The sequence below is a fragment of the Channa argus genome, chromosome 13, assembly GCF_033026475.1.
Source record: "Channa argus isolate prfri chromosome 13, Channa argus male v1.0, whole genome shotgun sequence".
NCBI classification, from domain to species: domain Eukaryota; kingdom Metazoa; phylum Chordata; class Actinopteri; order Anabantiformes; family Channidae; genus Channa; species Channa argus.
In genome coordinates, this window is record NC_090209.1 from 28987 (window position 1) to 165712 (window position 136726).

General features: G+C 39.3%; 4 protein-coding genes across 5 annotated transcripts; 2 read left to right on the forward strand and 2 right to left on the reverse strand.

Annotated features, from left to right (window-relative positions):
• Positions 1-8564: 8564 nt before the first annotated feature.
• On the forward strand, positions 8565-11273 carry LOC137140042 (phospholipase A and acyltransferase 4-like). The gene is made up of 4 exons (XM_067528089.1): positions 8565-8682; positions 9325-9445; positions 10107-10405; positions 10830-11273. Exons 1-4 carry the CDS (start codon positions 8665-8667, stop codon positions 10920-10922), a joined length of 531 nt encoding a protein of 176 aa, XP_067384190.1. The 5' UTR covers positions 8565-8664; the 3' UTR covers positions 10923-11273.
• Positions 11274-18517: 7244 nt separating this feature from the next.
• si:ch211-218o21.4 (actin-associated protein FAM107A) lies at positions 18518-39554 on the forward strand. The gene is made up of 4 exons (XM_067528589.1): positions 18518-18986; positions 25696-25783; positions 32760-32901; positions 38530-39554. Exons 1-4 carry the CDS (start codon positions 18932-18934, stop codon positions 38650-38652), a joined length of 408 nt encoding a protein of 135 aa, XP_067384690.1. The 5' UTR covers positions 18518-18931; the 3' UTR covers positions 38653-39554.
• A 16526-nt stretch (positions 39555-56080) lies between these two features.
• On the reverse strand, positions 56081-77595 carry dedd (death effector domain containing). 2 transcript variants are annotated; one of them, XR_010916348.1, is made up of 6 exons: positions 77302-77595; positions 74675-75315; positions 66643-66744; positions 66429-66566; positions 61598-61859; positions 56817-56953 (listed from the first exon to the last, which is right to left on the reverse strand). XR_010916348.1 is itself a non-coding variant. In XM_067526979.1 (5 exons), exons 2-5 carry the CDS (start codon positions 75237-75239, stop codon positions 56547-56549), a joined length of 1212 nt encoding a protein of 403 aa, XP_067383080.1. In that variant the 5' UTR covers positions 75240-75315; positions 77302-77592; the 3' UTR covers positions 56081-56546. The 2 variants fall into 2 exon arrangements, 1 of the variants encoding a protein (XP_067383080.1); XM_067526979.1 differs by lacking the exon at positions 61598-61859 and having other exon boundaries at positions 56081-56953; positions 77302-77592.
• Positions 77596-78879: 1284 nt separating this feature from the next.
• efhd2 (EF-hand domain family, member D2) lies at positions 78880-90299 on the reverse strand. Its single transcript, XM_067527136.1, has 4 exons — positions 89739-90299; positions 85569-85716; positions 85341-85475; positions 78880-81476 (listed from the first exon to the last, which is right to left on the reverse strand). The coding sequence occupies exons 1-4, from the start codon at positions 90023-90025 to the stop codon at positions 81345-81347; spliced, it is 702 nt and encodes a 233-aa protein (XP_067383237.1). The 5' UTR covers positions 90026-90299; the 3' UTR covers positions 78880-81344.
• Between the last annotated feature and the right edge of the window lie 46427 nt (positions 90300-136726).

Consider the following 136726-nt stretch of genomic DNA (forward strand, 5'->3'; position numbering starts at 1 on the left):
TTGAATAATTATTTTAGTGGTTTCCTGAATGTGTTTTCTGGGGTATAAGTTTGTTTCCACTGCAGTCTATTGTTACAGGCTGCAACATTGAGATTGTGTAAAGTCACAGAGTACATTAATACATTAACGGTTTGTGTATTCAAAGAACATAACTTATCTAATAAATTATAAAAAATACTCACCATAATTGATAGAAAGTTTGAACATTGTAAATTCTTCCTCAAATCGCATGGCGACGGCGGAAAACCCGTCCAATTTGGTCAAGCTGTTGTAGGCATTGCCTCACATGCCAGCATTGTATTCGGATGTTGCATGTCTTAGGCCTCCTAACACATACCTTTCAGCTACATTTGGGGTGGTTTTAATAATTTCTCTAATGTTGGTCAAGTTTGTATTAGACCTTCCAGTGTAGGTCAGTGATCCAATTTCAAGTTGCTGTCTGTGCCTGTACAGTGTCCTCCTCCTGATTCCCATGCACACAGCTATTCTTTGTCAACTCATTCCAAGAGACAAACAAGTTATTTGCTCATGTAATATGTTGTACTGTGAACGACCGGGATGTCTAGTTCTGAGCATTGGAGGTACTCTTGGAATATTCATAGCTGTCTGTGTCACTTCCAATGATCTCCAGTTTTCATATGAGTTTATAATAGAACACAAAAATGGATATAAGGCCTCCGACGTAACCAAATCTTGGTCAGTGCCTCCTAACTGCTGGCAAATTTAGAGAAAGGAAGAAATTGTGCTGTATCCATTAAGCTGACTGGATAATCTTACCAAAATTATGCTGTCATGTCCCATGGTGTCAGATTCTGAGATATTTTTCTAAACACATTGCAATGGACTGTTGAAAAAAACGTGAATGTCCTCCTCACTACCATTTACTTGCCATTTACTACCACAAACACCTGATCTTGAAAAACAAGGTAAATAAATATATATAACATTTTGGCTACCCTGCTCCTTACATTTTTGATACAAAAGCTTGATATAGATCCTTTGGCTCTAGTGTGACCAGCAGTGCTACAAGCTACAGACTTTATTTTCTAGGCTGTTAGCCAATCAAGGAATGACGATTTAAACTGTCTTCCTGTTTAATCAAACTAACTTCCTTTTCAGTCATACTCTCACATACACTTCACTCTTACATAAACATAAACATTGCAGTGTGCAGTTGCAGTGTGTGTGACTTAGTATGATTTATGTGTCATGTGAGATTATGATGCAGTGTGTGTGTTACTTAGTATGATTAGAACTTAGTTGCTCTCGGTGAGCATTGGCCAGCTCTATAGGAGCTCTCCCATTGGTGTGTGTGTGTGTGTGATTGTGAGTGCAAATGAGTGAATGAGAAGTACTTTTATAAAAGCAAGTTCAGATTGTAAGTTATACTTAGGTAACTCTTAAGTACAAGTCTTACCTAAGCAAATACTTTAGGTACCAAAAGTAAAAGTTTGTTAATGATATTACTAGATTATAATTATTGATGCATTAATATGCTATTCAGGTTGTAATGATTTTCTTCCCCCTAAACCCTTATTTCATTACCATTTTTGTCCATCTCCATGTGAAAAACTTTACTCTCTGCTGTATAGCTGCTGAATCTTATACTGGGGATCAACAGAGTGGGATGATTATACTGTATATTGTTTTATTAATCTTATTCTGAAAATGATAAATGGTAATTGGTCTGCACTTATAAAGCGCTTTACACTGCTTCTCATTCACCCATTCGCACTCGCAATCACACCCCTGTGATTCACCCCTCATCTTCTCCCGCTGGTTCTAGGTTCTTCTTCGTGTGTAAGAAGGACCCTCCGACCCTGCATAGATTATCGTGGCCTTAATTAGATAACTGTACGTAACTGTTACACTCTTCCACTCATTTCCTCTGTTTTTGAACTGCTGCGGGGAGCTACAGTGTTCGCTAAACTAGACCTAGGAGATCGCCTTTAACACACAGGCCGGTCATTTTGAACATCTAGTCATGCCCGTCGGCCTGACTAATGCACCAGCCATATTCCAGAACCTGGTCAATGATGTGTTGGGAGACATGTTAAACTGACATGTTTTCGTCTACCTAGACGATATCCTCATTTTCTCCACCTCTGAAACTGAACACGTTACTCATGTTAAAAGAGAGCTCTCCGGCTATACCAGGATAATCTTTTTTTTCAAGGCTGAGAGGTGCGTCTTCCACTCGCCCTCCGTCTCCTTCCTGGGATTCACCATCTCATTGGGTAGGAGGAAGGAAGAGGTGTCCACAGGCCAATAATCAGGCTCCTTCCACTTGTCCCGATGTACTTCTGTTTTTCCCTAGTCAGCTCAGGTCTATGGTCCTTGATTAATTTCATTCCTCTAGCTTATTCTGCCATCCTGGTATTTCATGTACCAGACTGTCAGACTGAATCAGGGTATGGGGACTGGCCTCCGGATCCTCTGCCTCCAGGAACCAACCTCCTGGTCCCACAACGTGACCTGGGTTGAGTACTTGCACAACACTTTAAATGCTAATTGGTCTGCACTTATATAGCGCTTTTCTACCTATTGGCACTCAGAGCACTTTACCCTGCTTCTTATTCACCCATTCCAACTCACAATCCCACATACACTCGTACACTGATGGGGGAGTTGCTATGCAGCTGGCCAACACTCACCGGCAGCACCTAAAGATGGGGTTCAGTGTCTTGCTCAAGAACACTTCGAGAAGTAACCAGAGGAGCCGGGGATTGAACCAACAACTGCGGTGGACGACCGCCCCAACCATCGGCGTCAGTGTACAGATATCAACTTCCATTATTTGAATCAAAGTCAAAGTGATTGATTTGTTCCCTTGGCACAGGCTTTTGTGTGGCGCTGTTGACTGGCCTGGAGGAGGGCTCCAGCTGCTCTGATCAGGATCTCGGATTGGTACAAGACATCCACAGACGGATGCGGCACCTGTGCCCAGCAGTATCAGTAGGGCCAGCATGTATGGCTTTCTGGGGTGGACATTCCCATCCACGTCGAGAGCAGAAAGCTAGCCCCCTGGTTCATTTCCCATTGTTAAGGTTGTCAACTATGTGCCGGTGAGACTGCAACTCCCCAAGTTTTTCAGAATCCACCCCACATTTCATGTTTCTCGTATTAAACCTGTCTTTTCTGGTAAACTAATGAGCACTTTGTTCCATTGCAAGCATCCTGGGCAGCTGTGAAGCCAATTCTTGTTGCCCTGATGATCAGCACTCCCCACTCCTGTCACAGCACCCGCTCTCCCATCCTCCACTCCCCTCCTTCTCTTTCTCTCCCTGTCTGTTTTGTGTGTTCATGTGTTTGCTTCCCCCCAGTGCACCTGGGCTGAGGCGGTGGCCACACCTGCATGCAATCATCTGCCCTAATGACAGCAGCTAATATACCGGTCTCCTTCACACCACAAGTCACCAGATTGTCTGAGTAACCTCCATGGTACTCGAGTGCACTAGGCTCTTTAAAACCAACAAGTATAGTTTTACTAACCTGCTCTCTTTGTCTCCCTGCCCCCAGAACCTCCGGCCGCCCTGCTGCGTCCAGCAATCCCCTTCGATTCCTCGTCTCCATTTAATCCCACGTTCACCATTTGTCTTTCTTCCGCGATTCGCTGCTCCATCGCCTCCCCCCCCGCACCGGGTCTCAAGCTCCTTTGATCAGGCTCTCCTTCCCCGGACATCACTCTCCATCAGCGCCCCCCTTTCCCCCGTTTAAAACTACTTTAACAATCTGGTTCTGTCTGTCTTTCTGGGTCCACTAATAATGATGTGACAACTCCTCTGTGCCTCTAATTAGCTTCACTCAGTTCACCTGTTGCCTCCCCAATACATGCCCCATTCACCTGCTTCACTCTGCCAGATTGTCTTCTTGTTTCTCCCTAGTAACAAGCCGCTTCTTTTCCTAAGTACTCTGATTTGTATCGTCTCTCAAGTTATTTGTTTTTGCTTAGTTTTCTGATTTTGTGTTGCCTTTTGAGTTTCCTGTGTTCACCTTAGACAGTACTTTTTTTGTATTTTTTATAAATTCCAGTTTGGTTGCACTTTGTCATATTTAGTTGTTACTTTGTCGGTTTCTGTTGTGTTTTCTCCTTGGCGTTACCTGGCATTTTCAATTCTCCTCATTTCCCAGCCAGCTCCATCGCGCACTCCAACTCTGAGTGCGATCCCATTTGCCTCATTTGTTACACATCATTAGTAAAGTGTTACTGCCTTCCTACATAATGTTTGTCCTGCTCCCTACTGGGTCCTATAAATCACCTTCCTGATAATCCATGTCCTATATCAGCTGCAATGTTTCAGTTAAAACATCAGTTTCTGTCAACTTGGCCAATATGTATAAACTCCAGTTTTGGCATTTTGGTACTATGGATGTTTAGGTGGATGACACCAACTTCACATTGTTCTTTGAATTTCAAGGGTGAGTCAGTCTTTCTGAACTGTGATCCAAGATTACACTGAGTGTTGTCATGACCTGAGTCATTACGTGTGTTATTATTGTTATGTTGTCTCTTTCTCCTCCTCTTTGTGTGTTTTGTGTGGGTGTGTGTGAGGGGGGTTGAGCCACAGGTGGTAGTCACGGATTAGGCCATTCAAACTGATTGTCGCCACCTAATTGGATGTCAGCAGCCCCACCCCATCCGCCTCGGTCACTCCCAACCAACCCATCATTATGTTTGGACTCGACTAGAGAGCTCTGTGAATTTAGTTTTTTTTTACATTTCTTTGAATAATTATAAATATAACTCTTTTAGAGAAGCCCTTTTATTTTACTAATATTTCTCTTGTTTTGGGTAAGGAGCTCAGATTAGACATCCTGTAATTTTTTCGAAGATTATGAGTAGCAAAACAGTATGGTATTGTTGTTTTGTCAATCAATATATGAAATGTCCAAAATATCAGGATAATAAACAGCTTTTATGCAGTGATGTGCAGCACGGTGGTGGAGTGGTTAGCACTGCTGACTAACAGTTAGAAGGTATATGGGTTTGCGTCCCACTGCTGCCTTTCGTTGTGTATGTTACAGGCCCCAAACAACAGTGACCTGTAGACAGGTTATATACCCTGTTTCAGACAGGAAAAAGTATAGACGGGAGACATTAGTTGTGTCCGTTCAATCAGGCTGTTTCTGTCTTTATTAAACAAGCATATTTTATTCTCATTTGACTCTTCTGTTTTGCTTTTATAAACATTTTTCTCTATTTCACAACAACTCAATTTAACATGTTTCCATTAACATACATTGTCATTTCCATCTCACAGGTTAATATACTGTAACTTACAAGCAGAGTCTAGAAATACAGTGCAGTACTGTTTAAAATTAATAGTATTAATTCACCACTATAGATTGCATTAACAATACTTACTTTGTGTCTGCTATACTAGCTCTCACTATACACTACCTCAGTAATCCTGTTACTAGTTAAATTCAGCCTATTGATCAATTTTTATGTTTTACACATTTGCAAACATTTCAACAACATAGTACACAAAATAACCCACTGGAACTCTGTGCTGAAAACAATACAGAACAGGAAAAATTCGTTATACAACCCATATTCCTCACTCTCGGTCTCACATACAACTTAATTACACATGAATTATATTTCTACAAATGTCCAGGAGTCTTTAGTCCACACAGAAACACTCACAATAAAACCGCCATTGGTATCGTGTTCACACACGGAAGCTAGCAAAACTTTACTTCGACAAACAACTAATTTTAGGCTTTAAATGCTGCTCAAATGTGTGTTTATCTCCTCAAACGTAACCGGAGTTACCTCAAAAAGACCTTAGACATCCTATGGAGTATGTTGTGATTAAAATACACATGGTACTAACCTGTTTCAGACAGGAAAAAGTAGAGACGGGAGACGTTAGTTGTGTCCGTTCAATCAGGCTGTTTCTGTCTGAGAAGCAGAGGCCTGAAGGCTACGTTCAACTAGCGCTCATTTTGGTGAATACTCCACCTAGTGGGCGTAACTTGACAATTACAATGAAAAGCTTGAAACTTAAAACCATGGTGTCACATGTAGTTTGCATGTTCTCCCTGTGGTTGCTATTACAAACCACAAACAGGTGAACCCAAATGCAAGATTTTGTACACATGTCCAGAGCGCAATCAACCAAGACAAATTTATTAACAGAAGTGCTCAGTACTTAAACATAACACAAACAATAACTATGAACATAAAATCACTCACCACAGGAGGACACCAATGCTAGAACCTAACCTTAATCTAGCCTAAAATCGCTCACAATGAGAAAGTAACACATGAATAAACAAAACTATTCTCGTATTAAAAGAAAAACTATTCTAAGCAAAAAAGCACACTTTAAAGGAGTAAAATACAAGAGGAACTAAAATCGATACAGCAAAAGGAGGAAAAACTAACAAGACAAGTACTACAGGACTGATAACTATCATGGTAATCAGGCTAACCAATATACAAGACTGAATTTGCAGCAGCTATTCCTTAACTGGTTTTCATGCAAGAAACATGGAATATAGGGTGGACCTGCGTACGGCCTAGCAACCTCACTTTTACTGTAGCCAGGTGGATCACTTTGCTGAACTGGTAACAGCAGGCTACTGCTGTGCAACATGATTGAATATCTAGGAGTTACCTTGCCCTCCCTTAGAACATTTGACATTTGAAACTGCTTCAAGAACACCAGTTTTGTAACTTCACATCTGCTCATCTCTTGCAGTCAAATAAAATGCTGAGAATCATTCAGCAGTTCTGGTCACGTTAACTTGCACTGTTAAATATTGTGGCAAAGGGGCTTAGCAGAACCTCTGTTCAAGCAACGACAAAAAAACTAATGGCATAAAAAAGGAATTTGCACTAATAATGACAGCCATTTTCATAATGACAGTTATTTAAAAATAACTTTTTAAGATTCAACAATTTATCCCATAGGGATACAAATACAAACTACTATTAATAAGTAAATGAAAATACAGCTAGAGGATTAAAAATAAATGAAATAAAAATAATAATGAAATTTAAAAAATGTCTTCTCCCCCCTGGTGTGACAATCCACATACTGTGTGAAGGTAAGGAAGGTCTTGAAGAGGGTTGTATGATTAAACCTGACATTATACAAAGGGTGTCAGGAAGTTGGGTCTGGAGTATGATGTCACATGCGCCGTCTGAGGAGGCAGAGAGAGTAATATAGATGGTGATCAATATGGCGTGTGAGAACTCTCTGGCCGTACAGTAAGGACGGAGGCCCAACGCCAACAGTTCAGTGTCTGGGCAACAGACTCTTTTTTCCACAGTAACATGACCAGTATGACACCTCCGTTGTTGATGTACATGATCAGGCGCCTCCGTCAATACTGATGGATACTGTAGATCAAAATTTTCTCACAGAGGCCATGTACTAGCAGGAACCGAAAGCAAGATCATTTGATACAGAAACTCAGTGGGTTTAACAGTGGGTTGAACAGAATGCTACGGGAAAGCCACAGATGGTGACAGGGAGAAGTGGAGAGAAAGAGGAAAATAGAATCCAGAAAAAGGCTAAGGGTCATTAGAGTAGCATGAGGAAGCAACAAAAGATGCTAACATATTGACATAATTACTGAACCAAGTCATAGTTTAGCTTTAAAATCTAAAACAGTATATATTTAAGAAAAAGTTTTCAGTTTATGACTGTTGAAGTAGTTGCTAAACATATTAGGCAATCAGCTGCCTTTCTTCCCCATAATAACTTTCAAGCAACCAACAGTCCAAACCAGATTCTTTCACAACACACCCTGTAAAAGCATGCTAGGGCAACAACAAGCTTATCCTGCAAGGGTAAAGAATTAATAACAATGAGAAAAAGGGAAACTTAATTTTTCAGTCCAATTCAACTATATTTATATAGCGCCAATTCACAACAAAGTCATCTCAAGCCACTTTACAGAACAAAGTCAAGACTATAAAGATGTATAGAGAGAACCCAACATTTCCCCCTTCAGCAAGCCCTACGCAACAGTGGAGAGGAAAAACTCCCTTTAACGGAAAAAACCTCCAGCAGAATCAGAGTGGGCAGCCATCAGCCTTGACCGGTTGGGGTGAGTGGAAAGTGAAGAGAGAAAAGAAAAAGAGCAACAAAAGCAACAACGAAACATTGGGCAGGTTGGTAGGACGGGTAGCTGCACACTGGAAAACATACAGCTTCAAAGCCTGGGGACTTACTATACTTTTTTAGTATGAGGAGAAAGTTTATATTTTATTTAGCATTAGAGCTGGTCTGCCTGTGTTCCAAGTCAGCCTTAGTTATTTTTTAAGTAATGTGATGGAAAATGACGTAAGTAATGTTAAAAGAAAATGACTACAGTATTTACATCAAGGTCCACAATGGAAATATGTCCCAGACTTTGTTGTGTTAATCTTGGCATTACAGTATATGACTGTTAAAGTTGTACTGAATTACTGAACCAAGTCATAGTTTAGTTTTTAAATCTTATACAGTATATATTTAAGAAAAAGTTTTCAGTATATGCCTGTTGAAGTAGTTGCTAAACATAATAGCCAATCAGCTACTTTTCTTCCCCACATTAACTTTCAAGCAACAAAACAGTCCAAACCAGATTCTAACACAACACACCCTGTGAGGGCATGCTAGGGCAGGTACTACAGTCCTCACACTAACTTATCGGGAGTCAACTATGAATTATCAGCAGCAGGTAAGACTCAGCAACAACAAGCTAGAGAGAGATATAATGACAATAATATTAATATATAAATATACATTTTTTGAATATATAAATAATTTATAATTTTATACCATCAGAGCTGCAGTGCCTGTGTTCTTAGACTTTGTTATGCTTTGAGTTATGTGATGGAAAATGATGTGGGTAAAAAAAAAAGATCACAGATAAGACAGCAAATGGAACTAAATGCCAACTTTAGCATTTACATCAAGGTCCACAATGGAAATAAGTCCTGGACTTTGTTGTGTTAATCTTGACAATCTGTTAATATGTGGGGCATTTAAGTCCTGTCCCATATTGTAAGCTAAACCTAAAAAATAAAAAACAGCTAAAATCTTCAATTTTATGCTATATAAATGTATATAAAGAACACATACTATGGTATAACACACAAGCTGCTGGGTTGTATAATTAAATATAATTAATTAACTTGTTAGATCACAGTACCAAAAAACAATAATGGTATGTTCTATTTATAGTGAAAGTAGTTTTGCCTGCTCTAAATGTAATGTAGCCAAACCTGCTTTTCAGACTGGACGGGGAGTGAAACAGAAAATCTGTTCAGAAAATGGTTCTTTGTGCTAATATTTACAATTTGTTTTGTAATGAACACAGGTTTATCAAATTGTTTCCACTGCCAAATTTGGAGACTTGATAGAATTTTGCTACCCCATCGGCTATTCTCACTGGGGAGTGTATGCCGAAGATGGATATGTAATACATTTTGCTGTTGCAGGTAGGGACAACATTCATTCAGTGACATATAATTGAATATTAGAACAATGTTTTTGGAAAGAGTTTCATTCCAAGGTCAGTGTGGTGATGTACAAAGTTAGGACTTTCAGGACTATCAAGTTTAGAACTTGAGTTTGATAAACTTTTTTCACGATAGTGTTTTAGTGGTATTTTCCACCCATCATGGTTGGAAAAATAACTCTTTGTCCCAAAAATCTACCAGCCACTCAGTTTTTGTGTTTTTTGTAATTTATTTTTTTATTACCAGCTGTTGTTTGTAACAGTAGCTATTAACTGCATGTGTGCGTGTGTGTGTGTGTGTATGTGTTTTGTTTAGATACCACTATTGTAAGGAAATTTTGGTGTTGTGAGGACATTTTGGCAACATAAAGTGGCTGTTAGAATTAAATTTAATGTAGGGTTAGGATAAAGGTTAGGGTTCACTATAAATATATATACATATATAGTTGTGATGGTTAAGGTTAGCATGGGGCTAGGAATACACGATGAGAATAAGTGTCCTCACAATGACAGTGAGACATCACTGTGTGTATAATTCCTATGCTCACCTCACCCATGATATAACAATAGCTGATGATGAAAATTGAGACTGTATAGTAATTTTTTGGCTTGTACTAAAAATAAATGGTCTTTTTTCTTAGATGAAGGGCAACTGATGAGTCACATTCGCAATTCCCTGCAAGTAATGTTTCCAGTATGTGGAGACCTGCTTCTTGGTGAAACCATGATCCGCAGAGTGCCTCTTGGTGAGGTTACTGTGCCGAAAGGAGCCCGTGTCTCCATCAATAACACTTGCCATACTTTTACACCATCCACACCTGAGGAAATTATGCTACGCTGCAATGCACTTCTTGGTCAGGTCTTCCAATATCATCTTTTCAATTTCAACTGTGAGCACTTTGCTACTTTTGTACGCTATGGAAAAGCTGTGTGCAACCAGGTATAAATTTAATACTCTTTTTTTGTAAACTTTCTTTTAAATGAAAGAGACATTTATTCTACCTATTTGGCTTATGATATATTGTGATACATTTCCTGTCTATTAGTGAAACTGGTAATTGTAAGGAACAGTTATCTTTTCAATATATCAAATTAGTGTGAGTTGAAACTGAGGAAAAGATGAAAATTAATGGACAAATAGATTAAATCCTTTTATGAAGGGCATAGCTAACCCTTCTTTATGTTTTCAGTAAATTAACAAACTGTGTATTTTCATCTAAAAATAACAAGTTTGAGGTTTACAACAACACTAACAACAACAAAGACAATAATATTTGTAACAATGGTAGCACTAGTAGTAGTAATTTAAAATAGTAGTTCATCATAAATGAGTGCTAAGTTTTGTTTTCGTATTTTTTTTAAAGATTCCTGCAAGACGCAAGAATACAGAGTGTGTGGAGGCAACGGCTATCTTCAAAGACTTTGTCATCTGCAAAGAACCTACTCATTATGAGTGAACCTTCTACAGTAACTTTCCTACTATATATGCATTCTTTTGTCAACAGTGGATTGGAATGCAGGATTCTAACTGCTCAACAGTGCTGGGCTTTATTTCCAAATTTTTCATTTTATGATGATGATCTTCTCCTTGCTGTTTAGCATTGTCTTGCTAAAATGCATGGCCTTCCACGAAAGAAACTTTTTCAGTTGGGAGTATATGTTGACTTAAAACCTCTATGTACTTTTCAGCGTTGACGGTGCTTTCTAGATGTGTAAGCTGCCCACGCCATAGGCACTAATATACCCCCCTACCATCAGAACTGTAGGCTTTTGAAATGTCTCCTCTCTATTCCACAGAATAGGGCGTCCATGGTTTCCAAAAACAATTTCGAATTCTAAAGGTTTGGCCCCGATAACATAGCAGCATTTCTGGATCTTGTTCACATATCACTTCTTATTTGCATGATACAACATTAACTTACATTTGTGGATTACTCCAATTCCACCAATTTCCATCTTTAAAATGTTTTTATCTGATATGTTGTTTATGTAAAATATGGGTTGATATGCAAATCATTGCATTCTGTTTTCATTTACATTTTATCCTCAACTTTTTTTGAATTGGGGTTTTAAATATATAATATATATATATATATATATATATATATATATATATATATATATATATATATATATATATATATATATATATATATATATATATGTGTGTGTGTGTGTGTGTCTGTGTGTGTGTTTTGTGAATAAATCAGCCACTGCAAATGACAACAACAACAACAGCATATGTTTGGAAACGATCAAGCAGACTGTCAGTGGCACCTTGTTTGTCTATTAGTATTTGTAATGAGTTGTGTGTTTAAAAAAGTGTATTGCCAGACATCTGTCAACTGTTACAAAGCCACAAACCATCTCTTCCATCTCTCTGCTTTACACCAGTGCTGGTCCAAAATGAACACATCAGTTTGTATACTAGTGTATATGTATGTTGTGAAGTATAAACTCACACACATCTGACTCCAGAATATATCCATAGGTTGTTGTGAAATATCCAAGACAGACAAAAGCCTTCACCTTTAACTGTCTCACCTTTTACAGATATCTAATTACCAACTGTATCAATTAAATGTGGATTCAATCAATTTAACTTTTAGTAGTGCAATTTGAGACAGATTGCTTTCTTTTCCTTCTAGGGCCCACCATATCTGTATCTACTGCTATTGCTGTTGACACCATTCCATAGATCAGTAGCAGCAGTCCATTTCGTTCAAACTCAAATTACTGACATTGGTACCAATTATTGTACACACTCATTTTCCTTAGTTCTTACATACTGACCTGCAGCCCACCAAAGACTGACACACAGACTACTGGCATGCCTGACTTCATTCATGTCCTAAAAACAGTGGGCTCAGAACTGTTATCACAATCGCCAGTTAGCTTGATTACAGCTGCTGTTTTCCTTATTTAAATAGTAAGAGCACTTACACAACTTTTCAATCTAAGAACCTTATTGTAACAATGAGTTATCAATATTACTATTAAATAGGCCTTGCACTGGGTCAACAAAATAACTTGTGCACATTAATCAATAATTTATTTATCCTCGTTAAGGCACCATCAGTTATAAGAGATGATCACTCTGCTGAAACCAGTTAATCATTAATTAACCAGAACAAATTAATTCACACAACAAAGGCAGGCTCTTTTCTAGATAAGTGTCTTTCTTTCTTCTATCATCAAATGAATTAACAACACATCATCTAATAACAATCTAACAATAAATGCAATACAAGATAAATGTCATACATATCATCGATTAGAAGTAGTTATAAACTGTCTGTGGTGAGCAAGAGTGGTGTGAAAATGATAAGATAATGGTGCTTTGTCTTTGTTGAACCTTTTCAGTGAATAGGTTTATGGGTGTTTACTATTATTTCTTGTTTGAGTAGAGTTTACCTATATTTTACCTATTTATCAGATCCCGGCTGTGACAAAACCATCTACAAGTATAAGAGAGGACATCAGTTTGCATTCTTGTCAGCCATCCTTTCCAATACAAAGATTAAACAAACAATAAGTACAATGTCCATAGTATCCATTTTAACAAGCATTAGAGTGCAGGATTTAATTAAAACGTAACTCCTATCATGCCTGAAATAGACCTACCAGTCAGATAAGATTTAAGCCATTTAAACAGAATGTCGTGGAAACCCACTGCGTGACTGAAACTGTATGGGAAGTTAAGAGGCAAAAGACAGCATGAGACAAGTGATGCTTATGGTGAGTTTAATCAGCAAAAGGGAGACACAGCAATGCAGTTCAGTCAGAGTGGTTCAATCAGATTTACCAAGCTCATCAGGTTGTTCAGCCTTGTAACCAATCATCTCACAGCTGAGGTCACACAAAAATACAAGGAATGAGTCAATGCAAATGAACCTTTTACATAGAGTTGAATAATTCTAATAAGCAAGTTCTTGTAATTTTATCCTTTTGCTTCTCACCTCTTTTAAGTCCTAAGATTGATCAACTGTACTTGTTCCCATGGGTTTCCTACTAGGAAGCAAATACTCAGATGTAGGCAGTCGGTGTCTAGTTAACACATTAGTCAGACGTGTTAATTTACAAGCATTTTCAAAACATTTTAGTTAAAATAATTATTTTAAATTCCATTTAATTCAATAGTATAAAGATGCTTAGATGAAAAAGGCACCCAACAAATCACCTTTGAGCAAGCCCTAGGCAACAGTAGAGAGAAAAAAATACCTTTTAATGGAAAGAAACCTCCAGCAGAACCAGACTGTGAGTGTTTGGCCATTTGCCTTGACCGGTTGGGGTGAGTGAAAAGTGAAAGGAGAAAAGAAAAGACTAACAAGCAACAACCAAGGACTAGATACTGATGCCACCATTCTCATGATATGGAGGTTCCTAGTTAGGGATGTAAAACGATTCAGGGGAAGTGCTGTCTCTGAGTAAAAGCATGCTTTGGCTAGTCATTTGGTGTGAGATGGAGTGATCAATTGCACACATTATTACTCCACGTGCATAGAATAAGGTAACACCCAAACAGTAAAACTTTATTGATCCCCATGGAGAAATTGTGTTGCCTTGTTACAGCTGTTCTGCGCTAAAAGTAGAAAGAAAGGAAAAATAAAACTTCCCCCAAACAAGACAATAGACAAGTACAAGTGCAAATTACTGATCAATAAGTAACACAAAACCTAGCTAGAGGAGTAAGTGTAATTGAAATAAAAACAATACTATTTGTCCATTTAGACTATTTAGTCCATTTAGTCCATTTAGCCCTACTCCTTTTTACAGAAGGGGATTAGTTAAACAGTTTTATGGCCACTGAGAGAAATGATCTCCTGGGGTGTTCTGTGGAGCACTTGACTGTGATAAGTCTTTGACTGAAATTGCTCCTCTGTGCAGCCAGCCAATTGTGGGAGGGATTGTCCAGGATTGGACCTTGCTGCATGGTGCTGCAGATGTTGAAGGCCATTGGTCTCCTTAGAAAATACAGCCTGCTCTGTGCTTGACAAACAATTCAACATCTTTATGGTAAACCATTATACTACTATACCATTATCACTATCAGTCTTCACACAGTCTTCTCGAATACTTCACTTAATGGTCATGTGTCTTGTTAGGGCCTATTACCACAGTACCACAGTTTGGGGAAAAAAGGAAAAAACCTCAACCAATTTATTAAACATGTAAACCATAGTCAAGCAATATTTCTATTCCTTACATAGCTCAATTAAGTCAAACATCCAATGTTCAAAAAGCGCATCAGGTGGGGGTGTTATACTTCTCCTGCAGTACTCTGCCCCATATGCTGGAAAGAATACTGGTGTAAAACCCTTGCTGTAACCAATAGTTGTTAAAATATGCAAACATCCCCCCTTTGCAAATGTGATCTTTACCATGAGCTAGCTTTGCATACAAATGAAATATGAATTAGGTAAACAAAGTTTATCTCTCAACCAAGCCATGTCCCTTTTTGCAGTGTTGCACCTAATTTCTTCACAAAGTTTTCTAGATATGAATGCTAGTGACTACATGGTTTGCAGGTCACTCTGTAGATTCAGTTCCTGTGAAGAAAAAGTTGAGTGAGGTGAAACATTTGTCCCACCATGGCTGCTGCTTCTGCAGTGGCATCTGCTGCTGAATTTTCTGCAGAAATCAAATTGTTTTGTTAATGTTAGTGTGTCACATTTCATAACTTTCATAACATAAATATTTTGTGGGCAACAGGATAGCATCTAAAGAGCCGCAACAACAACAATGTGCAATTAGTTTCCTGGCTGATGTAAAAGTCCTCCAGAGATAACAATGAATAACATGAATAACAACAAATGTCTAAATAGTCAGCATAAACATTCAGTCATTCATAAACATTCATGTCACTGGACAGTTTATAGGATTCAGTAAGAGCTACCAGCTCACCAGCTTGTGCAAACAAGTTAGAAGGTAGTTTTATCCAGCACATCCAGCGGGCAAAAAGTTGATTTCAGTTTCCGCAAAACATCATGTAAAGATGACAAAGAGACCAGGGTAAACTCACTAAATGCAACAGAGCCCAGAGGCTCCATGGGCAGTCCAATGGGAGAACCAGATAAGATTGGTCTAATGTCAAAAGTTTGTCATCATAATCATGTAGAAATGGCTCACAGGTTTCAGTGGTGGCCTCAACTTATGGAGAAGGACCAGGATTACCAATAGAGTAAAAAGATGATTCTTGGTTTGTTCTAGTTATTATGTAAGTATGTTTGCTAGGTACAGTGATTTTGCATTTTTAATAGCAGCTTGGTATTTTGAAAGACTAGATGAAGCAACAACACCTGGAGCCCATCCTTCCTTTACTTCCTCTCCACCTGGTAGATTCTTCTCAAGGCACATTTATTGTCATTTAGCCAAGGCTCACACTTGCTTTTAAAAGGGTGACTGTGGTGCAAGAAGGTAGAGTGGTTATCCACCAATCCTGCAGTTGTAGGTTTGATCCCTGGCTCCTCTGGTCACATGTAGAAGTGTCCTTGAGCAAGACAATGAACCCCAACTTAGTTTTTCCCTGTGTTGGTTGGTGTGTGATTGTGAGTGCAAATGGGTAAATAAGAAGCCAAAAGGTAGAAAAGTGCTATAAAAGTCCAGACCATTGAAAACATTTCACCCTGCAAGGTCAGGACACTGGAGCTAGTGGTGTTGAACAATGAATAGCAGTGTATCAGGATCTGCTTCAGCTGAGATCTCCTGAACATTATTTTTGGAATTTATAAACTGTGCTGAAAATTCTCCCACAGTGCAAAAGGTGATGATACGATAGCGGCAGATTGAGGTGGGGGGCGCATGAGGCAAAGCAGGTACAGTGAAAACAGGGAAATGTTACCAACATCACATATTTCACTGACAGAGATAGGAATACCACTTTGATCACCAAGTCCAAGTGTGTCCATGTCCTTCTTACATATAAAGCTCATAATTGTCAAGCTCCAAAGATCCAAGATCCACTTACATCTCAGAATCCAGGCCTTCCCGTTGAAGTGTCCTTGACCAAGACACTGAACCCCCATCAGTGTGCGAACGATACTGAGTGAATAAGTGAATGAGAAGCAGTGTAAAGCATTTTGGCATTAAATTTGTCTTCTTTTTCCCACTAACAACTTGCCCAAAGTTTTGTTGCTCTTTTCTTTTCTCTCTCCAGCTTCCATTCATCCCAACCGGTCAAGGCAGATGGCCGCCCAGTTTCTTCCTTTAAAGGGAGTTTTTCTTCTCCACTGTTACCTTGCTCAAGGTGAATTTGTTGGGTTTTCTCTATATATCTTTATAGTTTTGACTTTATTATGTGCCTTGACATGACTTGTAAATTGGGGCTATATGAATAAAGTTGAATTGAATTGAATTGAATTATTACACTCTAGTGTTCTTTAGCAGTTGTGAACCAAGTTGCATAGTGGTTGTTGTCACAGCAGGAAGGTAAAGCGGTCGTCCGCCAATCCCGCAGTTGTTGATAGATCGGGCTCCCGGCCTCCTTCGGTCACATGTTGGAGTGTCCTTGAGCAAAACACTGAACCCCAACTTAGTTGCTCCCAATGAGTGTTGACCAGCTCCACCATCGGTGCGTGAGTGTGTGTGATTGTGAGTGCAAATAGGTGAACAAGAAGCAGTGTAATGTGCTTTGATTGCCAATATATAGAAAAGCGCTATATAAATGTAGACCATTTACCATTTAAAAATATGCTGTAGCATTTTGACATGGGAATTATTGGGTCTTGGTTACTCAATTTATCAGCAACACAAATAGTAACATATAAAAAATGTCATACTATCAGATTAAAACTTAACATCCCAACCATGTAATTAATTTTCCATGTGTGGTCTAGGTTTAGCACCACTAATGTATATCAGTTGTATTGCTAAAGCAAAATTGAGTGATCTGCATTATTAATAATGCAGATCACTCAATTATATGGAGGAAATTTCAGGTGGGTGTCTGACTGTGGACTACACACTAACATGCATATAAACAAACTCCTTTCCACAGACTTGTGCAAAGGTGTGGGTATTTTTATTTGTTCTTTAGAATGTAACAGCTGTAAAAAAAATCAATCAAAAATCAATTGATTTTTTTACAGCTTTTTTTACAGCTGTTACATTCTAAAGAACAAATAAAAATACCCACACCTTTGCACAAGTTGTATTAAAAAACTTTCCTTAAGTAAAAGTACAAATGCACAAACAAAATATAATAGAAGTAGAAGTCTCACACTGCGTGGCTTCCAATTTGAACATCATAAAAACATTGCAGCAGCCTGCATCACAATTTCCTAACATTCACAAAAAGGTCTGCTAGATCCTGGTGGACAGATATATACTATCCCTGTGGACTGTGAGGCATAGTGCCATACAGTAAGCGAGTGCCACATTCAGGGTTCTCAAGTAACAGTTGTCTTAGTAGTATCACTGCGCATCAGGTCAATACAATGGCTAATCTTCTAAGACAAAAATCTTTCATGAACGACCAGTACACCACAGGTAGGGCTAAAGCTTGTATGTGTTTTCGGTTAGATTCTAATTCAATATGTGTAGCATATAGGTCTATCTTCAACTATAACATCTTTTGTCATAATTATTCTTATTCACTGTGGAGTCACCTACTGAAATAGACCGAATTAGACACATGATCTCAGAAAGATCGGAATTTAATTAATTTGTGCATTTTTCTAATTAAATTTATCGAGTGCTTGTCACATTATCTGTATATTCTTTAGGATTAGGTAACACTACTGACCTAAAATCACAGTGAAAAATTTGATCAAAAAAATAAAAATACAGAATGGGCATAAGTTATATCCATTTCATATCCAGTTTACAACATTAGTGCAAAAACCTCCAGTAGTTCAGTTATAGTTGTTACAGTTATATGTTATTAAGAGGGAACAGTGGTGAATAACTTAAAGCTTCATGGTAAATTGTATAGTGACATGGAAAAGTCATTGCCAATGAAGGTGCACAGCTGAAAGGTTTATGTTAAAACGTGTATTCTGTATTAAGTATTAATCTCATAGAAAAGTAATTCTTAGTGCAAGCTTGAGGGGCTGTACGGGAAATATAGACATCTTGTTGGACACCCTATATTTCTCCACTTTAACTGTTGATATAGTATTGCAAAGTAATTTAATGCCATTGCATTAAATTATACTAATAATTATAAGTGTGTAAACAGAGTTCATTTTATATGTAATTATATGTAATTTTTATTTGTGAAATAGATGGTTGTTTTGGCTTTGAATGTTTGGCATGGTATTATTGCTTAAAAGCTCCTTGATGAGTCATCTACATATGCACCTGCTCACTGACACCATAAATTATTCACCTCCTCTGGAGCTATCTGTTTCCATACTACTCGTATCTCTGTTTTGTGTGCTCTCTGATTTCAGTCTCCTCATGATGCCTGCTCTGTCATCACCCTCTTCTGCTTTTCTACCCAGCATCTAAACAACATGCAGAAGGCATGATGATAAACAACACTAACCCACACAGAAATGATCACAAGAGAGCTCAGTTCAGCTTGTTTGTGGTGTAATAACAAAACAGACCAGTGTCGACATCACTTATAAGATCCTGTCTCAAAGTGATGCCGAAAAACTGGTCCATGCATTTGTTACCTCTAGGTTGGACTACTGTAATTCCCTACTTTCAGGATGCCCCAGTAACTCCCTAAAGAGCCTGCAATTAATCCAAAATGCTGCAGCAAGAGTACTGACTGGAACTAGCAAGAGAGATCATCTTTCACCTTCACTAGCTTCTCTCCATTGGCTTCCCATTAAATCTAGAATAGAATTTAAAACCCTGCTTCTTACATATAAAGCTCTGAATGGTCAGGCTCCATCATATTTAGAAGACCTCATAGCACCATATCATCCCAGTAGACCACTTCGCTCTCAGAATGCAGGCCTACTTGTGGTTCCCAGAATTTCCAAAAGTAGAATGGGAGGTAGAGCCTTTAGCTATCAAGCTCCTCTCTTGTGGAACCAGCTCCCAGTTGAGATTCGGGAAGCAGACACCCTCTCTACTTTTAAGTCTAAGCTTAAAACCTTCCTCTTTAATAAAGCATATAGTTAGTTATAGTTATGCTGCCATAGGCTTAGACTGCCGGGGGACCCACCCCCCAATGCACTGAGCTCCTTTCCTCCACTTGACCATCTCTCCTCTCCTCTCATCCCACAATTGTCACCACTGTATGTCATTAACTCTGTGTGTTCTCTCCCGTAGTTGTCTTTGTCCTCCTCTGTCCCCTTCTCTCTGTCCCTTTCTGCAGGTGTCCCCCGGCTTTGAAGCTGTGTGTCTTCCAGCGTGAAGCTACTGGTCCTACCAATCTGCCCGATGTTCTGTTGTTGCTTTTTGTTGCTCTGTTCTTTTCTCTCTCCACTTTTCACACACCCCAACCGGTCGAGGCAGATGGCCGTCCACCCTGAGCCTGGTTCTGCTGGAGGTTTCTTCCGTTAAAGGGAGTTTTTCCTCTCCACTGTTGCCTATGGCTTGCTCCAGGGGGAATTGTTGGGTTCTCTTTATATATCTTATAATCTTGACTTTATTCTGTAAAGTGCCCTGAGATGACTTTGTTGTGAATTGGCGCTATATAAATAAAGTTGAATTGAAAATTTAACTTTGAGACAGGATGCTCCTAATTTTGGCAATGAAGAAGGCTGTTCTAGAGATTTGTTTTATATGTGAGTTAAAGTACAAATCCTGAAATCCTGAAAAATAACTCCAAGGTTCCTTGCAGTAGTACTGGAGGCCAGACTTATGCCATTTAGTGTAACAATATGGTTGGACATCATATTTCTGAGATTTTTGGGCCCAAATACTATGACTTCAGTTTTGTCTGAGTTTAAAAGTAAAAAATTGTGGGACATCCAGGCCTTTATGTCTTGTAGGCTTGAAGCTTTATCAACTGATTATTTTCATCTGGTTCCATAGATAAATATAGCTGGGTATCATCAGCATAATAGTGGAAATTTATGGAGTGTTTCCTAATTATGTTGCCTAAAGGAGACATATATAGGTATTGGTCCTAACACAGAGCCTTGTGGAACTCCATAGCTAACCTTTGTGTGCATGGAGGATTCATCAATAACATGAACAAATTGAAATCTATCAGACAGATAAGATTTAAACCAACCTAGTCCAGTTCCTTTAATCCCAATTTCATGTTCCAGTCTCTGTAATAAAATGTTATGATCAATGGTATCAAATGCAGCACTAAGATCTAACAGAACAAGTATAGAGATGAGTCCATTATCTGAGGCCATGAGAAGATCGTTGGTGACTTTTACCAGTGCTGTTTCTGTACTATGATGAACTCTAAATCCTGACTGAAAGTCTTCATACAAATTATTCCTATGAAGGTGATCACATAATTGTTTTGCGACTACTTTTTCAATGATTTTAGAAATAAAGGGGAGATTAGATATTGGTCTGTAATTGGCTAAAACACCTGGGTCAAGACAGGGTTTTTAGTAGTGGTTTAATTACAGCTACCTTATAGGCCTGTGGTACATAGCCTGTTTCTAAAGATAGATTGATGATATCTAATATGAACGTATCTATTAAGGGTAAAGCTTCCCTGAGCAGCTTAGTTGGAATAGGGTCTAGCAGACAGGTTGTTGGTTTAGATGAGGTAATAATTGAAGTTAGCTCAGAGAGATCTATGGGTAAAAAGCAGTCTAACAGGGAGTGGGGCCTTATCGATGACTCTAGCACTGTTGAACATGAAGATATATCTGTAATTTTTGGGGGGAGGATCTGGTGAATTCTTTTTCTAATAGCTACAATTTTATTTCTGGAACACCACTTCCTTTCTAACTTAAAGTTGCGTGTTTGTGAACTATACCATGGAGATCGCCTCTTCTCATTTACTGCCTTCTTTTTCAGAGGGGCAACACTATCGAGTATTGTATGTAATGAGGCTGCAGAATTGTCAACAAGATAATCTACTTGTGCAGGAGTAACATTAAGGAAACTACTTTCCATTGTATTAACATATGGTGAAGCAAATGATGAAGAAATAATTTCTTTAAATTTGTTGACAGCTTTTTCACTTAAGCATCTGCTATAGTGGAATTTTTCCCTAACTGCTATATAGTCCGTTATTGTTAATTCAAATGTTTTTAAAAAATGCTGCCAAGGTACTGGGCAGAGCAGTGGACGGTGGCTCCCTACGCCCTCATCACAATGGTGGTATTCTGAGCTAATGGCCCAGCCATCGTAGCAACTCCTGAATGCTGTCGTTTTCCCACTCTTTTCATGCAGGAACAAACAAGAAGCCTTTCCACACCACAACCAAAACACTTTATATTTTCTGTGGGTACATGCATATTTTAGTTAAAGTCAACCACTTTAAATTTAGAGATGAGATTTAAATACTTATTTCGTTTAGGTTCAAAATCATGAGCACATTAGGTTCTAAGCTCGGGGGTACAGAAGTCTCACAACATCATGTCATATGACCAATCAGCTAGTACTCCTTGCCGAGCATCCAGCTCACAGTGGATGGTTAGCTAAAATGTTAAAATTTTTGGTAAAGACCATATCAGACTCAAATGATTGCAGATCATTGAGTGATCAGCATTCAGAATAATCAGCTGAAGTCCGATCTTTGTTTGATAATGAATTAATGGAATATTTCCCAACAAAGTGAGGAGTAAAAATATATATAAAAGCACAATGTGGAAGTACCTAATACACAAACCTAAATAACCATCAATGGCGACACATGGCACAATAGTTAGCACTCTGGGACCTGGTTTCAATCCCCAGTCTGGACAGGGCTTTCTGTGTGGAGTATGTTTTCCCTGTGTTTGCAAAGGTTGCCTCTGGGTTGTCCTTACCGCTACAAACGTGTGTTACGGACTAGGTCAGGTTGGCCCATAGTGGTGGTGTGCTCATTAGCAGCGGCTCAGGACTAACCCTCTATCTGACTATTTGAAGCAATTTAGTTGTACACCCTGTATGTATAATGACAAATAAACCACCTTTACTTAATAATAATTTTACAACATTTTAAACTAACCACCAGCTTAATGAGAATCTACATAAATCTTGACATTGCACTGTAGGAACATGTCACTGTGAACACTCACATTTATAAAGTGAGTAATTTTTTATTCTATTGATCAGTTTGTGGAACATTGTGTATTTAGTATTACATTTGAATCTGAGGCAGCAACTTGCTGCTGCTATCCTTCTTTCAGAGCCTTGAAGGTTTAATTGTTGTTCCAACACACAAAATATTATAAAATATAACATTTATTTAAAATATAATTTCCTTATGCCAGATTCCAACAGTGTAAAATATAGAAATGAAATAACATAAATAAAAGTTCAAAATTCCTGTTCAGGTTTTGTGCAAATATTTAAAAGGTCTTGACAGCTCCCACATTATGAATATTATTATTGGTACTATGTTCAGAAAATACAAAACATTTCAATATGATATGAAAACATAATACAAAAGTTGCAGTACTTAAGTCAGTGCCAGTGAGACAAATATTTTTTTTCAACAACATACAACCCCAATTTTAAAGAAGTTGCAACGATGTGTAAAATGTAAAAAAAAAAAAAAAAAAAAAACAGAATTATTTGCAAATCTCATATTTTATTCACAATGTCAAATAAACTGAATAATTTGATGGAAGCAACACAAAGTAACAACAAAGTAATTGCCACAAATAAAAAACAAAAGAAGGACCAATCATTGCATTCTGTTTTATTTATGTTTTACACATCACCGCAACTTCTTTGGAATTGGGGTTGTAAATAGAAACAGTGCTATGGAATAGAATAGAATACAATAGAACTTTATTAAGCCATTAGGCAAATGTCTTCCAGGAAATTAAACTTCAAGAGGCAGTGGAGCACCATTTATACAACCCCAATTTCAATAAAGTTTGGACAAAGTTTGTGTAAAACCTAAATAAAAACAGAATACAGTGATTTGCAAATCTCATCAACCCATATTTTATTCACAATGGAACATAGTATAGTAGTATAGTATAATAGTATAAGCGGTCGTAAGGAGTTCTCTGCAAAGGGTGGCTGGGCTGCAGTGATTGTGAGGGGGTTAATGCAGTTGAATGATTCATTCAATAAGTTCTCCACTGTCCTCTCTACTTTTTTTCATGATATTGTGGCCTGTGATAGTTTAACACCATCCCAGACCTCGCTCATGCTGTCCTCGTTCAGTTTCCGTTCCACCTTCTTCCTGTATTTATCCTAAGACATCGTTTCAGCTCCTCCTGTGCTGACTTTATTGGCTACCTATCTTTATCATTATCTTTATTGGCCATCTTCTTCCTTTTGAGAACAACTTTGACTTTTTCTGTTACAACTGGTTTATTATTAAAGTAGCAATGCACAGTCTTAACAGAGGTGGTCACATCAACATATGAATTTGAGTAATCAGTCAGGCAATGTGACAGTCTGTCTGTGAATTCAGCAGCACATCCAGATACATGACATCAAAACAGTCTCTCAACAGTCTTTCAGGGCAGATTTCCCAAAAGGGGTTACTCTGTATGCATCCTTTACATTAACATGCAGTAGGTCAATTTTCTTTCTTGTGTGCCAATCCACAAACTGGTAGAATGAAGCCAGAGCACATGCAGGTGCTGCATCTGCAGCCTCGCCTTGACAGTGTGAGTTTTCTTGCAGGCAATGGCTGAATTGGCATTTGGAGGAATGTACACACAGATGGCGATCACATGACTGAACCCTTTAGGCAGATAGTATGACTTTAGGCCAACAGCTAGCAGCTCTAAGTCCCAACTGCACAAAGCCTCTTTCAGAGATACATGTCCTTGGTTACACCAGCGGTTATTAATGTGCATGATGATCCCCCCACCTTGGATTTTTCCACAGGCCTTCGCATCTCTGTCGGCTCTCACTACAGTGAAACCCAGCAGGTCCACCTTAGCATCCAGTATATGATGGGACAGCCACATCTCCGTGAAGATAAGCAAGCTGCACTCCCAGTAGATCCTCTTATTGTTCAGTATGGACAGTTTATCGATTTTATTCAGCAATTTGATTAATTTGATGCCAGCCTTGCAGCCCCGGTATCTCCTCCTCAGGTCTACCGATATGTTGTATCGTGTTACGTGCTTCTGTCTCAAGAGCCCACAGCTCTTTGTTTGAATAAGCAAGACGACTGTTCCCTTGCAGTGTGTTAAAGTAAAAATAGTAGACATATCAATTATATTAAAAAAGAGAAACGATAGAAAACAAATGAACAAATAAAAGAAAAACAAATAAAAAGGTTAAAAAAATGTTGAGGCAGCCATCTCTTACAGCGCCAAAGGAGAAATTCCTCTGTAAATACTTCGTACTTGTATTTGGTAACAATGGAGTGTGTGCATATTTACGCTCCTCAGTTATTCATTACACATTATCAATAACATGAAACATCATTGTTTTTATGTTGTTCCAGCCATCAAACACATCCTTTGCAATTCTGAAATGAACTAGGTGTTAGATTGGGTGAGAGCCTAACATTTCCCATCGTGTTTTGGCAATTGGTGGAGAGCAACGGTACATTCTATTTATTTTGAAATTGGAAGCTGGTACTGATGTCACATCTAAGTGGGCCAGGTTTCACTTGCCTGACCAGGTTACCATTTGTAGCCAAGTTAGACATGGTTAGCAATAGCAGTTTATAGCAACACATTATGTTGTATTTTACATAAATGTCTATAACTTTTTATGTGACAAGAATAAAAGAGAAATGCTATAAACAGTAGGTACTAAAGCTCTCTGTTGATGATGGAAGCAGCCATGTTGGATTTTGGGTTTAGGATTGCTTGGGTTTGTCCAACTTTTGAGGTTGAAAATATTAGGGGCAGTCCAGATTAAATTTCCAAATGGCAACTTTTGGAGAAGAGAATGGATGAATGGATAGATTCACAATGCACAACAACAGCATGGCCTAGCTCCAACACTGCTGTTTATCACCACAACAAATATCCCATCCAGTAAAGGGCCTCAGTGCAATTGATTTGTTCAGATCCACATAGGAGCCTTATTAACGGGAAAATAAACCAGTTAATTTCAGCCAGATTAAATGATGTAGTAAGTAAGTAAAGTAGGTTTGAAAATGCCCTAAATTCCTCCCTGTTATAACTTTGTAAACCTGATAAATCTGTCGAGAGATTCAGTTCTATTTTGATGTGGTTGACATGTTTTTTTATATAATTTCTTTGTCAGATATCGGGGTCAATGCTGAAACCTGTTCAAATGAGTCAAATCCTGTCATGAAATTCACGAGTCATAACAAGCTTCACAAGGAACTCCTACTGGCCCACAAGAGGTAAGTACCATACAGGGCCAACAACATGGTAAAATCCTTTTCGAAAGTATAAATAGTTGAACTTTGATAGTATTTAATTTTAAATAGCCTTACCTGTTTGTAAAATTACAGAGTGATCAAGAATGAATAAAATACATTCTTTTTGATTTAGTAGCAGTTGTTTCTATCATCAAAATGTCAATAAAAAAGATAGCCAGTTTAAATTTGAGATAAGAGAGTAAATGCTCAGCTGCACATACATACTCAAAACGTGAAGCATTGTTAGTTAAAAGAAAACAAAATTAAAGTGATTCTGATCAACAGAAGGTTTTAAGGTAAACCACCTGAAATGAATTATGTTATGTTTTAACAGCCCAGCACTCATTCAGTTAGAATTTAATGTCACTTGGTCCAAAATTCCAAAATACACTTTTGTGGCATCACATAAGAAAACAAACACACAATAACCTATGCCAAAATGACAAAAAAGTGGTCAGGTGTAGTTGGAGTATGATGCAAGTTTAGGTTAGTCATGCATACTCACTTTTTACAATAAATTTTTACATTTAGTCATTTAGCAGATGCTTTAATCCAAAGCGACTTACAAGTGAAGTACAAGGCAAGCAAAAATCTAAGTCAAGGAGAAAACTTCAAAGCAAAGTCCTATCAGAAAACAGTTTACATTCCCTGAGATACATGTGCAAGAAAGAGCAGAAAGAAAGTTTTTTTGTTTGTTTTGTTTAGATTTTTTTAGATAGAATCGATATAAGTGCATAGGAAAGTGCGGAAGAGTTCTGTTTTCAGCAGAATTTGGAATATTGGGAGTGAGTTTGCTAAGCGTGCAGAGTTTGATAGCTCGTTCCACCATTGTTGGATCATTGTGCTGAAGAGTTTTGCTTGGTGTATTCTGTGCGGCGCTGGGACCACCAGACTTCGTTGGTTTGGCAGACCACAGCAGACAGGAAGGACTGTAGACCTGAATGAGGGAGTTGAGGTATGCTGGAGATGCTGAGGTGATCACCCTGTAGGCAAGAGACAGAGATTTGAAAGTGATGCCAGCTACAGGAAACCAGTGTAGAGATCTAAAGAGTGGTGTTAGATGAGTTCTTTTTGGCTGGTAAAAAACGCGGTGTTCTGCAGTCACTACCTTTCACATCTTTGCAGGCTTTAATTGAAAATGTGAAGTAAATAGACCTGGAGAAGAGAGTCTTGTAATCACTGTTTAGGATGAAAATAGGCTGGCAGGTATCTAGGTAAATAATTTGTTTTATCAAAAGCCAAAAAAGATCTAGCAGACAGGCAAGAGAACTGCTAGAAAGCTATAGCACTAAGGTCATTAGGGAAGTAATTGTCGTGGCTAAACTCAGACCCCAACAAGTCTATATATTAACAAAATACATTTATTGTACAATGGTACAGAGATGTTTCAATTTGTATCGGACAGGATGAAAAACTCACTCATTTAAAAGAAGCATAAGTCAGACACGCAAAAAGCAAAAGAGCAAAAGAGCAAAAGGACCATCTGTTGTTACTGACACACACACACACACACACACACACACACACACACACACATCTCCCCTGCACTGAAAAAACACCATATTTAGTAATACAATATAGTAGCAATGTGCAAAACATCATACTTCAATAATATTGTGCAATAATATGTAATACTGGAATAATACTGGAATCTATAACTAACCACTACAGTCCCTCCTCCCGTAGTTGATAAGACTACAGAACACTTCAAACAAAGCAAGCCAACACAACAGAAAAAGAAACAAGTACAGACTATAAACCTATGCCTCATATTAGAAACTCCCAATCAGACAATCATCATATCACATTAATAACATTCTGGAACTTGTAAGCCAAAGGTACTAGTAGTTAAAGTAAACAAGTGTCATGTTCATTGATAACAGACTGATAAGCAAATGACAGAAAACAGAAAACAAATCACCTTAAATTCTCAAAAGGCAACTCTCTCGCCATATAAAATCTCCTCAATTTTAATTATTCACAATTGTCAAAAAGCTTCAATGCGAATGTTTCATTTCTTTACATTACAGTTCAATCGTTTTATTTTATTCACTTTATTTCATTTGAGGTTTGACCTCACTTCACTGCAAGTTTAGTCGAAAAACAGTTTCAGGGGAAATTCCTGAACGATCCACACCCAGACAACACAGACACGATAAAAATAAAACCCAATAGCGTCAATTGTGGGGAAAACATCTTCATGCACGATCACCACTCATGGCTTGCAGTGAACGTGATTTCAAAAAAATACAGACATAAAAATCATAAAAACTACTGCACTGGTCTGTATTCACTTTTCTGTTTTCTCTAAGGGCAAGACTGGCATATTACTACATGGGAACAGTTTAACTACAGGGCATATTCTGACCTTACCTGGCTGTTTCTAGCTGTGCTTTAGACTCAGTCTTAAAATGTTAGAGATAAACACACGGGAATTGATGCATCTGGCGCATAAAAGTCCACATCTCAGTGGAGTTCAAAAAGATGTCATCCTAGTCCTCAGCCACAGTCACAGGCAGGGTGCAGTTTAACATTCCCTTTAACCCACAGCGTCTTCCCCAAGCAAATTCACAGGTGCTTAATCTAACTCCAGCAGTATGCATCCAAAATTGCAGGTGAATGGGTTTTGTGAAGTTGAAGCTGACCCACATAGTTTGTCCCAATCATGGGAGGCGATCAGTCTCAGTATGTCTTACTCAGACAGCTTCATTTGAAAATAGTGTTTCTGTTGTTCACTCTCGATATCAAACACAGTACGATCTAGGAGTTTGGCTCTACCTTCATCCTCCTGCTTGTCCCTCTTACTGCACTCTTTTTCATATTCATATGTCTCAGTATTTTGTGAAAGTTTCACAATCTGATTGTGTATGTCACTGATTTGTTTGGGATTTCTACCTGAAAGCTTCAGTGTCTTCCTCTCACCGTGGCAGGTCGGACACTAGATAAACTCTCTCTCCAGCCTATGAACTTTTACTTCAATTTTGTTGAAGAAGAATTCCGATTAAACTAAAATTTAAAAGCATATCAAAATGTTCTTGTAAGTATAAATGTAGAAAAATAAGTTTCTGCTATAAAGTTTCTTAACTCAGCATCGCTCATGGGAGGCGAGTAGGTGGAGCTCACATCCCTGAACTCACAAATTCACTTCCAGTATGGCTCTGACCAGTGCAAGTGCAACTTCTCCTCAGCTGTCACATCCTATATTTAGTCTGAACTACTTTATCTCAATTTCTTTTTCCTTTTTAAACAAAGGGTTTAGAAAAATACGCAAATTAAGCCACAGTAAATGAAAAACCACCACTTCCTGTCAATGTGTTGTAACCCCAATTTCAATAGCCACTATTCAATATAACACAGTTTCTTCTCCACCAGAATATGACAATCACAAAAACACAGCATTATGCTGATACACACTTTTCATTTTCACATACACATACCCATCTTAAACTCACAGAGAGAAAAGAAAAAACATTTGGACTAGTCCACACTAAAGACTCAGAAAGATCAGCACAGAGTACATTTAACCCGCATACGCTTAAACATTTCATAAACACACGAACCCTCAAAAATGTAACAGAAACAAACAAAGATTTTCCTCTCACACACATATAAGCACTCTTCAAACACACAATTACGTCCAGACCTTTCACACACACGTAGTCACATAGTCAGAATAGTCTGTAGTCAATATATTTTAGTCTTTGAGTCTTTGAACATCACGCAAACATCTTTGACTTAAACACACCACTCAAACACACAATTCAATAGTTCAGCACATGTGTACACATCTCTCTCTTCTGTCAACACCAAAACACTAACTTATCATAACACACACACACAGAAGAAACATCTACACACCACTCTGGACCACAGACACACACCCGAGGGAGAAAAGAAAAAGCTAGACAGAACCTCACAGTGTATTTTTCACATACTGAACATGAGAACATCAAGAATATTAGCCTATTAGAGAGATTATTAGCTCTAGTATGTAGTCACATGCCTCTATATTATTTACGCATATACAAAGCGCTTTTAGTGGGATTTTTCTATTTCTCTTTTCCTGGCCAGAATCTGTGTAAAGTCCGTAGCTTTTGGCCACAAATTGATCAGACCTGGGCACAAACGCTTTCACACCTTTAACATGCAGCTGTACAAGTATTCTAACCTCTACAGGTTTGTTTGACTCAAATTATATGAGCACTATCACTTTCGGAGCCTAACTCAACTGCAGTCTTACAAGCTGGCTGCCTACAGAAACAAATGTGGTTTAGTCAGACCGAAACACACTCTAGGACCCACACCAGCCAAGGCATTTGTGCTTACAGCCTTAATATAATTTTTTTTTTTTTGCGTAAAAATTAGCTGTGTTTGGTTGGTTCTACCCCATAATAAGTTTAGAATCCAATAGGCTGCATCAATATTACACAGTTTTATAAACACAAGACAGTCACATGCAGTTAGTAAATTTACAACCATATTAACATTAGTATTAGTATAGTAGTGGGCGACTGGCGATTGGTTGTCCACCAATCTCACAATTGTTGGTTCAATCCCCGGCTCCTCCGGTCACATGTCGAAGTGTCCTTGAGCAAGTCATTGAACCCCAACTTAGTTGCTCCTGGTGAGTGTTGGCCAGCTGCATAGCAGCTCCCCCATTGGTGTCTGAGTGTGTGTGATTGCGAGTGTGAATGAGTGAATAAGAAGCAGTGTAAAGTGCTTTGAGTGCGAATAGGTAGAAAAGCACTATATAAGTGCAGACCATTTACCATATATTAACAGCAATTGGCCTAAGTAATCTCACATCCTCATGTCTTGATAAAAACTTAAAACATTGGTAGGCTGGTAAAATAGACAAATAGGTTCTTGAATGACAGCTAATCAGGTTTTGATGGTATTAACTCTGTTCCCCTCCCAGCCCAGAGTGCATCCCAACTTTTGCAGAAGCCAAACTTTCACCTTGGGCCATCCATTGAAACCCATCTGAAGCAGGGAGGTGGCTGCAAGAATCCTCTAATTCTTCGTTTTGTCTAGTTCCCCCTTCCAATAATACAATGTACCCAACATTTACCATGACCTTACACAAGTCATCTGCAAAGATCACCTGATCGCCCTATGACTGTGCCATTGAGTCTTTACCTGGTACCATGCTTTATTTGCTCTCTGGTCCAGAGTGAGATGCCATGGAGAAATAAATGAGTCTCTGGCGGTCAGCCTATTTCACCACTCATCATTTCCCTGGGGCTCAGGTTTCTTTTCGTAGCTAAAAAAGGACAGGGGTTCTGACCGTGCATGACTACCGTAGGCTAAATCAGATCACTGTTCAAAGCTATCCTCTTCCACTCATCTCTTTCATATTTGAAATTCTGCAGGGTGCCATGATGTTTTCTAAGCTAAATCTGTCTTAGAAATGCCATCACCTTGTCCATATTTGGAAAACAGCATTTAACACATGCCCTTTTGGCTTGACCACTGCTCCAGCGAGTTTCCAGAACTTGGTCAATGATTTTGGAGACATGTTGAACAAGTTTGTTTTCATCTGCCTACAAACACTATAAACTTCTCCACCTCTGAGACCGGACATGTCATGTACGTGAGTAAGATTTTGGTACAGGAAACTGTACCAAAACCAGAGTTGACCCCTGCCTAGTGTCCTTGATAACCCACTACCTCACAGACATACCACAGTATGTCAGGCTAACAGACATCCATCTGAAACTGTGGTCAGCATCACTGGTGTAACTCACGGGACATTGCTGGCCCCTATTCGGTTCACCCTTTACACCTCAGGCTTTTGCTACATCTGCAGGAAGAGTACAGGGATACGCACATACATTTGCCACCTTGGCTGCATTCAGACCAGAAGCAAATTGAGGTGAATTCTGACAATCTGTTTTAATAAGATTAATACAGCTTATTGTAACAACTAAGGCATCATACTGGAACTCAGGGTGCAGGCCATGACCCACTGTCAAACAACTTACAGACAATTTTACACTCAAAGTTCAATTTTTATAGAACAGGTCATCATGTGGTTTCAGTCTGTTAATGTTTTGGAGAATGGGCCTGTGCCCCAGTTCTCTTTCCTCACATACACTTTGGTGTATAAACTCCAAATCATCATTTTCACTCATCACTGGGGGATTGCTCAAGCCCAGCACTTTCCCACACCATTTGCAGGCCCATTAGTTTCCCTGCTGCTGAGCTGCAGGGTTAAGGACCCACCCTCTCGTGGTCACAGTCCTAGGACAACTATTGTTTTGGCATGCCGAAGCCCGCAGGCTCAAATCACACCCCAACAGGTGTGGCCCCGCCCAACCACAAAGGGCCACCTTGGTTGCAGCAGGAAGGGCATACGGCATAAAATCTCATTTTTCCTATGCAAGAACACATCTGGCTTGGACAATCTTTAGGTAATATAAATGGACATATAGTGCTTTTGTACCTATTAGTAGCCAAAGCCCTTTACACTGCTTTTTATTCAATCAAGCTATGCAGCTGGCCAACACTTAACAGGAGCAAGTTGGGGTTCATTGTCTTGCTCAAGAACACTAGTTGTAGTGTTTACATGTTGATGTGAGAGAAAGAGTAGGGGACTGAACCAACAACCCTGGGATTGGCAAATGACTGTTTTACCGCCACACCACAGTCCGAACATGATTCATTGGACATAGTCCAGAGTTATGTTAAATGTTATATTTTAAAATGGCTTTACTTATAATTTATAATAGAAGGTTGAGGATGAGACCAGGGCAAAAATGAAAAGTACATCTATTTATCAATATGTCAGGTAAAGATTCATAGGAAAACGTGTATAATATTTTCTCTAATGTACTTGGTACTGCAACTAAATAACTGTGATAAAACTGGTGAATGTGGATAAAAAGAAAGCCCTTTTGTTCTTAATTTTATTCTTAAAATATATCTGACAGCTCTCTCTCTTCCTCAATGGGCTAAGGGGTCAGGCACTCAGCAGCAGATCGGAACTTCAAGAGGTGCTGGAAAGGAGGAAGAGGGTGCAGAGTGACCAGGAAGAGGAGGAACAGACAAGAACTCCACTGGAAGACGCGCTAGTTAGACATCAGCAGAAACAACTTGAGGTAATGGATCCCGTTTATATGTTTATGAGGAGTTCAGCAGTAGCAGAAGATGCTTCATTTAATCCAAGACCTGTAGATAAAATGATGTTACAGTTTGGCTCTCTACACAGCAGTATGAGCAGTGTTTAGAGAAAGGGTTTTTCAGAGGACAAAGACAAGGCAAAGTTTACAATTCTAGTATTAGTACTTTACTATTATCAGGATGCAGGTTGTTTACTGCATAGTAGCTCTCTAGCAGTTGGGCAAACCAGGTAGCCCTGCTGGACTGCCTCATCAGCATCATCACTACCCACCCACTACTAAAGTCTTGTTCATAAGGTTCAGTGGTGAAGTCCCAAATAAAGAAACAAAAAGCTGAAGCACACCTTGTGGTCAAATTGTCTGCATCTATGTCCTCTGGCCAGGGGGGCCACAACATCTGCCTCTTCCACCTCTGACTGCAGCATACAGTATATGGTTAGTTGGGGTGCATAGGTTCTTTCGCCATTGCTGCTTTTTCTTATCTTCATGGCTTTTCAAACTATCCTTTGCATGCTCTGCATGTTGGAGGATGGTCTACAGCCAAGCCATTCTCCAGTCAATACAGCTGTGATTGACTGCATCTGCAATTTCCTATTTCATTTTGGTTACAAAGGCGTCCTACTGTAAGGAGGATCTATTCAATCCAACTTCATTTATATAGCGCCAATTTACAACAAAATAATCTTAAGGCACTTGACATAATAAAGACTACAAAGATGTATAGAGAAAACCCATCATATCATCCTTTGCAACGGTGGAGAGGAAAAACACCCTTTGACAGAAGAAACCTTCACCAGAACCAGGCTCAGGGTGGGCGGCTATCTGCCTTGAGTGGCTGCGGTGAGTGGAAAGTGAAAGAGAGAAAAGAAAAAGAGCAACAAAAGTAATGAAGCAAAGTAACAAAACATCGGAAAACACACAGCTTCAAAGCCTGGGGACACCTAGAGAAAGGGACAGAGAGAGGGAGACCGAGCAGGAGAAAGACAGCTACGGGAGAAAACACACAGAGTTAATGCCATATAGTGGTGAAAATTGTGGGGTGAGAGGAAAGGAGAGAGGGACTAGAGATCTAAGTGGTCTACTGGGATGATATGGTGCTATGAGGTCTTCTGTATATGATGGAGCCTGACTCTTCAGAGCTTTATATGTAAGAAGCAGGGTTTTAAATTCTATTCTACATTTAATGGGAAGCCAATGGAGAGAAGCTAGTGAAGGTGAAATATGATCTCTCTTGCTAGTTCCAGTCAGCACTCTTGCTGGATGCTCCTAATTTTGGCAATGTTCCGTAGGTGGAAGAAGGCTGTTCTAGAGATTTGTTTTATATGTGAGGTAAAGGACAAATCCTGATCAAAAATAACTCCAAGGTTCCTTGCAGTACTACTGGAGGCCAGATTTATGCCATCTAGAGTAACAATATGGTTGGACATCATATTTCTGAAATTGTTTGGCCCAAATACTATGATTTCAGTTTTGTCTGAGTTTAGAAGTAAAAAATTGTGGGACATCCAGGCCTTTATGTTTTTTAGGCATACTTGAGACTTGGTTAACGTTTTTTTTTTTAATAGATCCATAAGGCTCTCAAATGAGTTATAACTATGTTTAGGTCTAGGGTTCATTGATAAGCTAGAATGGAAGATTGCTGCAACTCCTCCACCTCGGCCTGTGCTTCTAGGAACATGATTAACTTGGGGGGTTGACTCTTTTAGACTGACATTTTCTTCCTGCTGCAACCAAGTTTCAGTGAGACAATATAAGTCGAATGGATGATCAGTTATTAAGTCATTTACTAACAGAGATTTAGAAGAGAGAGATCTGATATTTAATAATCCACATTTAATAGTTTTGGGGTTTTGCTCTGTAAGAGGATCAGTCTTAACTTTTATTAAGTTATCATGATCAATTCCTCTTATGGTCGTTTTTGGTTTATGTAATTTAGTTGGTCGGGGAACAGACACAGTCTCTATAGGTATGTGGGAGTTGTGGGGGGGTGACGGTTGTAAGGACACTGCAGAAAGGCGTGTAGGTCTGGATCTCTGCATCCTAGGCTCAGCTCTGGATTGTCATACTTTTGGTTGTCTAATAAAACCAGCCATATTTCTGGATAAGAAAGCTGCACCATCTACAGGGGCGACTATGGCGCAGGAAGGTAGAGCGGTTGTCCACCAATCTCACAGTTGTTGGTTCAATCCCCAGCTCCTCCAGTCACATGTCCTTGAGCAAGACACTGAACCCCAACTTAGTTGCTCCCGGTGAGTGTTGGCCAGCTGCATAGCAGCTTCCCCATCGGTGTATGAATATGTGTGTGAATGTGAGTGTGAATGGGTAAATAAGAAGCAGTGTAAAGCGCTTTGAGTGCCAATAGGTAGAAAAGCGCTATATAAGTGCAGAACATTTACCATTTACCATTAAAGTAGGATGGAAGCCATCTAAACTGTCACCCAGCCAGCCTGGCTTCCCGGCTGCTCGGAAACTACCGGGGGCCAGCTAGCAAGGGCTACTCTAGGTTGGCCTGCACCAGCAACCAGAGCCTGACTACCTGGATTATTTTCCATGGTGCGAAGCCGCTCTTGCAATTTCGTGAGCCTCGGCTCCAAAGCTGCAAAAACCTTGCACTTGCTACATATACTATTATCACTAAAGGTGGCAGAGGAAAAACTGAACATGAGACACACCGAGCAAGTGAAGGAAGGAGAGACAGAGGGAGACAGAGAAGCCATTGGATATTGAGGAGGGTTGCATCAGGAAGGGCATCCCGCGTAAAAACTGTGCCAAATCAACATGTGGACAATGATCCGCAGTGGCGACCCTGAACTCACAGGATAAGCCAAAAGGACAAAAAAAAAAACAAAAAACAATAAGACTAAGATGACTAAAAATGTATGTAAAAATTATGTATTAAATTTGCAAGATTAGAAAGATCAACATTAGTGATAATAAAGTGGCCTTCTGGAACCCCGGTTCTCTCACTTAGTCCATCTTTCACCTGAACAGAGAAACAAGTAATTGACAGCATATGACAAACGAATACAGAAAATTAGAAAGATTCGGATCATGACTGTTCAAAAACACTAAAAGAAAAAAAAAAACACAGCACCTCTGGGTGTAATTGGAAACCTGTTCAGGGACTTGTACAAAGCTAATATTGTGTTATGTGGGTTGTCAATTCGAACATCAACAACTAGTGATTTTTGTAAAACTGACAGCCCTACTAAGAGTCTGAGGAAAAACCTGGTGATTCCTTACATGGCTGTAGTCACAAAGAAGCTAAAAAGAGTTTTTGGAAAAGAACACATACCTTTTAACTTTAAACCCACTAACACACTGAGATAGAGACTCATCCACCTGAAAAACCAAACACCTAAACACAAGATGAGGAACATAGTGTATGCTGTCCAAGAGTTGAAGAGTTGCTCCTCTTGTGCCGGGACTAAAGTGGTTAAAAAAACGCTTACAGAAAAAAAAAAATAGTACAATACACAAAATAGCAAACCATCTTTATGGCGTGTCCATAAACTACTGGGCTCAGACTCTTAAATATTGAGAATGTAACTTCTTTTACTTTCTGCAGGTAACTCACCATTTACTCAACATTGGACAAGCGCCCTTAGAATTATTGTAAAATAGGTAGGGGTTTTTTTCATGTTCTTTCATGTTTGTTCGGTTGTGTATGCATTTCCATTAATGTTTAACTCACAATGCACAGCAACACAACCAGCATGTTTTTATTTCACTTGTGATTATAGCTTTGAATGGTCATTAAAACAAAATAAGATCATTGTGCCACTTTGTGATGTTTTTGATTGTCTTCTGGATCTAGCACTAATTATAATTCATGGAGCAGTGAAAAAGGTAGAGTTAAAGGAACAGATGCTTGCGAACACTGAGTTGAAACAAAGTGTTCAAAGATAATCGGACAAAAACATGCCTTTATTCCTCTTACAACAAAAAGGAAGGACAGTAATGTGGTCTGATGTGGTTTAGTTGATAAAAACTCTGTACCTGAATGTGCTATAGGTGCATCAAAAAAAATCAATACAAACATGAAAGACTACTATCTGTTTAAAAATAAGATGTTAAATAGCTGGTGATAAGGGATTGCTTTAGTAGAATGAGCCAAGACATTTTGTTGGGGAACTTAAGACTTTTAAGGTAGGTTAAAAAAACTCTCTTCAGCACACTTTACAGCTTGTAAGTGTTCTCAGTTGCATGGGTGCACAATTAAGTGCAAGGTAGGTCCGTACATGAGCAGCAATTCTTTATTCAAATGTCTTTTCATGCTGTGTTAGTTGCACTAAGTCAGTCCTGGTGTGACCTGACGCTTTCTTCATTCTGCAGCTCTTCACTCAGACAATGAAATAAAAAAAAGGAAACCAGGAGGCATGACCAGTCAGCACCCTTTCACATTAAAATACCTGAAAGTATTTGAAGTACAGCATCAAATAACTGTGGTGTCTCCTGAGGTCTGATGGTGTGCTCTTACAGATACTGGCTGATCCCTAAGGATAACTTTAATAAATATCAAATTCAAAATGAGCCAATGTTTTCAAGTTTCAACATCTAATATATTGTTTATGTTCTATTGTGAATAAAATATGGTTTGATGAGATTTGCAAATCATTGCATTCTGTTTTTATTTACGTTTTACTCATCATCCCAACTTTTTTTGAATCAGGTTTGTAATTAAATAATGAGAAATAACAGCACTACTATACAATGACCTTATGAAAACTGAAGATAATTCTCACAAATCCACAATAACTGCAGAGATAAATACATAGATTATAAAGCTAATATATTTATATAAGTGAAACACACTGTAAAATAAACTAAATTCATCATTCATGCTCCCAGTTTATCACTCATGCATGTGCCTTCTCAACTCAGAGAATGAATGTGGAAAACACTTAAGGCAATAGATCATGCCTTTACTAAATGCAGTTGTATGCTTTATATGTAGAGGGTCATTAGGCTGGTCAAGCGTGACAGTAGCCATACTGAAGAAAACTTGCCTACTCTGAGAATAACAGCATTTAGCACTCTCTTTTCCATACATTAATAAACTTCAGAGGTGCTAAGATCCCAGAGGTCATCTAATAAGTCACTGCAGGGCTTTGGCTGGCATGCAGAAATGCAGCTCAGTTTGTTCAAGACCAAATGCCAGCCATTGGCCCCGCTATTGCTTCTCTGATAGTATCTCCTTCTGATACCCTTAGATCTGACCACACAGTCTACGTTTTCAGTGCAGAATAATTGGCAGCCTTCTTATTCAAGCTTATGTGGTACACCCTTTCCTCCAACGTGTTAGCCTTATATTGTTCAGGAACCAGCCCCAAAGTTCAGCAGGGTCAGTGACTGTCAAGGAATTTCTGAGGTTCTTCACTCTCAGACAAGAAATTCACACACACTATCAAGTCTCTAGAAAGTTAAATGCAGTTTAGCAGATTGTACTTAGTTCCAGAAAAGGGTGGAGTAACTGTCTATATAGAGACTATTCTGTATACATTATCCATCTCACATAATCACACATTTTTGCCTTTGTCCTGAAGTAAAACCTTTTGCCATTTTTACAAAAATATGCAGTGTTGATGTTTCTTTTTCTCTTTTCAGAGGAGGAAGGAACATGAGGAGAAGATACAAAAGGAAGACCAGTTGATGGAGTTTGTCAGAGTCCGCCAGAACCTAAGAAAAATCCACTCAGTGGTCCACAACAAGGCTGCAAGTGCTAATTAAGAATGCCCACAAAACGTATAAAAAAAACTATGCTCTAATTTGACTTCATTAGGCCAGTGGTTCATATAATTATTTAAAGTGTCCGCACCACCTGTAAACGTAAGATCTTGGAGAGCTGTGTGTGTTATCCTGTTAATAAGATGCCAGCTTGTGGAGGTTGTTTGCATGTAAATGATTAATCAATTTACTAAAGGTTCATGATTTCACTCGTGTGCTGAAACTGAAACCCCACCCAAAATAATCGTTGGTTAAGCAGTTAGGTAAAGATGTCTGTGGTTTGGAGGTATTTTAAGATAAGTGACAGTTACAGAAAGTATAGCCGACTGCAAGCTCTGCTCTGCTTAAGTCTTAAGACCTACTAATAGTCATTCTCAAAAAGATAATTTTAAACATGTTAAATATTTACAACTCACACCGGCAACAACAAAGTAGTCACTAGTGCTTTATTATCTGAAGTTCACTTAGTTTTTATATTAACTACACAGTGAAATTGTATAAATGTATTGTCATTGTAGTTGTAGTTGAAGGATCCTGATATTTACAGATTTAACCATTGAAAGTATTCTGATTTTTCTGTGCAGTATGTCCGTGGTACCCTACTGGTGGCGTCCCGTCAGGAATGCAGTGTGTTTAATTCTGAAACAGGCTCTTAAAATTTAACCCGCAGTTCTTTGTCTTGTCATCCCCGCAGTCCACCGTAATGAATCCTACTCTCCATGGATAGATTAACAACTTCTTGGATAAATAGTTTAAAATGTTATGTATCACACAGCTGCTGTCATAACTCTGTTTCTAGTGACTTTGTAAGATGATGTGTTGAACATAAGATTATCTAGAGATTGTGTCTGTGTCTTACTAACGTCAGTCATGATGAGATTACATTACTTTTTTTATACATGTTCACTCACTCTGTCTTCTAAAAGGTTCCTCATCAACTAAACTTAAAAAGTAAAACAATTTTTGTAGGGTTTTTTGTCTTGTCTACATGTCTTTTACACCATACATCCAACATTGCATACAACACTGATTTGCTCACAAACATAACTCGAATCTTTATGCACTCTAAATTATCCATCACATTAACTAAAATATGTTGAGGTATTTAAGAACCTTGTGTGGCCTCCCTTCTTTGTCACATACTGTTGGGCCAGGGGGTGACAAAATGGGGACTCACCACTACTATACCACAATTTTTTGCTGGTAAGTCTCTTCATACTTGAATTTGAAACGACTTTTGCAATTGTTTGTGTTACTACTCCATTTGTGTTTCTATTTCATAATATATCTTTAGTGTTTGCTCCTTGAATATATAGTGATTTTGTTTTACTTACAAGTACATCTTGATTTGTTGTAATTTGGTTTGGGTAGTACTAGTTGTGGGAGGCTGCATGGATCATAGTTTTGTTTGTTGCTTGTAACAAGGATTGCTTGGATGCATGTAGATTTGCTTGTTTGGAGATTTTTTTGGGTTTGAGCTTTGATGCGATCTTAAATTTAGGGCAGTTTTAATGTAGAATTTGAGCCATGGGGACAGAGTTGCTTGCACATATGAGAGTTGGAGTTTTCGCTTGTAGGATGTAGCATAATTAGCATGTTATATTTTGTTAAATATAGTATCACTGACAAAACTGTAACACCGCTGTTCTCACGTAGCTCAGTGTCATCAAATTGAATGGTGAAAGATCAAGAATATTACTGCATTAATGATAACATATACATATTAAATGAGTAATATGTGCCTCACCAATAATGCAACCATGAGGGGGCACAAGCCAGTGTCTTTTGGTGCCAGTTGCAAGTCTTGATAAATGCAGACGGTTGTGTCAGGAAGGTATCCGATGTACAACACATGCCAAACTGAATAAGGTAATCGTGACTTCCACGCCAACTCTGACTTCTATATCGGATTGGTCATGGCCGGGGTTAACAACGACCGCCACCGACCCTGTTGACCTAGAAGGTGCTGGTAGAAATTGGGCTACTGTTGTTCGATAAGAGGAGGAAGGCGTATTCATAGGCAGAGAGACAAGAGCAAAGCCAAGATTGTAGGACTGACCGCAGGGACTTTGAATGTTGGGACTATGACAAGGAAGGCTAGAGAGCTGTGTATCCAGAAGAATAGGTGGAAAGGTAGCAAGGGGAGTGAATTAGTTGTAGTGTAAGAGTGGTGCTGATTTATGCACATGTTAGTGAAGGGAACAGAGGTGACGAGACTGTCATGGGCAGGTTTAGTCTTTGGGACAGGAATGCAGAAGGACAGATGGTGGTAGACTTTGGAGAGGAGGAGGATGGAAATGGTTGTAGTTAATACTTTCCTCCAGAAAAGGCAGGGACATACGATGACATACAAGTGCAGAGGTAGGAACACTCGGGTGGACTACATTATGTTTCAACATTGTAATCTGAAAACGATTAGTGACATATAAATGTATTGATACGGGATGATGAAAAGAACTAAGGCAGAGCAGAGGAAAAAGTAGTGGAAGTTTAAAGAGTAAGAATGTTGTGTAGCTTTCAGGGAGGAGTTGAGATGGTCTGGAGGTGCTTTTAGTTGACTGGACCACTACAGCTAATGTGATCAGGTAGGAGTGTGCTCGGTGTGTCATCGGGAAAGAGTAAAGTGGAAATGGAGACTTACTGGTGAAAGAAGGGAGGTTCAGGAGTGTATCCAGAGAAAGAGGTTAGCTAAGAAGAAGTGGGACACTAAGAGGACTGAAGAGAGTAGACAGGAGTACGGGGAGATGCAGCGTAAGTTGAAGGTAGAGGTGGCAAAGGCCTAAAAACATGGCGACTTGTATGTTAGGTTGGAAAGAAAGGAAGAGGTGGATTTGTACTGGGTGGGGAGGCAGAGAGATAGAGGATGTGCAGCAGGTTAGGGTGATTAAAGATGGAAGGATGGAAATGTATTAACAGGTGCCAGGAGTGTGATGAGAAGATGAAAGGAGAACTTTGAATAGTTGAATGAGAAAATTGAAAAGGAATGAAAAGTAGAAGAGGTGATAGTTGTGGAGCAGGAACTAGCAAAGATTAGTAAGACTGAAGTAAGGAGGACGTTGAAGAGAACTAGAAGTGGAAAGGCAGTTGGTCCTGATGACATTCTTGTAGAGGTATGGAAGTGTCTAGTAGAGGCAGTAGTGTGTCTGACTATTTTATTATTCATTTTTTTAAAAGATTTTGGAGAGTGAGAGGATGCCTGTGGAATGGAGGAGAAGTGTACTGGTGCCTATTCTTAAGAAAAAGGAAGATGTACAGAGCTGTAGCAACTACAGAGGAATAAAGCTGATGAGCCAAACAATGAAGATTAGTGGAAGCATAGATAAGGGCAGAGGTGAGCAGTTATTAGCAGCAAAATGGTTTCATGCCTAGAGTACAACAGATGCAGTATTTGCTTTAAGGATGCTGATTAAGTATAGAGAAGGTCAGAGTCGTATTGTGTCTTCGTAGATTTAGAAAAAGTGTATGACTGGGTGCAGAGAGAGGAGCTGTTTTACTGTATAAGGAAGTCTAGAGTGGCAATTTAAGAGAGCTGTAAGACAGTGGTAAGATGTGCTGTATGTGTGAGAGAGGAGTTCAAGGTGTAGTTGGGTCTCCATCAAGGATTTGTCACGGTTTTGGTTAGAGGATGGACCCAAAAGAGGAGACAGTGCGAGTGATAGAAAATAACAAGGGGCTTTTATTGACAGAAACTTAAATGGTGAACAGAAGTCGCTCCTAACAGGATGATACTCGAAACCAGATTCAGAACAGAATACAGACTAAGACGACTTACCAGCACACGAGGGGAGTTAACTTAATAGAATCTAAGATGACAAGAGAGTGGACGTTGAAAACAAGAGAGGAACAGAATTTAGGCTAGAAAATGAAAGAATAAAAAACAAAACAAAGGCTACTAAATTAATAGGGCACGGATAAATGTAAAACTACTAAAGCAGGTAAACACAAGGGGAAGGCTAAGGACTAGCAGGAATATTAAAGAACACAAACTACCGAACACACAAAGTAATGACTAAAGTTAAACAGAGCACGACTAAAAACAAAAACAACAAAAACAAAACAGAGTTGGTGGAGCACATAAACACAGGAGCTAAGGGGAGGCAGACACAAACAAACTGAACATAAAGCACCGGCAAACTGAAAAAACCCAGAAGCTTACCTTAACATGAAAAAAACCAGGACCAAACCAGTGGAGAACAACAAGAGGCTAGATCAAATCACTGAATTAAACTAAAGGCAAACCTAAAACACAAACTCCGGGAGCAACAAGCAGAGAAGACGGGACTAAACCAAGAAACACTGATTTAAAGCAAACCTTGGACCAAAGGGGAAAGCTGCACAGGGTCCAGAATAAAAAAGTCCAAAAAGAAACAAGAGTCCATGAAACACACGTTCAGCTTTACCTAGAGTCCAGAGTCTACTGTGGGGTTGGTGAGGGTAATGGCAACAGTAACAACGACAAGGATCTGGCAGGGGAGTGAGGGGAAGACTGAACTTAAATAGAGGAGGGAACAGGTGCAAACCATCAGGGACAAACGAAGGCAAAGCTGGGGAAAAGAACCAAGGCACAGGAAGTAGGGAGAAGGGCCACAAAATAAAGGTCCAGGAATGGGAAGTGCACTGAGATCCTGACAGGATTGGCAAGATAGGGGTGAGACCAACAATAATGTACGGCTTAGAGACAATGACACTAAAGAAGCGACAGGAGGCAGAGCTTTAATATGTAGAGGTTCTTTTTGGGAGTGACGATGATGGATGAGATTAGAGGGGCAGCTCATGTTATGTTTTAAAGATAAAGTAAGAGGCCACATTGGACATGAAGTTAGTTGTTGTGAGCGAAGAGGATGCAGAGGGTGGGGTTAGATGGAGGCTCAGCATTCGCTGTTGCGACCCCTGAAGGGAACAGCTGAAAGGAAAAGATGTGCCTCACCAATGAAGGTCTTTAAAGCCAAACACCTCCACCAGCACAATTCCAGCAAATGAAATGAAACAATTGTGACTTTCATTTTTTGTCTTTAATGAGATTCTCCCAGATTTATTAATCTGCCTTTATTTCAGAACTATAAAGAAGAAAGAAAATGCACATTAGAGAGATCCTTACTTGGGAAACTAACAGACACAATTCGTGACAGAATAGGTACAATCACAAAACAGTGCAATAGAGAACATAATGAACCAAACGTCAGACCAAAAATAAACACTCCAAATAACAGTCAGACAGAACCAGATAGCTGGGCAAAACTGCAAGGATCAGGCAGTGAGAGAATCTAGCTGGGGGTTTAGATAGACTGGGGCACAGATGAAAACAGTATTAAGTGACTTTGTAGTATTCGTATTGTGGGAGCAGTCAGGCCTTTCTAAATATTTGCACTATTTGTTGTTTGTGTTATTTTAGTGTGATATGTGTTCAACAATTAAACCTTTGAGGTCTTATCTTCGGCTCTCCCTTAATGTTTGGGGTGTGCGTTTTTATTTTTTTATAACAAAAAACAGTACAATAACACAATACAAAATAAAAACATAACAGCTAGTGCAAGATAAGACAAAAGGACAAGACACATGTGACCTGTGTACAGTGTGTGTTTGCCTGTAAAAGTGCTTCAGGTTTGGAGGATTGAGAGGGGTAGTGAGGATATATATATATATATCATTAAATAACTGAACTGTCGTTCTTGTGTGATTAAGGCTATGCAATTGTTTTATCGTTAGGACGGAAGAAATACTTCTTTTTTTTTTAACATCACACAAATAGAAGCTACACTTAACGTAAAGATTGATTTTAAAATTACTGGGTAATATCTATAAATAAAAATGATGTCCTTTGTCTTAAAGGTTTTGGACTACAAGACAAACAACTCAGACAAGGATTTAAGGAAACCAAGTTCTGGCCATTGCATAGAGCAAAACATGTGGTGCCACTTATCTTCCCAAAGGCCAATGATATCCAGCATAGCATAGAGGTATTTTACAACAAATAAATAGATTAAACCCTTGTATGCATGGTACTATGGTGAACCTTATAGCATCACTCCATAGGCTTCCACCTTGTGGCTCATAATTGTAACTGCAACAAATTCTCATAGCACTTTACAGCTCAGTAATAGCAGGGTAGTTTAGTGGTGGGGTAATTAGGTGGGGCAGCAGTGGCTCAGTTGGTAGAGTAGCCGCCTACCGACCACATGTTGAGGTTTCCCTGAATGACCAACAGCCCCTCCTCTTCCTCCAGTGCCGGTCCCAAGTATGGTAGAAATTGGGGTTGGGTCAGGAGAGGCACCTGGCATAAAAACTGTGCACAGTCAATATGGGGACAAATGCTCTGCCGTGGCAGCCCTGAACTTACAGGATAAGCCGAATAGACAAAAAAGTCATGGTGTAATTAGGTAAAGCTGTTTTAAGAATGTCAAGAAATATCAAGTTACTGTACCATTCATATCAAACTATTTGTTATGGAATTATATATTGTCATAGTAGATCTTAAAGATGCATGTTGTACAAACATACCACCTAAGAGCCAAATTATCATTTCAAAAAGTGATTTAAAGCCATTGTCACTATGTCCATGATTATATTTAAACATTTGTTCATAACTGTATAGGGTTCGGGAAATCATGCGTCAAAGATGTGTCATAGATTTTAAGTCTCTTTAACAAGTCCCAGATCCCTTTTCAACACAATTGTTGGACCATTGATGACTCAGATGATTATAGAAATGTGAGCCCACAGGCTGCATGTCACCCTACCGCATTCCTCAGTGCATATATTGAAAAAGGAGGAAAGGAATTTCATGACTGACAGTAAAGTCAATTGTAATATTTACCACTGCAGCTTGGTTCTGCTTTCAGGGCGGGAACACCGCCAGCGGTTCGGAGATGTACGCCCAGGTCCACGCCGTGACCTAGGTTATGCTTCCAGTGCGAGTCGACGCTGCCACCAATCTGGAGGGGTTCGCCCTGGTTGACGCCGCGACCTCAGTTCAGCTTCCTTAGAGAAGGTCTTCCTGGTCTATCTAGTTCCTGCCAGTTCCGGTTCCGGCGCCAAGGTTGGCCACGACTGGCCTGGTTCCTATCTGTCCTGGTCTAGTTCTGGCCCAGAGTTCGATAGTGGCTCATCCAGTTCAATTCAACTTTATATAGTGCCAATTTACATCAAAGTCATCTCAAGGCACTTTACAGAATAAAGTCAAGACTATAAAGATGTATAGAGACAACCCAACAATTCCCCCTTGAGCAAGCCCGAGGCAACAGTGGAGAGTAAAAACTCCCTTTAACGGAAAAAACCTCCAGCAGAACCAGGCTCAGGATGGACGGCCATCTGCCTTGACCAGTTGGAGTGAGTGGAAAGTGAAAGAGAAAAGAAAAGAGCAACATTAGCAACAACAAAACATCGGGCAGGTTTGCAGGACCAGTAGCTGCACACTGGAAAACACACAGCTCCAAAGCACCTGCAGAAAGGGACAAAGAGAGGGAGACAGAAAAGGAGAGACAACTACAGGAGAAAACACAGAGATAATGTCATACATTGGTGACAATTGTGGGGTGAGAGGAGAGAGAGTCACAAGGAGGAAAGAAGCTTGTTGTATTGAGGGGTGTTTTCTAATAATGTTGCCTAAAGGAGACATGTATAATGTAAAAACTATTGGTCCTAACACAGAGCCTTGTGGAACTCTGTAGCGAAACTTTGTGTGCATGGAGGATTCATCATTAACACGAACAAATTGAAATCTATCAGATAAGATTTAAACCAAACTAGTGCAGTTTCTTTAATCCCAATTTCATGTTCCAGTCTCTAATAAAATGTTATGATCAATGGTATCAAATGCAACAATGCAATCTAACAGAACAAGTAAAGAGAATTATTTCAATTATTTTAGAAATAAAGGGGAGAACAACCTATTTCCATATAGATGTCACACTTTGTGTGCTTTAATTTTGCAGGACCCGAAAAGGAGGAGACGGCAAGGGAAGGGGTTATAATAAATTAAAGTTTATTTAAACAAAAGGCAACAACAGAAAATCACTCCGTAAGGAGGACGGAAAAACACATGCTAACACTCATATACTCATATTCAACCCGTTTTGAATCCGGTCCTCAAAGGGGGGTTATGTTAAAGTCCTGTTTTCATGTTTAGTAAGAAAGAAGGGGAGTGTGCAGAGCATCATAAGTCCTTGTCCAAACGAAATAAAACAAAACAAAAAGAAGGCATTTAGCATGTAGAAAGATGAATGTCATGTGAAGGAGAGTAGAATGTTTAGAAAACATAATACAAATGAACGTGAAAGGCCCAAATAGAACATATAGTATTTAGACCAAAAGATTGTTCTGACATTAAACATCTGTATCCTGTATTGTATTATCTGAGTTTCCTAAGGTGGCTCTAGATCTGGGCTCTGCTCCTCTACTGCCTCCCCACCATACCAGAGCCAAGCATCACAGCAGGAAGAAATCCAAGCCAGCCCTCCCCTATCAAAAAACGATGATGATATGCCCTAACTTTCACCATGATTGTGGTGGGAGGAGTTCACAGCCCCCAACTTGTTTTCCACCGCTGGACAGAATTGGTCATTAAAACAGCTATTGAGAAAGTCACCCATCCAAAAAGATATTCTAACAAGTGGGCAGATGACTTCCAGAACATGGTGCAGGACAACAAACCAGCCTTTCAGGAACTGGAGCACCTGTTGAAACAACAGCTGGGATGTGATTTTCACAAGGTCAGACACTGGTTTACCAGCTCCAATCTCAAGCTTGGTTTAAAGCAGCAGGACTGGGAACATGAGAACAATGCTATATAAACAAACAGCGAGAATGAAAGGAAAGGTGTTCAAGACGGTGGTGAGACCAGCAATGTTGTTCGGCTTAGAGACAGTGGCACTGAAGAAAAGACAGGAGGCAGAGCTGGAGGTAGCAGAGCTTAAGATGTTGAGGTTTTCTTTGGGAGTGACGAGGATGGACAGGATCAGGAATGAGGACATTAGAGGGACAGCTCATGTTAGATGTTTTGGAGATAAAGTCAGAGAGGACAGATTGAGGTGGTTTGGACATGTCCAGAGGAGAAACTGTGAATATATCTGTAGAAGGATGCTGAGGTTGGAGCTGCCAGGCAGGAGGTCTAGAGGAAGAACAAAGAGGAGATTTATGGATGTAGTGAGAGAGGACATGAAGTTAGTTGGTGTGAGTGAAGAGGATGCAGAGGACAGGGTTAGATGGAGGCACATGATTCGCTGTGGCGACCCCTGAAAGGGAGCAGCCGAAAGGAAAAGAAGAAGATAACACTACTAGTGGAAGGTGTGCAAGCAAAGTTTGCAATTAAGCAAGACATGAGTGTGATCAGTGCCATACCGCAGCCAAATAAGTCTGTGGGCGCATTTCTCGTCTGGTTAACTGAGGAATATGGTATGCTTGACCAGAGGACAGCCTGGGAAGGAACCCCATTAGTGCCTATGAGGCCCACCTGAAGGATTCGTTTTTAAACAGAATGAAATGATAAATTGTGTGAATTGAACAGTGAACAGAGTTGTTTAAGTGGACAGATTTTCCAAGTCAGAATTTCTGCAACATCCAGAACATGCAAGAGACACAGACGCGGAATTAAGAACAAAAGAAACAGAGGTGGCAACATAAGCTTGATTCTGCACAATACACCATGTTCAGTGCCATGGCCAACATGACAGCTCGTGCCCGAGGATAAAGATGGGGACGTGGCCGGGGAAGAAGACGACACCACCGTGACCCAGAAGATAGTGCACGGCATGGTGTGGTGTGGTGAGAAGGGCCACTGGGCAAGGGACTGCTCTGTGAATAAGCAACAGGCTGACAAAGTGGGAGAGCAGGTGGACCAGACATCAGATCAGGTGACCCGCACCTGCATTCACACACAAACAAAACCCATATATGTTCTGTATAATTTTACCATTTATAGTCTTTCTGATAAGTATAAGATATTCCCAGACATTTGCATTTTAGTTGAAAATCATGAAGTGACCTTTTTAGTAGATTCAGGACCTACAAGCTCTGTTCTGAAGACTGGTTCGTTACAAAGTCCTCCCAAAATGAGTGGTGAATCATGTATTATACCTTATAACCTTTTTTAGGAAACTGCTCTGTTCCTCTCAAATGCAAATTAGGAAAACAGACCACCAAACACTCATTATAATGTCACAAAACTGTCCAGTAAATCTGGTAGGTAGAGATTTGATGTGTCAATTTGGCATAGTGCTATGGTTAACCCTTGATGGGATCAAAGTCTGGAAACGGGGAGATAAAGAATATCCATCACAGCTCAATCAGATAGATTAACATCCATTCGCATAATGCATATACGTGGCAACTTGTTGGCCAAATGCCTATTACACAGCAGCTTGGATACTTTCCACACACACAAGACACAAGTAGAAACATTCCAACATCATAAGTCACCACATATACCTATATACATATAAAAGCAGGTGTAATAATTCCATGTAACAATTCCCCAGTGTGCACTCCCATATTATCTGTTAAAAAAAAATAAGAGACCAAGGTCAACTAACTGAGTCGCGCTTCTTGCAAGATTTGCAGGTGGTGAATGCAGCCATGCTCCCCTGGGTGCCATAGGTAAGTAATACACAAACCGTTCTGTCTCTGGTAGCACCACATTAAACTCATTTTCCAGTAATATATCTGGCCAATGCTTTCTTGTCTGTCCCTGTACACAAGGACACTGTTTTGCCTTTTCATTTAAAAGGTCCAGGTTACTTTTATCAGGCACTCAACAGAAACTTCCAAGATTTTCATTTGCTGGTTAGCTCAGCGCTGTTACAGTATGTAGATGATCTGCTGATTTGTAGTCAAACTGAAGACACATGGAAAATCGATGCACTTAAAACATCTTGCCAATAATGGCCATAAAGTAATTCTTACAAATATGCAATTTGCACAACAAAGTTACATATTGGCTGTCACCAAAACAAATTTTTGCAATTCAAAATATTAAGATAACACCAATCTTGAATGCTGACTTTATTTATAAGGGGTATTTGTTAATGGGTCTGCTTCCCGAGATGTCAAAACGGGTAGAAATCTAGCTGTTGTCACTAATCATAGTTTCATTTCCAGTGGTCTGCACAGGCAGCTGAGCTGATAGCCCTTACGGAAGCCTGTAAATTGGCCGAAGAAAAAACTGTCAATATTTATACCGACTCACTTTATGCATTTGATGTTTTTCGTGACTATAGTTATCTTTGGAGACAAAGGAGTTTTATGACATCAGCTGGAACACCAATTGCACACATACTCTGGTAGCAGCACTCTTAAATGCAATCCTGTTGCCTAAAAAAAAAAGTATCAGGAACAAAATGTGATAATCACACTAACAAAACAGATCCCATTTCTGCAGGAAATTCAGCAAAAGATGCCGCAGCAAAAACAGCAGCCAGGATCCTGCCTGGTTTCTTTTCAGCACTGCAGCCAGACTAGGAGCCATAGTTGTGCTGAGTCTAGTATTCCCTTAACTCTGAGCGGCAATGACTTCATGACTTTCTTTTGTTTGTGAGCAGAGAGAGAAGAGGACAATAAGTTAGTTGGTGTGAGAGAAAAGGATACAGAGGATAGGGGTAGATGGAGGCACATGATTTGCTGTGGCCACCCCTGGACTCTGACTTGTTAACTCCAATTTGTGTCTCCAAATCCATTCTGCAACACATTGACTCTAATGTTTAGGGTCATTGTCCTGTTGCATCACCAAGCTTCTTCTGAGCTTTAGTCTGCAGACAGCCAGCCTGACATTATCCTGTAGGATACCTTGTTTAACTTCCTTCCCAAATGGGAAGTGTTCCAGGCCCAGAGGCAGCAAAGCAGTGCCAACAGGAACATACATTTCTGTTGGCCTCATCAACAAATCCCAGGTCCCAAAATGACATATACTTTTGATCAACAGGCCAAGAGTCCACTGCCACATTAATTAACGCTACTAATGCTACTTTGCTGCAGCAGAGGCAGGAAAGCAGCACTACATCCACAGTATTTCTCAGCAGGTTGCTGTTTTTATGGTATGCAATTCTCTTTTTAGGCTATACACACTGTGTTACATGCTGCAATGGTGCTCTTGGAGAATAGTTGACATGCGTGATGTCGTGGTCATGACCGTTCAGTGTTTTGCTTGTGGTTGACTCATGAACTAAGATGTTAACCAACTCTAATTAAGCCATGCATTGGGGCTTGGAGTGATCTCGGCTGGGTGCCCACCGTGGAGAGTATCCAAATTGTCTCCTTTTCTCCTTCTGATCCTTTCCAGCAACATACAAATCAACAACTCTTGGTCATAGGTTTTCAGTGATGAAGGTAATTCACATTAGCTAATTTATGCAGGAAACCTGAAAATTCTAAACAGTGCCATAACTTTTTCTTTCTACTTTATAACCTGTGTGAGCTAGCATGGCTAGCAAACTAACAAAAGTCCCAAAGCAAACAGTATTTTATTAAATATTTCAGCATTATTCACATATTCTGTCACTTTCCTCACTCTCATTACTGCTACACTACTTCTATGCTTATTGTATTACATTGCCTACAGTTATAAAATAAGAATGTAAACATTTATTTAAAGTCTAAGAAATCTGCCTGGTTTAATTAGCATATTAACTCAATGCAATATCTATAAAAAGACATGAACATGTCATAAAGTACAGAGGAATAAAATAATATTTTCTTTATTTCTTTTCTCTATTTTTTTTAAATAAATTTGGATTATACTGAGGGGGCGGCTGTAGCTCAGTTGGTAAAGGCAGTCGTCCTGGCTATATGTTGAAGTGTCCCTGGGCAAGACACTGAACCCCTAACAGCCCATTCCCCTCCCCATCTGTGCAGTGCCGGTCCAAGCCCGGTAGAAATTGGGGAGGGTTGCGTCAGGAAGGGCATCCAGTGTAAAAACTGTGCCAAATCAACATGCAGACAATGATCCGCTGTGCCGACCCTGAACTCACGGGATAAGCTGAAAGGACAAAAAAAAAAAAACTGACAGCAGACCTACTGTTGCAAGAGTTTGTCAAAGTACATTTTCAAAATAATTTAACTGATGGCAGAGTATCCAGTGTATATAAACACAACAAAGTTTAATTTTATTGGTCAACAAGTCAACAGGACTAACCATCAAAACTTTTTATCATTTCATTTAGCATTTGTGTTGAAAGCAAAGGAGCCATTAAACACATTAAAGTCGCTGCAACATTCATGGCCAAATAAGTTTGTTTAGTTTGTGAGACAAAATTAATTATTGAAGAACCTACTTTGATGAATAGTGAAACATTTGGACTAACAAGAAAGAAGTCCAGTTTCCATGACCCAACTTCTAGATACTGTAACCTCACCTAGGTGACTATCTTCAGACATGTTATAAGTGGGCTTTTTCTTCTGTGTTACAATTGTGAGTGTGAAAATCTGAGGGGTGGCTCAAAGGAAGGACAACACCTAAAAGAGAAATGAGATGTACCCAAGACCTCTTCACCAAAGAGATTTGCTTTTGTGTGTCATTTGACAAACACAAAAAAAAATATGACTGGGCCTTCATCAAAAACCTATTATTTATTTAAATTCATATAGCCCTACTTTTTAGCTTTCTGAAACAAATGTAAAATTTAAGTCAGAAAACTTGGCACCCAATTATGTACAAAATGTTAGAACCATGTTTATATTCCATTTCTGGAGATTCTAACAGGTTACATGCATTTTTATTCAAAAGACAGCTGCATTTAACAACTATGAAACATATCATCCAGCAACCTATATAATAGATACTAACTTTCACCTTCACATAACATTCCACTGGGCAAAAACTGTAGGATGTAGTCCTACTCCATATTAATCGCAGTAATAGTGTCCTGTTAATTATGACTTGCATGTGCTGATTTGTACCAATATCATGAGAGAAGAGCAGGGCCGCACAAGAGTAATATATTTGGTAAATACATACACTGAACTTTAATAAAGAACATAAAAGCAAACTGATTGTATTTTGCCAACCATTTTACCAACAGAATTAAACAAAAATTAGACCAAATTTGGCAAAAAGAATTATGTTACTTTGCATAAAATATAAAAATTGGAAGTGATGAACCGCAGAAGACCATACTTTTTGTTAATGAGTTTGAACCTTTCCTGGCTGTGTGCACAGAGAAACAGAAAAATGAACAAATTTATCAAAGCACTAGAGGCTAGATTTTAATATAAAAATTGTTAAAATTACGTAGTGTCATTTCTTATGTTGTTGACTCTAATCCAGTATCCGTAGGAATAGTGTACACATTGGATGAATCTGCACATTGACGTTAAATAGCAATGTTCAGTAAAAATTAAGGAAAGACTTGCTGGGATACTGTAAAAGACAACAATTTTAAGGATATTGTCAATAAACACAGTTCCAGTTTTGGTACTGTTCACTTTCTTTAGGCGTTGAGGTTCTGTGCCTGCAATAATAATATGTATTCCTAATCAACAAAATATGGAAATATGAAGTATACACCCAAGCCTTCAACACTAATTGTAATGATTGTAAAATGTAACTTAATAAAAAATAACAAGGCATGAGATCAATGTGTACAAGACCAAATAATATTATTATATAATATATAATTATATAATAATATATTCTCCTGCATATTTAACTGTGGCATAACATTATTTCAGATCAGTTGAAGCAAATCATAACAACGAAAAAGAATCTCTAAGTCATTTGGCAAAAAAACTATGAGACTAGTCCTAACTTGAAAAACCCAGTTGGTTTTCCAACAATTTCAGTAAGATCCCAAGCTACTGGATGAAGAAATGTTTTCAACCCCTATTGCCCTCTGAGCATGTGGCCTCAACTACATCTTCTTTATTTAACCGTATTTCTAGAGAAAAGACTTGTAATGCCAACTACAACTATGTGATATACTGTTGTCAACTTTTCATAATCAAGCTCCTTCCATATTTTTGCACATTTTACCACATTGTAAATTTATTTACAACAAAATATAACAATAATAATAATAATAACAACATTAATAACAATAAGTTGTTGCCCATCAATCTAAACATTAAATATTTTCAGTTTCTCATTATGGGTAATTTTTTTCCAAATGTATTGAAATCAAACTTAAATATTTCTTTTACATAAATATTCACACCCTTTGCAGTGACACTCAAATGTGATCATGTGAACCCTGTTTGTTTTTTCCAGATGTGTCTTAACTAGTGTAAACTAGTTTACACAGTTTAGAAATGCATGCAACTACTAAAGTAAGGACCCACAACTCACACAATGTGTCACAAATTTGAAATACCAGGGGCCAGATGTGTAAAAGTCTGTAGATTAACAACTGAAATTGAGTGTATGCACAGATAAAATAATGCTTATGCAGTCATTTACCAGATTTATGGTACAATAATATTAAAGGTACCTTTTTCTGTGTTCTCAATCACCATGGAGATGAGAGCACAAGCACAAGCTTAATATCCACTTCCGAAAGTCACCTACAGTGACTAAAATGGAAAACTAAACAAAAATTTGCATATCAAAACTTTAGCCTGCATAAAATAAGCTGATTTACGGATTGTAATACATTTGTGAGGTTTTATTACAAATTCATAGTATGCGTTTATTATGTAATAGTAAACCACTGTAGCTTTAATATCTCAGTCTTTTTCATTAAACTGAAAGATGACCCAATAATGTTCACATTGATGCAGATTTTACAAAGTGGCCATTTCACATTTATAGGACACTGAGGGGGAAATGTTAGGTAATAAAAAATAAATACAGTCCTAAAAATTAAGCCTTAAAATGTGCATTTAATAGAAATGTAGATTGTAGGCTAGTAAATCAAACATTAATATTGATAAAACAGCTGAACAAAAAAATAATCTAATTTTGGATTATGTTTATTCTTATTTTTAACTGGATTATTTAATTCATACTGCCTCTACAAAACTGGCTATATGCATGGTGCAAAATAGGGGTGAAGGTCACACATTATTTCCCCCAGGATCAGTGATTATACATACCTGTTCTTGCATGGAAGAGATCATATGTACATGTTCTGTACTTAGGCAAAGTTTATACATCTGGCCCCAGGATGCTTACTAGAGTTGCCTATCCAGCCAAACTGAGTAACTGGACAAGAAGGTAACTCATTGATAAATCAAACAAAGCTCCAAAAGTCCTGTGGAAATGGGCGAACCAGCCAAAAAAACAATTCTCTCTGTGAAACTCCATCTTCAAGTTTCCATGGCACTGTTTTGATAGCATGTACTGTGAGACCATATTAAACTCTATGAGCAAAATATTTTGCCAGGTGAACACTCCCCTACACATATAATCCTAAGGTGAAATAGATAGGTGGCAGCTAGGGTTCTCAGTGAGGGGTCAAATTTAAAAATAAACCACAAATAAATAAAGGCTTCTGTTGAGTGCATAACACCCAACACTAGGATTATTATCTTTTAGCAGGACAATGACCTGAAACACATAACCAAGACAACACTGCAGTGGCTTGAAGACCTTCACTGAGTGGCCCATCTGAACCCAGAATTATACCCCACAAAACATCTGTGGATAGACTATCCTGAAGATGGCAGTTCATAAATTCCACTCTCTCTTATCCAATCTGTTGGAGCTTGAGATGATCTGTCAGAAAAAAAGGGGATAAACTACCAAAATCCAGTTTTGAAAAATTTGTAGACTTACCAAAAGAAGACAGCTTTAGGCTATTAAGAGTGAATACTTTTGTAAATAAAACATTTAAACTTTAAATAATTTGCAAAAATTAAAAAAAAAGGAGAAAAAAACTCTAAAAACAGTGCCTAAAATAGGTTTTCACTTTGTTGTTATCAGGGTGTTGTGTGTAGACCAATGAAAATAAGAATTTATTATATAAGAAATAAAAAAATAAATTTTATAGCATAGTAAAATGTGCAGAAATTGGAGAGATGTGAATACCTTGAAGCATCTGAATATCTATCTGACATAGGACATATACTGGCAGTATATATAAGTTTTACTTGCTGTTGACTTGTTAATGTGATTTAAGGTTTTAAATCCTTCTTCAAAGTCTGAGTGAAGTTGAGTGGGAAGGTGAATGAGCAGAGGTCCAGAGGTACAGGCACGGTGAAAACTAACACCGATTTAGAAATTCAAGGATTAAAAAAAAATGACAATATAAACACCTTTGAAATAATGGCAATACAGAGACAATTCCTATACCCAATTAAGCCACAATCACAGCTGCTTGTAAGAACCCAAGTGATCATTTAAAGTCAAGATAGTGTGATGTCAAAAGCTCCAAGATTTTAATTTTTCCTCATACAACTAATCCCTGGAAGTCTTGGCAAAGTAAGTCAGCTATTATCTGTGCCATTCTATAAGATTCTCTTAGTGGGTTATATCTATGATGTAGTTGAAAAATTGGACAAAGGGGATTAGTTTGATGTTAAGGTATAACTCCCACTGGGAGTACCCTGTCTGTAATAGGCATATTTCCTTTATTGAAATTAACTCAACTTTTAAACAGGAGTGAAGAGTTTCATTAGAGTTAACAAACATTTAAATGAGCAAACATATCAGAAATGACAAATTAAAATCAATGCACACAAGAAATAAGCCTTCTCTTCCCTGAAGAAAAAAAGCTTAAGATTGAAAACAATTCCAACCTGTATGCACTGCCTAATTCTTTTTGCTTACGCGGTTCCCAAACATCTTGCGTGCTATGCTTGGGGTGCCAAGGATATGAGCTTAGCTCTTATGGAATTAATAATGTGGCTGGAAGTTCTTTAGGTCCTTTCAGGCACACACTTCAGGCACCTCAACCAACACACCCACATCCCACTCTATCGCCTGTGGGAGAGGCACAGCAGCGTTTCATCCATATGCCATCACCTTAAGACAGTGTCTAAGATATAGAGTCTTTGCTACCCTCTGGTAAGCTCCCACCATTTGTGACCAAATTACGGAGCAGTTTGCGCCGACCAGACTGGTAGTCCTCTTCATCGACGTTGACCAGCAGTTTTATAGCTTCATGGCCCACAGCCTGTTTCAGGGAATCTGTGATAAACACCCCTTTAAGGGCCTCTAACAATGATCCATTGATGTAGTCTCTCCAGAAGGCATCCAAGTAGGTGAGCTCAGAGAACTTTATATCACAGATGATGGAGCCCAAGTCTCGTGATTTAAGAATAGTGTTAGCCTGGTTAAAACGCTCAAACTGTCGCTCCACTGCCTCCTGTTTGTTGGAGAATACATTGCCCTGAAGTGCAGACTCATGCTGGCAGTATTCAGCACGAACCCGGAGGCGGATATCTAATAGAAGAGAGCAAAAGATCAACTGAGAGCAAGTTTAAAGACAATTGCCTATGTAGTAACCTAAATGTTGAACACATGTGTACTACCTGGCATCCAAATCAAAAATGTTGACACCTGTTCACAATAGTCACACTTAAAGGCAGGAGTGACATACAAGATGTATGAATAGGCATAAAAGAATCTGCTTGCAAACAGCATTCAATATTGAATTAAATCAAAATAACAAGAAAAGGTACATCACATAGTGAGATAAAGACACCCTACATGCCATTTGTATGCATCGAAATAATGCAACTCTAACCTAATAAAAATGTAAACATTCAGCTAGTACAAATTTTCATTCACTATTAGAAATAACAAAAATGGCCAGGAGTGTATAAAAAAACATTTAGTAAAATAACGAGAAACATATCAGTGCAAAAGTTTGCATCACCCCCTGATAAATTATTAAAAAGTAACTTTAACTTTTGATAAGAAACATTTTACTATCTGAATGTACATTCAATGTGTAGATGAAAAACTTTGTTTTACTCTTTTTGCCATGTCAAAATAAGGGGATGTAAAGTTTTGCACCCAACTGTATCTGTAAGCTACATAAATACCTATATGAGAATAATTGACAGGAGGACTGTACACAATAACAAACAAAATTGGTATTACAGTTTTCCTGTGTGTGTGTGTGAGATCCAAAACACATTTCATTCAACAGATTACTTAATCAGAGAGGGAATTAAAAGGTTTTAAACTGGCCAAGTCAATGACCAGACCTCAACCCAATCGAACATGCTTAACACCTGCTGAAGACAGGACTGAAGGGAGAACCCCTCAAAACAAACAATAACTGAAATTTACAGATATCCACCAACAGACTCATAAAGAACTGTTGCAACCTGTTAATAACGGGGATGTGGCTACACTCATTTATTACAGATGCAGCCATTGTGATGGGACAGAAATAGACTAACAGAGAAATTCATTACTGTAATAGGGGTTAACCCCAGCCCAGGACTTAGGCTACCTGCATGGCTCTGTATCCACACAACAGAGCTCCCACCTTGAAGCGGCACCCATCATAACTGGAGATCTTAACTATTTAATTAAAATGACAATAAAGATGAATCTAATCTAATCTAAATTTAGTCATAAATAAATAATTAGCAAATAGTCAACCAATATGGGCTTATTGAAGATGTCACAAAGAGGACAAAAAGTAACAGGTTGGGTCATGTTTAGAGGACTGCTTAAGATCACAGGAGGCACTTTGCTGTTATAAGGGCCAAAGCAATGTAGTACATAGTGGGTCCTGAGGTCACAAGATCTACAAGAAGGTGCAATAAAAGGGTTTTATTGCTTCACAACTGACATTGTGACAAGAATGATGACTGTCAACTGCGTGCACCTGGTTTCTTCATTCATGTTTTGTGAGAGTGGTTCCTGCTTTGGGTTTGAGTATAAATAGAAGGGGTTTGAGAGATACAAGTCAGAAAACACCAACATCCATGTGTTCTTCTCCATGCCGCCATGTATTAAACTGAGATGCTTCATCACACTGAGTTCTGTCTATAATTCTTCCAAGATCTAGTTAAACTTGATTAAGGCAGAGGGGAAAGTTCTATCACACAACCACAAATGTAAAAGTATTTTTTCGGGATTTTATATGAAACACCAAAACAAAGTGGCACATACGACTGTGGCACAGGAAGGTAGAGCGGTTGTCCACCAATCTCACAGTTGTTGGTTCAATCCCCGGCTCCTCTGGTCACATGTCAAAGTGTCCTTGAGCAAGACACTGAACCCCAGCTTAGTTGCTCCCAGTGAGTGTTGGCCCACTGGTGTATGAGTGTGTGTGTGATTGTGAGTGTGAATGGGTAAATAAGAAGCAGTGTAAAGCGCTTTGAGTGCCGATAGGTAGAAAAGCACTATATAAGTGCAGAACATTTACATTTATATAATTGTGAAATGGAAAGAAAATTATATTCGTTTTTTTATTTTTTTACAAATAAATATCTGAAAGGTCTGGTATGCATTTGTATCCAGCACCCTTTACTATGACACCCCTAACTAAAATCTAGTGCAACCATTTGCCTACAGAAGTCACCTAATTAGTAAACAGAGTCCACCAGTGTGTAATTTAATCTCAGTATAAATGCACCTGTTCTATAAAGCCCTCAAAGGTTTTTTAGAGAACATTAGTGAACAAACAGGATCATGAAGCCCAAGGAACATACAAGACAGGTCAGGGCTAAAGTTGTGGAGAAGTTTGAATTAGGTTATGAAAATATATCCCAAGCTTTGAACATCTCCCGAAGCACTGTACAATCCATCATCCGAAAATGGAAAAAAGTATGGGACAACTGCAAACCTACTAAGACATGGCCGTCCACGTAAACTGACAGGCCAGGCAAGGAGAGCATTAATCAGAGAAGCAGCAAAGATGTCAATGGTAAATCTGGAGGAGCTGCAAAGATCTACAGTTCAGGTGGGAGAATCTCTCCACAGGACAACTATTAGTCGTCCGATCAAAAACAAAATACAAAAGGAAGAGTGGCAAAAAGAAATCCATTGTTAAGAGACAGCCATAAGAAATCCCCTTAGCAGTTTGCGACAAGCCATGTGGGTGGAGACAGAAAACATTCAGACGAAGATACTCAGATGAGACCAAAACTAAACTTTTTGGCCTAAATGGAAAAACGCTATGCTGGGCGGAAACCTAATACTGCACATAAAAGCTAGTAGAGACTACCCCAAAAGAATTAGAGTGAAAGGTATTTCTACAAAGTATTGACTAAGGGGGGCTGAATACAAATGCACACCATGCTTTTAAGATATTTATTTGTAAAACTTATGAAAACCATTTATGGTTGTAAAATGTGGAATTGTTCAAGGGGTATAAATTCAAGGCTTTGTATAAAAGGTAGGAAACTACATGAAACTTAGCTTGGCACCCTAATGTAATGGAAAGGTGTAATTTTTCTAAAGATAAAGATGAATACCTGACTAATTAAAAGACACACTCTCTACCATTTATTTTGCCATTATGTGTGCAGGCATATTTTGAAATAATTTCCATAACTTTTTACTTTATGGATTTGAGCAATGCAACCCAGTTCAATGACAGAGAAACATTTAAATCATGTCATTACATTCTAGTATTGTTTTATTTTTAGCTTCTGTACAAAAGATCTTTCACTGACAACACACGTCACCTGAGACCCTACTGCTACACTGTCTATGTTGCTGACAGGATTTACATAATAACAACATGCCTGAAAATAAAAAGCAAAACAGCCAGGCAAATAAAATGCATTTCCAACTTTTTCATCACTTTCATTAACATCACAGCTGACATAAATGTGTCTGTGGGTAAAGGATGCAGACAGGATCAGACATTATTAGTTGCAGTTGGATTAAAAAAAGCATTCCATTAAAGCACAAATAACCTAATGATATAATGTGCACTGCATGTGATTTTTCTCCATTTAGCATTTAGCAGATCAAGAAAGGAGATAGCTGAACGAGCTTCTCCCCACAAAGTCTGCCTGGCTCTTTACCTGAACAGGCTGTGGATGTTTTATCAGTCTGTGATTGCCTGTTACATGCTGTTGGCTGTTGAGACAGCAACATGAACGTGGCCATCACCAAAAGAACAGACAACTTAATCAGGAGGGCTGGCTCTGTTTTGAAGGGGTTGGTAAAGCTTGTACATGTGGAGGATTTTGTCCAAACTCCTCTGAGTTATGAACACTCCCTCCAACCCCCTGCATAGTGTACAGGCTTGGCAGAGAAGCACCCTCAGCCAGAGACTGATCACTGCAGCCCCACAGAACATCCTTCTTCTAGTGGCCATTAAACTGTTCAAGTCGTGGTTTTCCATTAACTAGGTTACTTAAAGTTAAAGTTTGGGTGATGTGTTCATTTTGTTCTAAATAAAAAACGGAATGCAAAGATTTGCAATAAACAACATATCAGAGGTTGAAACTGAGGCATTTTTCCATTTCATGAAAATTATGGGCTCATTTTGAATTTGATGGCAGCAACACATCTCAAAAAGTTATAACAGGGTAATATTAGCATCACCTCTTTTTTGAACATTTATCTGTACACTTCTGGGAATAAGGAGACCAGCTGCTGGAGTTTAGGAGAGGAATGTTGCCCCATTCTTGTCTTATGCAGGACTCTAGCTGCTCAACAGTCATGGGCCTATGTTGCCAGATGTTTTGTTTTATGATGCACCAAATGTTTTCTATTGGTGAAAGGTCTGGACTGCAGGCAGGCCAGTTCAGCACACCGACTCTTCTCCTGCAAAGCTATGCTGTTGTGATGGATGCAGTATGGGGTTTAGCATTGTCTTGGTAAAATATGCAAGGCCTTCCCAAAAAAGACGTTATGTGGAGGGGAGCATATGTAACTCTGAAACCTCTTTGTACTTTTCGGCATTGATGTTGGCATTCAGTTGGATGGCCCCTCTCATCTTTGGTCCATGTTACATGGTGTGAACATTTTCCAACAATAATTTCAAGTTTTGATTTAGCTGAGCACAGATCAGTTTTCAATTTTTTCTCAGACCATTTAAACGGAGAACACAGCAGCATTTCTGAATTGTGTTCATATGGCTTCTTTGCAGGATTCAGCTTAACTTACATTTGTGGATTTTAAAGGGTTTCCTGGACGTGTTCCTGAGTCCATGCAGTAGAGAATCATGGCAATTTTAATGCAGTGCTGCCTGCGGGCCCGAAGATCACGCACATCCAGTTTTGACTTTCGGCCTTGTCCCTTGTGCACAGAGATTCCTCCAGATTCTCTAAAGATATTATTATTGTAGATGGTGGGATCTGTAAAATCTTTGCAATTTTACATTGAAAAACATTTTCCTGATTCAACATCTGATATGTTCGTTTATGATCTATTGTAAAAAAAAAAATGGGTTAATGAGATTTCATTGCAATATTGCATCTTGTTGGTAATTATTTTTTACGCATCGTCGCAACTTCTTTGAATTTGGGGTTGTATATAAAAGAAAAAAAAAGTTTCCGGTCACTGGGACTGACTGAGCGCCAACATGACTAGAGCTGGCTCTAATCACAGCCCAAACATTTCGTAAAGCTCTATGTTTGGTAAATGATTTCACAGTGCAGAGTAGGGCCCATGATCATTTTAGAGAGAAATATATAGACTAATAATATGAGAATTCATTCAAGACAACATCCAGTTCTATCACTGCTGATGCTGGCATAGAATTTATTTTAGTATGTTTTATTAATTATCTTCTTCTTCTTCTTTTCCTTTCGGCTGCTCCCTTTCAGGAGTCGCCACAGCGAATCGTGTGCCTCCATCTAACCCTGTCCTCCGCGTCCTCTTCTCTCACACCAACTAACTTCATGTCCTCTCTCACTACATCCATAAATCTCTTATAGACCTCCTGCCTGGCAGCTCCAACCTCAGCATCCTTCTACCGATATATTCACAGTTTCTCCTCTGAACATGTCCAAACCACCTCAATCTGTCCTCTCTGACTTTATCTCCGAAACATCTAACATGAACTGTCCCTCTGATGTCCTCATTCATGATCCTGTCCATCCTCGTCACTCCCAAAGAGAACCTCAACATCTTAAGCTCTGCTACCTCCAACTCTGCCTCCTGTCTTTTATTTAATGCAACTGAAGCCGAACAACATCGCTGGTTTCACCACCGTCTTGAACACCTTTCCTTTCATTCTTGCTGATACTCTTTTATCACACAACACACCTGACACTTTTCTCCACCTGTTCCAACCTGCCTGCACTCGCCTCTTCACCTCTTTTCCACACTCTCCGTTGCTCTGAACCGTTGACCCTAAGTACTTAAAGTCCTGCACCTTCTTCACCTCTGCTCCCTGTAACCTCACCGTTCCACCTGGGTCCCTCTCATTGACACACATGTATTCTGTCTTACTGGGGCTAAGCTGCATTCCTCTGTTTTCCAGAGCAGACCTCCACCTCTCTAGATTTTCCTCCACCTGCTCCCTGCTCTCACTACAAATCACAATGTCATCTGCAAACATCATAGTCCATGAATATTCCTGTCTAACCTCATCTGTCAGTCTGTCCATCACCAGAGCAAACAAGAAGGGTCTCAGAGCTGATCCTTGATGCAGACCCACGTCCACCTTGAACTCCTCTGTCAAACCTACAGCACCTCACCACTGTCTTACAGCTCTCATACATGTCCTGCACCACTCTAACACACTTCTCTGCCGCTCCAGACGTCCTCATACAATACCACAGCTCCTCTCTCTGCACCCTGTCATACGCTTTCTCTAAATCTACGAAGACACAATGCAACTCACTATGACCTTCTCTGTATTTCTCCATCAGCATCCTCAAAGCAAATACTGCATCTGTTGTACTCTTACTAGGCATGAAACCATATTGCTGCTCACAAATGTTCACCTCTGCCCTTAGCCGAGCTTCCACTACTCTTTCCCACAACTTCATTGTGTGACTCATCAGCTTTATTCCTCTGTAGTTGCCACAGCTCTGCACATCTCCCTTGTTCTTAAAAATTGGTACCAGTACACTTTTCCTCCAGTCCTCTGGCATCCTCTCACTCTCCAAGATCTTGTTAAACAAACTAGTCAAAAACTCTACTGCCATCTCTCCTAGACACTTCCATACCTCCACAGGTTTGTCATCAGGACCAACTGCCTTTCCACTCTTCATCCTCTTCATCATCCTCCTCACTTCACTCTTACTAATCTTTGCTACTTCCTGCTCCACACCAGTCACCTCTTCTACTCTTCGTTCCCTTTCATTTTCCTCGTTCATCAACTCTTCAAATTTCTCCTTCCATCTTCCCATCACACTCCTGGCACCTGTCAATACATTTCCATCCTTATCTTTAATCACACTAACCTGCTGCACATCCTTCCCATCTCCATCTCTTTGTCTGGCCAACCTGTACAAATCCACCTCTCCCTCTTTAGTGTCCAACCTAACATACAAGTCCTCATATGCTCTTTGTTTGGCCTTTGCCACCTCTACCTTCACCTTATGCTGCATCTCCCTGTACTCCTGTCTACTCTCTTCTGTCCTCTCAGTGTCCCACTTCTTCTTAGCTAACCTCTTTCTCTGTATACACTCCTGAACTGCCTCGTTCCACCACCAAGTCTCCTTGTCCGCTTTCCTCTTTCCAGATGACACACCAAGTACCCTCCTACCTGTCTCCCTGATCACATTAGCTGTAGTGGTCCAGTCATCTGGAAGCACTTCCTGAACACCCAGAGTCTGTCTCAGCTCCTCCCTGAAACATTCTTCCTTTTTCAACTTCAACCACTTCGTACTCTGCTCTGCCTTAGTTCTCTTCATCTTCCTCACCACCAGAGTCATTTTATACACCACCATCCTGTGTTGTCTGGCTAAACTCTCCCCTACCAATGCTTTACAGTCACTGATCTCTTTCAGATTACAACGTCTACACAAGATGTCGTCCACCTGAGTGCTTCTACCTCCGCTCTTGTATGTCAACCTATGTTCCTGCCTTTTCTGGAAGAAAGTGTTCACTACAGCCATTTCCATCCTCTTTGCAAAGTCTACCACCATCTGTCCTTCTGCGTTTCTGTCCTGAAGACCAAGATTGCCCATTACATTCTCATCACCTCTGTTCCCTTCACTTACATGTCCATTTAAATCTGCTCCAATCACCACTCTCTCACCTCTGGGGATGCTGTGCATCACTTCATCTAACTCAGTCAAGAATTTCTCCTTCTCTTATAACTGACATCCTACCTGTGGGGCATAACACCTCACAACATTGAACATCACACTTTCGATTTCCAGCTTCAGACTCATCAACCTGTCTGATACTCTTTTCACCTCTAGAACATTCCTCACCAACTCCTCTTTCAGGATAACTCCTACTCCATTTCTCTTCCTATCTGACCCATGGTAAACAACTTGAACCCTGCTCCTAAGCTTCTAGCCTTGCTACCTTTCCACCTCAGATGGCTCAGATGCCACTACAGTGTTCTCTACTGAATAAGAGTTCAGGAAAGAAACCAATATTAAATAATTATTACAATGGATATTAGTTTAACTAAAATTTAAGCCCCTGCCATAATGAACTCTCTGCACGTCCTTCCTGGTGAGCCTAAATTAAAATACAGACTAATCATAATAATAATAATAATGATTATCATCACTTACAGTCATAGTTGATCACTTAAGCAGAAAATATGAACACTTAAAGTGTCCTTGAGCAAGACGCTGAACCCCCGTAGTTGCTCCAGCCGACTGTTGGCCAGCTGCATTGCAGCTTCCCCATCAGTGTGTGGGATTGTGAGTGTGAATGGTAAATGGTAATTGTTATATGGTCTGCACTTTTATAGCGGTTTTCTACCTATTGGCACTCAAAGCATTTTACACTGCTTCTTATTCATCCATTCGCACTCACAATCACACAGACACTCATACACTTATGGGGGGACACCACTGGTTCACCAAATGGTTGAATAAGAAGCGCTTTAAAGGCCTATGAGTGCCAATAGGTAGAAGAGCGCTATATAAGTGCAGACCATTTACATGACAGTGTCACAGCCAGGGCGCTGACTGACTGTACAGATTAGCTCAAGGGGATCTTTACTATATTGTTAAACCTATCCTTAGCACAGTCCTGTCCCACCCTGCCTGAAGTACTCAACCATTATCCCTGTCCTAAAAAGACCATGCTAAACAGTTTAAATGACTAACAGCCAGTGGTTCTGACTCCATTTGTTATGAAAGATTTTGAGAAACTGGTCAGAAGTCATCATCATCATTAAAGGATTTCCACTCACATTCAACCCCCACCAGTTTACATACAGGGGATTGACAGAGGATGTTATACCCATATCCCTCCATACAACCCTGGCCCATTTGGAAAAGGACGACAGCTATGCCAGGCTTGTTTTCATTGATTTTAGCTCAGAATTTAATACGATTATCTCTTGCAGAAGGGTAACAAACTTAAATAAGCTCAGTCTCCCACATTCCACCTGTCTCTGAATTAAGGACTTCCTCAGCGATCCCTCACAGAGAGTCAATGTAGGGCCTCACCTTTCCCATGAATTCAGCCTCAACCGGCTCTCCACAACGATGTGTGCTGAGTCCGATACTGTACACTTTTTATACACATGAGTGCACCCCCACCCACCCAAGCAACTCCATCCTGAAGTTCGCAGGAGACACATCTGTGGTCAGGCTCATGATAGGGGGAAATAAGTCTGTATACAGGGATATGGTGGAAAAATTGTCATTGTGGTGCAGCGATAACAACTTAACAGTTGTTACCAGGACAATTGTTAACAGAACAGTTGTTAGTTGTTAACGGGACAGGTAACAAAACAAAACCCAAGGAAATAATAGTGACTTTAGGAGGAACAGATCTGACATTCAGCCCATAAACATTTTTGAGAAAAGACAAAAATAATTGTTCATATCTATATTGTATTTTTATTTACCACATGTTTGCTTCTCTCTGCAGTCCGCTGAGGAATGGCTTCTCTTCCGTTTGCGGTTTGGTACAGTAGGAGTTGGTTTTGTTCGGGGTGGCCCAACATGGGATCCTGATGAAGAGCAGCAAATGACTGGCTGAGGACCTAAAGGGCAAAATTTGTTTGTTAATTAATCTTCTATATTATAGAATAAAGAAATGGAACGGACAAAATTACTGACCTGTTCTGTGGGGTGCAGTTTCCTTGGACTCCAAAGTTCCTCTTGGTGAAATATAGCGCACTGATGTTTCTTCCAGGTACTTGTCAACAGGATCTGGGCAAACTAAAAACAACACATTTTCTAATGTTATTTTTAATTGCAATGGAAGTCACCTTTAAATCAGTGAAATTCATTACACTGAAAGCACAGATGATGTTGCAACACTTTTATCCACTTTTATCCATTTTCCACCAAGCCAACTGGCTGGTTCACAGCCAGTGCCTATTTTAGTTCTTTTTTTGGCATTTCAACAGCAAAAGAACCTACTCACCTACCGACAGTAATGCGAGACATGATCCTACAGCAGTTTAATTGTTGTTAATTTTTATTTAAGTCAGGTGACTTAATTTTGGTGAATGTAGAACAGTCTAAATGCTGCAATGATCAAAAAATAACTGTTATAGTGGCCATGATTCTGCAGAAATTTGCAGAAGAGTTTTGACTGAATTATTTGGTAGAAAAAAACAAGTTTCACCTTTGTGGAAAAAGAGCAGCAGAAGGATCCTCAACACTGTTGAGAATCCTGGCAGGGAGCTAAAAGGTACTTTAGCTTAGAAGTAAAGCTCATGCGAGTTTGAGACTGACTCTTGGCAAAAATAGAGCATTCTCTTATTTTTAGCACGACTGCAGTGGTTGAACTCATTTATCAGGCTTTAGCCACTTTGGTACACAAACGTATCTTAAGAGTTGAAATATGATGCTGCCAGTTTGGCTGAAGGGAAAATGTACATATTTTATTTGAAATTACAAATACGTGTGGACTCACAGATCAATATAGAAAAAGAAAAATGCTAACAAAAATTAACAGAAGTTCAATACAAGTCCAATATAAATTTAATTTAATTGTTTTTATTTTGTTTATAGGCCTACACACAGCCTGCAAGTCTATCTACACAAATCAGTTTAGCTTTGTTTGTTTTTTTAAAAGTCAGTTTGTGTTAGAGTTAAGATTATTTTGTCACTATACAACAGCTACTGTTAAGTTGTGTTTAAATGTAACCATCAGTGTTGAACTAAGCTTTGGCTGTCCCCAAGAACACTGCTGCCCCAATTTTAAATAATCCTCCCATCCTCAAAGTCTGGACACACAAGTATGGAGTTCAAACTTGCCACGTCCAAACCTCAGCAGTCCAAAGCTGACACACACAAACTTGGCATACTCTGTTATAAGAAATGCTTATTCACATCTAAAAGCATTTGAGCAAAGCTTGTCTTTCCGATCAATTAAAGATAAGCAAAGGTTTCTTATGGTTATAGGTTCATTAGGTTCAAGTATAGGTTCAAGCCAGACCCCCTCCAGTGCTACTGTAAAAACATGAAAGCAGAACATGGCTGCCCAAATGGCATATACATACAGCAAAAGAATAATCTGATTTCTCCTCCACCTTAAAGCTATTTTGGAAGCCTGGCTCACAGGGGGTGGAGGAAAAGACAGCTGATCCACAGAAAATCAGCATGTTTATTATTTTGCAAGCAGCAGTTGAGACCTTTGACAGTTCTCATTGTGTTATTCAAATATTGCACACAAATATTCAAATATCAGACACATTTCAGCATTTCCCACAGAATTTGACTACACTTGCAGTGATGCCTGCAAGAACAAGCTGGCTGTGATTTATGGGGCGACTGTGGCGCAGCAGGTAAAGCAGTTGTCTACCAATCCCAGGGTTGCTTGTTTAATCCCCGGCTCCGTTAAATTTAGTTTTTCCTCCCAAGTGTTGCCTAGGGCTTGCTCAAGGGGGATTTGCACAGGAAGAGCTGTAGCCCTGAAAGCTTTGTTATCTGCAGATGCACAATTTAATCACTTACATTTTTTAAAGTTTAAATCATCAACAACCTGAACTGTTGCCTTTGTATTTAAAGTTGTTCCAACTTTTGTGTGTCACCAAAATATATGTTTATGCTATTTAATTATGTGAGAACACGAACAAAAAACTTACTCAAAAACATGGACACTTGTGGACAGGTCAAGTGCTGGGTAATGTGGTGGTGCTCTGGAATTGCATGAATGGTGCTTAAATGGGGTGAGGTTACTTTGGAATGTAAACATTCCCTTATCAGGCAAATGGAACAGGAGGCAGCTAAAAGCTGGCTGCGAGTTGGCTGTAACCAAATGAGAGTAGCAATTTTGAGCTGCTGCAGTGCTTAACTTTTCCCACATTTTGGTATGTTACAGCCTTATTCCAAAATTGATTAAATTCATTATTTGTCTCAAAATTCTACAAACACTACCCAATATTGACAATGCGAAAAAAGAAATTTCAGGAATCTTTACAATTTAAAAAAAATGAAAGTATTTACTTTTTTTCCCATTTTTAATTTTTATCTTGATACTTTCTGGATGTACTGTACAGATGCAGCAGCTCGAATGTGAATATTCAGGTTCGTTAATCTCACTCATTGTTCAATTCAAGTGCATTTTGTTACAAATGCATCTGCTTAAGTTACAGCAGGGTTTGACATTAAGTTATTTCAAACACTTGAAAATGGGCATTAGGATCAGAATAATAATAATATTTTATTAACAAATAAAACATAAAACTGAAAGGTAATAATAGTATATAAATAAATGTTAAAGTTGGGTCAACTGTGGTACAACCGAAGGGGTTAAAATATAAAAAACATCTATAGTGTTATTACTGTGACTAAGGGATTATGAACTAATTACTGAGTTTTCCTGACTTTACACCTTATATTTAAGAAGCTCATTGATTTAAAATACTGGAGGCCCTGATTCAATATTTTTCAGCATAAAACCTTCACATGACATAGGTGAGACTGAGGTTGAATTTCAATAATGCATAAAAAGATACCTACAGGCAGGAGTGCTCTTCCATCCGTTTATTGCATCTAAATTGAATGTTATCACACTGTTAACATTGTGAATTTAAAGAGGCAGTTTTAACAGGAAAATTATTATCAGTAACAAACAGAGAGGTAACTGCAAGTACCTGTGTTTTGGATAGTTATTCATAGTAAAAGAACCTACTTAATTCAGCCATGTGGTAATAATGTTATTAGCCTATACAGTGTTTCCCCATCAAACATTTTCAGGCACGGTGGCAAAGGGATGAAAGAGATTTTGCATGCAGACACAAGATTTTGGTTATTTCTTTCTTGTGTAGCATGTTTGGTGAATTCCATGTAAAGGTTCAGCAAAACCAGGTGAGTATTAATTACATGCATTTATTGCATGCAATATATTCAAGATCATATCAGTTTATAATTGAAAATATATGTGCTCAAGTCAAATATTTCTCATCGAAAATAAATTATATTTCATTTAACACATTTCTATTTAAGTTTGTTTTAAATTTATGAGGCCAACAAATTGGAACTTACCATAGGTAGTCTGATATTTTTGCTTATACATAGATTTGGTATCAGCACAAAATCATATTGTCAGAACTAATGTCACGGCTCTCTATTGTAAACATTACACAAATCCATTGTCAGGTCTGTGCATCTGTCTGACCATCCCAAACACACACACACCTAGAGTGAAGAGGCCACAGTGGAGCAGACTAGAGCAATGTGCACTTTAGTAGTATTCATAAAAAACCTTGTGTGGAGGTGTGAACAGGTTTCATTGTGTCTTAGAATGGAGCTGCTGCACACCAATCAGAAAATAACGTTTCATTTCTGTGATTTACAGATTTGTTCTCACTAACTTCACCCCACATTCACTCACTATGTTACTCTACCACTGCTCTTGCTCTCATTGAGCTGGGGAGGAGGGGACAATTAAATGGTGCATTTAGGGACAGCAACAGACAAATCTATTGCAAGACATTATAAAGAAGCGGATACGTGGTGAACGTAATATCACAAGTTTTTAAAGTTTTCTGCCTGACATGTAGGCATGATGGGAGGTCTTGTGGCAAGACACTGCGAAGTAACAGATTTGCAACATGCTTCCTTGCCGAATTTTGGGACATTTTTTCTTGGCAGACAAAGGCTTTTGGAGAACAAGGGATACAAGGAGCATCTCCCCCCTGTTATCATGGGCCATGTGAGAGCACTGGGGAACAAAATGGACAAGCTAACTGTATTAGCCCGGAGTCAGAAGGAATACCGGGAGTGTAATTTGATGATTTCTTTTCAGAGTCCTGGGTACACATGGCCATTCTTGACCACAACATCTTCACTTAGAGATTTCAGACTGTTTGGGCTGACAGAGACTGTACACTAAGCACAAAGGAGCAGGGCTCACTGTTTTTATTAGCAACGGATGGTGCAATTCTGGACACATTACAATCAGGGATCGTATCTGTAGCCCCGACATTCAACTGATAGCTGTTGGTCTCAGGCCTTATTATTTACCCCATGAATTATCCTCGAAATGTTCCACATTTTGTCACGTTACACCCACAAACAAACATATTTTAGATTTTAAAATATTATATATTTTTGGAATTTTATGTGATAGACCAACACAAAGTGGTACATAATTGTAAAGAAAAAGGAAAATGATAAATGGTTTTCAAAATATTTTACAAATAAATATCTAAAAAGTTTGGCTGCTAACCCCACATTGACATGTGATGTCATCAACACTACAATAGCTAGACTGCAGACTAAACACCCGAGTGCCCTCATAATCTGTGGTGATGTTAATCATGTCTCCATTGACATAGCACTGCCCAAATTCACCCAGTATTTCACTTGGAAGACCAGAGAGGAGAGGACCCTGGATTTACTGTATGCTAATGTGGAGGATGCACACAGCTTCTCCCCCCTCCCCTCTCTGGGAACATCTCATCCCAACTTAGTGCTTCTCACCCCCTGCTATGTGTCCTTGAAGGTGAAGATCTGTAGGTTAAAGACTGCTACAGGGGGAAGCTAAAGTGAAAACTCCAAAGAGCATGAATGGGCTTGTTGATGAAAATAAAAAATGATTTTATGACTCTAGTGCCATAGTGGTAGAGTGACCTTTTTTAAAAAAGATGTACGGCCCTGACGTGATACAAATAAAAGTGTGTTTCCTACAACCAATGTTTCAATAAAGCTGTGCCTCCTGTCCGCACTGACCACACACTGAAACTTGTGTAAGGTACAGCGGAAAATCACACGTGTGAAACTCTGGACAATGTCCGAGACTGAAGTCTCCTGGCATTGTCCTAAATTCACGTGTGAAACAGGCTTTAGTTCACTTGGTTGTTCATGTTACAGAGTGAAAAATGACTCTGGTGGTGAGGAAGATGACGAGGACAAAGGCAGAGAAGAGGACGAAGCGGTGGAAGTTGAAAAGGGAAGAATGTCGTGTAGCTTTCAGAAAAGAGCTGAGACAGGCTCTGGGTGGTCAGGAGGTGCTTCCAGATGACTGGACCACTACAGCTAATGTGATCAGGGAGACAGGTAGGAGGGTACTCTTTGTGTTATCGAGAAAAAGGAAAGTGGACAAGGAGACTTGGTGGTGGAACAAGGAAGTTCAGGAGTGTATACGAAGAAAGAGTTTAGCTAATAAAAAGTGGGACACAGAGGACTGAAGACAGTAGACAGGAGTACAGGGAGATGCAGCGTAAGGTGAAGGTAGAGGTGGCAAAGGCCAAACAAAGAGCATATGAGGACTTGTATACTAGGTTGGACACTAAAGAGGGAGAGGTGGATTTGTACAGGTACAGGTACAGACAAAGAAATAGAAATGGGAAAGATGTGCAGCAGGTTAGGGTGATTAAAGATAAGGATGGAAATGTATTGACAGGTGACAGGAGTGTGATGAGAAGATGGAAGGAGAACTTTGAAGAGTTGATGAATGAGGAAGATGAAAGGGAACGAAGAGTAGAGGAGGTGACTGGTGTGGAGCAGGAAGTAGCAAAGATTAGTAAGAGTGAAGTGAGGAGGACGTTGAAGAGGATGAAGAGTGGAAAGGCAGTTGGTCCTGATGACAAACCTGTGGAGGTATGGAAGTGTCTAGGAGGGGTGGCAGTAGAGTTTCTGACAAGTTGGTTTAACAAGATCTTGGAGAGTGAGAGGATGCTGAGGAATGGAGGAGAAGTGTACTGGTACCAATTTTTAAGAACAAGGGAGATGTGCAGAGCTGTGGCAACTACAGAGGAATAAAGCTGATGAGTCACACAATGAAGTTGTGGGAAAGAGTAGTGGAAGCTCAGCTAAGGGCAGAGGTGAACATTTGTGAGCAGCAATATGGTTTCATGCCTAGAAAGAGTACAACAGATGCAGTATTTGCTTTGAGGACACTGATGGAGAAGTACAGAGAGGGTCAGAGGGAGTTGCATTGTGTCTTTGTAGATTTAGAGAAAACGTATGACAGGGTGCAGAGAGAGGAGCTGTGGTATTGTATGAGGACGTCTGGAGTGGCAGAGAAGTATGTTAGAGTGGTGCAGGACATGTATGAGAGCTGTAAGACAGTGGTGAGGTGCTGTAGGTGTGACAGAGGAGTTCAAGGTGGAGGTGGGTCTGCATCAAGGATCAGCTCTGAGCCCCTTCTTGTTTGCTCTGGTGATGGACAGACTGACAGATTAGACTGACAGTTAGACAGGAATCTCCATGGACTATGATGTCTACAGATGACATTGTTATTTGTAGTGAGAGCAGGGAGCAGGTGGAGGAACATCTAGAGAGGTGGAGGTCTGCTCTGGAAAACAGAGGAATGAAGCTTAGCCGCAGCAAGACAGAATACATGTGTGTGAATGAGAGGGACCCAGGTGGAATGGTGAGGTTACAGGGAGCAGAGGTGAAGAAGGTGCAGGACTTTAAGTACTTAGGGTCAAAGGTTAGATGGGGTTAGATGGAGGCACATGATTGGCTGTGGCGACCCTTGAAAGGAAATAGCCAAAATGAAAAGAAGAAGAAATGTTGTTCTCTTGCGGACAATGGGGGGACCCAATAAGTTAGTATAGTACGTCTAAAATGCCTTATTTCTCAGTTTGTCTGTCTCTCTTCTATACTTCAGTGGCTTTCTCAATGCTGAGCCTCATCAATTTCCACAGATTATTCTTTAAACCATAGTAAATATTTTTTATTTACTACAACCATTCTCCAATTAGGGGCCTCAGTAACTCAGTTGGTAGAGTGGCCGCCTACTGACTAATGTAGGGTCGGAGGTTTCAGCTGTTTCCAAGTTCTCAGAGAATAAGATCATCCAATTCCAATTTTTATAGTCAAAAGCAGCAAGCAAGCATTTAGGTACACAGTAAAATATTTAATTTACCTGTTACAATATATTTAATATGTTTTAGTTCATTTCTGTGCATTTATACCAAAACATTTCCTAGACAAATTTGTTCATTGAACTTGTCTGTTAACTTTCTTCTATTACAATTTTCTCACCAACTCTCTCCATTTCTATCTCTCCCTCTCTATTACCCACTCCTGCCTCTTAACTGCACACAATGTCTACAAAAAACAACATGTTGTCATAAATCCGTCAATTCTTTTGGTTCTCAGATATCACATCTAATTGTGTACTTTAGTTTTGGAATATGTGTTAGGCTTTTTATTAACTGATATAGGTTATATTTATCTGTGATTAGTGACATTTAAATTCCCTTTAAATGGTAAAGGTTCTGCACTTATATAGTGCTTTTCTACCTATTGGCACTCAAAGCGCTTTACACTGCTTCTTATTCACCCATTCATACACCGATGGAGGAGCTGCTATGTAGCTGGCCAACACTCACCGGGAGCAACTAAGTTGGGGTTCAGTGTCTTGCTCAAGGACACTTCAACATGTGACTGGAGGAGGTGGGTATTGAACCAACAACTGTGAGATTGGTGGACAACCGCTCTACCTTCCTGCGCCACAGTCGCCCACAACTTAACTTAAAGTTACCTACTTAATCTACTAAATCTTTATAATTATTTTTTACAAAATTTCTGTGAGTTGATATAAAATGCATATGGGGGGTCTGTATACATAAATAATGAATGAAATTTGCTTGGAAAAGATTTTTTTAAGCCCCTGTGTTACCCTCTTTGACCAAAATGAGTTCAGTGTCTATTTAAACTAAAGCCAACACATTTTACTCACCTGCCTGTCGTTTCTTTAGTGTGACATATGGTAACAAGTCGTGGCGGGTGATGATTCTTAGAAGCTGGAGAACGTGTCGAAAATTGGTCTCGTCACAGCGACCCTGGCGCTCTAAGGCCAACAGGAAATCCCTTCCATTCCTGATGCCACCACGCTCATACTCGTCAATCACATCTACAAACAGGAATGACAGTACCCGGACATCCCGATGTGTTAGCTGGGATCCAACTATGTCAAACATGCGATGGAGTGAGTACAACCCATGGGAACTGTCCACTGCTTCTTCAGGCCATGGTTCAAAGCACCCATCACTTCTGAACAAGCTGGAGTTGGTGCAGGAGGCAGGAACATTCCTGTTATGCACCTCCCCACTTGGTACTGACAGACTGGAGCAGCCTGGCCTACTTCTCAGAGCTCTGTGTACCAGAGGTCCAGCAGTTGCGTTGTTCTGATTTGAGTCCAGGTGATTAGCCTGAATGTGAGACCGGGCCTGCTGAGCAGAGGAGTTCTGGTCAAGCTGGGGGGGAATAACAGCATTGGGGAACTGTGGTTGCTGAGATGTCATTTCAGGGCCCAGTGAAAATAAGGGATGCTTCAATCCCTTCACCTCTTCCTGGTTTTCTTCTGATCCAACTGGTGAGCTATTGTGGAGAACATATAAATGTAAAATCTTTTTAGATCAAGGTTACCATTAGTGACCATCAAAATTAACCAATAACCATCTGCCTAATCTACTACTCTCCTTTCGGCTTATCCTGTGAGTTCAGGGTCGCCACAGCGGATCATTGTCCGCATGTTGATTTGGCACAGTTTTTACGCCGGATGCCCTTCCTGACGCAACCCTCCCCAATTTCTACCGGGCTTGGACCGGCACTGCATCGCTGGGGAGGGGGAATGAGCTGTTAGGGGTTCAGTGTCTTGCCCAGGGACACTTCGACATATAGCCACCGCCAGGGATCGAACCACTCACCCTGTGGTCCGTAAGCAACTGCCTTTACCAACTGAGCTATAGCCGCCCCAACCATCTGCCTAATACAACTCCAAAATATTTTTTCAAAAGTACGAATTTTCAACACACTAATTCTGAACTTGTGTTTAAATATTCATGTCCTGCGGTCGTCCACCGATGCTACAGTTGTTGGTTCGATCCCTGGCTCCTCTGGTCACATGTCGAAAGGTAGAGCAAAACACTGAACCTCAACTTAGTTGCTCGCGGTGAGTGTTGAAAAATATGTACTTTCCAAATGGCTGGTGTGTGTTCTCAATGTTAAACTAATCAAACAGTGTTTTCCCTATAATAGACATGGCAGGTTGCAATGCTGTAGTCCCCCAATTACACCAACACGATAGACATTTTTTAAAGATCTAATACTATCGATATATACACTTAGTTGGAAATATTCATTTGTGTTTGTGTCTTCTCCCTGCTTCATTCTGATTCACTTTTAGAATAATTTTTATTCACAATTATATCTTTATTTTTCTCATTTTAAGGGCAGAACAGTTGAGTTTACCTGCCATAACAAAAAATGACTGTACGTGTTTCTGTTCCCATGTCTGTTCAGCTGGGGTGTAAGCTATGCACCAATCAGCCACAAAATTAGTACCATTTATTGGTTTTATATACCTATTAGCACAAAAGTGGTAAAGTCTGACCCTTATTTTTTTATTAATTACTGTACATGTTTTGCCATAATTACCATAGTGTTATTTAAAATGTATGGTTTTCTTAGTGGAGTACTTTAACTTTTGTACTTTAGTTAAAATGTAGATAATGTGCTTATAAAAACATAACAATCTACTAGCTAGAAATGGTTAATTAGCCATCTATAGATGCATGATTATTGCATAAGATTTCATTGAAAAGGCCAAATTTTATGTTTCTGAAAAAGTGTGATACTTTGGTTACAGTACCAGAGAGAAGATGAGAAAACCTTCGAAATGAAAGCCTGGAAACCTAAACATTTTTTCTTTTGTGTTGCATTATATTTTTCTTGAGTTTTCAAAAATACATAATTTTCTTTTTCTAGATATTGTATTTAAAGTTAATAATTTTACTAACGTTATTATGACATCTCTACTTCTAACACATGTGAGGGTTCCAAGGGCTTTTCACGTTATGTCAGAATTCAATTGAGGATGACAAAAACAAAACAGTCTCATCAGTTGAGTAGATGTCCGCTTCCTTGAGTGGAAAATTAGAGATGATGACATGAAATATGTATAACATTTTAAATGTGACATTTGAATGTAAATACACAGCATTAAATTACTTTTCACCACATACGGCTAAAAAGCTGGGTAACTTGCCAAACGTAAGTAAGCAAAATTGCGATTATTATATGCAAAACACTACTGAAAATGTATGCAATACCTTTTATGTGTGGTCGCTAACTTAAACAGGAATATACTTATTTGCGAATAACTAGTCATAATAATATCGTTAACGGTGCAGCTTTCCTAGTGATTTGCACCTTGGTTTATTTTAACCAATGTTAGCTTTACGTTGCTAGCTATAGTTCACGACTGCTAAAGTAACTAAAGCAACGTTTCGCAAAACCAGCAAAACAGATATTCAAAACACGATACTTTTAATGCCCCATCAGATCATGATAATTGTACATTACCTCTTGCGTTTAAGAATTCTGAGGAGTCCGACACTGGTAAAGTTCGGTAGGCCGCTTGCATTCACGCTATTAAGTCTTCCAGTATCTAACAGCACAGCAAAGCTTCTTACAAGAGAGAAAAACTCAACGTGTTTATTTGCTTCTGTGGACTACACGGGATGTACACATGCATTTCCAGTGTCTTGACGTGCTGTGTTCGTTTATTTGTTTAGTCCGCAGACATGTACTATTGGGATAAAAAGCAATTCCGTTCTTCAGCTAAAATGAAAGAACTTCCAGTTTACAGCATAGTTCAGTTCCGGTGTTGTGTCGTCACCTATACACCCCCCGCTTCTATTTTCTTCTTTGCTTAGGCAGAAAAAAGGCTGCAAGGGCGTATTTCTGCCCTCTGTCGATTGTTATATATTATTCCTTTTTCAAACAGTTCGTTATTTGGTTGGCATGTATATTCTTACGCTGTGTAGATATTCCAGCACCATATAGTTCTTCTAAATATTAAGAAGGTAGTAAGTTTGTGTGTAGAGTAAAAACAGTTTCTCCAAGTGCTTCCAGGTCTCTGCAGCTTCTTCCTTGCTTCAGTCTCACATTTACCATGTCAGCCTTTACCAGTCTGAACTAGCCCATTTTGAAGGGTTAGGATTAGCATAACCCATCCAATTTTCTGTTCCCTTCAAAACAGAACAGAAAATATCATAGTTCTGTTGAACCAGTATTCCCTTAACTTTCACAGCAATTGAAACGATTACAAAAAGATTAAATCCCGGCAACTGTCAGAGATGGATCCTCGTCCTCTAGAATCAGCTGTAAGACCACTTTCTCCTGTTTCTTCCCTATAGATCTCTAAGATAACTCTAAAAAATGATTAATCTAGAACATCTCTATCAGATCCCATCCAGATTAGATGCTAGATTAGATGTTGTCTGATGATTCAAAATTTGAAATATGTTTTAGAAACAATGGAAAATGTGTCCTGCATGCTAAAGAGGAGAGAAACGATCTGACCTGTCAGCATATCTGTAATAGTGTAGGGATGCATTAATAGAATAGAAACTTTCCTGTCGTCATTAAATACATATAAATGTATATAATGAGATTAGTGGGCAGCCAAAGGCAGCAATCGGGAAGCTAGCACTTGCTTTATCCTGGAAACTGCTGCATCCCAAGCCTGATGCTCTACCCTACAACCAAGCTGCTTAGGCCTCAATGCATATGGCATGGATGATTTGAAAGAGCCAGTAATGCTGAATTAGGTCTTTAGACCCCTCAGTTCTTAGATGGCTTCAAAATGTGGCTAAAAGAAAATTTGATATTAAAGATGTTAATTATAACCTGTTACTCACTTTACATAAAAAATTAGTATGTATTCAATAAACATCTAATTTCACCATTTGATATATTGATTGTAAATATAGACAAAGACATTTGAAATTATTTTCATATCATTAGACTTTTTTTCTTGTCTTAGCCCTTCTGGAAATGGCATTTGTAGTTTACTAAACTTAGATAAAAGTAGAATAAAAAGAGAACCATTTTACAAACTTTGTTAACAGGATGAGGAACGACACACATTACAGCAACTTTTTGGCCACATCAAAATGCATTTTATTATAAATCAAGGATGTACAAGTTTTTATTTTTTTATGACAAGAAAGTACAGCTTTACATGTTACCAAAAGAGTAGGAAAAAGAAAATCATAAAAATCATCTTGAGTTAAAACTTCATGGTAATACAGGTAAAAGAACCAACAGTGAGTCCTGTTTGGTGGGGGTGGGGGGAATGTAATAAGATGTGATATTTGGTAACTAGAACATTTCAGCAGAAATCTTGTTCATATGCATGCTGTACAGCCAGATAATCAACTGTTGTGACAATGCAGCAGGGTGACAATGCAGGAAGAGAGAAGAAAAGAGAAAGGAGAGACACAGCTGATCCACAGTGCAAACGTTCTGGATAAAAAAAGGAAATCCACAGGAAAGCGACTTATTTAGGCTTCTACAAGGCACTTTCTGTTAGTTAAATTCTCTGTTGTGCTTTAGGCAGACTTCATGGTTCTCTCTAATCCCCTACCCTGATTTCAGAAGTCATCTTTCCTGTTTACATAGTCACTTATGAAACCAGTTTTTCAGAGAAAGCTGATTGCGTTTACATGGACACAAGTAATCATGTTACCATGTGCGGGTCTGTTAGCAGGACAGAGAGAGAGCAGCCAGACAAACTCCTAACCGGTGTGACCGACAGAAATTTACAGGACATAGCACAGGATTATTTAGGCTCAGTAGGGGAGAAAAATTAATTTGTAATTAATTAGTTGATTTTTATTGATGTTTCCTTGACCGCTGCAGAGGATGGACAAAGTGAAGCCCACAGTCACAATAGGAGTCAGATCAAATAATACAGATGCCAGTAAACATTTGGAAACACTTTTGAATAGATTTAAACAGCTGTCTATGGAGGTTGTGCATCACTGAAAATTTCAGGGGGGAAAAAAAAAATGCTTTTAACTCATGTACCTTGCAGTCGGTACCGACTCATACATTTAATAAAATAGAATTCTAGTATCTGCTCCTTGAGATCCATGAGACACTGACATAAAAAATGTACCTAAAAAAACTCTGGAAAATTCTGTAGATGTGTCTATAACATGGCAGTGATCGTTTTTATTATGTTGAGGCACTCACACTTTAAAGAACATTATAACCCTTGAACCTTTGCTTGACCAAGGAAAAAAAAATCTAATTTGATATCTAAGCTAATACATATAATCTGGATAACATGGCAGTTCCCTAGAAGTGAAAGCCATGGTTGCAGTAAAGTGCTTACTGTCTGACAAAATGTCACTAGATTTATTGCTCTTTTTGCTCTGCTAGAGGTAGAAAACACTAAGTTAAATGCCACATTGTACAATATTGCCAACAACCAGTACAGGAGTTTTGCTTAAACTGTGGGTGCTCCCATGAGGTGAATGCAGATCTCAAACTAAATACTGACAGCCTTTAAGAAACACTGGTATGCAAAATCAAGTTACTGAACCAAAAAGGTACTGGCCCACTTTGAGCATCGTTATTGTTTTTAATCAAAATATCCCTGTTCCATTATTACTGAAATATTGCATCTCATTACCTTGTTATTACCTAAATATTGCTTTCCCATTATCTTGTTTTTACAATCACCATTACAGCTATCAAATAAAGTTAAAAATGCAGACAAATAAAAGCCAACTTTCTGAAAGCTAACATAGCTGGTTCCAAATGAAAACAGAGTCTACAGCAAGTTATAACATTACCAGCTCTTAGAAAAGAAGTTGTTGAGTAAAAAGACAGAACCTAAAGGAGTAATGGCTATTTCTTCAACACTTAAATGTTTAAATTGAGAACGTGGGACAGATGGCTTAGCTGTCAGCCATGTTTATGTAGTAGTAGCAATACAAATACTAGGAGCAATACACTGGGTCATGTTTGCTTAAGTCTACAAAATTAGGATCCAGTGTTAAAACAGAAAACACAACAAAAAATATGGCAGTGATGGTGTGTTTGTTTCCTTCACTTGCAGGCGTGAGAATCATATAGCATACAGGAACGTTGTAACTGATCTGTTATTTAAGACCCCAAAACATGGCACAGCAGTTTATAGCACTCGAACCAGGATATTATCATTACCCTTATTATGATAATTATCTATAGAAAGGTTGGTGGTAATCATTTTAACCACTTTTTGTAGTGTCAGAATGTTGGGCCACAAAGTTAAGATAAAATATTCTGACCCTACAAGGAGTGTCAAAAGAATTGATAATTGGGATAAACTGGCTTTGATGCTGGAGACAAAGATAGAATAATCCATTGCTTTAGTACTGACAATCCGGGTTAAGCTCCACTATATAAGGACTGCTAGCACAAGGAACTTGTCGTGAGTCAAAACAGGGCTCAAAGCTCATTTTTGACTCTTGACCACCGCTGTCTGAAATAAAATGAGCATTCAAACGCTCTGATTGACAAACTGACAGTATTAGAGCAGCGTAAAAGATCTTGACATGAAAAAGAGGTGACTACTTGAAGGCTGACTGCAATTCTTTGAAAGCAGCTCGTCTCTGTTTCTGCTCCTCAGCCTGCTTCTTCTTGACCTCCTGCTCTTGGCGGATTTCTGCCTCAAACCGGTTGGACTCACTGATGGCCTGGACCTGCAACAGGAGATCACACCAGTTAATTAGACTAGCTATGGTGAAAATGAATAAAAAAGATGCTAGCTAACTAGCGTGTTGTAAGTAGGACATTGTATGTTGATCTGCACTTACTGTATCAAAAGCCCAAATGGACACTATCTGTCAAGTGTTTAAAATTTGAATAGACGCTAAAGTCTAGATCTGAGAGCTGGCAGGCTACAGGAGGGGAAGAATATGGGCAGAAGGTGATAATTTATTTAAATTCAATTCAACTTTATTTATATAGCGCCAATTCACAACAAAGTCATCTCAAGGCACTTTGCATTAGGAAACAGTGGAGAAAATTAAGTCCCTTTGGCGGAAGAAACCTCCAGCAGAACCAGGCTCAGAGTGGGGGCGGCCATCTGCCTTGACCAGTTGGAATGAATGGAAAGTGGAGAGAAAAGAGCAACAAGAAGCAGCAAGAAAACACTGGGCAGGTTGGTAGGAGCAGTAGCTGCACACTGGAAACACACAGCTCCACATGCAGAAAGGGAGAGAGAGAGGGGGACAGAAAGGGGTATGCACAACTACAAGAGTGAAAGACACAAAGTTAATGTCATGCGGTGGTGGCATATAAATGTGGAGTGAAAGGAGAGGAGAGAGGGACGAAAGAAGGAAAGGAGTTCAGTGCATTGGGGGGTTGTTCCCCTACAGTCTAAGCTTATAGCAGCATGGCTTTATCAAAGAGGAAGGTTATAAGCCTAGTTAGTTTTAAGGTGTATCGTTTGCTGGATATCAACTATGTAGCCAGTGGTTGAATGATGACATATGGCTGTACATCTCATCACTATTCAGATTTGGCAGGGGTCCAAGTCCGACATTGTTTTGGCAAAGTTATACCTTAAATTAAAGTTAAACCTTAATTTTAGTGAACTCCAACTTGCATAATCAAGTTTCAAATATGATTCAATGTCACCTGCTCTGGCCCCAGGAAGACATTTGACCTGGCTGTGGGAGCCTCTAACTTCATATTTCTGACTGGAGAGCTGCCAATTACCAGACTTGGTTTCTCAGCGGGAATACCTCTCACCATGAATATATGTGACTGCAGCTGATGTACATGTATCGTTAATTTCTGATGACATGTACAACCATTCCGCTAACTCAGTGCAGACTAGGAGTGAGGCAACTGACATAATTCATTTTACGAAACATGCGTCAACTTTATGCAAGTTAGGCTAAAAATTAGTGGTACACAAAGATTTGGTATCTGGGACAATAAAGAAATGTCATCTAAGTGTGCAGATTTAGTTGTTAAAGGTTAAGTAAAGCATGGAAATATAATTCCATTTATTTGTGTTCTGAAATCACCAGATATGAATTCTTCAAGATACCACTGAGATTAAGGAAAAGAAAAGAAACTTGGAGCAGCCTCTTCTCTCTGACTCTGAGTGAGAGCTCAGCCTAGTGTCCCTATCTTCTATCTTCAGTAGAGAGAGAGCAGAATTTCAGGTAAAGTCAAAACTACTCATTAACATCAGTGCTCCTTCAGGTACCGTGCCGCAAATGAATGATCACTAAATCCTTAATGATCAAAACACTCAAACAATCAGAATCGTGCAGAAAAGTGATCATTTCAGCTACGCAGCAGTAGCCCACATCCCGTCATGTATTCACCATAACAAGCTTGTTGGCTATGAACACGTTAGCTTACACAGAACCAAAGCTGGAAGTTATAAAAAGCTGGATGTGCTGCGATTAATGCACTGTTCAACCAAATGTACGACAGGTTTTGGTGGACACTAGAGCCGGTTTCAGACATGAATTCTGGACAAAGTTAGGAGAATTCAGCCTCTGACATTATCCGCAGTGGTCTCTCAGACATGGAACTCAGAGTGGGAGATCGCTTGAGTGAGGAGCCTTCATGTGAAAATACGCTCAATTTCCATGTGCGATGAGCGAGCTCAGGAGGCACAATTTGATGTAAAACATAATCTTTGGTAAACTAACAGCACATAAAGGCCTTCGTCTGAAAAAAAAAAAAAATCACTTAACTACAGTGGCAGAAATAGAAATATCAATATGCCCATTCACTCACTTTTAATCCTCCCGTTGATTCAAAACAGAGCAGCGAGCTACACGGACGAGCTCCCCAGCATAATATGGACATTGCACTAAGGGGCTCGTAGGATATAATCCGGATAATGTCTGCACTGTTTCACATGGATATTTTACATTCCCACATACACCCCTACATGACAAAGTCAGGATAATGTCAGAATTCCAGTTCATGTCTGAAAGGAGCTTAAGACAGTCACACTCCCGAACCAGGTAGGGCCCTGTTGCAGCTTGTAGCAGGGAGTCCCCATCAGCAAAGACCGAGGAGGACAGGGATCAGTAATAGTGACTGCTTTCATGTTCATTCTTCTATTCTGTTACAGTATTTAAATTTAAGTAAATCGAACTGTTTATTGAGGAAACCATATTCCATTCGTTTGAATTGAAGAAACTCTTGCTTGCTTTAATTATATTTTGGAGACTATATTTTAGTCTGTAAAACACAGATTACCACAAATTAACACAGATTACTCAATTGTTATGTTATTATTATATTATGATATATTATTATTATTATTATTTATTAAACAAAATATGAAAAAGGGTTTAATGGGAAAATAATCGATAGATTAATCGACAAAAAATAATAATAATTGTTAGGCGCAGCCCTACTGCCACTTACCTGCTCAACCTCAAACCTAATAGATAATGCTGGTATGAATATAAACTTTGTAGCGTGGATCCACATTATTAACACTTCATGAACTTATAATTAAGTTAGTAAACGGGGTAGGACACCATTAAATGATAAATAAATTGACCTTGTCTTTAATTCGCTTGAAATAAGAAATAATGCACACTTATGCACATAGTTATTGCACGCAAAAATTTCTCCTGTACGTCTCACTGGGGACCTAAATTAAAGCCTTTTGAGATGTTCCTGTTATAACAGGCTGTTTATGCTGATGGCATATACAACAGAATATTCCTACTGATCCTGCCAGTTATGAGAGACATTGTTTAACGTGCTATTTTCGTAAATATCCTTTTTAAAAAACTGAAAAATGTTTCCACTTTTAAATTTATGAGGTTCCAACAACTAGGAACATACCATGAGTAGTCTGCAGTGCTGTAAGACTTGAGATTGGTCTTGGAACCACTTTTTTTAGGTCTTGGTCTCGTCTCAGCCGCATTCAAAATCACAACTGTGGCAAGATCACCAAATTGCCTGAGCATTTACTGTGATTTAAAGACAAAGGTCCTGTTTAAAAGGCAGCCAGTTAATTTACTTATTTCTTATTGGAAACTCTTGGCTGTCATCTCTCTCCACTCACACTTCTGAGCTAAATGATCTGTACTAAAATGAGACTCCCGAAACCACAGAATTTGGCAACATTGTGATTACTGAGCCTGGGCCCATGTCACACTTATTGGAATGGAAGCACTAATAGAATGGAAGCACATAGAAGGGTACACTAAATACCAATGTTGTTAAATAGCCATAGCAATGTGCCACTGTAGCAAAACTCTTACAGATATTTTAATTGCTCACCCACAGAGATTTTGCCAATATTAGCGAACTGTGTAAACATTATACCTAATGTTTCAGGTCACTAGTTTCAGCTTTTTGCCAGCTATTTGTAGCTTGGTGTAGCTTGGTGTGTTCTCATTCACTCTCTATGTCACTCTACCGCTGTTCTCTATCTCGCTGAGCTGGGGTGGAAGGGACAATTAATTGGTGTGTTTAAGGACAGCAACAAACAAATCATACGGCCTTTATTAAGCCAACGTCTGTCTCTTTGCAACGGTCTTTGCTATATAAGAAATTTGCAGTCAGCTTACTTTGGCTTCAAAAAAGGTCTTGGCTCCTTTGACCCCTTCTGTGGAGACATCAATTTCAGAGAGGCGAGCAAGTACACTGAGCCCACTGTCCTCTGCCAGCTCTCCTGCCGCTGCCTTCCTGAAGATCAGCAGGAACTGTAGAACAGGAGGAAGGCAAAACAGGAACATGGATTTATAGCAGAATGATTTCATGTCTACTAATGGATCTAAACTGTTTTGCTGTTTTACCTCTCTGAAGCTGAGCTTGTTGTCCAGGTCCTCGTCCACCTCCTTGATCATGTTCTTCAACCCAATGTGTGTCTGTGGAGCACCAAGCTTCTCCATCATCAGTTTCAGTTCCATCAGGTCAATGTAATTGTCTTTTCCAGCATCGTACCTTGATGAATTCCAGAAGAAAACTGTTAATGTTTCTTGCGGGTCACTGCTATGTGCTCCTTCAATTAAATTATTACAGTACAAATCAAAGGGACTAACATTTATTAAACATGGATCAATTTTGTGAATATATTAACTCTCAAATAACTCTACATCAGTTTGACTTGGTTGTTCTGTTTGAGTACGTGTGAGAGCACACAAATAATATTTTATGTTAAGGGCACGTTATAACAATTTATTTACCCGATGTGTGATTCTCATAACTTGAGAATAAAAGAAAAAGGTTTTCTTTTGCAAATAGTTCACAATGTGCCAATGAGTCAACATTGGCACATTGTGGCACATTAGTGGTGTGCTGACGCTTACGTTGTCTGGTAATCTGTGCATACACACATTTTAGGTGGAATTAAGGGCAATCCAATCACTGTAGAAAATATATATAAGGATCTTTGTTTTCTGAATTAAAAAAACATGTCACCTAGTGGAGCGTTGTGTCTGGCTGATGTGTTTCATGTGTTTTCAAAAAAATGTTCAATATGCCAATGTTTGGCATCCTTTTTTTCAGCACATGACCTATATCACCATCATCACTATGTAAACAATTACCTAAAAAGCACTTGTGACATTATAAGGTTTTTAGGGTTCCCATTTAGTGCGAAAGTATCCATAAAATACAGTTATCTATTTAGACTCCTCAAAAATAGTTCCTGTACAAAATAGCACAGAGGGCTACATCAACTCAGCATGTTTTATTACTTTAAATATAGTTGAATTAAACATTAACAGAAAAGTCAACAAGGACCCACGCATCTTTACATAGCCCGTCTAATCAAAATAAGTTGTATTATTTTAACGTAAAAAATATTTTGCAGTGGATAGAAGCCTAATTGGATTCAGACCATGACCAGTGTTTGCCATTTGGTAAACTAAATCATTTATGGTTGGAACTACCAGCTATCGAAATGAATAAATAGAATAGCATTCTTTATTCAGCTCTGTGCTATGTTCAACTGAGAAAGTCTGCGTTCATGAGACTGCATTTCCTCTTTGGCAAGTGGACTTCATGTCCAGACAAGTTAATTTCCACATAAATCCTGGCTCTCTAGTCATTAGCATGGCTAAAGCTGGAAAACATGACTTTTTTCGTCCCATTCTAATGATCTATTCTGCCACAGATGGGATAAACTTCAATATCAGTATAAATAATAGTATTTGATTTTTAGGTGATTTTTTGAGTTATTTTAAAATGTATCTCTTCTAAACTGGTCTCGCTGGTTGTCATGATTCCAAATCTATTTCAGTGATAGACAAAGGAAGTTTCTCATGAAGAAAGATTTTCAGTGTTTTATGTCTCTTAATTGAACTGTATTAGGCTTCAGATTTTACTTTACTTGCTAAAAAAACAATCCCATATATCACAGGGTTGGAAATTCTGCAACTGCCAAACAGGGTGGGATTATGTGTAGTGGTGGGCCAATTGGCCAAGGATTCCAGTCCAAATGTCAGGTACACAAAAAGTAGCATATTTTCATAAATAATGCATTTGTAAAAGACCAATTTATGACATTCCACATTGCAGATTAAATCGCTTAAATTAGTTGTCTCACTTTAACATCCGATGTGTTGTTTATGTTCTGTTGTGAATAAAATATGAGTTGATGAGATTTGCTAATCACTGCAAATCTGTGAGCCAGGCTTCCAAAACAAGAGGTCCATGGAGAAAACAGATTACTGTATGCAGAAATGGATTCCCAGTAACCTAGCAACTTGTAAACACAGTGAATGTGAAATAGTGAACAGCTGGTTGTCCAGAGTTGCATGATAGGTTGGTTTATAAGAACAAAAGGGGAAGGGGATTACTCAGAAATGTGATTCTGATGAGCTGGATTGACATTAAACTGAAATAGGCTATGAGGATGAAAAGAGGAAATGTTTGTTTTTTGATTAATCTGCCCAACTTGTCAAATGTAACTTCTGTGTTTCAGTGGTTCCCTTCAGTTCAAATATTTACCATTACCTTATGACAGAGAACAGCGTATTTACCTAAATAATACTGCTTTAATATTTTTAAGCCTGTTTTATTTTTCATATGTTCCACACTTTTGGTTAAAACAAGAAAGTGCCTTGTAAAACCACAGAGTGGCATGTAGACTTTAGAATCTAGCTGGGGACCTCTGTTGCATGTTACGCCCTCACCCTTACCCACATTGCCACCTCACAGCTAGAAGGAACTTGTTTCATATCCACTTGTTGCTGTTGCATTGTTTATTCATAGAATATCTTTACCCTTTAATGAATGCAGGACAGGACTGTGCATATTATCCCTATTATAACGTGCATATTATCCCTTTAGGACAATGAAGTGAATTAGGTAAGAGGATTTGCTTTTATCTTTGCCAGAGACATATATGTTGATTAGTTTTTATTCTGTCAAAAAAATATTATCAATATTTCAAAAATACAGCTTTAAAACATTTATTATTATTTTTATTTAATCGGTTTAGTTTAGTTTAGAACACACATGCTAGTTTAGGGCTGCACGATACTGCAAAAAACTTCTGTCTCCATTGCAATAAAACACCCTGTACACCCTCTTTGCCAATTCTAATGATTTTAACTTACAAGATAAATGCTTAAGCTGTATTGAAGCTGTACTGTCGGTTTAAGTCTGAAAAGTAAGTAGTGCATTTAAAATGCCTGGACAGGCCTTGACATGACACAAGATCTTAAAGAATCTGGGCAGAGTAACAGTCACAACAGCCAAAAGTCATGGATATCCAAAACAAAACCAGTTGTTTTTTTTTCAGTGAAGAGGTGAAGGATATGGAAAAGCAGAAGACACAGGTGACTTATTGATACAGAAAGAAATGTTAGTTATAGATGCTATTTATAGTATTTTGATTTACACCTTCACTTATCCAGCAAGTAAATGTGAACTCAAGGTCAGCTAACTACAGGAAGAGCACTGAACAAGAGGGACATTCATTCCATCACTGCCATGCTGCTACAAGTCATGACTTACTCTGCAGGACTGCAACAAGGTACAATATAAATTCGACCAAGTCAGTCTCCTCTATAACTAAGGGAAATGTGATGAAGTAAGGCTTCAACACCTTCTGACACAGTTGTTAAGTAACAGTAAGTTCCACAAACACTGACATAGAGTTATGCCAGAATATAATGATTGCGCCACAGTCACTTCCTCCTGCAACAGTAAAGGCAGCTTCACATAAGAGAACTTTAACAGGTGATGGATTTGTTCCTCACAACATCCTCTATGTATGTTGCACTTTCCCTGGCGCATTGCTTTGAATAGTTACATGTTCCTGTGGCTGCAATAACGAGACAGAAGAGAAATGCCTCCTCTTAAAAACACGGATCATAACTGTCAAACTACTGTAAGTGTAATATTTATCTCACTGCTCATTTCTGACTACAGAAAGCTGTCACCTAATGTCTGACGAACAAATGAGGTCAACTGACGGCAAGTGGCTATTTATTAACCACACATCATCAAACCCAGAAAACACTTCGAACTACACTCAATGAAAGCCTATAATCAGATCTCCTTATCGCTGCCTTGCATGATGTCCCCACCCAGGAAGGTCTCCAGCTACACACAAGCATGGGGACGTTACTTTCAACATATGTCCACATAATAGCTAATAACTAGTGGCTTGATTCACAATCGCTTTTCTTAGTTCACTTGACAATTTAGCCTTTGTTATTTGGTCGCGCTTTTCTGATTTCTATCAGTTTTCTATTACATATATAATTTATACCTTTACTTTAGGACACAGGGAATATATTTTCGGGTTTTTTTTGCCAGTGCTCTACATGAGTAACCTGCCAACTCGATTTCCTTATATGAGCAATCTTAAACTTACTTCCCTGTCATAACTTCACGTTATGACTCATATGAAATAAAAATGGGCAACCACTGGCCTGGACACATGTTTAAGATTGGCCTCGAACTTCCAGGGGTAACGTTATCAGGATTCAGCCACACTGTCTCATACTCACGTTTTGAACAGCTTTTCCATGTCCTTGATCTGCTTTCGGGAAAACTCCTTGAACTCGGTGTAGGGGTTGAAGATGTTCATGCTCGGCTGGCAGTGTTCACCCTGCCCCTCGTTCAGCTCTCCTCGCCGCATCAGTTTAGCGCCCAGTTCCGAGTCAGCGCTGGCCGTGCTCGGTTTCTCTTCAGACCCATTTTGGTGTCCGGATACGTCCACAGCAACAGGATCTTCGGCTCCTTCCTCGATCTGCAGCCGACGACTGAGTTTGGACGATAGCTCGTCTGTGGCCATTTTCAAAACTCCGAGCCTAACGAACCTCACTGTTAACGTTACAGCAGAAGCGGAGATGCGTCAGCGCCCACGCTCATACACAGCCGTATATCCGGTTTTTTGCACCTATATATGGTCTTCATACAGGTGGATGTGGCAAGTGCGGAACTGCTTGTCTAACGCTAAGGTTTTGATTAAGTCCAAGATATGATCAATATCTACACTACAGAATGATGCTTGTTCATTTAATACGTACTATTCTGTGCCCTGTCATGTTGTTACCACTCCTTTTAAAGAGATACTATACTGTCTGACAAATCCTGCTTCCTGACTACAGGAAGGCGGGGTCGCACAGCCACAAAGACCAGCTCCACCCACAGCCAGAGCGCCAACAGTACGTCGATCAGGACAATCCGGAATTTCATTAGTTAGCCGATGGCTGGTACTAAGAACAACAGTATCATGGGTTTCGGTCTGTACTGGGTGCGTGTTCTCATGACCTAAACGTTTTAGGTTCCTTTACTTAAGTGAGGGCATTAACGCAAAATCTAAAGCAGTAAAAACGAAATCTGTTGCTACGGTGGTCTACATGATTTCAATGTAACATGGAACCCTTTTGGTTTTAAAGTCCCAATGGTAGATGCTGAAAGGATGTGGTTCCATAGAGGATCTGGAACTATACAATTCAGTGGGCTTAATTACAATTACAAATACAACTAGAATTGGCATTTCCTACAGAAAATGCCTTATATTTGCAGTATTATACCTTTCCAGCAGGTGGCGCTATGCTCCCATCGCTGCTTACATCCATTGCTGTTGGCAGAACTACAGCACTGGATAATAATTACCACGGTTTCACGGTTTTAACACCTATAGTTTTAACATATGATGACAAAAACATAAGCTCCCTCCATAGCATCCCCATCGGAGAATCGACATGTAATTTCGCATGCGATTTCAAGACTGAATCCTGCATTTATGTGTAAAGTTTAATTTAAGTAGCTCACTCGATTGGGGAGTTATGCCATGGAAACGTTTTTCCCACTCAACATTTAACAGCATGTAGGGGGAGAACAATAAGGAAATAGTCAATGTGCTTGGCATCCCCGTGTCCACAGTTGTCCAATTAGGTTATGTACCAAGATTTATGAAGAGTAGAGAGAGAATCTATCTGGGCGGAAGTGGACGGTCCCAATTACAAAAAGTTTCCTCAACGTCCAAGGAAGCCATTTTCCCTCTAGCTTGTAGGGCTAAGGAGTTATGAAGCAAACAAAAAACGTATATCTAATGTCTATTACTGGCCAGGTGGTGGTGCTATAGAGATCATGCTGTAACGTGAAGCATTTCATCATGTGGCAGCTGTCAACAAAGTTACATCATGCTACCATGTGTGGTTTATGAGATATTGCAGTGTAAACATTGGTCCCATAGACTTTCCTTTCAAAAAAATATCTTACAAATATTCATAACAATTATTGTACATTAGCTGTACATTGCTTTCAGCAATCACACTGATTTAGCAGACACTTTTATCCAAAGTGACACAAAAGTAAGTAGCAGACACTAGGGACAACCTGGGGATTCAGTGTCTTGCCCAGGGACCATTCAGCTTGTATCCAGGAGGACTGGGAATTAAGCCACTAAGCCTGTGGTTCGTGGACGACTTCTCTACCAACTGAACTACAGACCCCCAGTTAAGTTTTTGATTTCGATTGGTCTAGTTCACATACAAGAGACATTTTAATCATTAAGGCTGGAGGCAAAACGAAGACCAATTGAAAGCAAAAAGACATATTGTCTCTGGCTAGATCCACTACCTTATTTTTCAATTTAGATGGATCAGGACAATAAAGCAGTAATTTCAACTGCATTACACATATTTCGGATGAAGGTCTTTGAGGCTTAATGGCATCTCTTTGGAAAATGAAAACAAGGCCTATTATGTACTTCAACAGTTTCTTAATGTTTAATTTAATTTTGCTTGTCTGTGTATTTCAAAGCAAACTGCAGAGCATGGATAAAAAAAAATAAAGGAACAGGGGTGTATTTCAGACAGCTAGTTTAACAAATTCTGAACTTAACCCTGAACTCTGAGTTGAATCACCTTGAGGTGGGACTTAGTTCAATCATCTCTGAGTTTGTTCACACTCTGTTAAGCATTTGCATAATGAGTACAAAAAATGTAGAGCTAAGAAACTGCTGGAAACAGAAGATGAAATCGAACATAACACCATATTCTTCTTAGACCTCTATTTGTAACCTTATAGTCTAAATAATGGGATTTAACGCATACAATACATGCAGCTCTGAATACTGAATGATGAATTATCATTTGTTCAGTTCAGCTGCACTGCAGTCATCAACACTAAGAAGTATTCCCATAATTTTTAAAATAAATACATACATATATATATATATATATATATATATATATATATATATATAATTCATATATCTGACAGAGCTTTAGCCTCACACAGATATTTTTAAAATGTGTTTCTCAAGCTTCTAAAGTCTTGCATTATGCAAAAAACCACAGATAAAGAAGGTAGTTACCACAAAAGCAATTATCAATCATCAATACCATGCACATCTTTTCAGTGTGCATGTTACTAAGTGGCAGAATAACTTTTGTAACTTTAATTTCACCTCTTCCCAGGTGTTTATAGTGCTTACCAGCTCTAAATATAATGCACAGATTCTACTAATGATTATCTATCAAATCAGTGCCACATTTTGGTGCCAGTAATGCTCTGTGTTTAATTTGTTAAAATGAGATTTTCTGCAATATGCAGCATCTTTAAATTCTTCATAGGAACTCTAAAAATGTACTCTCTTTCTCTCCCCATCTCAATATATCTGGTCAAGTCAGCAACCATGAGCGAGCAGTTATCCCATTTGATGAAATCCAGCTTTTCTAATCCACTTATCAAGTGGGTTTGAAGAACTGACATAACCAGATAACAGGATTAGAACGTACAACATTTCTCATTTGATCTTGGATCTGTTAAGCCATGAACAAAGAATACCACACCCCCAATCTGCGCTGTACAAATGATGAAATGAAAGGCGTGTCAGATCACTTTTGCAGACTGAGCAGGACGTGTGAAGACGGACAAACTCTGGCTGTTTTGAAGAACACCTTCCAGCAAGCAGGTTTATTTTACTCCTCAGCCTCGCAAAAAATCCCTCCATAAGCTCTAACTGGTTCTAAACTTGCATATCACATCACCCCTATCCTGAGCAACTCCACTGGCTCCTGGTTAAATAAAGAATAGACTTAAAATCCTCCTGTATAGCGTCAAGGCCACCTACAACCTCATCTCTCCGTCTCCCCATCTGTCTGATCTCCTCCACGTAGTAACCTCCTCCTGCTCTCTCAGATCCTCCTCTTCTATCTACCTCACTATGCCCCCTCCTCGCTTCAGCACCATGGCACTCAAACTCCGGAACACACTCCCACTGGACCGGAAGAGAGTCGATGTATCAATCATCGACTCTCTTCCGGTCTTCAAATCCAGACTCAAAACCTACCTGTTCAGGATTGCCTACTCACTATAATCTGTTATTGCATGGTCCTGTCACTGTTTTTTGTTTTATTTGTTTGTTAACTGTTTTGTACAGTGTCCTTGAGTGTTTTGTAAGATTTTTATGAGTAAAATGTATTATTTATTATTAACAGTTGGGCGGTATTAACAGTTAAGCGCATGCTTGATGTCTTTAAAAAGCCCTACTGAATGGAGCTCAGAAACTATGATTATATATGGCAATGTTTAAAAGAAATGTAAGGCTGCCATTTAATTATAGCTGTGTTAAACAAGTTAAGTAGGGGACCTGGTAGCTCAGTGGTAGAACATTGGGCTGGGATGCAGAAGGCCCAAGTGTTCGAATCCCACCACACCAGGTGTGGCCCCATCCAGCCACCATCCAGCTGTTTCTACATCAACAAGTCATATAGATATTGTCATTATGAAAAGTGCATCCAAACCCTCAGAATAAAAAAATATATATACATTATACCTTATTAAAATATTAATAAGGGACGTACATGAGCTGGGGGACAAATGAGCTGTGGTAATAAACAGAAATCTAATGGAATTAAACAATTGGATTCACTATTGTTGCCTGGCTATGAAATTAAACAGCATATGTTGTTATAGACTGAACTAGATTATCCAATATCTTGATTTTGCTTTTGGCTTCTGTGTGAGGTTTGTGCTTTGTTAATGTTACGGCCCTGGTCATATTTGATGTAATTGTTGTTCCTCTTAAGTTGTGTATTGTGTGAATGTTTTTGAATGAGAGTGAGTGCTTTTTGTTTGTGTGGATCTGTCTGTTTGAGTTATAGGTTGATTGGCTGGATTGGGGGGCAGTACCGAAAGCTGATTGGTCCATTCTACCAATCCTGAAGTTTAAAAAGTATGGTTCCCACCAGCCAGACTGGCTTCTCTGGCAGCAGTACCTGTTTTCTGGCCTTGCCTTCCAAACCTTTTTTGAGTGCTGTAAACTTAGGAAGGGTATTATTTGGAGTAGTTAATGCAACCGCAAGGGGACACAAGCCAGTGTCTTCTTGTGCCAGTCCCAAGTCTGGATAAATGCAGAGGGTTGTGTCAGGAAGGCCATCAGACGTAAAACACGTTCCAAATTCAAAATGCGAATCATGACTTTTACATCAAAAATGACTACCATACAAGATCAGTTGGGCCCCGTGTTAACAACAACTGCCACCAGTGCTGTTGACCTACAGGGTACAGGTGGAAATTGGACTACTGTTGGTTGAAGAAGGAGAGGAGGAAGGTGTGTTCGTAGGCAGAGAGAGAAGAGGAAAGCTAAGAATGTAGGACTGACAGTGGGGACTTGGAATGTTGGGACTATGACAGGGAAGGTTAGAAAGATGACTGACATGATGCAGAGAAGGAAGGTGGACATACTATGTGTCAGAGAAATGGAGTTGGAGTTATATGAAAGAGGAGTTGGTAAGGAATGTTCTACAGGTGAAAACAGTATCAGAAAGGTTGATGAGTCTGAAGCTGGAAACTGAAGATGTGATGTTCAATGTTGTTAGTGGTTATGCCCCACAGGTAGGATGTGAGTTAGAAGAGAAGGAGAAATTCTGGAGTGAGTTAGATGAAGTGATTAAGAGCATCCCCAGAGGTGAGAGAGTTGTCATTGGTGCAGATTTCAATGGACATGTAGGTGAAGGGAACAGAGGTGATGAGAATGTGATGGGCAGATCTGGTCTTCAGGACAGGAACGCAGAAGGACAGATGGTGATAGACTTTGCAAAGAGGAGGGAAATGGCTGTAGTGAACACTTTCTTCCAGAAGAGGCAGGAACATAAGGTGACGTACAAGAGCGGAGGTAGAACCACTCAGGTGGACGACAACTTGTGTAGACGTTGTAATCTGAAAGAGACCAGTAAAGTGTAAAGTGTTGATGACATGATGGCCGCGTGTAAAATTACTCTGGTGGTGAGGAAGATGAACAGGACAAAGGCAGAGCAGTGGACGAAGTGGTGGAACTGGAAAAAATAAGAATGTTTTGTAGTTTTCAAGGAGGAGTGGTCAGGAGGTGCTTCCAGATGACTGGACCACTACAGTTAATGTGATCAGGGAGACAGGTAGGAGGGTACTCAGTGTGTCATCTGGAAAGAGGAAAGTGGACGAGGAGACTTGGTGGTGGAACGAAGAAGTACAGGAGTCTATGCAGGGAAAGAAGTTAGTTAAGAAGAAGTGGGACACTGAAAGGACTGAAGAGAGTAGACAGGGAGATACAGCGTAAGGTGAAGGTAGAGGTGGCAAAGGCCGAACAAAGAGCATATGAGGACTTGTATGTTAGGTTGGACTCTAAAGAGGGAGAGGTGGATTTGTACAGGTTGGCCAGACAAAGAGATAGAGATGGGAAGGATGTGCAGCAGGTTAGTGTGATTAAATATAAGGATGGAAATGTATTGACAGGTGCCAGGAGTGTGATGGGAAGATGTAAGGAGAACTTTGAAGAGTTGATGAATGAGGAAAATGAAAGGGAACGAAGAGTAGAAGAGGTGACTGGTGTGGAGCAGAATGTAGCAAAGATTAGTAAGAGTGAAGTTAGGAGGACGTTAAAGAGAATGACGAGTGGAAAGGCAGTTGGTCCTGATGACATACTTGTGGAAGTGTCTACGAGAGGTGGCAGTAGAGTTTCTGACTAGTTTGTTTAACAAAATCCTGGATAGTGAGAGGATGCCCGAGGTGTTGAGGAGAAGTGTATTGGTGCCCATTTTTAAGAACAAGGGAGATGTGCAGAGCTGTGGCAACTACAGAGGAAGCGTTTAACAGGGTGCAGAGAGAGGAGCTGTGGTATTGTATGAGGACATCTGGAGTGGAAGAGCTGTAAGACAGTGGTGAGGTGCTGTAGGTGTGACAGAGGAGTTAAAGGTGGAGGTGGGTCGGCATCAAGGATCAGCTCTGAGCCCCTTCTTGTTTGCTCTGGTGATGGACAGACTGACAGATGAGGTGGCACAATGGCACTGAAGAGAAGACAGCAGGCAGAGCTGGAGGTAGCAGAGCTGAAGATGTAAGAGGATGCATAGCACAGGGTCAGATGTAGGCACATGATTCGCTAATGATTTGCTCAGAAATCACAGAATTTTTGTAATATATATTAGTGATAGTGAAACAGCTAGGATCTGTGTCAGCTTAGATTTCTCAAGTCTGGCATCAATACACTTGAAATTAAAATTAGAGGACGACCTACAATTTCCTTATTTTCAAGGTCACTGTTTAGTCCTGTTTAAAATTATTCAAAGAGGAGTAAAAGAGCAGTTATTTAATCATATTTCATGAGTTACATACATCCAGAACCAAAGTATAAATAACTTAAGAGATATATGAAAAAGAACACTTTCAGATAACTCCCAGTAATTGTTGTTAATCTGGCACCTGGTGCTAATTTCCTTAAATATCTGAAAAACTCCATTCAACTGGGCAGCAGCAGGTTGTCCAGATGAAGGTTAAAGGGATGATCCTATCAGCAAGAGCAAGAGAAGTTCCAAATCTGTGATTTCTAGAATATTGCATCTTTACAGCATCGCAAACTCCACCAAGAAGGCCTGACAATCACAAATAAGAAATGCAAGAGAGGACAGGATACTGTGGAGAATCTCACTGGGCAATCGGTTAAACACTACAGATGTAATTGCTCGCCAGTTCTGCGCTGAAAAGGATAAGGATCTGTCTCGTGTCTTAACGTTTTAGAGAATTTGGAATGAAAGCCCACTTTGCAGTGACCAAGCCTCTCAATAACAGAAAGAATAAAAAGGCTAGACTAACCTTTGCTGAGGAACATGTTGTGTGGACAGAGGAGAACTGGTCCAAAGTTCACTTTAGGGATGAAAGCAAATTTTATTTATTTGGTTACGATGGGAAACATTATATTTGTCATCAAACTGAGGAAAAACTGAACCCAAAGTGTGTAAAGAAGTCAGTGAAAGGTGGAAAAACATTGAAATAATGAAATGGCCACCCCAGAGTCATGATCTAAATCAAATAAAAAACCTCTGGAAAATGATTTGCAACAGAGTTATGAAGAAGTCATTCAAAAAAGGGCCTTTAAACTTCCTACAAATTGTTGACTGTTGTAACCTTAAGAAAATTTACAAAATAAAGTTGTTTTTGTTAAAGGGACTTTTGTTACTTTGTAAAACACTGTTCTACTAGAATGATATAGCCGCGACCAAAATTCCTTCAAATGTTGAGCAATAAAGACTACATTCTTTCATAAAGTGTTTATAATTAGTTCTGTAATTTTGATATCCAGTCTAGGTCCCAGTCTTTGCATCAAAGCTTTTCTTAATGAGTTGAAACTGGAAGATATTAATCATACGAACACATATGTACGTACCATGTCTTTTCAGAATGGCCTCATTGTCTCTATTTAGCCCTGTCCTTAAGTTATACACTAAATAAATATTTACATTCCTTTCAACTTAAGCACCTAATTACAGATTAATAAAAAAATAATTGGGTTATTTTTGAAAGGTGGCTTAACAGTTTACACTTTAGATTAGAGTGACGCAAAAAGATTTGAATGAAAAACATTTAAATTTTATTTCCAGCACATTTAGGTTCAACAGTTTACTAAATGATTTTGATATAGTAATGGTAAATGGTTTGTAAATTATTAGTTAGTAAACTATTAGTAAATTATTATTTACTTTATTTGTAGAGGTAAAAATGATCCAATAATATGAAATGATTTCTAACATATTTACATGGGATGAAAAGCTCACACTTTAGATTAGGGGATGTAGAAAACTTTGTAAAAGTTTTAGTACATTCATTATTGCATTTTTAACAAGCAGTGGCCTCACTCTATCTGGATCGCAAAGTCTTCAGGGAGGTTTAGAGACGATCAGATCATTTTTGTCACAAACAATTTGTATATTGCTGCACCTTTACCGCAGCCCCTGATAGGGTTGTATGTCAAAATCTGTTTTCCTACACTAAATTCAGGTCATGGTACCTGTTTATTCACTAGGGGGCAGTCTCACACTGCGAGTATTCCTGCTAGGCATTCATAGTAGATAAAAAACATGAGATAAGTTGGAAATGGCTGTAGATGCAACAGTCTACCTTGGAATAATGATCAGCTATGGAGTCATAAAAAAGCCTTTGCCATTATAAAAATACTTTGCTTTTAAAAAGAACTTTAAAATCAGGATCAAGACAAGATTGTCTGGTATTTAATAACTTACAATGATTGTAAAAACAATAAGAGAAGCAAAGGTATAGTTCTTTGTTATTATATATGAAGTAAAAGGAAGCAGTAAAATGATATGGCAGAATTTTGCAACCTTGCAATACAAGTTACGAATTAGACCTTAATTATCTACTGTACATTAAGAGACTGCTGGAATACTGGAATTATCATTCCAGTTTTTAAGGTTGGTGACTCATCTAATGTTGGTAAGTACAGCCCTATTATAATTTTACCAGTTCCTACAATAGCAGACAAAGGTATGCTAGATCAACGTGTGAAATTGCTTGATTTACAACATAATCTGTTATCTCCCATGCAATTTGGATTTTGTAAACAATATTAAATTGAAACCACAGTTTGTTACTTTGTTGTTTTACAACTTCCAAAATCCATGGAAATAGAATGCATCTTACAACTATGAAAAGCCAATTATTAGCGTTTTAGAGAAGGACCCAGAAAATGCTGAAGACAGCAATGAATGGAAATGCAGTTTACTGAATGTAGTAAGTGGTAAGTAGATAGATGGGCAGCAGGAGAACACTGGGGGATAAGTGAGTCTTAGAACAGAGGAGTAATATTTAAGGCACACAGAGAAAAACTGATAAAACTGACTGGGATCATAAGGTGAGGGAGAAAAGAGGGGAGATCATCTGACACAGGAGGTCTAGATTGTGGAACGGTAGCGACTGAGGCAGATGAAGCAGGCAGGGAGGAAAAGAGGAAAACTAAGGGCTGATAAAAATATTAGTTTAAGTACAAACACATAGTAAAAACACAAAGTAACAAATAAAGTGAAAGTAGTAACTAAAAGAATCCATGGGAAATTTAACATCCACATAGTTGCAAACTTGAATCTTGTGCAAAACCCAAACACACAGCCACATCTAAACAAACAGAGAAGAGTCGGAAATTACTAGTCCGAATAAGTCACTTACTACTACAGATGAAAACAGTAGAGCAGGTTTCTCGCAGGAGATTCTCAAATCTAAAGGCCAGGCAAAAACTAACGAGACCTTCCGGAATAGACTAGGCTAATGTGATCAGGGAGACAGGTAGGAGGGTGTTCGGTGTGTCATCTGGAAAGAGGAAAGCGGACAAGGAGACTTGGTGGTGGAACGAGGAAGTTCAGGAGTGTATCCAGAGAAAGAGGTTAGCTAAGAAGAAGTGGGACACTGAGAGGACTGAAGAGAGTAGACAGGAGTACAGGGAGATGCAGCGTAAGGTGAAGGTAGAGGTGGCAAAGGCCAAACAAAGAGCATATGAGGACTTGTATGTTAGGTTGGACACTAAAGAGGGAGAGGTGGATTTGTACAGGTTGGCCAGACAAAGAGATATAAATGGGAAAGATGTGCAGCAGGTTAGTGTGATTAAAGATAAGGATGGAAATGTATTGACAGGTGCCAGGAGTGTGATGGGAAGATGGAAGGGGAACTTTGAAGACTTGATGAATTAGGAAAATGAAAGGGAACGAAGAGTAGAAGAGGTGACTGATGTGGAGCAGGAAGTAGCAAAGATTAGTAAGAGCGAAGTGAGGAGGACATTGAAGAGGATGAAGAGTGGAAAGGCAGTTGGTCCTGATGACATACCTGTGGAGGTATGGAAGTGTCTACGAGAGATGACAGTAGAGTTTCTGACTAGTTTGTTTAACAAGATCCTGGATAGTGAGAGGATGCCCGTGGTGTTGAGGAGAAGTGTATTGGTGCCCATTTTTAAGAACAAGGGAGATGTGCAGAGCTGTGGCAAATACTGAGGAATAATGCTGTAAAGAGAAGGTCATAGGGAGTTGCATTGTGTCTTCGTTGATTTAGAGAAAGGGTATGACAGGGTGCCGAGAGAGGAGCTGTGATATTGTATGAGCTGTAAGATTTTTTGGACATAAAGTCACAGAGGCCAGATTAAGGTGGTTTTGACATGTTCAAAGGAGAAACTGTGAATATATCGGTAGAAGGATTCTGAAGTTGGAGGCAGGCAGGAGCCAGGCAGGAGCTCTAGAGGAAGACCAAAGAGGAGATTTATGGATGTAGTGAGAGAGGACATGAATTTAGTTGGTGTGAGAGAAGATGATGCAGAGGACAGAGTTAGATGGAGGCACATGATTCGCTGTGGCGACTCCTGAAAGGGAACAGCCAAAGGGAAAAGAAGAAGACCTTCTGGAATAGGATAAAGCAAAAACATAAACAGGCAAATACTCGAAGAAAGGAATTCAGAGTGGAGAAGGAATTACAAGTCAGATAGGCTCACGGGAGAACAGGAAGAAGATCTGGCTGAAAGAAGCAGGTGAGAGGAGCATATGAAGGGAGTGAAACAGGTGAGCCGAGTTGCAGTGAGAGTGAGACCAGAGTGGAAGGGCGAGACAGGAAAGATTACCAGGGCAACACAGATCAGCGTCAGCACCGTTAAGCCGTTAAACCAATGCACTTTTAAACAAGGATTTGCGGGTACTCAAGGGATTTGAGGGCCCTTTAGCCCTCTGGAACAAAAAAAAAAAATCCCTGATATTTGTCCATGCACAGATATATGCAAATAATACTGCGATTTATGTACATGCAAAACAATGCAACCACAAGGGGGCACAAGTCAGTGTCTTCTTGTGCCAGTCCCAAATCTGGATAAATGCAGAGGGTTGTGTCAGGAAGGGCATCCGAGCTAAAACACATGCCAAATTAAACATGCGAATCGTGATACTGACTTCCATACTGGATCGGTTGGGGCCCGGGTTAACAACGACCGCCTCCGGTGCTGTTGACCTACAGGGTACCAGTGGAAATTTTACTACTGCTGGTCGAAGACGAACAAGGAGAGGAGGAAGGTGTGTTCATAGGCAGAGAGAGAAGAGGACTGACAGTAGGGACTTTGAATGTTGGGAATATGACAGGGAAGGCTAGAGAGTTGATTGACATGATACAGAAAAGGAAGGTGGACATACTGTGTGTCCAGGAGACCAGGTGGAAAGGTAGCAAGACTAGAAGCTGGAAGAGGTGACTGTTAAGTACAAAACAGTTAAAGAGAATGACTTTATTGTTTTTAACCTGCTGTGTATGGGAAACACCAGGTAATGAAACTAACTAACCAGTGGCTGTCTTGAATAATGAATAATAATTAGAATAATGTGAGAGAAATCTTTCTTAAAAATGTAAAATGCCTGTTTATGGTGACCAAATGTTGCTTTCGCACCTCAGTGGACCTTCTGTCTACAGTGTCTTTAGACAAGAGCTTCATCAGGAAGCTGCCCCAGTAGGGAACACATAGAAGATGAGTAGTCTCAGAGACTTGCTAATTAGATTCCTGACCACTGTGTATTTACCTGTGTGTATGTTCTGTAAGGTTGATTTGCATTGAGTGGTTCCATTGTCCTTTTGTGTGAATTCAGCCGCTGAGCTGAGTGGTTAAAAGACACCCATAACCTGTAAACCTTGTTTATCTGATTTGGCCCACTCTAGAGTGTAGTTCTGTTCTGTGTGTGTGTTTCAGTTCAATTCAATTCACTTTATTTGTCGTCAAGGGGCAATTTAAAGGAGCATCAAATTAGCTTAAAAATACACACTTAATAACACAGACACACAATAAACACAATCAACACACACCGTGTGTTCACTCACAGGGTGAGTGGATTGTCGATATCAAAGCATGTGGTTAGCTTTTCAGCTAGAATGTGTGGCTGCATGGTGTTAAATGCTGATGAAAAATCTGGAAACAGGAGTCTGGCTGTGGAGTTGGGGATTTCCTGATGTTTGTGGATAGTATTCAAAATGAATATCTTTGCATCATCAACCCCTCTGCCAGCCCTGTATGCAAACTGCAGTGGATCCATCATGGGTTCGGTTACCTTGGTGACAGTGCTTTATGATTCTCTTCATAGCCTTCTAAGATCGTTCAGGACCTTGGCAGTACCCTTCTTTGGAATAGGAATCACTATCGAGTGTTTCCACATTGCAGGAACTGTGTTACTAGTCAGTGAGTACTGGAACAGATGCCACTACAAATACAAATAGCTTAGTCTGCCAAAACCTCTGGACCAGTAGGTGGCAACCAGGGTTACTAGACAGAGTAAATGAGGGTGAATAATGTAGAAATATTGAAGAAAATAATGTTTTGCTTTTTCGAGCTTACTTGTGGAATTGTGGACTGTAGACTCCATTAAGTGAAAGTTGAGATGAGCGACAGACTCTCTGCAGACTTTGGTAGATGAACAATGGAGCAGATGCATCCTTTAGCTAAAAGCTGGGGAAAAAGAGACGCACAATGGAGGAAACAGAGGTTTAAACTGAATTACTGACCCCGTGGGAGGAAGTAAACAGGTCTTCAAGTCTGCAATCAAAAAAGTCTTTAATTGGGAATCCAGTTCAAAGATCGATTTCTTGGTGCTGCATCTCCCAATAGTAAACACAGTGTGATGTAACTTGCTCTAGTCCAGTAATAGTTAATGAGGCTTCATATATTACTAAAATTAGGGGACTGTAATGGAACACACAGCTATTGTTTTCATTGCCCAAGTCTTAAAAAAATTCTACAACAAATCCACTATTTCCTTCTATTTGCTAAAGATTTATATGAACAGTTGTTTTAATAAAACAGTTTTTATGGTTTTATGGTCTTGCTCTGTGAGCCACCAAATGAGTAGGGAATACTTAAGAGACAATCCTAACACACTCCTATTGCTCTTTACATGGAATTTGGGTGATGCTTGATTCATATTATACACATATTTAGCAGTTCTTTAGAAATATTATTTGTGCAACAATTGTGAAATGTGATCAGAAAGAGCACAGCTGCTTTTCCAATGTCATTATCTAACTGCTGATGGGAAGAAATATTTCATTGTCTCTCTCTTCTCTTTCTCTCTTTCTGATTACAAATCTCTCCCTCACTGGCACAAGATCATAAGAATCATCACACACACACACACACACACACACACACACACACACACACTAAAATAAATCTGCGTGTGGGAGAGGTGACTGGGTGTCTGGGGTGGGGGTTTCTCAGCTGTTGGAGTTGTCATAAAAAGCATGGGAAAGTGGTGTGTGCCTCCTCACAGCGGACTTGAACCTCCAAGTCCATCCTGCTCAGTACTTACCCATGTGCGTGTGAAACCCAAAGCCCTGATGTGATCATTTTTGGGAGATGACTGGACAGCAGACCGTTTAAACAACTACTTAGACCCACAATCATGACAGCTTTTATTTGCCTGTGATTGATTAGTAGATGTAAATGTAATTCACTCATACTGTAGTTTTATACCTTTCAGTAGGAAACCCATCACAGTCGAGTGATTTGTTTTTGATACATTTGATATACTTGTTTTTAAATTGCCTTGTTTATTTCTTTTGCTGTAAATTCAGAAACATGCTGTATTGAATGAAAAAAGTGTTTCATTTTGGACAGAGGACAGTGTGGGGGAATAAAGTAAATTTACTCATATGGTTAGATAATTGGCAAACAGTCAACCAAGATGGGCTTAGTGAAGAGGTCACAAAGAGGACAAGAAGGGGATGCTTAAGATCACAGTAGGCACTTTGTTGTTACAAGGCCCAAAGCAACGTAGTAGATAGTGAGTCCTGGGGTCACAAGATCTACAAGAAGGTGCAATAAAAGGGTTTTATTGCTTCTCAACTGAGATCTTCAGATAACCTAGAAAGGGACAAGAATGATGACCTGCGTGCACCTGGTTTCTTCATTCATGTTTTGTTGTTATAAATAGAAGGGTTTTGAGAGATACAAGTCAGAAACATCACTCAACATCCATGTGTTCTTCTCCATGCCGGCATGTATTAAACTGAGATGGTTCATCACGCTGAGTTCTGTCTACAATTCTTCCAAGAGGGAAATTTCTATCACAACAGTTCTAATGATGCCAGGAAGTTTTGGATTATTTGAATGTCTTGAATGTCTTTCCAATGAAAGAATTTAATTCTTAATGCAACCGCAAGGGGGCACAAGCCAGTGTCTTTTAGTGCCAGTCCCAAGTCTGTATAAATGCAGAGGGTTGTGTCAGGAAGGGCATCCGGCGTAAAACACATGCCCAATTAAAAATGCGAATCATGACAATGACCTCCATAACGGATCGGTCGGGGCCCGGGTTAACAACGACCACCACTGGTGCTGTTGATCTATAGGGTACCGGTGGAAATTGGATAAGGGGCAACTGTGGCGCAGGAAGGTAGAGCAGTTGTCCACCAATCTCGCAATTGTTGGTTCAATCCTCCGGTCACATGTTGAAGTGTCCTTGAGCAAGACACTGAACCCCAACTTAGTTGCTCCAGGTGAGCGTTGGCCAGCTACATAGCAGCTCCCCCATCGGTGTATGAATGGGTGAATAAGAAGCAGTGTAAAGTGCTTTGAGTGCCAAAAGGTAGAAATGTGCTATATAAGTGCAGACCATTTACCATTGACTACTGTTGGTCGAAAAAGGAGGAAGGTGTGTTCGTATGCAGAGAGAGAAGAGGAAAGCTAAGAATGTAGGACTGACAGTAGGGACTTTGAATGTTGGTACTATGACAGGGAAGGCTAGGGAGTTGGTTGACATTAAGCAGAGAAGGAAAGTGGATAAACTGTCTGTCCAGGAGACCAGGTGGAAAGGTAGCAAGGCTAGAAGCTTAGGAGCAGGGTTCAAGTTGTTCTACCATGGGTGAAGTAGGAAGAGAAATGGAGTAGGAGTTATCCTGAAAGAAGAGTTGGTGAGGAATGTTCTAGAGGTGAAAACAGTATCAGACAGGTTGATCCGTCTGAAGCTGGAAATCGAAGGGATGGTGTTCAATGTTGTTAATGGTTATGCCCCACAGGTAGGGTCTCAGTTAGAAGAGAAGGAGAAATTCTGGAGTGAGTTAGATGAAGTGATTCAGAGCATCCCCAGAGGTGAGAAAGTGGTGATTGGAGCAGATTTCATATACGTGAAAGGGAACAGAGGTGATGAGAATGTGATGGGCAGGTTTGGTCTTCAGGACAGGAACGCAGATGGTGAGATGGTGGTAGACTTTGCAAAGAGGATGGAAATGGCTGTAGTGAACACTTTCTTCCTGAAGAGGCAGAAACATAGGTTGACGTACAAGAGCGGAGGTAGAAGCACTCAGGTGGACGACATCTTGTGTAGACGTTGTAATCTGAATGAGAACAGTGACTGTAAAGTATTGGTAGGGGAGAGTGTAGCCAGACAACAGGATTTTCATGTGTAAAATGACTCGGGTAGCGAGGAAGATGAAAAGGACAAAGGCAGAGCAGAGCACGAAGTGGTGGTAGTTGAAAAAGGAAGAATGTTGTGTAGTTTCCAGGGAGGAGCTTGGACAGGCTTGGTCAAGAGGTGCTTCCAGATGACTGGACCACGACAGCTAATGTGATCAGGGAGACAGGTAGGAGGATACTCGGTGTGTCATCTGGAAAGAGGAAAGTGGACAAGGACACTTGGTGGTGGAAGGAGGAAGTTCAGGAGTGTATTCAGAGAAAGAGGTTAGCTAAGAAGAAGTGGGACACTGAGAGGACTGAAGACAGTAGACAGGAGTACAGGGAGATGCAGCATAAGGTGAAGGTAGAGGTGGCAAAGGCCAAACAAAGAGCATATGAGGACTTGTATGTTAGGAGTGTCTAGGAGAGTTGGCACAGTTTCTGACTAGTTTGTTTAACAAGATCCTCTCTCTGAGTTAGAGGATGCCTGTGGAATGGAGAAGTGTAATAGTGGCAATTTTTAAGAACAAGGGAGATGTGCAGAGCTGTGGCAACTACAGAGGAATAAAGCTGATGAGCCAAACAATGAAGTTGTGGGAAAGAGTAGTGGAAGCTCGGCTAAGGGCAGAGGTGAACATTTGTGAGCAGCAATATGGTTTCATGCCTAGAAAGAGAACAACAGATGCAGTATTTGCTTTGAGGATGCTGATGGAGAAATACAGAGAAGGTCATAGGAAGCTGCATTGTGTCTTCGTAGATTTAGAGAAAGCGTATGACAGGGTGCAGAGAGAGGAGCTGTGGTATTGTATGAGGACGTTTGGAGTGACAGAGAAGTATGTTAGAGTGGTGCAGGACGTGTATGAGAGCTGTAAGACAGTGGTGAGGTGCTGTAGGTGTGACAGAGGAGTTCAAGGTGGAGGTGGGTCTGCATCAAGGATCAGCTCTGAGCCCCTTCTTGTTTGCTCTGGTGATGGACAGACTGACAGATGAGGTTAGACAAGAATCTCCATGGACTATGATGTTTGCAGATGACATTGTTATTTGTAGTGAGAGCAGGGAGCAGGTGGAGGAAAATCTAGAGAGGTGGAGGTCTGCTCTGGAAAACAGACGAATGAAGCTTAGCCGCAGTAAGACAGAATACATGTGTGGAACGGTGAGGTTACAGGGAGCAGAGATGAAGAAGGTGCAGTACTTTAAGTACTTAGGGTCAAAGGTTCAGAGCAACAGAAAGTGTGGAAAAGAGGTGAAGAGGCGAGTGCAGGCAGGTTGGAACGGGTGGAGAAAAGTGTCAGGTGTGTTGGGTGATAAAATAGTATCAGCGAAATGAAAGGAAAGATGTTCAAGATGGTGGTGAGACCAGCGATGTTGTTCGGCTTAGAGACAGTGGCACTAAAGAAAAGACAGGAGGCAGAGCTGGAGGTAGCAGAGCTTAAGATGTTGAGGTTCTCTTTCGGAGTGACGAGGATGGACAGAACAAATGTGACCCCAAATTGTCACATACAGTTGCAATTAGTACCTGCTTTGCAGCCTTACCAGTTAACATTGTAATACCAGATTGTCTTTAGTCTTTTACAAGTGAGTACTTTCTCCTAAAGTAGATTATATTTAGCTAGATTATTAGCTTCATAATTTGATTATTGTGTCTGCTAATGAAAATTAGAAACATCTCAGTGAAATTACTGTATTGTTATGAGCAGTATAACATTTATTTTCAGTGGAATTTACACTCAAACAAATTTTGACCATGATACTTTGCAGATCGTCAGAAACATGCTGTATTGAAGTTCTTCAGTAAACATTTGTTCATTATATTGTAATAATACTGTGAAAACTACAGCAATCTGTTACAGTCCAGCTTAAGCCACAGCAGTTCTTCCACACAAGCGCAATTCAGTTTGCCAAGTACCAGGATAATTGCAGAACCAGATATAGCCTGAAAAATCCAGACTAGAGTTGAGGAAAAATTGAATAACACTTCTGTGAGGGCTGTCAATGGACCTGCGGGAAAATAGAGTGTTAAGTGGATCTTTGACTGAACATTTATTGAATTCCACGTTTCTCAACTTAGCTGACCGCGAAGTAATTCTACAGTACACATTTAACGAATAGTAATTTCACAAACACGTTCATGAATCAATTCCGCCGAACAAGTTCCTCAAAGTGATTCCTAAATCCTCAGAACGCGGTAAGAAACCTTGTGCCTTCCACAGCTACACACTGAACCTTTCACTTCTACCTTGTTGCGGTCCCCACTATCTCGTCAGTTCCTTTGCTCTAGTCTCTCTTGTAGTCCATGTTCCTTTCAATAGCAGAACTGCACTACCTCTCTTGTAACAAACTTTTCATAACCTAGTTGTTTCTACGACAACTAGTTAAAAATAAATTATTATTATTATTATAAGTAAATAAAAGTCAAACATAAAGGGCAAACTTCAAAGGCAGTTATATTACATCATTAATGACATCATCAGTACACTTCTACAAGCTTGTTAATCTACAATCTATGTTAATCTCTAATCTATTGTTAATCAAGCTTGTTAATGTCACAATACACAACACAAACAAAAACCTAGGAAACCTTAGTTGACTCATACAATGGAGCCAGGAGTCAAACCACTGACCTTGTGGTCCGTGAACGATTAGCCTACCAACTGAGCTACAGCTGATATGTCACAATATCAGTGTGTAGCGCAAAATATTTCTCATTAATACGTAAAACAATAAGCTCTGAAGTGAAGTATTTAATAGAAGGACACAACAGTCTATTCGCTTTTTATCTAGTGTGTAGCTGTGAGGAGCATACCTTTTAATGAATTTAGACAAAAAACATGTTTCCGTCACGCTAACCCATCAAAAGTATACCAAGTAACGAGACATTGAATTACAGAACAAACCTGTAAGAATGATCATTCTCAAAGAAGCTCACGGGTGGGGCTTATAGAGGTACAATTTCCTTGGGTCTGGAACAGTTTTTCAGAAAGGAATGCGGTTTTAATCTATGACACCAAGACACACCTACATGTGCAGTATAATGACATTTCACATTAACCATTTAGGTCAATAAATAAATAAATAGTTTAATAATTAATTAATTAATTAAGTAATCAATCAATTCCAATTGTAAAGCAATTCTAGCTTTACACATAAACCAGTGCTTGGCCTGTAGGTGTCACTACTGTAACAGACACAGCACATTTTAGAGTAATTTTTGTTTGTATAGGCAATACTATCATAGTTCTTATTATTCACCCATTCTCACTCACAATCACACACACGCTTATACATGGGGGAGTTGCGATGCAGCTGACCAACGCTCACCGGGAGCAATTAAGTTGGGATTCAGTGTCTTGCTCAATGACACTTCGACATGAGACCGGAGGAGCTGGGGATTGAACGAACAACTGTGGGACTGGTGGACGACCACTCTACCTCAGTTGCCCCTGGATGTCCTACAATTTTTAAATTCAGACAAAGCTGAAGTTATAGTATTTCGGGCTAAAAATCTCAGAAATATGCTGTCTAGATGGCTTAACTCTGGCCTTCAGTACTATTCCAAGGAACCTAACCTAACCTTTTGTCCAGGATTGGTCCTTTACCTCACACATAAAATAAATCTCTAGAACAGCCTTCTTCCACCTACGGAACATTGCTACAAGTAGGAGCATCCTGTGTCAAAGCATTTATTACCTCAACGTTTGATTAATCCTTTCCTACTGTAGTTCATTACTATTGGGATGCCCCAGTAACTAAGAAGCCTGCATTAATCCAAAATGCTGCAGCAAGAGTACTGACTGGAATAAGCAAAAGAGAACATAGCCTTCAGCTTTCACACCCTCTGTACTTCAAAGCCCTACAGCATAAGAAACTAAGGCATCCTAAGATGTCAAAATATGCTGCTTTGTACGTCTTTTGGCGTATAGACACAAAAACTACGTTAGGGTTAGGGCCTTGACAAAGCAGCACTTTTTAACACCTTGGGAATAAGAATGGGCTGATATATCACCACTGTAATGACATTAACTTTCTGTAATCTTTCTCCCATAGTTGTGCTTCTTTCTCTCTGTCTGTACCTATCTACAGGAATCCCTTTGGAGCTGTGTGTTTACAGTGCGCAACTACTGGTCTTTCCAACATGTTTTGTTGTTGCTGGTTGTTGCTCTTTTCTTTTCTCTCTTATTTCTTCTCACCCCAACCAGTCAAGGCAGATTGCCACCCACCCTGAGCCTGGTTCTGCCGGAGATTGCTTCTGTTATAGTGAGTTTTTCCTCTCTTGCCTAGGGCTTGCTCAAAGGGGATTTGTTGGGTTTTCTGTACATATCTGTATAGTTTTTATATACAGTACATCAGTACAAAATCCTTTTCTATTTGCAACAGGGATTTGTGGAAATTACACTGTTTGTTGACAAAATATTAAATTGTCTTTAAATTGCAATAGTAATGAAAAATATTTACCAAGCCTTTGATATCCTTGAAAGGTGGGATGTCTAGAAGTAAAGGGGAGATTTGATATTGGTCTGTAATCGTCTAAAACACCTGGGTCAAGACAGGATCTTTTAAGTAGTGGTTTAATTACAGCTAACTTATAGGCCTGTGGTACATATCCTGTTACTAAAGATAGGTTAATGATATCTAATACGAACATCTATTAAGGGTAAAGCTTCCTTGAGCAGTGTAGTTGGAATAGGGTCTAGCAGACAGGTTTTTAGTTTAGATGAGGTAACTTCAATTATGAAGTTAGCTCAGCAAGATCTATGGGTTAAAAACAGTCTAAGAGTGATAGGGGCCTTGATAGGGGGATGGGGGCTTGAATTGATGATTCAAACACTGTTGTACATGAGGAGCTATCTGTAATATTTGGGGGGGGATGATCTGGGGAATTCTTTCTCTAATAGCCACAATTTTATTCAGAAAGAGAGTCATGAGGTCATCACTACTCTGAGTTAAGGGAATTTTAGTCTCAACAGAACTATGGCTCTTAGTCAGCCTGGCTACAGTGGTGAATAGAAACCGGGGGTTGTTCTTGTTTTCCTCTGTGAATGATGAATAATATGCTCTTCTGGCCTCATGGAGAGTTTTTCTGCAAATTTTTAAACTGTTTTTCCAGTCAAAATTAGATTCTTCTGAATTTCTGGAACGCCACTTCCTGTCTAACTTTTGTGTTGCCTGTTTTAAGTTGCGTGTTTACGAACTATACCATGGAGATCACCTCTTCTGGCTCTTGCTTCCGGGGTTTTGCCAGACCAGACGTACCACCACCACCAACACCGTGCCAGAGAAAAATTCACATACACCATTCCACCGCAACATGCTAGTCTCCCTGGTCCGACCATGCTGATTATTGACGACTCCATCGTTAGAGAGATCTGCATAAAATCAGTTAAAATGTGTGGCTTTTCTGGAGCCAAATTACAAACCTGATAGAAAGACATCCTACGGCAGGGGTGCCCAATGCGTCGATCATGATCGACCGGTTGATCGCAAAGGTAGTGTTGGTAGATCGCATGGAATTAACAAAGTAGACTTCAGCCCCTCATCCGTCCTCACTTTGAAATTTGTCACTTGATTGACGTACAGGGCAGCCAGTCTGACATCTGACCTTTTGTGACACATGGGTCACCACGCATGCGCATGCATGCTCACAAGCCAAAAACGTGTGGGCACCCCTGTCCTACGGCAACAAAAGTCATGATACACATTGGCACAAATTACACCAAATGCCAATAGTCCGAGGTGTTGAAACGTGACTGTCACTTTTTAACTCACTGGAGAGTTATCACGACAAATGGTCCTTAATCTCCGGCCCAATTCCCACGGTGGTTCGGAGTGTTAGCTAGTTCTCCAGACTCCTCAGCCTATACACATGGCTTCAACCACAAGGCACAGCACACGGACTTTTTTACATTGAAAATCTCAATCTTTTCTGATATCGTCATCAGTACTTCAAACAAGATGGATTGCACCCAAACTTTTTGGGATAATTGATGTAGACTGAGAACATTGCCCACAGCATCTGATCAATCCAGTCAGTCGAACCAGTATTGTGCCAGTTCTTCTCTGAGGGACCTAAGACCCTCTAGGGCTCTGGTAACACTTAGTATTATTAGGAATGAAAGTACAACATATAACCATCATCACACACCTTTATCAGCAAGGAGCATATCTAGGGCCATTCTGTTCTGCCAGGACAACAAGGAAGTGGGTCCCAGCTGTTCTGCCAGGACGTCTACAGCATCAGAAATGTGGCTTATAAACCGGTGTTGGTTGTAAAATATATATATATATATATATATATATATATATATATATATATATATATATATATATATTTTTTACAACCAACACCGGTATATATATATATATATATATATATATATATATATATAATAACAACCAGAGAAACCACAGTCCAAGGGAGACCTGCTTCATCGAAGTAATAATTTTGTTTTGAGTACATGTCAACCATAACAACAACATATCTCCTCTCTGAATTGGCTATCAACTCATTAATATCAATCATCAGATGGTAAAAGAGTTTATCAGATCGAGGATATGGTCCCTTTGGCATTAGTAATGTCACAAAGATAAAGCAAGATTGCCAATATTTCTGTGCATATAATATACACTCTTTAGTAAACCATCTTTTCTGTTTTCTTTACCTTATCTTTACCTCTTAATACACTTAATTGACTTGGACTTATAATCATTTTTTAAGTCTGTTTTGTTGTGAGTGATAATGTTTGCATGCTTCCTGTGGCATAACATCCATTGTTTTACAGAATGTTGTACTTTCCTCTGCAGTGATACTGTATTCTTGAGGACAATGATGCTCACAAAAACATTTGTTTCAGGGGACTTACACAGAACAGTATGAACATGCATTCCAGCAATTTACTGAATTTTGAGTGGTATGTTTTAGAAACACATGATGGTGTGTGGGACGTAATCATCACTGCAGGTCGGGATAATTAGATTTCGCATAGCCTTCGTATTATATTGTTAATATTGTACAATGTTAATATTTTTTTATTATTATTTTCGCATTGTCTCCTCATGTACTACAGTATAACCCCTAAATTAATCCTTTCCCGTTTTTTTTAAGTTACCAAGTTGAGTTGCCAAGCCCTGGTTTTTCTGTCTCTTGTCTCACTGCTGCAATGGCAGTGATTATCATATTAAAAATTTTATTTACCTTCCAGGTCTGGAATTTTCTCATTCCTGTTGGAGATAGCAGATACCTGTGTTGAAGCCACAATAGAGGGTGGAGTAGCAACATCTCTGACATAAGTTTTTTGTAACCCGGGGTAGTAGTGTACATAAAATCCTATTGTAATTGCCTTTGTTCTCAAAGGAAGGGTAAAGCTAATACATTCGCCATTCCCAAGTTCACAAAAAGAATGGAGGGAATTTATTTCCTATGCAGATCCTCACACATGCTTAATATTTTAGTGCAAATGCTTTAGATAGTCTCTGGTCTAAATTCTGACAACACACACGGAGTCTGGTTATGTCTGATCTCACAGAAAGTGTTAATAGAACCTCTTCACAAAACAAGTTTTGTGAAGTTTTGGAGGGTATTTCTTCTACAAAAATATTCAAAACAGTCACATACTAAAGCTTAATGTAAAGCAAGTCTTTTATGGTTTTACAATGGAAATTCAATTTTGATTTAAAATAAGCACAAATTACAAATGTAAATGCTCTGCACTTATACAGCGCTTTTCTACCTGTTGGTACTCAAAGCGCTTTACACTGCTTCTCATTTGCCCATTTGCATTCACAATCACACACCAAATGGGGAGTTGCTATGCAGCTGGTCAACGCTCGCTGGGACAAACTGAATTTGGTTCAGTGTCTTGCTGAAGGACACTTTGACATGTGACTGGAGGAGCCAGAGATCAAAACAGCAACTAGGGGATTAGTGGATGACCGCTCTACTCCTTCACCACAGTTGCATGTGATGCAAACATGTTCATTTGCTGCCAGAAACTTTTCCAAACAGCCAAAGATAAAAAAAAGAATGTACTTTCCTGCAAAAACTGTACAAACTTTGTTGCCTTTAATGTTTTCATTCCACTCAACTTCTTACTTTATTTGTTATGCACTTTAAAACGACTAGGTTGACCAAAGTGCTGTAGAGGTTATAAACATAAAATGAACAGAAATAAAAACAGGGTGTAGAAAGCGTATAAAAATAGTATACAATAGCTCAAAACGTATACAATACAATTGATAATAAAAAAAACAACAACTTTCTGCTCTTTCTTGCACTTGCATCTCATGAAATGTAAATAATTTTCTGAGGACTTTGCTTTGATGTTTTCTTCTTGAGTTAGATTTTTGCTTGCCTTGTACCTCACTTGTAAGTTGCTTTGGATAAACTGCTAAATGACTAAATGTAAATAACAGACAGATAAAATAATGGACAGATAAAATAATGTCACAACTCAGACTCTTTCAAAGGCAATTGAAAACAAGTGGGTTTTAAGAAGGGATTTAAAAATACGAAAGGATTAGGCCTGTCTAATGTGCAAGGGCAACTTCTTCCACAGTTTTGGAGCAGCCAGCGTAAAATCTCGGTCCCACTGAGCTAGTATTTAAGATAAATAATGACCTAATTCAAGTTGGTTGAATAAGCTTGTATAGACTGGACACTTACCTAAAATGTGTATTTTCAATAAGCATGTGTTGTCATCATTTTGATTATGAAGAAAATGTATTGTGTTTCATCATTTACAAAACAATTCCTATCACACAATTATTACAGTTATTAATTATCACGATTATCATCATCACAAATGCTCCTTACACATACAGGAATTGTAATTCAATTCAATTCAATTCAACTTTATTTATATTGCGCCAATTCACATCAAAGTCATCTCAAGGCACTTTACGGAATAAAGTCAAGACTAAAAATATGTATAGAGAGAACCCAACAATTCCCCCTTGAGCAAGCCCTAGGCAACAGTGGAGAGGAAAAACTCCCTTTAACAGAAGACACCTCCATCAGAACCAGGCTCAGGATGGGCGGCCATCTGCCTTGACCAGTTGGGGTGAGTGGAAATTGAAGAGAGAAAAGAAAAGAGCAACAAAAGCAACAACAAACATCGGGCAGGTTGGTAGGACCAGTAGCTGCACACTGGAAAACACACAGCTTCAAAGCCTGGGGACATGTAAGTCAAGTACTGGTCTCCTTTTTGTTTCAATTCATGCTTGAATGCTGTCTTTGTGTGCATATTGTTTGCAAAGGGACTGCAATGCAATAAGGATGAGCGAAAGTTTTCCCCTTCCACATTATGTGGTAAATGACAGGAGATAGATTAATTTTAAATCTGGAATAAGCTGCTGATGCTTTTAACATCCTTCTTGGGTTAAATAAATGTTGCAGAGTTGCAAACCAATGATTCTGGTCTTATTGCCCCTCAGCTGTAGTAGTTTAATCTGGAGCATCCACAATCTTGTGGATCCTGATGGCTAAAGTCTCCTTTACATCATTCAGGCCTCAACTGATCTTGCCAAGAAAGCAGACAGAGTATCAAGCCCTCGCTGCTGTACTACCAGGATGAAAAAGAGACTTAAAGACACAGACAAGGAGCACAAAATGCAAAGGACATCCTGTATCTTTCTCACCCTGTGTGTGTGGCTTAGCTCCCTTAATTTCACAGTACACAGGACTTGTAGATCGAGAATGATCTTAGTATTCCCACTACTGCCTTGGTCATGTCCACTCTGGTAACAAATCACTTTTTGCTGTAGAATAAACAAGCAAAATGTTCCTTAGCTGAGAGAGATTATGTGTAGAAACACTGACATGAAATTGAATTAGGCGAGATAGAGGGATGTAGCTTCCTTTTTCTTAGAACAGCTTACAAGACACCAGGGAGATAGTTGGAAGATGTAACAATGTTCATTATCCCTCAGCAAACAAGGATCTCCACCACATTTTTTTTTTATGATTGGAAAAATAAAAATTATGTCTATAAGAAAATGTTAATCTGTCTTCCCTAGAACACTGTTATTAAGGCAACAGACAAAAAGCAAATGCCTTTTGAGTAGCTGCGGTTACACAGACAAAATTTCCTTAATCGGATTGTAATCACTCTCATAGGTTCAGAGGTAACTTAACTTTTTTACATGGAAATGGATCTGAGTAGAAAGATCAGTACATTACAAGCACAAGGGGGGTGAGTCTATCTCAGAGCCAATACAGAAAGACACAGACAGACTACTAATTAGCCTCAAATTCACACTGAAGGGCAATTTAGAGTCATCAATTAGCCTAACATGCATGTCCAGAGCCATTTTGGTGCCCTAGGCGAGATTATGGTTTGGCGTCCCTCAACCCCCACCCCTCTGCACACACACACCGTCCCCACACAATAATGGACAACCTTATCTAGGTATGACAGATATTAAAGGTTTAAAACACACCAACACACAAATACACTTATCGAAGCAGAATGTGAAGACAAGACAACATAAAACTATAATGTAGCAATAAATCTTATCCAAAGGATCTGATAGCTTTCATCGCGACTGTGGAACCTAGAGATGTTGTCCACCAATGTCAATGTTGTTGGCATCTATGTACCTGCTTAGAAACCTCACGCATGCTGCACCTGAGTGGTTGGACAGCCTTATCATGATGACAATATCAATATGACAAATATAAGATAAGATCAAACTTTATTGATCCCACAGCAGGGAAATTCCCTCATTAAGCAGCTGACAGGATAAGTATAAAGTGCAAAAATGATTTTTATAGTATTTATAAAAACAATACTCGATAGTGTTGACCCTCTGAAAAAGAAGGCAGTAAACCAGAAGAGGTGGTCTCCATGGTATAGTTCGCAAACATGCAACTTAAAACAAGCAACACGAAAGTTAGAAAGGACGTGGCGTTCCAGAAATTTAGAAGAATCTCTTTTCTTTATGTCAGAACAGCATATTATTCATCATTAATAGAAGAAAACAAGAACAACCCCCGGTTTCTGTTCAGCACTGTAGCCAGGCTGACCAAGAGCCATAGTTCTGTTGAGCCTGATTTTCCCTTAACTCTGAGCAGCAATGACTTCATGACTTTCTTGATGAATAAAATTGTAACTATTACAGAACGAATTCACCAGATCCTCCCCCCAAAAATTACAGATAGATCTTCATGTACAGCAGTGCTAGAGTCATCGATAAGGCCCCAAACCCTGTTAGACTGCTTTTTACCCATAGATCTCTCTGAGCTAACTTCAGTTATTACCTCATCGTCTGCTAGACCCTATTCTAACTAGACTGCTAAAGGAAGCTTTACCCTTAATACATACGTTCGTATTAGATATCATCAATCTATCTTTAGAAACAGGCTATGTACCACAGGCCTATAAGGTAGCTGTAATTAAACCACTACTTAAAAAACCCTGTTTTGACCCAGGTGTTTTAGCCAATTACAGACTTATAGCACCAATTCAAAACAAAGTCATCTCAGGGCACAGAATAAATTTATGATTATAAAGATGTATAGAGAGAACCCAACAATTCCCCCTTGTCATACAGTGGCAACAATTGCGGGGTGAGAGGAGATCAGAGAGGGTCAAGAGGAGGAAAGGAGCTCAGTGCATCTGGGGGTGGGTCCCCCAGCAGTCTAAGCCTATAACAGCATGACTATAACTAACTGTAAGCTTTATCAAAGAGGAAGGTTTTAAGCTGAGACTTAAAAGTAGAGAGAGCTTCCCGAATCTGAACTGGGAGCTGGTTCCACAGGAGAGGAGCTTGATAGCTAAAGGCTCTGCCTCCCATTCTACCTTTGGAAATTCTGGGAACCACAAGTAGGCCTGCATTCTGAGATCGAAGTGGTCTACTGGGATGATATGGTGCTATGAGGTCTTCTATATATGATGGAGCCTGACCATTCAGAGCTTAATATGTAAGAAGCAGGGTTTTAAATTCTATTCTACATTTAATGGGAAGCCAATGGAGAGAAGCTAGTGAAGGTGAAATATGATCTCTCTTGCTAGTTCCAGTCAGCACTCTTGCTGCAGCATTTTGGATTAATTGCAGGCTCTTTAGTTACTGGGGCATCCTGAAAGTAGGGAATTACAGTAGTCCAACCTAGAGGTAACAAATGCATGGAATAGTTTTTCGGCATCACTTTGAGACAGGATGCTCCTAATTTTGGACTTATGCCATCTAGAGTAACAATATGGTTGGACATCAGATTTATGAGACTTTTGGGCCAAAATCCTATGACTTCAGTTTTGTCTGGATCTAATACGAACGTATTAGTAGACAAAACACAGACACACACAAAAATAAAAATAAAAGAGGTAAGTGACACTATACCCTAAGCACTGATTCCTGATGCCTCTCTAGCACTCTGCTCCTGTCTTCTGAAACTCTGCAGTGAGATGAAATATTTTAAATATATGGTGATTGAGAGTTCGGTGTGGACATTTTTCACAAAGTGTGTAGTATATTTACCCCAGATGCTCGTACATGTTGCCACCATGGGATAGGTGAACAAGATCGGAGTCTCACTCATAGTGCAAGCAAATATACCTGTGAAACACAAACATTCCCTATAGAATTCCAAATTCATCTGCTCCAGCAGTCTCATTGTAATGAAGGCCCTGCTAAACAAGAAATAACAACTTTTCATGAGGACAGCTTTAATAAAGCCAGACTAATAGGTAAAAGATACTTTCACCAGTTTATAAGGTACAGTTGTGCGCAGCGTCAGTAATTCATCCTCCATGATGATGATGTCAGGGTGAGCAAATTTCTAAATCAGCTTTCCCATGAAGGAACCGAAAACAAACAGGACACAAATCACTTGTTACGTTACAAATTTATTTTGGTGTACAATCTGCATCCACAAACACAATCTTGTGACCCCAAAGACTACACCAAAACTTAATAAATAAAAAATAAAAGTCAAGTAACCCTACAACTACATAGTAGTCATTTCATCATGAAGCCTTGTGATCAGATGTCTCTTTTGGACACAATGGTAAATGGTCTGCACTTATATGGCGCTTATCTAACTATTGGCACTCAAAGCACTTTACACTGCTTTTTATTTACCCATTCGCACTCACAATCACACACACACTCATACACTGGTGGGGGAACACTCACCTGGCCAACACTCACCAGAAGCAACTAAGTTAGGGTTCAGTGTCTTGCTCAAGGACATTTGATTGAACCAACAACTGTGAGACTGGTGGACAACCGCTCTACCTTCCTGCGCCACAGTCGCCCCAAAAACAGATCTAACCACTAGACATCACCCTGTATGAGTTAAAACCCTGTGAGCCGCACAACAGCTGACAATCATGTTCTAAAAACCAGTAAAGTTGCCGGTCTGTAGGAGTCTCAGTCATCCAGGTCAAAGTTATCGCAAAGTGCTGATCAGTGGAAACTGAACTGCAGCTTGTAGTTCTCCAAGACGTGTCCTCTCTCCTCTGAAAGGTTTGTTTAAGCACAAGTCCAGTTGCCACTGAACAGCACTTTAAGGAGTAAAGTTATCTCACACTGTTTGTTTACTGTTAGCTACACTAACTGTAACTGTTTACCTGCCAGCATCAGCTAACGTTATCTGCTGTAGCTAACAGTTAGCTCTGCTGTCAAGAAAAGAAACACTATAAGCACACACAAATCCCTGTACGCATACAATTAATTTTGCTACTATTCTACTCCTATATTCTACTCCCATATCCACTAGAACCTCAATAATAAAGAGCGAGTAGAAATATCACCTTTCTGACAGTTTCAACTTACATATTGAAAATTATAACATTGTTTCAAAGGTCCTTAATAGGTGGCAGGTAGGTAACATACAGTACATATCAATACTATGCACAAACACCTCCAATGTAGGCCTTGACTTCTGCTACTGTTCTGCTTATGCGTTGTTCACATTCTTGTTCACAATACACCTTCTAGGTAGACAAGTGTTTTCATGTGCACATAGAAAAATGTACCTGGAAAACAGGGAGTGAAATCTCTTATTATGTAAAATTCAGTTTTTTCAATTGTGAGGCCACGCTAATTTTTAGGTGTGTACAATATTATGGTGCAATGGGACAGTGCTCATCACTGAGTATCTTTTTTTTTAAAAAGTTGACCCAAGCATAATCTCTGCCCTTGGTTTAATTTAGAGAAAGTCCAATAATGGCAAACATCAGGGTCATGATATACAAGCCTGGTATGATATCTTGGTGAGGGAATGGTAAAGGTTGAATGAGAAATGGCTGCAGTGCAGATTTTTCATTTAGGTGTGTCACATTTAATTTGTGAAAGGGCATGGATGACAGCAACATATAAATCTAACACTTGAGTAATATAATGATGCTTATTGTGGATAATAAATGGGGATAAATAAATGACTGTGATGCATTTTTATTTCAGCAGACACTTGCAACTTGGGAGGCTGGTGTCTATTGGCAATTGCACCCTTTTTGCAACAGGCATAAAATGACATACCCTTTCTTACCATGGCACCAAAATGACGACATGCTTTAAACACTAATGTTTGGTTATGGTTAGAGAAAATTCCACATTTTTTGTAAAATGACTGTTACACCATCCCTCAGTCTTCCTCTGACCCTAACCAGCTCCTGCCCCTGCCTAATTACAACCAGAAAATGTTTTTGCTTGTCTGTCAGGAGCAAAAGCAAAAGAACATTTGTGTCTTGTGAATTTGTATCACAGCCTTACAATTTTCCTGCCTGGTTGCCTTACTTTTGTTAATAAACTGAGCCTTTTAGTATTAATTAAGGGTCTGTTTTGTTGATGCAACCTACATGGAACAGATGATGATGGTAAAAGATTAAATCTTTTCTGGCTCTTGTCAATCTCATTTTGCACCATGAAACCCAATTTGAGACAGCACATTTTACTTTTTCTAGGAGCTTAATGAGTAATGTTTATAACAGATGCAATAAATAGTAGTGGTAAAATAGCATAATGCATAAAGGACCGTTTTGTCAACAAATCTCATAAAAACTGTTAAAACAACAGATTGTTTTAAAATTTTCTGACCTCTGGCCTGTTCATGGCTCAGGGCTCCAAGTTCACATTGTTCCCTGTAAAAGTGTAAATCTTTCAAAATGCTGCCGTAACACATGTCAAAACAATTTTCTCCTGGGTAGTGTAGATTTGAGCAAATATTACTCAAACAGGGGTAGATAATGCATTATTGAACCATGTTTTGATACATGGATGTAACAGTGTTCTGGTGAGTATTTATAGCAGCAGGGTGGTTTATCTTGTAGTGACTCAAAGCACACTTTAGTTCATTTCAATGAAGAAACAGGAACATCTTAGAAACTATGTTTACAGTAGGGTATATGCAACCAATCTGCAGCAGAAAATATTCTTTGAAGGAACTATTTTGTTTTGAAAAGAAATATAATTCAGGGTAGTTGCGCACACACACACACTGCTGAGGAAGCTTGCCTGCACTTAATAGGAGCAACTAAGTTGGGGTTCAGTGCTCAAGGACACTTTGACATGTGACAGGAGGATCAAACCAACAACCCTGGGAGTGAGAGATGACAGTGGTATAAGTATGGCGGCTAACCCTAACCCCCCTCCCTGTGGTTGCGCTTGTGATGGTTCATGTGTGTATTTCACCTGTCAGTTACGATCAATACGCGGAGATCCCTCCAATCAAATGTTTCTATGTCATACTGCAAGCGAACTCCTTTAAGTGTGTTTATAGTTTTAAAAAGTAGTCGGGTATTATTCTAGCTATTGCTGCTGCTGATACTGCTGCTATTTTTCTAACCCCTTACATTATCAAAACCTTTAGAAAAACAGCATATATTACAGGTGAGTGCTTTTTATAATCTATTTTACAATTTAATACTGAAATATTTTAAAAAGATGTATAGATTTTTCTTTAACAAATTAAAAACTATATTAAGAAAAGCAAAATGTGTTATATGCCTTTTTGCTAAAGGCCTTCTTGAACAGGTCAGTTCAGATGCATGGCGGATGAGGCACTGGCATGTGTGAGCAAGCGTTCAATGCATAAGAAATGTCTATACATACACCGATTTTACACGTTTTTTTTTAATGCACATCATCTTGCATCTTTTACACCTGCTTGGAGAGGATACTCTCGCGGATGCTGTACTATCATTTTCTTCAGGAACCCTAAAGCAAGATGTACCAATAAACAATAAAGTTCATTGTTCTAGGAATGGACCTCTTCAACCACATCAATTTCCAAAATCTGAAACCAGACTGTGAGTACCAGCTGGAAGAGATTGGCAATGTATTGACATCTGTTGTTTATAATCGTGTTGATAACGACGAGGTTGGTCTTCAGATAAAAACTAGTGTGTGTGTAGGGACTCTGCGTAAACCGGAGGTGGCAGATGTGTCTGGTCAGACAGTTGATATAGCTGGCTCTGACCTTTGTGATGACAACCATAGGGGTTATGATGATGATGATGATACAATAAATGTGGCTATTGTAAACCCTGACATACATACTGTACTTAAATCTGTTTTTACGCTATTAAGATCCTTGGCACAATTTAAAAGGCGTATTCACGTGCAAACAGCCAGCTAGTAAGCACCTTAAATCAGTTCATTCAGGTGCAGAGTGAAATAAATGAAAACATTACAGACTCTATACACCAACATGCAACATGCATGTTATCCCTGATACATAGTGAGTTAAAGAAGGGGAGGGGGAGTAGATCTAATCAAAGTGTTCATGTGTCAGATAGCCAGATCATTGAGTGTGTAATGCAGTACGATAGAGCAATACCTGACAGAGCAAATATCACCCAGTCAGGAGGGTCTGGGGGGGACAATGGCTTCTGTGGTCCTTAAATGCAGACAGGTAACCAGATAAACATTAGAGAGATACCAACATTTTATTCTGTGGAGTTGTGTCAGCATGTGGCGGTAATAATTTAAGCAACCTGCAGGATTTATCAAATACGATTAGAAACATGTTAACAGATATGATGATATAATTAGGAAGAAAACATGTTTTCTCTTCACACCCAGAGATCCTACCATTGAAAACAACTCACAGTGTTTGGCATATTATCTATTTCCCACACAGAATGGGCATTTGCAAAAAAAGACACATATCGATGTGGGGCTTGACAGCACCCATTAGGCAACTCTAGCAGATATGTTTAAGTTTGAAAACGCCTGGGGTTTAAAATTATAGTATTCCATCTTAATCATGGTAAAAAATAAAGTCTTATTCCAGACCAATGACACACCTCATCCCCAGACAGTGTGGCTCTATTTACACGGTGACCACTACCATTTGATATTGAATAAGACGGCCTTACTTGGATCATCCTATACTTTTAAATATTGTTACACACAATATATGAGAGGCCCCTGCACCTCAATTGTCTGACAGAGTGTGACTGTTCTGACGTTTCTGTGCAGTGCACAGACTGTAAGCACATCTGCAAATCTAGTCAGTGCTATCAAAAACACAAACAATAGGATCCCGTACACAACACAGTCCCCTGTGATTGGCTAAAATATTGCATAGTAAAGTGTGGGAAGCTGTACATGGTCTCAGAAAGAAAACTAGAATTCACGATAGTAGAGGTGAGGTTTTGTGTGTGCTATGGATTATGAGGGGAATAAATGGTGGGCTACCGGTCTTGAGTGTGTAAAGATTTTTTTAAAGTGCTTCATGTGTCCTAAATACAAAGGATACACATTTATTGCACACAATGCCTCAGGATTTGATTCTTTCACCACCCTGGCATCCAGCTGCATGGGGTGTTCAAGACACACTTTCTCCCCAAAGACACCCTAGCTCTGACATATGACGGTGCCTACACAGACCAGCATAAAACATATTCAAGTGTCTCCATACAGTTTCTGGAGTATGTGGCGCATGTGAAAAAAATAGAGGTCAGGCATCCTGTAAACCATGGTGAACAACAGTTCGGCCTGTACTTTGTGGATGGTTATCACGCTCGCTCAAACAAACGTCTAATGAGTTTGCAGGGTTTATATTTCATGGTTGTACAAAGTGTCCAAATCAGGCAGACTTGAACCCTCTCAGTAAGATCCCATATACCGTGCTCTACCACCAATTTAGATGGCACAGGGTGCATGTTGTTGTGATGTGGGAATGTGAATGGGAGAGGCTTAAAAAAACAATCAGCAGAGTGGAGAAGAATTTTTGGCGTCTTGACCCGTGGCAAGCATTGGTTGGTGGGCGCATGAATGCCATGAAGCTTTATCACAAAGCTGAAGAAGGCGAGAAAATCAGGTATTATAACTTTACACATCTGTTCCTATCTGTGCACGCCGGAAAGCTCGATATGTATTGTATGCCACCCTTGCCATAAATATTTTGGATTAGTGAATTGCACTGTTCTCCCACCACGTGGCTTGGACCACCCTGTCCTCCCTTACAGAAGCTGATGTTCCTCTGTGCAGATGTACGAAATCAGATAGACAGCTGTCAGGAGTGTGGGTGTCTTTTGAGCTCAAAAGGCTGTTGAAAAAGGCTGCATAGCAATAAGTATTGATGAGGTTTGGCTATTTCCTCAGCAGACAATTTGTCAAGACTTTTCTATAGTGCAAACAAGAGGCCTCGGGCTACCCGGTGCATGTGAATGATGATGAGGCGAGGCAAAAATACATTGATAACTAATTTGAAAAAGAGGGCATAAGGCTAGACCCAAAAAATATCAAAGTGAACAAAGCTGTTGAAGCTGTAATAAACTGCTCCTTAACTCACTCTGGGGACGGTTTAGCATGAGAAGTGATATGGCCAATTGTGAATCCATATCTGAGCCCTCTCGATTCACACAACTAAGGTTCAGGGACCACTATGATGTGTGACAGTTTTGATGTGGCACTGGTTCAGTGGCGTCATGTTGATAAGACTGTGTCTAAAACTAATGATGTGAATGTCTTCATATGAGCCATGACCACTGCACATGAGGGGCTCATGTTATATGACCTTATCTACAAATTGCAGGAGCATATATGTTGTATTGTGACACTGATTGAGATCGTAGTTTTTACATCTAACGACCATGACTGGATCCCACCACTGGGCCCCTACCTGGGTGAACTAAAAGATGAAATGAATGATGGTGCTGTGCGTGGACTCCCTGGGGAAGACTTATCACAGAGTTTGTTTCGGAAGTGTTACACATATGTCACCAAATGTGGGAAGACGCAGGTGAAATGCAAAGGAATCATTCTATTCCATGCCAAAATCCGATATCCGATACTTTCGTTCACTTCCTGCCCTGGACTTTTATTTTGTACCCCTTTTTCTCCACTTCCTGTCCCCAGTTCATGTCTCCAGCTTCACCTGTCATCACCGCTCAAATTGCTTTCACCTGTTCCCCTGCCCTTTTAAACCCAGCTCTTCCCTTGTCTCCCTGTCAGATCACTTTGTTCACTGACTGCAATCCATGCAACCTCCTAGTTTACCCAACTCAAGCTTTTTGGGCCCATCACCCAGTTTCTTGTGGACTCTGTTTTCTCCTCGGTTTAAGGTTTGATTTTTGGTTTAGACTTTGTGTCAGTCTTTTCCTGTGTGTAGGTTTTGTTGGGTGAGGAGTTGACTTCTTTTCTAGAGTACTCTGGGGTTACTTGATTTCATGTATGTCTAGTTTTCCAGTGTTCTGTAGTTTAGTTTTTAGTTACCTCCAGTTCCTTCCATTTTTTTTTTCTCCCTTTTCACCCTCGTTAAATGGTAAATGTTCTGCACTTATATATCGCTTTTTCTACCTATTGGCACCCAAAGTGCTTTACACTGCTTCTTATTCACTCATTCACACTCACAATCACACACACACTCATACACCGATGGGGGAGCTGCTATGCAGCTGGACAACACTCACCGGGATCAACTTAGTTGGAGTTCAGTGTCTTGCTAAAGGACACTTGGACATATGACCAGAGGAGCCGGGGATTGAACCAACAACTGTGAAATTGGTGGACGACCGCTCTACCTTCCTGCGCCACAGTCGCCACAGTTAATTTCCTAGTGTCGCATTTTCAAGTTAATTCCTTGTTTTCTAGTCTGTCCCTCTGAGTTTGTCCTCTGTTACACGAGTGAGTTTTGGTTATTTGGTTTTCCCTGTCTTGTTTAAACTTGAATAAAGTTCATACTCTTCACCGGACCCCTCTCACCTTGTTGCTCTTGGCTCCACCGTAAAGACTAACCCTGACAGAATGATCCGACCATAACTGGACCCCTCAACATGCAGGAGGGGCTCATCTAACGGTCAACCGATATGGACACCCCTGTCACTGAACCACATGTAGGGAGGTTTGGGTTAATCTGTTGCCACCACACTTATACGACTGATGACTGCTCTATGTACTGTGCCACAGCCGCCCCCAATAGATCAGTGAGTTCTGAAATACTCGGATCGTTCCATCTGGCACCAACAAGCATGTCTCTTCCATTTCTCCTATTTCTGATGATCAGTTTGAAGTTCAGTACATTGTCTTGACCATGTCTACATGCTTAAATACATTGATTTGCTGCCGTGTGAAAGGTTTATTAGATACCTGCATTAACAAGCAGGTATGCTTAATAAAATGGCCTGAGCATAAATATTATTAGCAGAGAAACAAAAGCTATGATAAATGAAAACTAAACAAAATGTTTTACATTTTAACTAAATATAATAAATTGCCAAAATCTTACTAAAGGTAACTAAAAACACTTCTGTCACAATACTAAAATTAAATTCAGGTGGTAACGCCGCTCCCCACATAAACAACAAAACTAAATCTGTAACATCCCAGATACAACAAATATTCTGTTAACTTGTTTAAATGAAGTAATACTAAATAGTTAGTGTTGTTTTGATCTAAAAATTTTGCACCATTTGTTTTGTGGAGCCAAGTGGTCATTGGCACGTCTGTGTTTTTTTTTTTTTTTTTTATTTTAAAGTCTAGATTTTCATTTAGCTGTCAACTTAGACATGTTGACTCAGACTCCCTTAAGTCTTTTTTCACAGTGAGGCTGATTGAGGGCTCTGGTGTCAGAGCAGAGAGGTTAGAAAGAAACTTGGCTTTCTCCAGCTTAATTTTAAAGTCCTACTGAAGAGAGGAGATTAGGACAAGTGGAGTGGAATAACAGAGGTTGCTACATAACAGTAATCATACATTTAACGGAATGCTGTGATAAGATATAAAAGACACCAGACTTAAGGAACAGCCTGACGCTAAATTAAAACCCTGAAAGGGGATAGCTTTTGTTGTCAAGGAAGATGAAATCTGTGTAAAATATAGAACACAAACACTATTTAACAGCAGGGGAGGGACAGACGGATCTTGCAATATATTCCACATTTATTCTTTATTCTGTCTCACACTGCTTAAGCACAGTACTTACATGCTGATATTATTAACCAATCGTCACAATCTGTCTCCTATAAGCTGATTGTAGAAGGTGCAATCCTCTCAATGTAGTGATCAGACAGGTACATTATGTATTCTGGAATAATTATGGGATTTAGGAAGAGGTTAGGTTTTGCGAGTGCTTTTCATTGTGACAGTGTTGAGTGTTTGACAAAGCGCTACTGCCAATGCAGAATACATTTGTGCCTAGTGTGGTCGGGGTGGGGGAAGTAACTGGTCCTTTAATCTGTGCATTCCTTATAGAACCTTCTGCTAGAGTGAATTTTTTATTTATTTTTTTGTCCTTTCAGCTTATCCCATGAGTTCAGGGTCACCACAGCAGATCATTGTCCGCATCTTGATCAGTTTCTACACCGGATGCTCTTCCTGATGAAACCACTCACCAATTTCTACCGGGCTTGGACCGGCACAGCACAGCTAGGAATGGAATGGGCTGTTAAGGGTTCAGTGTCTTGCCCAGAGACACTTCCACATATATCCAGGACCAGGGATCAAACCACTGACCCTGTGATCTGTGGACAACTGCCTTATCAACTGAGCTACAGATAGATTTTAATAATGGGTGCTGTTGATATTTTGTGATCAAACCAATGAAGATTAAAATATTTACCCGTATCCAATAAATTTTTTCACTGATTAACAACTATAGTTTAATCACTTCTATTTCAACTAAAAAACATCAATATTTTTCACTTGGTTAAATGTCCTTTCACACGGTTTTCTGAATGATACAACTAATTGGTGTAGCTTCTTTACTTTTTGGTTCACATTTCTTTGCCACATCCAGCCCACAGATGTCCTCCCATTCTCTCGGTTTTCTGTAATCTGATTCCCCCACACACCACATGTGCTTCTATTTCCCTCAACAGCTACCTATTATATTTCATCAGGCCATTTCTCTGCTGTTCTCTGTGAGTTTTTCTTGTGTTTTTTTTTTTTTGTGCTCTAACGTTAGAAATTTGTTATGAAAGTATGTGCTGTAAATGGATCTGTATGAAAGGCACACAAGTGAAATTATCAAATATTGTTGTACAAACATAACTAACCTAACATAAACATGTTATAAACATAACAGTGAAATGAAACTTGATTTAAAACATTAAACATAAATTACCTAATTACATAGGTATTTACCCCCTTCAAATCAGTTTTGGTAATTATTTACCATATGACCAAATTTACGCTATTCCCCCACACGTGTCGTGCAGATTATGCTATTGCTCAGAAATATAAATAAAAAATAATAAATAAAAGCCACTGATAAACCTTTACTGCTATTATATAAGCATTATGCCCAACCCGAGAGGGGATGACATAGTAAAACAGCTACTGAAGAGCAGCATACTGGATTTATACTCTAAATGCAGTGAAATTAATGGCCCTAATGGAGTATTGGATGGAAACTTCTATTTATGATATAACACTTAGCTGAGGTGTCTACAAGGTTGGTCTACAAGCCAAACCCTGCAAGGCCTACATGATGTAAATTGTAAGCCTACAGGCCTAAATATTCCACTGAACGCAAATCTGAACTTGCAAAAACAGAAGAGTTGCATGTACATTTATCTTATAATCAACCTCAAACTTTTTCCTTGCCCTTCACCAAGTTGATTTCTCTTAGCTGCTGTCTGTGATCGACTGACAGATTTCTACTGATTAGTAATTGTGGAGGGTGGGACTGACATTGGGTGGAAGTGCTTCACATAAAGATTATGTAAAGATTAAAGAGACGTATACTTGGCTCATAACTATTTTAAAGGTTTTATTTAGCTTGATACAAAACAGTTGTTTCACTAGTTGTTTCAGTCTGTGTAAATCTACTATTACTACTCAGTGGTATACATGTAGGATTAGTTAGGCTACCTGTTGTCTGCATGAAATGGTAATTGTAAATGGGGTTAGCAAGCCAGGAGAGACAGCTGAGTTTTCTGTAAACAGAGCCAAGCAAAGGTGAATTTATGAGCATGATCCCGGAGAGAGGCAGACAGAAGCTGTGGAAACCTTAGTGAAGATGAAACAAACCAGTGAGGATTCAGACTAGGTAAAATAGTAAAGGGACTGATGAACAAAATAAACACTGGGTGAGGGCTTTGTGAACTGATGGAAACCAAAACAAAGGAACTGCAGGTAGCAAAAGAGACTAAGTGTGTCCCACTCATCTGTCTATACAGTATCTTAGCTGTTTGTGTTATTTGTGAGTAAACCAGCAGGACGATCTGTACAGTTAAAGTGGTCTTGTCAACTTCTCTGTGACCAACAGGATGATGAACTGTTTCAAAAGGAGTATGGATAACAACCAGTCTTACTCTTTAGTTTTTATAAAGAAGAGAAAAGCAAAACAACCATATAGTTTTGGTCCAGTTGTAGAGCTTTAATGAAAATTCAGTTACAGCTGACAAAAAAAAAAAAGAAATTAAGAGAGTAAATGCAAATACAGATTTCTCACAAGTCTAATACTTCATACAGTTAAAAACAAATGATACTATGGCAACATACACACATGCTAAATAGAACAAAACAAGCGGCAAAACGACTAAGAGGTAAACAAGATTGGTGAGGGTGACTGACCATATCTGTACATCCCTAATGTTTTCATTGGTTTACAATGAAAAAATATGTACATACACAAGGTAAAAGGTCTCCACAGTTGTCGTCCAAGGAATTTTCATGGCCCCTGTGGAGACGCAGAGGAATCAATGCTATAATTCTGTATGAAATATTGATGACTGCATTCACCACAGGCTTACCTGGACAACAGCATCAAGTGTGAATCTTAAGAAACTCAAACACTGCAGATTTTCATGTAATATTTTTATTATTTGGAATACAATACCATCCAAAGTATTGAAATCACAAAACCAATTTTCTTGTTTTTGCTGTACAGTGAGGACCACATGTGAAAGTGTCCCTGGGCAAGACACGGAACCCCCAACTGCCCATCCCCATTTCCAGCCGCACAGTGCCCCTCCAAAGCCCTGTAACATTAGGGAGGGTTGTGTCAGGAAGGGCATCCGGAGTAAAAAAATGTGCCACATCAACATGCAGACCAATGATGCGCTGTAGCGACCCTGAACTTATAGGATAAGCTGAAAGAAAAAAAAAAAAGCATAAAAAGTGTGCATACATCAACTTACAATGCCCTGAGAGAAATCACTCATGTACTGAGAAAAATACATATGTTCTATGTTATTTAATACATTTTTACATATCTAGATGTAAATAATGTACATTAAAGCTGAAATTTTGAACATTTGGCTAATAGTCATCTTTTGTTCTTAAACTCAAATGTCCCAGTGTACAGCAAGAAGCAATAAATTGGATACCACATGGCATCAGGACCAAATTCTAGGTATGTCTCAAAAATGGTATCAAATAAAGAACCAAGAGTGAAAAAAGTAGGAACTTATAGTATATTATATAGTATATTTGATAGTTTAAAGTCCATTAAGAAAATATTCGCTTAACTTTTTTCAAATTTTGTTATGTTACAGCCTTATTCCAAAATGGATCAAATTAATTATATTCCTCAAAATACTCCATAATGACAACATGAAAGAAGTTTGTTTTAAATCTTTCAAATTTATTAAAAATAAAAGACGAAAAAAATCACATGTCCTTAAGTATTCATGGCCTTTGCCATGACATTCAAAATTGAGTTCTGGTGCATCCTATTTTCACTAATCACTAATTGAGATGTTTCTATGATTAGATCACAAATCACATACTTATCTATATAAGGTCCCACAGTGGCATGTCAGAGCACAAACACAGCCCAAGGAATTGTCTATAGACCTCTGATCATGGGAGGGGTACAGAAAAAAGTCTGCAGCATTGAAGGTCCCAACGAGAACAGTGGCCTCCATCATCTGTAAATGGAAGAAGTTTGGAAACCAGGAGTCTTCTTAGAGCAGGTTGGCCACATTGAGTGCTCAAGAGAGAAAGGCCTTTGTCAAGGGGATCACCAAGAACCCAATGGTCTATCTGAAAGAGCTTCAGCCTTTCTCTGTGGAGAGAAGATAACCTTCCAGAAGAACAGTCATCCCTGCAGCCCTCCACCCATCAGGTCTGTATGGTAGAGTGGCTAGATGGAAACAACTCCTCAGTAAGAGGCACATGACAGCCCACCTGAGGGACTCTCAGACCATGAGAAACAAAATTATCTGGCTTAATGAAACAAATATTGAACGCTGAACAAGTGTGATGTCTGGAGGAAAACTGGGCACTGCTCATCACCTAGCCAATACCATCATTATAGTAAAGCATGGTGCTGGCAGCATCATGCTGTGGGGATGTTTTTCAGCGGCAGAAACTGAGAGACTGGTCAGGATCAAGGGAAAGATGAATGCAACTAAGTGTAGTTAGAGTCGTTGTTGATGAAAACCCGTTCCAGAGGACTCTGGACTTCACGCTGGGGCGACAGTTCATTTTTCATCAGGATAACGACCCTAAACACACAGCCAAGAGAACAAAGGAGTGGCTATGGGACAACTCTGTGAATGTCCTTGAGTGGCCTACCCAGAGTGCAGACTTGAACCCGATTGAACATCTCTAGGGACATCTAAAAATGGCTGTGCACCGATGCTCCCCATCCAACCTGATGGAGGTTGAGAGCTTCTTCAAAGACGAATAGGAGAAACTGCCCAAAAATAGGTGTGCTAAGCTTGTAGCATCATACTCAAAAAGACTTGAGGCTGTATTTGGTGCTAGGTGCTTCAACAAAGTATTAAGGCAGTGACTAATCATGTACATGTGACTTTGTTTTAATTTGCACATTTCAAACAAACTTCTTTTACTTTATCATTTAGAGGATACTGTTTGTAGAACTTTGAGGAAAATAATGAATATAATTCACTTTGAAATAAGGCTGTAACACAACGAAATGTGGGGAAAGTTAAGCGCTGGGAATACTTTCTGGATGCACTGTATGTGTCAATGCTCCCTGGCCTGGTGGCTCAATGGCAGAAGTTTGGTTTGGGATGCAGAAGGCTGTGGGTTCAAATTCCATCCCCCCAGGTGTGGCCCTGCCCAGCAACCAAGGGCCAACCTGGTGCCAGTCCAGAGCCTTGATAAAATGGGAGGGTTGCAGCAGGAAGGGACTCAATATAAAAACTCATGCCAAATCAACATGTAGAACACATCCTGCTGTGGTGATCACTGAAAGGGACAAGCCAACAGCCATTGATCATAATGTTAATTCTTTTCTTCTCCAATTCTCATTTATATAACCAAAAATCTTGAAGTGGTTTCCACTGAAGGACAAAATGGAAAAAAAGTTGATATAGTGACATTCTTACAGTTTGTTGCTCCTGAGCACTGCTGGAGCAACAGTGCTGCATGTTTTAAAGAGAGCATGGAGAAGTAAAAAAGCAGAATGGTAATACTGTAAGTCAATATGGGCAAGTGAGGATAGGTAGAGTGGGTAAAGTGGGAATGTTCAAAACCTCTTACAAGCCTCTCCTTCTCTGATTTCTATATACACCAACAATAATTGATGGAAATACTGAAGTTTGTGTTTTGCACTAGCATGGAAAACTTTCAAAAGTGTGACATTACATAAATTCTCATACAAGGTGGAAATTTGCTGTGTAAAAGTCACCATCAGCATTGCTGTTTTAGCAAAATTGCTTTGACAATCCATATTTATTTCAAGGTCTCTTAGCACATTGTATTACCAAAAACACAGGAAATGTTTACAAAATAATAAAAAAGCACACTTTTTTTTTTTTAGGACAAAGCAATTATATGGAGAAATATTGTCCTTTCAGACATAGGCTTTCTTGTATTTCTCTGTCCAGGTGATCCTGTACTGCCTTTATGATATTTTTTTCCAAAAAAATGCATTAACAGTGTGTTAGGGTTAGTCTCATACTGAAAAAGAAAACGTTACAGTTTAAACTTTACAGTTTAATTATCTCATAGATTTGGACAATACACACTACACAAGCACTCATTCTTCAATATCTTTCAAACTCTCAACTTGATTTGACCCCAAATTTTCAATCTTCTATTTATCACTACATAATACTCTTTTCCTCTGATCTTTACTACAGTTTTTATGAGCTTTTGCATATCTCTGTCTTTTCATCCAGTTCCCTATCCAAGTGTTTTTTTTTTGGACTTCTACTTAAGCCATTTTTCTTCAGACTGTGGAAGGATCAACTTGCCATCCAGATGAAGCTGCCAGATGCTGAGTCAGTTCTTTGCTGGCCTTGTGCTGGTCAAATAAGAAACTCTAAGACATTTATAATCAGATTTTGAGATACCTGGTCTTCCATTCCTATTTTTAGCCCAAGAGAGATCAATATGTGCAAAATGCAAATGCAAAATGTTTATCACTTCATGCTGTAGAACTTGTTTCTCCTAAAATTCTTTGTTGTTTGTTGTTGTTTTTCAATACTGTGTACATATTTTCTGTATTTTTTGAGAGACCTGATTTGGACCACATAATTATAAACAACTTTGATCTGATGCCAACATATGTATTGCATTAATACATATGTAATTTAGTAAAATATGATAAATCTATTCATGGAGAAATTTCTCAAATATAAATGATCATCTCTGTAGCTGACAAAGATAAAACCCATTATTTGAGAATTTGCAGTTCATTATTTACTCAGACACTAATGTTCCAGCTCCTTGTTGTTTCAATTCAGCTGTCAACTGTGTTTGGTATCAACAAGACAAAAAAAAAAAAAAACTTGACGATGACCTGAGAAATATTTTTGCAAATTCAGACGTAGGGCCTTTAGTGCAATTGTGTGTCAGTAAGAAGCTCGTGAAGTGGCATGTAAGAAAAAAGTAAATTCTTCACAAAGATTACTTAACTCATGCTCCCAAATTAATAATTCATGCTTGTAATTTATTGCCTTCTGTTTATAGCATCAGACAGCAGCTCAAACAAAGCCAAAAAAACACTATTTAATGTAAACATAGCTGTATAGGCTATTAATTAACTGCTGCTTCAATACACCTGACACTGTCTGAACATCAGGCTTTTTTCCTATTCCATCTCAAAAGTGGTCCATAAACCTTGGAAGTCATCTTTTGTTTGGTTTTAGTTGGCGGAGAAGTGCACACACACTCACCCACACTAAAAACAACTTATGTATGGAGAGTTTAGAGTTTAGTTTTGCATTGATCATAATGTGTTTACCGAGCAGTCAATTTAGTATTAATTTGGAATCCATTCAGCTGTTTTACAGCAGTGAAAAAGTATCTCCAAATGAAATAGGGTGCCGCACAGCAGCTTTACAGTTTTTATAATACGGCTATTAATTATCCTGTCATTATTACAAGATGGGTCAATTTAATGGCTAAATGACACAGTGTAAATATCTCCAGCAAGCCTTGCTATGTGATATAGGGATCTCAAATTATATCAGGTTACACTACCTAATATACCACATACTGGAATTTATATTTGTTTGTTGCTGAATCCAAAAAGAGCAAATAAATTGACAGGGGTTTCTGAGAATGGTCTGATTTCTGACAATCTGTTACAGTGTCACAGTGCATAAAAGCAGCCTGAAAGATAAGTGCATGGCACACAAATGCTGTACACATGCTTTCTCTTAGTCTTCTGCATATCAGCGAGCATTGAGTTTTAACTTAGGATGGTATTGAAATGTATGCACACAGTATCAAGCTACATCAGCATCTGAATGAATGTATAATTATTTTTAGTTATTTTAATTAAGAATCTATATTCAATCAATATTCATATATTTTTAGATCTTTATTAAAAATACAAAATGTTACATTGGCATAATATTTTGTTAGGCCAACTGAAAGCACAAAGGCTGTGGCTTTTAAGAACTCAGTAGTCTATTAACCAGTTTTGAAATGGCCTGATGCCTGATGTTCAGACATTGCCGAGTCCTGAAGCAAATAGCTATAACTCATGCAAAAGCAAAGAAAATACACACTGTTGGTCATTCTGTATATTAAGGTATTCAGCCACTCATTGCACTACTTAGGGTTGAATAACCTGATGAGACTTATGCAGTAATTATCTAATGGAAGGTTCTTAACTATTTGCTAAGTCAAATCCAGATACTAACATGTTTTGGCCAGGTATTGAATTTTCTTAGTAGAGTATTCAGCAGTAATTTGTTCCTTAGAAAACTACTGTATAATACACTCTTCTGAAATAAACTTAATTAGTCCAAATATCCAAATCCCTTTTTTATCAAAAGGGTATATGGTTGGATTATGGAAATATATTGTAAATATATTTCTAGACAAACAGCTCAATTAGTCAAATTTGGTCTCCTACCAAGGTGTTTATATCCTTCACATAGTTAAACATTTGCATAATTTTGAAGACTGATACTTTTCTATTTTTAACCTGCCAATATTTGGTGCAGTATGTAAAAGGTTTTATATTCAAAAATCTCAAATTTCAAATTCAGTCTGAAAGTTGGATAACTACATTTCAGAACAGTATGTAGTCTGGCTACAAAACACCTGCTAATAACTTGATTTTGTGGACCTCCAGACCAATTTCCCATTATCCATTTGTAATGCAGTGTGGTCAGAAGTACGATCTCAATGAATAAAACATGCACCTGCCTGACAACACAAAAGTAAAAAACGTAACATACATCTAGCTTCACTGGACTAAACTGACATGCATGTGCACATTCAACTGAAAAATGAGCCATGTGTGTACAAAAACAACAACAATGCCATTTGTGCAATAGCAAGGCGGTTTCCTTAAAACTGCTTGGTTAGCAAATGTTTTTCTCAGTTTGGCTTGAACTAAGCTTATCAACATTTTTGACACCTTTTTATCTTTCCATTTACCCCTGTCACTGTAGCTACTCTCCTTAGTTTTTATTCTAACTAGACTGAAGTGCAGACACTGACTAATACAAACGTGATATAAATCCCAATCTGACTGTTCTGACAGCACTTGTCAGAGATTTTATATGAATAAGATCTATATAATAAGGACCACAAACAACCATTGCCTGGATTATGCTTCTAAGAAGCTAATTTGAGCCACTTGAGGGCAAAAAAATCTGATTTGGGCCATATCAGCATGTAATGTGAATGTAGTCTAAGTGGTCATGAAAACCAGGAGGACTCTTTGTAGTCAGTTAAGTAGGCAGCTTTACATATACACTGTCCTGCCAAATAAAAATAAAAAAATCACACACTCAAAAATTCTGTCGGACCACCTTTAGCGTTGATTACAGCATGCGTTTGTCATATCATTGCAATGAGCTTTTGCAGTGTCACAACATTTATTTCTATCCAGAGTGGTATTAATTTTTGGTCAAGATCCTGTATTGATGATGGGAGAGTCAAACAACTGTAAAAAGTCTTTTCCAGCAGACTCAAAAGTCTACTGATGGAGGTAAGTTGGTCAATCTGTGTGTGCAAATGATGTCTCATGCTCCCTGAACCATTCTTTCACATGATGAATTC

Excerpts from the sequence above, each read along its gene's own strand:
- si:ch211-218o21.4 (XM_067528589.1), top strand. The coding sequence starts at position 18,932 with ATGATGATAAACAACACTAACCCACACAGAAATGATCACAAGAGAGCT. Across the intron at positions 18,987-25,695 it reads TCACAAGAGAGCTCAGTTCA|CTGAAACCTGTTCAAATGAG; the intron begins GCTTGTTTGTGG and ends TCGGGGTCAATG. Across the intron at positions 32,902-38,529 it reads ATCAGCAGAAACAACTTGAG|AGGAGGAAGGAACATGAGGA; the intron begins GTAATGGATCCC and ends TTCTCTTTTCAG.
- LOC137140042 (XM_067528089.1), top strand. Across the intron at positions 9,446-10,106 it reads AATACATTTTGCTGTTGCAG|ATGAAGGGCAACTGATGAGT; the intron begins GTAGGGACAACA and ends CTTTTTTCTTAG. Across the intron at positions 10,406-10,829 it reads GAAAAGCTGTGTGCAACCAG|ATTCCTGCAAGACGCAAGAA; the intron begins GTATAAATTTAA and ends TTTTTTTTAAAG.
- efhd2 (XM_067527136.1), bottom strand. The coding sequence starts at position 90,025 with ATGGCCACAGACGAGCTATCGTCCAAACTCAGTCGTCGGCTGCAGATC. Across the intron at positions 85,717-89,738 it reads ATGGAAAAGCTGTTCAAAAC|GTACGATGCTGGAAAAGACA; the intron begins GTGAGTATGAGA and ends GAATTCATCAAG. Across the intron at positions 85,476-85,568 it reads ACAAGCTCAGCTTCAGAGAG|TTCCTGCTGATCTTCAGGAA; the intron begins GTAAAACAGCAA and ends CCTGTTCTACAG.
- dedd (XM_067526979.1), bottom strand. The coding sequence starts at position 75,239 with ATGACATCTCAGCAACCACAGTTCCCCAATGCTGTTATTCCCCCCCAG. Across the intron at positions 66,745-74,674 it reads ACTAAAGAAACGACAGGCAG|TTTGCCCAGATCCTGTTGAC; the intron begins GTGAGTAAAATG and ends TGTTGTTTTTAG. Across the intron at positions 56,954-66,428 it reads CAGAGAGAAGCAAACATGTG|ATATCCGCCTCCGGGTTCGT; the intron begins GTAAATAAAAAT and ends CTCTTCTATTAG.